General features: G+C 42.2%; 4 protein-coding genes and 1 long non-coding RNA gene across 8 annotated transcripts; 2 read left to right on the top strand and 3 right to left on the bottom strand.

The window, feature by feature from the left end:
* The first annotated feature begins 13,666 nt into the window (after positions 1 to 13,666).
* TMEM183A (transmembrane protein 183A) lies at positions 13,667 to 22,588 on the top strand. Its single transcript, XM_075263989.1, has 8 exons — positions 13,667 to 13,922; positions 15,443 to 15,532; positions 16,606 to 16,764; positions 17,766 to 17,928; positions 19,306 to 19,486; positions 19,646 to 19,729; positions 20,654 to 20,809; positions 21,544 to 22,588. The coding sequence occupies exons 1-8, from the start codon at positions 13,859 to 13,861 to the stop codon at positions 21,727 to 21,729; spliced, it is 1,083 nt and encodes a 360-aa protein (XP_075120090.1). The 5' UTR covers positions 13,667 to 13,858; the 3' UTR covers positions 21,730 to 22,588.
* A 21,323-nt stretch (positions 22,589 to 43,911) lies between these two features.
* LOC142194058 (ras and Rab interactor 3-like) lies at positions 43,912 to 52,568 on the bottom strand. The gene is made up of 4 exons (XM_075263085.1): positions 52,028 to 52,568; positions 46,804 to 47,118; positions 46,551 to 46,679; positions 43,912 to 44,084 (listed from the first exon to the last, which is right to left on the bottom strand). Exons 1-4 carry the CDS (start codon positions 52,566 to 52,568, stop codon positions 43,912 to 43,914), a joined length of 1,158 nt encoding a protein of 385 aa, XP_075119186.1.
* Positions 52,569 to 52,624: 56 nt separating this feature from the next.
* LOC142193677 (uncharacterized) lies at positions 52,625 to 59,918 on the bottom strand. Its single transcript, XR_012714996.1, has 3 exons — positions 59,898 to 59,918; positions 55,478 to 55,755; positions 52,625 to 52,798 (listed from the first exon to the last, which is right to left on the bottom strand). It is a non-coding gene; the product is annotated as an uncharacterized LOC142193677 (long non-coding RNA).
* A 9,750-nt stretch (positions 59,919 to 69,668) lies between these two features.
* On the bottom strand, positions 69,669 to 117,239 carry SIRT2 (sirtuin 2). 4 transcript variants are annotated; one of them, XM_075264030.1, is made up of 16 exons: positions 117,218 to 117,239; positions 98,519 to 98,565; positions 97,872 to 97,911; positions 94,946 to 95,056; positions 92,131 to 92,172; positions 89,973 to 90,079; positions 88,434 to 88,490; positions 86,512 to 86,580; positions 86,308 to 86,437; positions 84,847 to 84,906; positions 84,313 to 84,368; positions 82,491 to 82,567; positions 81,353 to 81,404; positions 81,189 to 81,256; positions 80,584 to 80,650; positions 69,669 to 73,310 (listed from the first exon to the last, which is right to left on the bottom strand). In XM_075264030.1, coding segments are annotated over exons 3-16 (1,023 nt in total). In that variant the 5' UTR covers positions 97,873 to 97,911; positions 98,519 to 98,565; positions 117,218 to 117,239; the 3' UTR covers positions 69,669 to 73,184. The 4 variants fall into 4 exon arrangements, with proteins under 4 accessions (XP_075120131.1, XP_075120129.1, XP_075120130.1 ...); XM_075264028.1 differs by lacking the exon at positions 117,218 to 117,239 and adding an exon at positions 114,708 to 114,741; XM_075264029.1 differs by lacking the exon at positions 117,218 to 117,239 and adding an exon at positions 102,189 to 102,237.
* Positions 117,240 to 122,175: 4,936 nt separating this feature from the next.
* Positions 122,176 to 132,339, top strand: GPR161 (G protein-coupled receptor 161). Its single transcript, XM_075264022.1, has 5 exons — positions 122,176 to 122,575; positions 125,537 to 126,258; positions 126,375 to 126,479; positions 130,448 to 130,564; positions 131,839 to 132,339. The coding sequence occupies exons 1-5, from the start codon at positions 122,214 to 122,216 to the stop codon at positions 132,078 to 132,080; spliced, it is 1,548 nt and encodes a 515-aa protein (XP_075120123.1). The 5' UTR covers positions 122,176 to 122,213; the 3' UTR covers positions 132,081 to 132,339.
* The last annotated feature ends 11,840 nt before the right edge of the window (positions 132,340 to 144,179 follow it).

Raw genomic sequence — 144,179 nt, 5'->3', positions numbered from 1 at the left:
AATATTGAGGAGCAAAAAAAAATAGGATCTATTACTTTATTACTACCTTTTTACATAAGTGATTTTTATTTTACCTACCCTTTGTACTATGGGTAATTTTTGTTTTTGATGCTTGGCATTAAGAAAGAAAATTGTCATCCAAACCCACTCACAACATCATGACCTACACTGAAATACATTACAAAGTTATAGAAAACTACTATATAGAAAAATAGGTCTATACCTAATTTAAAGGGATTCTACCATTAAAATTGAATTTTTTGTTGATCACAAGTAGGAATAGCCTTAAGAAAGGCTATTCTTCTCCTACTTTTAGATGTGTTCTCCGTGCCGCCGTTCGGTAGAAATCCCAGTTTTCGTCAGTATGCAAATGAGTTTTCTCACAGCACTGTGGGCGGGCCCCAGCGCTCAAACAGCATTACAACATCTAAAGGTAGGAGAATAGTCTTTCTTAATACTATTCCTATGTGTGATCGACAAAAAAATTGATTTTAATGATAGAATCCCTTTAACCTAATATTGTTACCTAATAAAACGAGATTTCATCTTCTAGTAGGAATGCTCACCATTTCCTTTTGTTTTATTTCAACAAAACCCAAAATTCTTGACTGCATAATTTCTTAAAGGGATATTCCTGTCTTACCCATTTATGTCATGTTTACTACATACTGTTTAAAGGGGTTGAACTAGATTAAATAAAAAACATGTCACACCTAACCATTGGTTGGGACTGGTATTGCAGTTCAGCCTTACTCACTAGGGTGGAGCGGAACTGCCAGCAGTGTGGTAAGGTGCCGTTTCTGGAGGGAAGCAGACATGTTTTTTTATCCTATTAAACCCCTTCACACATTGTGCAATTAGCCCCAAGCTCCCTCTAGTGGCAGCTGTTTGTGTATGCATGAGATCTGAAGCAAGTAAATGAGTGTGTCTGAGATGTCCCAGAAAGATCCCACATCTTCTCACACATTTACAGCAGATTGTGATAGCAATGGAGCCTGCAGAGGGGAAAACTGTAAAACAATGCAGAGTACAAGTAATTTATTTGCTCCTCATGTAAATTTATGCAAATGAGTTTACTTAATTGGAAAAAGGAAAACTGTGCCTCTAACTTATTGGAAGGTAGGTTCCTATAGATCAATGTTCAGCTTTCTAAGAAGCTTTGTGACATGAGTTCTACATCAAACAATGATTTCAATCAATCAATCAATCAAAGAAGCTTTATTGGCACGTCCGAATAGATATTTGGCATTGCCAAAGCAAGTAAAGTGGGGGGGAGGGAGTTGGGGTTGGGGGATAGAGTGGTGGGTATGGGGGGGTGATTTGTGGTATAATAGTCTTTGGGGTCTCATCTTCCTCTTAGTTGGTGGCAGGTGGACACATATTGGGCAGCGATCTCCACAGTGGACTCCTCTTCTCCCAGTAGGATGTAGAATTTCCTCTTCTCATCATCCAATCAGATTAATGCAAGTCGGAAGAGCTTTATTGGTGCCAGAGGGAATGGTTGGTATGGCAGGCAGGGCGTTGGGATATGTGGAAGTGGGTGATTGGGGGGGGGGCAGAAATGTCCGTGGGTGAATGGGTGATTAGGGGGTATAACAGTCCATGGGTTTCATCTTCCCCTCATTTGGTGACAGCTGGACACGTATTGGGCAGCGATCTACACAGTGGACTCCTCTTCTCCCAGCAGGATGTAGAGTTTCCTCTTCTCGTCTGCTGATGTGAAGTCTGTGATGTGGGCAGAGAGTCTTTGATTTACAACTATTTTCCAGTCGGCAGCACAATACACAGTTTTCCTTTTTCCAACTATGAAAACTAATTTGCATATGTTTCCCCAGGATTCCTATGGGGAATTCATAGCGGGTAAGGCTACCTACACTGTATGTTCAATGAGATAAATTACCCTTCTGACTCCTCACATACACATATGGCAGCTCATTCTGAATTATTATTATATAGTACCTATTTTGTATCCATAATGTATGAATAGAACATATTGTCCTCTTTCAAACAACTTCACTGATCCTGATGGATGTTAGCTCCATCCTATTAATTCGTATTCCTCTTCCTAGAATGTAGAATTGCTGAGAATGACTCATAACATCTCTGACCCGTTCACATTTTATGGCTTGCACATCTAAATATGTAATACATTCTGGTCAGCGCATTTCTTAAGTGATCCTATGATCCTGGGGTTTTGCTTGCCTGTAATTGAACGTTTCGAAATCTTTTAATTAAAAAGCCTACAAATGTGACCCCACAAAAAGTTCTCGCCTTTATTTCGGCAAAGCAAATAGGATCTAAATTACTTTGACCTAAGGACACGATTTATAGACTCCATTACACTAGGCTCTTCAGAGAATATAGGATGACGTCTATCAGAGGCATGATGTATCATGAAATATCAGGCTCTTGTATGAAAGATTTTGTTACCGCACGACTGATCATTACCACAGAGAGACTGAAATAAGGGCATGGGACATGTATTTACTGTGTAAGAAGGAGAAATAAAAAGGATTTATATGAGAGCACGATTCAAGAAAGCACTCTCTGATTTCCAGTGAGCCTCATTTTCTCAAGACACTACAAGATATTTGTGCAAATGTCAAATCCTATTTTTCAACTGGAACAAAGTTTGTTCTTTGTTTCTTCTATTTTAAGCGAACATATCACCATGATGGGCCGCTTTAAAGTTGTACATTAGTGTGATAGCATTCTGTAAACGCAGACAGGGAGCCGAAAACAAAATAAGTCTCTTATTTAAAGGGATTCTATCATTAGAATCCCATATTTTACTACTAACACGTAGGAATAACCTCAAGAAAGGCTATTTATATGGATACACCTAAATAAAATGGGAATAGTTGGTGATATCAACGTCCTGTTATTGGCACATTAGCATATGGGAGGGGGAAAACTTTTCAAGATGGGTGGTGACCATGGTGGTCATTTTGAACTCGGCCATTTTGGATCCAACTTTAGTTTTTTCAATTGGAAGAGGGTCATGTGACACATATATCTTATTGAGAATTTCACAAGAAAAGCAATGGCGTGCTTGGTTTTAACGTAACTTGGAAAGCACTTCCAATGTGTGGCCCAATTGCTCAGTTTCAGTCTGATGGTTATTGAGCAGGTTCTATCTGGCTGTGTGACCAGGGGCGAACCTGCCCCTTTCGCCACCCGAGGCGAACTACAGAAAGCCGCCCCCCCCCCCACCGGGAGGAGGGGGCGGAGTGAGGGGCGTGACGGAGCGGAGGGGGCGTGGTGAAGTGCAGGGGGCGGTGCTTAGCGCCGTTCACGGCAGAGAGCAGGCACGGAGACGACCTGCTCTCTGCCTGAGCGTGAGAGGAGGCTGCTGGAGCAGCGCTGCTCCAGTGGCCTCCCCAAACCACCAGTCGGTGCTAAGCCAGTTCAGGACAGCTTGTCCTGGACTGGCTTAGGTAACCAAAAATGCTGCCCTCCCTGGGGCCCTGGCATAGCGCCGCCTGAAGCGCTCGCTTCAGGTCGCCTCATGGGAGGTGCAGCGCTGTGTGTGACATTGGAATGGAACAGAAGCCCTCCAATGCAGTCAATGGTGGAAAGAAGCCACTAGGACATTCGAGTGTCATCCAAGTGCATTTTGCTATGAAATCGGTCCACCTTCAGCCACTAATTTCATACATGTACAGAGATATGTATAGGGGCTAAGAAAGAATATGTCTGTTAGGCTAGGTTCACACCAGCATTGGTCTAACAGTTGTACTGGTCCATTGGAGAACCTAGAGCAATGGACAAGCTGACCTCTATAAGGCTCCGGTTTCACGCGCCACTCATTTAGACATGTATACATGTGTCAGAGTGCGGCGCTTCAAAACAGATCCCATTGATTTCAATGGGTGCCGGCTTACACGCATAACACATTGAAATCAATGGGTTACAAAGCCTCCCATTGATTTCAATGTGTTATGTGCAAAAGCCAGCACCCATTGAAATCAATGGGATCTGTTTTGAAGCGCCGCTCTCTGACACGTGTATACATGTCTAAATGAGTGGCGCGTTACTCCATGAGAACGGAACCTAATAATAGTTACACATGTCATTTACTATAATGAGGTCTTTCCATTGTTTTAAATCTGAAACTGGTGGAGGAAGAAGTTCTCTGTGCAGGACTCTTTCATCTGCTAATTTCTGGCAGATATTGTGATTGTGGATTAAACCTAACAACACTGTGCAGAGGTAAAATATAGTGGCCCATGAAAGCCACAGCTGTAAGCTAGGCATTATAAAGCCCATACGTGCCGCCATACAGCCTCCAAGCCCATAGCTCAGCCGTGTGCATGAGGTCTTAAATTGCAAAACACTTGCTGATGTTTCAGAGGAACAGCGTCAGAAGATCTGTCATCTAGCTTTCAAGTGCCACGATACAATGAGTTAACAAATCTATTACAGCTGTTCATTACAGACCCAGAAAACACAAGACAGTTCATTAGACTGCCTATGCAGAGTGCCTGCTGACAGAAGACACTTTGCAGGAGGTCCGTGTATCTGATAAGTACTGATCATTGCTTTCATTTGTCACTTGTAACCAGATCTATTTACTAAGAAGCCAATGTGCTCCTCTAATCTCTACATGTAGATCTTTACTCATACATAAATACAAAGTAACCAACAATCTGTAATAGTCACTCTGCATAAGAACTGACATTCCCAATCTCTTCACATCTGATCTCTAGCATATTAATAACGAAATATCACAATAATTTTTTTCAACTATTAGACAATGCAATTCAATATTTCCATGGGGTATAGTGTTAAATTAATGGAAACATAAATATATTGTTTTATATGATTCCTGTAATCATTACTGATCAAGCTCTTGGCACCAGTGACATAACTAGGAATGGCAGGGTCCACATGGCGAACTTTTGACATGGGGCCCCCCAGACCGATGGCAAGACCCCGACTGACCGACATCCCCCTCCGCACGTGCTATTATGCCCCATAGTGGCCCCTTCACACAGTATTATGCCCCATAGTGGCCCCTGACACAGTATTATGCCCCATAGAGGTCCATGCACACAGTATTATAGCCCATAGTGGCCCCTGCACAGTTTTATGACCCATAGTGGCCCCTTCACACAGTATTATGCCCCATAGTGGCCCCTGACACAGTATTATGCCCCACAGTGGCCCCTGCACACAGTATTATGCCCCATAGAGGTCCATGCACACAGTATTATGCCCCATAGTGGCCCCTGCACACAGTATTATGCCCCATAGAGGTCCATGCACACAGTATTATAGCCCATAGTGGCCCCTGCACACAGTTTTATGACCCATAGTGGCCCCTGCACACAGTATTATCCCCCATAGTGGCCCCTGCACACAGTATTATTCCCCATAGTGGCCCCTGCACACAGTATTATGCCCCATAGTGGCCCCTGCACACAGTATTATGCCCCATAGTGGTCCCTGCACACAGTGTGATGCCCCATAATGGCTCCTGTACACACAATATGATGCCCCATAGTGGCCCCTGCACACAGTATTATGCCCCACTGTGGACACCCATGAACAATTATTATACTCTGAGGTCTTTTCAGACCTCAGAATACAATAATCGGAGACCGAAGGGTGGGGGGGGGGGGGTAGCTATACAAACATAAAAAACACTGTTACTTACCTATCCCTGGCTCCACTGTACTCCCCGCTGATGTCCGTCATCTTCAATGACTTATGGGACGTCACACAAGTAGGCCCGAAACCTGCCCGGAGCCAGGAGAGGTAAGTAACGGCCTATTAAAAAAAATGCGGCAGTAATGGTTGTCACCGGGCCTCCTAATGACCCGAGCCCTGTGGCAGCTGCTACCACGGTAGTCACACCGCTGATTGGCATAATATCAGATACAGTTAACCACAGCATGACATTGGTAAGACCAGCTTGCTCCTCCTTCTGTCTCCACCATGACTTCCCAAGGATTCTTCGGGACCCCATGGGTCACAGATAAGAGTTTCAGAGACACATATTTGAGTCCTCTGCCCTAAATTGTTGAACAGTGTTGGAGCAAATGGAGCATCAGTGCTCAGCCACCAAATGGTTTATGCGCAAATGTCTGGACGAAAGATCAACAAAGACACCCTGAACAGAAACTCTGTGCTGGATCCCCAGCTAAACAAAGCGTTTAACTTTGTATTTTACGCCTCTGCAGAGGAAAGAATTATTTGGAACACCCCATTAAAGCTTATTGCAAATCACTCCTTCTTTCCTCTCCCTTAAGAAAAATCTAAATAGACACAAGTACAAGCCTAAAAAATGAATTGTCAACATAGAAATGAGGACACCATCATTATAAATTTAAAAGCAGCGGGACTGAAAATTCTCTACAAGTCTCGCCAAACAAGCTGTGCCGTGAACAGACACATTTGTCATACCCAATGACTGCTAAATAAAAAGGACAGATCTTACTTAAAAGTGCCGCATTCATCTTGTGTCTGTATAGAAAGAATACATTTCTAAATTGCCAGAAATGTATCATTGAAATTCCTTTAAAGAGCACTGTCATTAAAATGCGAAGTTTATCCTTCCCTATAAAGCCGCTAATTAATAAACACAGGAAAATGCTAATCATGGCGCTGTACATAATTCATCATCATAATACAAGCACAGCACTGTAGAAACACTCCACCGGCTGACTCAGGGGAAGACAGCTGCCGACATCCACAATAAAGTGATGCTGAAAGACTTCACAATCGAGTTCATCCTGAGGTGTATATATAATGAAAATTAAAATTCCCTTTGTTGGGAAATGATTTGCATTTTTCCCCTGGACACGGATAATGTGCCCCATTTCATAAAGTCTTTTCTGCAACTTTTCAAAGAAATGCCTGGATAATTAATTCTAGGAAAATATTATTGCACTTCAGGGGCAGGAAGCCAATAGTAATATCTCTATATAACCAAACGCATCAGGGAAATATATACTGCACACTGAAGGTTACGTGCTAGCCAGGGTCCTGGGAACCGAATAAATCAGTCCCTAACATACTCTAGTGACTGCAAGTGATGCCTGGCCAGGCGTTAAAGGCGACTTGAAAGGTCAGGTGTTACCATGCCTCATGTGGCTATACGATCAAAGGTGAGGGGTCATACACAGCATGAATATTACTGGCTACAAATCCATCACAAAATCTACAACAAAAGGATTTTGCTGCAGATGTCAATGGAATAACAAAGGATTTTTTATCATTTCATTGCAACTAATCTGCGGTATTACCGCAACACATAGGAAATGCCATGGATTCTGAGCAACCTCCAAAATTCTAGAATTGGTTGCTATAACTGGATCAGGTTTGTGAAAATTCTTTTCCATCACGTATTGAACGTGGCAACGCACCGAGGTTCTTCCTGCTGCGCGTTAACCAGAAAGTTTGCTGAGTTTTCTTCCGTGGACTTTCTGTTACAGTTATACCTATGGGGAAACCGCTGCCGTTTCTGTTGAAATAATTGACATGCTGCAATTTCCTAAACCGCGCCGGTTTTGGAAATCACGGCGTGTCCGCACGGAAGTTTGTACCGCAAAGTGGGCATGGGATTCGCTAGAATCCTATTCACTTTGCCTGTACTGTAAAACGCCACAATTTTACCTGCAGTGTTTCCGTCTCATGGGGCCCTAGCCTTATATAGTTTTCTTTACATTTAAATTTCTTTAGAAAATTCTATCACTTTAATACACTGACACTCGTTACTCTTAATACTTCTGTGTACAGGGCTGTATAAGTCTTTTCTTGTGGGGCCAGATGTACTTTTTTATTTATACCATTTTTGGGAATGTCTAATGTTTTTATTGCTTTTTATTCCAATTCGTAAAACAACGAAAAATAATGGTTTGTCTCTCTTAATTTTCTCTCCTATGTGTCCACTGCATGGGAAAAATATTTTAAGAAATTTGTAGATCCAGCATTTTCAGACAAAGTAATACCTAATGACCCATGTTTCAATTTATTTGTGTATATGTTCTAGGGGGGTGATATGAATTTTGCTTCATTTTAAAAAAAATAATTAGTTTTTATTTTTGTACCCCAGGGACTCTGATCACTAATTCTATTACAGGCTACATAGCAAAGTTTGAAATAGATATATATTGCAGAAAAGCCGGCAATCTATCCCAAAATGGTGCCTCAGTCAGATAATGAGCGGTCGCCGTATATAAACACTCCACATCTGCCATAATAGTACGGGGAATGTTGCAAAGGGTTAAAGGATATTCTAGTCTAAAGTATTAATTTTCTATCCACTGGATAGGTGATAAGTGCTATGCTGGTGGGGCCACTAACAGGTGATCCCCTTTGTGATCATTAGACACAGCACTTGGCTGTGTCCATCAGTGCCATAGGCATGTGTTGAACTGCTCTCCCATTAAAGCATACCTCAAATTATAAAACAACCTTGGTTTAAGATTAAAATGTGATAGATCACTAAAGAGTTAAAATGCACACAAGGCATCAGAGATATGTGTCAGTAATTTGATTTTATTGTGACTGTTACGCTAGGTTCACACTAGCTTTCGGGTCTCCGTTCTCAGCTTTCCGTCTTCTGCCAGTAGAAGACGGAAAGCTGTCAGAGCGGGTCCGGCCGTGAGCGTTTTATGCTGCGGGACGCCACATGAGGACATAACCTAATACTGTTGTTCACATTCCTTTTCTTGTCCACCTACAGAGAGTGCATCTTTTCATTTCTTTAAGGGATTTCAGTTCATTTTCCTAGGTTAGTGATCGTGAACCTTTTAGAGCCCAAGTGCCTAAACTGAAAAACTAAAACCCACTAAATTATCGCAAAGTGCCAACACAGCAATTTACCCTTAGTATTGTGTGGATCTACAACTGCGGACAGTTATGGAGCTGCAAAATACAGTCGTGTAAATGGGGCTATACAGAGCTTTCAATAATACAAAAAACTTTGTACTGAAAGGCAATAGTCTGCATTTGGTATACTTTTATACTTTTGAACAATTAATGGTCACTATTTACATAGCACAGGAGCCTGTACTAATATCTCGTCTGCTATAAAAAGATATTGTGTGATCTATATAGTGAAGGGGCCCCACACAGTACAATCTGCCCCATAGTGGCCCCCACTCACCATTATATGCTCCATAGTGGCCCCCACGCAGTATTATATGCTCTACAGTGGGCCCGCAGATAGTATTATATGCTCCGCAGTGGCCTGCACACAGTATCATATGCTCTGCAGTGGGCCCCCAGACAGTATTATATGCTCTGCAGTGCCCCCACACAGTATAATATGTTCTGCAGTGGCCCGCACACAGTATTATACAGTATGCTCACAGTGTTCCCCACACAGTATTATATGCTCTGCAGTGGGCCCACACACAATATTATATGCTCTGCAGTAGGCCCCACACAGTATTATATGCTCTGCAGTGGGCCCACACACAATATTATATGCTCCACAGTGGTCCCTTTAAATAGCAGCATATGCTGTGAGTCCCCACACAGTATTATACACTCCACAGTGTTCCCCACACAGTATTATATTCTACTTACGCCGATGAATGATATCATCACGACTACGTGGGGGAAGAGGTCACACTCTGCAATTAGTGTAAGCCACGATTCTGCGGACTAGCGGCCTACACTAACAGTTTTCAGTTGTATGTGCATTTGCATATACAGCTGAAAAAAGTGATCGCTCACTGACAGGGAATCCTGTACCAGATTCCCTGTTAGTGATGAATCAGGGCGACGGCGCACATGCCAACAGAGAGGGCTCTGAGTGCCCTCTCTGACATGCGTGCCATAGGTTCGCCAACATGGTTCTAGGTTATGCTGCGTCTCTGACCATTTGTCTTAGGAAATCCTGACACCTAGTGGCAGCAATTATAAGTGCATTGATGTAATTTTTGCATTGATACAATTTTTCCTTTCTATATGGGTCAGGGGATAATCGTACACATCAGGGAGAGTGTGTGCTCTCCGTACTGCCTATGCCCTGCGCAATAGGCCGAAACGGCGCTGTCCATCTGGGAATCTGTTCCTTTTGGGACAGAAATACTAATTTGGCAATTAAATCCGCATCACGATAGAAGACTTTTTAACTGAGTCATGCATGATGTTAAGGATGCTGCCCTCTAGAGGGCGGCGTACAGAGTGCACTGTTCTCCTAATTACATCCTGGAGAATAGATTTGCAGATTTTTTACCCATCCTTTCTATAAGGGAATTATCACATTTCTATTTTTCGCTGAGTGCTGTAATAATAAAGTAAAACTCATATAAAGATTATTGTTAGGCCGGGGTCCCACATGACTGCTGAATTGCTGCCGTGGTTTTTCCTGCAGTGCTTTTTAGCTGCGGCCTAACAAACTTTATTTTCTTACTGTAGCACTGTCTGTCAATCCAGCATATCAACCCAGCCCTGCAGTTAGATAGGTTAGGATCACCTGAATCAGAAAGTGTTTAAACTGGGGGAAACTAGAGGGGACAGTAAACAGGGGCAGCTGGAGGGGGACATTAAACAGTGGGGATAGCTGGAGGGAGACATTAAACTGGGGGGCAACTAGAGGCAAACATGTCCCCATCCAGCTACCCCCCATGGTTTAATATCCGCCTCCAGTTGACCCCATTTTAATGTCCCCCTCCATCTGCCTTCATTTTAACTGCCCCCCCCCCTACATCTGCCCCCACTCCCCCCTCTTGCTCACACATGCTGTCTCTTCTCTATCTTTCGGCAGCCTCCTTTGCCAGCAATACGCTGTCCTGTGTGGCTCCGCCCACTAATGAGTCTTAGCCTATCCCGGTGATAGGTTGTGATGACATCATCACAGGTCCTTGATGAACTTCCACAAGCTATGCGGACCAGACAGAAGCAGTCAGAGGGCCGTATTTGGCCCGCGGGCCGTACATTGCCCAGGTCTGGTCTAGTAGGTCATGTTTGCAGAATTTTGATACAAGGGTGGTCCGGTGCAACACGTCTACATAATCCTGATACTGGGGTGGTCCAGTGAGATACATCTGCAAAATTTTAATACAGGAGAGGTCCAGTGAGACATGTCTGCAGATTCCTCTTGTAGCATAACAAATAGATAAGTTTTGGAAAGGTTACAATATGTGGTTTTGGTCTTCTAGATATGTATTATTTTAGAAAACAAGCCGTGTAGAGTGAAAGATCAGCTATGTGATCATGATACATTTTTTGTAGTTTTGTTTGTTTTTTTTAAATAACGAGGTTTTTGGGTAGTTTTCTTAGAGTTTTTACTTCTTTTTTTTACAGGTAATGCTGTGTTTTGTTAAAAAAAAGTTGCTGACCCAAAAAATGCATTAACAGTGAAAAAGAGAAATCCACATAAATGCATTGTTTGTAGTGCATCTGATATTTTCCTATTGACTTGCAAAATATCGCAATGAGTGTTATTTCTGGTTTCTAGGCGCTGCCCGTATATCTTTTTCCATACCTGAACTGGCAGCACTTCTTCATTCGATTTAATGAGTTAGCTACCATTTTTGAGACCATAGTTTACGATTATCTTCATCTATTTTTTGAAACATATTGAAGTTTGCATTGATATTTTATTCAACCCTAAGGCCAGGGCCCTACGGGCCGGAAATGGTGCGATTCCCATGTCCACTTTGCATTAAGAACCGCAGTGCAGACATGCTGCGATTTACGAAACCGGCGTGGTTTTTGGAAATTGCAGCATGTCAATTATATCTACGGAAACGCCAGTGGCTTCCCCGTAGATATAATTGTAATAGAAAGTCTGCAGAGGAAAACTCTGTGAATTTTCTTTTCAAAGCGCTGCGGGAAGAACCGCGATGCCTTCCCGCCGCGGTTTAAGAGCTGCGTATCATCGTGTAGTAACAACGCACAGCATCCTTGTCATTCCTCAGCATCAGCTACAGCGCAGCGCTGGAGGCAGCAGCACAGGGTGGCCTGGACAGGAGAGTGGACAGGTGAATAAAAATTATCATGTGGTGGGCTAAAAAAAGGGGGGAACTATCCTATGTGGGGGCCAGAAAAAGAGGGGGAAAACTTTCATATGGTGGGCCAAAAAAAGGGAGTGTTATACTATGTGTTGGCCAAATGAGGGAATTTTTTTGAACTACCAATGGGGGGCATGTCCTAATTGGGGGGCACCATCACATGACCAATAGATAGCTGGTTGGGGGGTACTTTTCTATTGGTCGCCTCAGGAAGCAGAGCGGCTGGTTTCATGCCTGCTGGTAGTTGTTTATTATGCTGGTTTACCCTGTTTCGGTGGTGTTTTTGTTTGTCTTGCCTTATCTCTGACTCATCTTTTCTTGATGTTTTGTTGGCCTTGTCACTTTTGTATTTTGATGGTAAACATGTAAGTGGCCTAAACTGAGCGTGGTTTCTCGCCATATTTAATAAGATGTCAAAAATGGGTGCAAATGCATTCCAGTACGTGCACAATATTTACAATGCAAGTGTGCTTCACCGCGCATTGGGAAGACTAAAAAAAGCACAAAAATTTTCACAATTCATAAATACCGTAACCCCCATGTTTTTGCATCCATAGAATGATGTCCTCCTATTGTGGGTCTAATGAGAGGCTCTAACTATGTGAGGATGTAAAAAGCTGTTAAGGGAAACTACAAAGGAGGTGTGGTGTATATGTCGGTGCATCCTTGGATATGTTTATCTGGACTGTGAGAAGTCAATAATAGCCAAAAACACTTTGGAAATTTGACCTTGAAGGGGTATTCCAGTGAAACTTGGTAACTGGTTGGGTCCGACCACAGATCTCAAATACTGGGGTTTTCAGCAAACCCGTTTGAATGGAGCGACAGGTTGGAAATGCGTACTGTCAATTTCTTTTTTTTTTCTTTATGTAGATTGTGAGACCTATATAGGGATCACAGTGTACTTTTTTTTTTTTTTCCAATCAGTATGCCTGAGCCACCGTGTTGCCCCTACTTCTTTTTATGTAGATTGTGAGGCCCCATATAGGGATCACAATATACCTTTTCTTTTCCTATCAGTATGTCTTTGTAGAATGGGAGGAAAACCACACAAACACGGGGAGAACATACAAACTCCTTGCAGATGTTGTTCCTGGCGGGATTCGAACCCAGGACTCCAGCGCTGCAAGGCTACAGTGCTAACCACTGAGCCACCGTGTTGCCCCTCGCTCTAATTTCTATGGGAACTGCCTGAGGTAAATGAGTGCTGTACTTCAGCTATCTCTAATGCTTCCCACTGGAAATAAGGGAGCGCCGACGCATATATCCAACCAGTCGCTCCATTCAAAGCATCAAAACAACAAAGTTTTCATGATGAGCGAGGGTCCTGGTGGTTGGAGCGCAACCAATCTGCAACTGGAATTCCCCTTTAACTGCAATAGCAGAGGCAGCCAGAGTACAAGGTGGGCGCTGTTTGTAAAATAAACTACGGTACTATATATATGTCCTGTTTGTGACATAGTGTAATAAATCCTGCACTCGGTTGTTTGTCATTGGCAGTTTATTTCTCCCGCCCTGGAATACTTAAATGTTACCACCTCCCCTCTATAGCTACTGAGAACAACGTGACGTGTCAACACGCGACGTCCTACGTAATGCCCCGGAAACGCCCCCTCCCGAGGACACACCCCCTGGTAAGCAGAGCACAGTCTTGTAACTTCCGGTACTTTGCCAGCCAGTAATGGCGGGCGGAAGAGAGAAGGAAATCACTTCCAGGTTACACCGAGCTGAAGTGACGTGTTCCATGATGGCCGAAGACCCTGGCGGATCTCACTTTCTTTTTCCTCCTCTGCTTTCATTCCCCCGTGGTGTGTAGCCATGGCCCGGGACAGCTTTCCTTTATCTAGAGTCTGTGAGACGTCCGCCCGCACAAAGCCGCAGCCATGCCTAAAAAAGGGAACAGAAAACGGCTGAAATACCGGGCCGAGGATGTGACCTCCCATTCAGGTGAGGCGGCTGTGAGCCGGGGCGGCCGGGGGACCACAGCCTCCTACACCTGGAGGACCTTTACCGGGGCACCGATAATAATAATATGCGCACAACATTGTATTAGGGCTATTTGGATCTCTAAACCTGCAGTTCAGAAGGACCTGTAGGTGGTTTATTGTCCCAAATGGACCTTTAACCCTTAGAATAATACACATGGCATCTAAGAAGCTTGTATATATTGCCTATATTTACTTATATTGCACCGAACAAAAAACTAATGGCAAAACTGCAAATTAGCCCATGTTTTATTGTTATTGTTACAAGCGATCAATAGGTTCAGTGACAAAACACTAAACTTCTGCATCAAAAAGTGATTTGTGACATTTTAACACCTCGTGTGACTAAGGCGGGCTCAGAGTTTATGTTGAAGACTTGCTGCAGAGACTGCTGAAAATAGACAGAGACAATACATCTGCCGCTTTGTTTTGAATCAGCGGACCACATTATAGTCAATGGGATCTGCCAGTGCTGAGCAGCGCCTGTTAACAGATAATAAGAAGGTGGTGAAAAATCCTCTGAGATATGAGCTGGTGTAGAGCCAAGACACATGAATGATATGCAGCAAAAACTGGCAAGCTCCATATCCCAAACCCATAGTGCTGAATACTTTGCTTTGTGTTTTTTTGTTTGTTTTTTGTGATCAGCAGCCTTAAGGAAAGGACAGAGGATTAAAGCTGAGTTCACACAGTTTTTTTTGGACCAGATTTTGCCGCAGAGGCCGCCTCAGTATCCAGCTCCAACAAACACCTTCTGCAGCTATCCCGACTGGATGCCGTTACACTGCACTGGCATTCCACTCCGGATTAGGCTCAAATTAATGGGAGGGAGTCTCGCACTGCGGCGGATTTAGCCACTGAATCCACGTCAAGATGGGTTAGCTCGCTTCTTTTTTCTACAAGCGGGAAAAAAATGCTAGCAGAAAAAAAGTGAACGACTCCCATTAAAGGTGTTTTTTGGAGTCAGATTCTGAGGCGGATTCCGTGTCAAAATCCAGTCCAAAAAACTCTGTGTGAACACAGCTTAACTGTGATGTCGCGTGACCTTTCCTGAGGCAGCTGATTGGCCTCAGTAGTCACATGTGGCAGGGAATTCCACCAAAACACTGGGGCAGCAGGACCAGATCATGCTGGAAGATTCCTAACCCTGCATTATGTAATAAAAAAAAAAAATTATATATATATATATATATATATATGCATGCCTAGGCAGGACCCTTTGTAGTTAAGTACAGTGTATTTCTAAGGCTATGGAAAGTTTACATTATGCAAGCCTGCGAGAGGTAGATTACACCTTGGTACAGATCGGAGGCTGTATAAAGCTGTAATATGCTAGCGTGCAATAACTGATAGCTTCTTAGGGTATCTGAATAAAAGCCTGCATTACAGAGCACAGTAAGGAAATATAAGTGCTGTCATAACTCTTTACCTGAGTAACTCAAATTTAAGGTGTCCATTTTTATTTTTTTATTTTTTCCCTAGTTACAGTGGCAGATTTTGCCAACTCAGATCCAGCAATTGTGAAGTCTGGACGTGTGAAAAAAGCAGTGGCTAATGCAGTACAGAAAGAAGGTGAGTGCTGACCATGGTCAAACCTCTCAATCTATTTTTTTCTCAATCTGACTACCTCTCCTTTATAAATGGTCAGACGGCAGCAGTGTAACTTCTTTAACTTACAAAAGAAGCTAGAGATTGAATTCCTATAAATTATGTAACAAACTATGCATTTTACTTATTACACAATACAAATAATTATATAATATCATTTAAAAATATTCATTTTGTTTTAAAGCCAGAGCTTGTAACTTTTTTTTTTTTTGACTATTGAAAAATGGTCCCGACATCACAACCATAGGCTTTGAACTTGGAGTTCACTAATCCGTTGTTATCATGATCGCCCTCCTATAAAAGTAGGAACCCAGAATAACCCTTCAGGCTCAGGGAGCATTTGGTATTCCCTACAAAAGCCGCAGCAGGGGAACCGTGGACAGTACATTTCATTCAGAGTAAGGGCGGGTTTACATCTGCGCGCCTGGTCCCCGCTTTCGGGTTTGTGTCTTCTGCCGAGAGAAACTAGATAGGAGAAGGAAACCAAGCAGTCAGTTTTCAAACCCTTTCACTTGAATGGGTTTGCAAAGTGACCGCCTGTGAGCGTCTTCTGCCTCTCCGCGGCGAAACCAGGTTTTTTTTTTTAACCGGACACAAAGTCCTGCATGTTTGACTTTGTGTCCAGTTAAAAAAAAAAAACGGTCTCACCGCGGAGAGGCAGAAGACGCTCATGGGTGGTCACTTTGCAAACCCATTCACTATCCGTCTCCTGTCCAGTTTCTCTTGGCAGAAGGCTGAAACCCAAAAACGGAGACTGGACGCAGGTGTGAACCTGCCCTAAGGATGCTGTACATAAGACATGTGTTCTGCTGAAGGTACCTGTAATCTGATATTGCTACAATGCAATTATCAGGATACTTCTATAAAAACAATGCTAATAATATCTGTATGACGTAAACGCCAAGTGGTGAGCAGGATAAGGACAAAGGTGTATGAAAAATGGGATAAATGATTTCGCGAAGAGAAATCTCTTTATGCAAATTTGTTGGTTTTTTTTTTGTTTTTTTTTAAACTTTAACATATTTTTACATTTTTAGTGAAAGCACTCTGTGGTTTAGAGGCCTCTCAGGTGCCCGCTGAGGATGGTTTATCCATATTGCCAGAGAACGGACAGTTTGGGAGCAGTGATGAACTGGAAGACATTGAAAATATTAATGGGGCCACTATTAGGAAAAAGAAAAGTAAGAAGCAAAAAGGTGAGGAGATAAAGGTCGTCTGGAATTTGTGTTGGATATATGATGTCATTGCTCAGAGTAGTTAAGCTTTGAAATCTCCTATTTTTACTAGTGTATTATTTACATAAACGAGGTGTCTGCAGCAAATAATTCTTCTACAAAAAAAACAGGAAATCGCAGTATTGTGGCCAGAGTTTAAACTGCTGAATTAAAAAAAAAAAAAAAAAAATCCCCCAAAATTCTTTAAAAATATGTTTAAAGAGGACCTTTCATCACTTTTGGGCACATGCAGTGTTATATACTGCTGGAAAGCTGACAGTGCGCTGAGTTCAGCGCACTGTCGGCTTTCCCGATCCGTGCCCGGTGTAAAGCGCTATCGGTCCCGGGACCGTAGGGCTTTACAGTCAGAAGGGCGTTTCTGACCATTAGCCAGAGACGTCCTTCTGCCTCACGGCGCCAATCGCGCTGTACAGTGGTGCGGGGAGGAACGCCCCCTCCCTCTCCTGATAATGCTCGTCTATGGACGAGCTGTGCGAGCAGAGGGAGGGGGCGTTCCTCCTGGCTCCACAGCACAGCGTGATTGGCGCCGCGAGGAAGAAGGACGTCTCTGGCTAATGGTCAGAAACGCCCTTCTGACACTAAAGCGCTACGGTCCCGGGACCGATAGCGCTTTACGCCGGGCACGGATCGGGAAAGCCGACAGTGCGCTGAAATCAGCGCACTGTCAGCTTTCCAGCAGTATATAACACTGCATGTGCCCAAAAGTGGTGAAAGGTCCTCTTTAACTGAAACCTTAATTAAAAATAGTTTCCTTTCTGGCAACTCATTCTCTTTAAGCTAGCATTCAGAAGAGTCTGTCACTGCTTGATCCCACAGTATTCAGGTTCAGACACGGGGATAATTTCAGTGCATCATTTCTTTATATTTGTACCTTTCACGTTTATGTAACAGACCAGACAGTTTCTTTTCCTACAGCAGCTTTTGTTTGTGATCTTGTTACTGAGATAATATTCCTTTTTCAGGGAATAGCAGCGCAGGCACCTCTGGAGATGACTATCCCATTGACATCTGGCTTGTTCTTGCCTCCTACATCCGCCCTGAAGATGTTGTGACGTTTGCGCTTATTTGTAAGAAAGCTTGGACCGTTACTTGCACTGCTGTCTTTTGGATGAGATTGTACAAAAGGTGTGATAAGCAGTATAGAATATTACTGACTAATCATAACCATACATAGTAATGCTCTATAGTCTGTTTGGTACATAACCTCTAGAAATGCTTGAAATGGTTTTACTGGGTTTTAATAGAAGCAAACTGCAAATGTAGTATATGTCCGAATTCTGTCCAATGTATAAAATATATGGTAACAAAGCTGTGGGTACAGATGTCATATTCAGCAGCTATGGACTGAGCTTGGAGTATGCACTAGTGAAATGCAACATCTCAAGGGCCAATGCAAGAAGGGCATGTTTTAATATTTATAATTATAATTTTGGCTATGCTAGGTTTCTTCTCTGGGTCTGTATTATTAGTGTGTAGATTCACTCACCCCTGCTACTAATTTCACTTCTGCACATCTAAACTTTTTCTGCTAAAGCATGTCAACCCCACTAATCTCCTCAAATGTGCGTTGCCAGAAGGGAGCAGTTGTGGCCATGCAGATACTGAAGCTCTATTCTCCTTACTTCATTCCGCCGTAGTAGTTGTTTCCAATTACACTATGGGAGCATTGTGCTAGCAGAGTTCCAGGAGGGTCCTTGTCGCTTCACTCCTTACTAATCGGTCTTCCCCTCACTAAACTCTCCCCTCTACAATCTATTCTGAATGCAGCGGCCAGGCTCATCTATCAGGCTAGACGCTACAGCGATGCCTCTGGTCTGTGCCAGTCGCTACATTGGCTGCCTATTCATTATAGAATAAAATATAAAGTTATCACTCTCATCCACAAGGCTCTCCATAATGCCGCACCTCCATACATTTCCTCACTCATCTCTATCTACCGCCCAACCCGTGCTCTCCGCTCACTCAATGACCTAACACTTACATCCTCTATTACCAGAATCCCCCAAGCTTTTCAGGCTAACTTTATTTCTCCAAGCTCCATCCACATGTTAAGGTTTTGTTTGTGTAATGACAGTAACCTCTATTACAAAATTGTCTGAACACTGTATAAGCAATGCCGCCCCTGCTACCTCTTGTCACCCCCTCTACCTCATAGATTGTAAGCTATTGCGAGCAGGGCCCTCAGTCCCATTGTGTGAAATGACTTTCTTTGTAATGTATCTTTCTGTCTGTATTTGAACCCTACAAATTGTACAGCACTGTGGAATATGTTCGCGCTATATAAATAAAATTTATTATTATTATTATTTTGTGCATCAGGGTCCCGTTATCCTAGCAATATTCTAGGTTGAATACTTCTTTATCATTTGCTGAAGCCCTTTCTCCAATCAGTGTATTACATAAGGCCATCGCTTGCTCTCTATATTACAAATATTTGTTCACTTAAGGATGAAACAGATTTGTCTTCAGTTGTATTTCATCACGCGGGTCCTTGTTTTGCAGACATTACCAGACGAGCACCTACCTTCCCGTTCGTTTGCTTCCAGAGTGTATGTACCGGCTTTGTTCTTTGCGTGCATGTGTTATACGTTCCTTATTTCACATGTACGAGCCGTTTTGTTCCAGAGTGGCTAAAAACCCTTCATTACCTGAATCAACCCCGAACACTTTGTTAAATTCCAAAGTAAGTTGTGTGTGTTTGCTTTTTATAGTATGCATCATTGCATAGATTAGGCTAACACATTTGTGGCAGACCTAAAGTCAAGGCTAATGTGTATAAAGTTTAGGTTTACATCTGTAACCTTTACATTTCTCAGTTTGGCCTTTTGTGTTTGCTTTTCAGTGTTTGCTCTTCTGGTGTAAGAAACTGGAGACTGGAAGCCGCCCTGCGCCATTGTGGGAATTCAACTTCAAATTTAAAAAGCCGGTATGTCTTCACTTGCTACATGTAGTCAGAGTTTTGGAAAAGCAGAATCCACAGACTGGTCATCGAGGACTGGTGTAGTACATTTTTGTCCAATAACGGTCATAAATTTTATTCACCTTGTCAACACTCCAATCTGTGGACCAGAGAGCGCAGACGTCCATCTCTAGCCGCTGGCCTCCTTCCTTAATTTGTAATGTTGCATTGTAAGGCCTAATATGTTTTAAAAACCCACTAGGTCCTGTGGGGAATCGCTTAGGTAGATATTTGTAGCAGTGCAGGAAACGGACACACACACACTGGATTGCACACAAGTTCAGGCTTTATTCACATGTAACGCATACACTGCTTTTGCAAAGCCACAGGATAAACAAAACAAAAAAAAAAAAAAACCTTCTCGGCTGAGAAACTAACTTAAATGTAAGGAAATTTTTCCCTGACTATACAGGAGACTGGCTACCAGTCTCCCACCTTGGCAACAACAACGGGTGGCACAATACCTGCTTTGGAGGTCCGGTCTGGACAGTTCAACTCTGTCTGTGTGGTGCCACCCTGCTAGTCTTCACACACAGACTGTTATTAGGGCCTGATTAGTCAGCTGACCTCCCTGGTGTGAATCTTTACCATACACCCTTTAGCTGCCTGGCTGAAATGTATCTGTCTTCCCAAACAACACCCTTCACTCTCCACAACCCATACTGTAGATACAAATAGTCTAACCACTCAACTGTGTTTGTCTCTTATCAATTACAATGGAGTGAGATCACCCATAGCGGTCATGTTCTAACCTCTGTTTATGACCTATGCAGGGTATATGCTACGAGGAATCCTATATATATGCTTTAGTCTACTGCTTACTGTGTTGTATTGTGTGCATAGCTTACAGTATTGGTACAGGTGTCTAGTGATCACTGGTTTTATTTTTAGCCTCTAAAGCAGAAGAACCACCGTCATAATGGACTACAGCCTCCTGTCGAATACAAAGAAGTCCATTATAATCCAGACCAGGACTGTTGCCTTCTTCAAGTTACTACATTCAATTTTATTTTCATCCCAGTGGTTATGGGAATGACACTAACTTATGTAAGTAATATTAATGGTGTGGCAGTATCACCATGTTACTGTTAGATTCCTTCTGACCAAGTGTCCTGCGCCCTGAAAATATTGCGATTCTTGTTCAGTGTTGTGTGCCATTTAACATAATGTAGTGCCCTGTACAAACAGTCTCAGATTCCTACTATACTGATTCTGTTTCCGGGCTTCTAACCTCTGTCCTAAATATAAATGCTTCCTTATCCACTTTTCAGGCTGAGTTAACTCTCTTCCACAGAAGTCAATAGAGAGGAGGAGGAGGCTGCTGGAAAAACAAGTATGTTGCAGCTGCTAAGCTTTCCCACAGTGAAGGTGGTTTTGGTACTGCTATAACTTTCAAGATAAGACAATATACAGAACTAGGCAATAATTTGCCAGCTGCTCCCTCCCCATAGACTTCTGTGTGTGAGGCTGAATACAGGGTTGGGTGCTATTAGGTCTGAGTTAAGGGAAGGAGGAGTAAAAAAGCCTGGTAAGAGGAGAAGGAAGCACATTTAAGTATGTATTGCAGGTTTTTGTTTTCTTATTTGTTTTTTTTTGTTTTTGTATTAATTTACACAAAGTGGTTTTCTAATTGGAGGGCACACCTTATAGGTTTCTAGAAGTATGACAAAAAAACGAGAGCTTGCGTCGTTTTTAACAAGTAAAAGGTCCATTGAGTTTACCTCTGGTACTTTGGCTTAATATTAAATAACTCTTCTACTCTTGTAATTTTTCTTCTTCAGATGACCATAAATGTCAGTACAGATATGAGGCACCACCGTGTAAGACTGATCTTTCAAGACTGCCCAGTATTGACTGGCAAGAAACCTCGTGGAGAGCAAGGAGTGCAGATTGTTCTGGATCCTGTACACAGCGTCCATCTCCTAGACTGGTGGCATCCAAAATATCCCTTCTCTACCATGGCCTAGCTTTGGAGCAGATACTTTTTGTTACTTAGCCACCCCAGCCGAAACCAAAGAAACTGAAATATCAGACTGGATACGGTGTGGTTTACAGTGTGCTAGTGGATGCTTATTTTACTGCCAAAGCTTAAGCAACCACCTTAATTGAATTTCTTTATTTTCACATCTCGAATGAAATTAGTTAATAGCTAGAAATTTATATTAAATCTAGATATATATTTTTTTTTTATCATTATGTACTTTCCCTCCACCGAAAAAAGTATTGGACCAAATGGGATATTTTAAGTTTGACTACTCAATGTATTGCCTTTGGCCATGTGTTTGTCACTCATAGTGTTCACCCCATCTGCCACTTTAAATGGAAAGTTCTAGTATTCACTAAGAAAACCCGGAGTAGTCCTCCAGCTGCTTTGATTGGGTCATGAATGGTGGTCTGTAATAATGTTGCACCTTACAAGTACATACTTTTTTTTTTTATATATATATATTTTTTTTCTCTTTTAACCTATAAGGTTAAAGGGTGCGCCAGATTTTTAAAGCCCCTACTCCAGTGATATTTAGACATTACAGCATCACCATTGTAGCCAGTGATTGCCATGGCCTCTTGTAGGGGCCTTTTGTTATTGCTGTACCATTGAAACAAATGTGGGTTAAATCACATACAGTATATGGGAAATTAGTTCTTCTTGATGAAATTGGGTGGAGGAAGCCATTCAGCAGTAGGACCTGAAAATTAAAATGTGGTCCAGATTTTATGGTGCTGATCCTGCCATCTTGCTGCTCTTGCTTTTTTGTGTGTGTGTGATATCAATGGCAGGAGGGGAGATAGGGGGCATAAATGTTGTCATCTCCGTTACAAATAAATTTGGTGTAGTTTTATTTTTGTATTGCCTATTTTTATCTACATTCAAAATGTAAGAATTGTAGTGCTGTCCTGTCATTTTAAAGGGAACTCGTAAGGGCAATTTAGGACACTAAACCACCCACGGGTCCTTATAGAGCTTTTTGTTTTTAACCCTTTCACTGCCAAGGGTCTCTGGGAAATTTTGCACCTTTGAGACAGACAAATCAAACCTAAATTGCAACATTAAAAAATCATCCAACCCCCCCCCCCCCCATACCTATATATTTTCTTACAGTATACACCTGCAGCATTGTCAGAATGCCACTTGGTACTGTACATAAACAAGCACCTATGCAACTTTGATTTAAAGTGAATGTTTTCTTAGGAAAAAAAAAAACCGTACAATATATTAGTTGCTAAAAGTGGAAACCAAACAAAAAAATTATATGCACAAAACCTCCTAAAAATAAGAGTTTGTCATGTGCAGAGTTCATTCACATCACTATGACCTATACCCGCATTCACGTGTCTTCAGAAAATCACCAGAACTGGAAGGAACACAAATCTGCTTTGAAGCTGGAAATGTTAAAAAAAAAAAAAAAAAAAAGTATCATCCTATAAAATGTAGTGATTAAACACCATGAAAAGCAAGTGAACCCCTAAACCCTAAATATTTTTTGAAAGTAGACAACCTGAAGATTACATGTCTCAATGGGTCATCAATAACCACATCCACCTTCATGCAACTCTCTATAAGAAACAAATAATTTGTGGAAAAAAATGCATAAAATGGGGCAAAACTTTTTTCGATCTATATTAGAGTCTCAACAGGTGATTGCCATGCAAGAAGAACCAAAGGAGAAAAGAAAGTGTCAGTGTGTAGCAGTAGTTTAGGAGAATAGTCTCCAAATGAGTATACAGACACACATCAGAGAAGCTGCTAAACTCGCTTTGTCAAGATGGCTGAGTGGTCTAAGGCACCAGACTCAAGAGTAACTTCTTCACCAGAGAAGCTGCTAAACTTATACATACAATGTAAATCCCCTTTTAGACAATCTCTGTGATTATTATTTTTACATGTCACATGACTCTTGATTTTGGGTGCCAAAAACAGGTCAAAGGTCATGGTCTCCACACTATATATGACTCTGGGTTAGATCCTTTACTCATAGCAGCTTCTCTGATGTGTATATGCATATTCATATGGAGACTATTCTCCTAAACTACTGCTACACTGACGCTTTCTTTTCTCCTTTGGTTCTTCTTGCATGGCAATCCAGGTGTGATGAAGATCTAATATAGACCAAAAAAATATTTTACCCCATTTGATTGGATTGCATATTTCTGTAATAAAACGCAAATGTTTTTTGCACAACTAAAGAATTCTGGTTGATTTTGAGTGCCTGATACATTTTTCTACTTTGGTCATCTGAAGGGTTCCGTTGCTTAGGTATCTTAAGGAATCTTCAGATTTTAGAGTGGATGAAAATCTGATTTTGCAATTCCATGGTCTTCTATTGATAGGGAGATGTAACAAGCTATTTTCTTAGCCTATTCTTCCCTTTCTTTCCATCCTCATGATGGGTTCGGAGTCCACTCATCTATCTAGTCCTATTGAACTACTCTCACCAGTAATTACTTTTCTGAAGCCCACAAGAGTACCCTGTTATTTCCCACCGGTTCAGAGTTCAGTTTAGTTCTTACTTTCATCAATTTCTTTCATGATCCAAGTTCAGGCTCTTTCTACTGTAGGTGTAATTCACCAGGTTAGAGAAAATAGGGCATAATATTCCAGATTGTTCCCTTTTAGAGATGAGCGAATACCATTCGATCGAGTAGATATTCAATTGAATATTACGGTATTCGATTTCGATCGAATACCACGCGGTAACCGCAGTAAAAATTTGTATCCCCTGGCGCTTTTTTTGCACCAATAACTGTGCAGGGAAGGAAGGAAAGAGGAAAACGTAGGCAATGAAAAAAAAATAGGAAAAAGTCATTGGCTGGCTAAATCAGGTGACCTCGGATTTCTAAGAATAGAGTCAGCCATGTTCATGTCATTTGCAGCTTGGAGTTAGATAGGGAGAGACATGCTGAGGGCTAGAGAGGGATTAGCTTATGCTAGGCAGGCAGGAAACATTGTCATTGCTACACTGCTTGATGAGTGTATATACTGTACACCTCCAGTATATACACTCATCCTGCAGCAATTTTCGACAAAAGCCCGTTTTAAGGCTCCGATTCCCTACCACTGGTATACAGTACATGTGTGTCCCATTGGGGTGAGAAGCTAGCAGTTTTCCTTGCATCCGGTATATACAGGTAGTAGATAAACGCCATATCTATCTACCCTCTGTGTATACTTTAAACAAACTGATGTATACAAGTGTTTTTGTTCACTCACTTATTGTACCTGTCCCATTGGGTGAGAAGAAACCTGTATACTGTCATCCGGTATATATGGCAGTAGATAAACGCTATATATATATATATATATATATATATATATATATATATATATATATATATATATACCCTCCGTGTATAGTTTTCTCAAACACACTTGTATACATCAGTTTGTGGACTCACTCATTCTAACTGTCCTATTGGGTGAGAGGCACACTGTATACTGTCATCCGCTATATATGGTAGTAGATACGCTCAATATATACCCTCTATGTATACAAAAAAAAAAAACCATACACTTGTATACATCAGTTTGTGAACTCACTCATTCTAACTGTCCCATTGGAGGAGAAGAAACCTGTATACTGTCATCTGGTGTATATGGCATTTATCTACTACTGTATATCTGCTGGTGCACGGCTCAACTCACCCCAAGGGGCCCAAAATTTAAACACTGCTGGTGCAAGTCTGAAATCACACCAAGGGGCAAAAATTTAAAAACTGCTGGTGCAAGACTCAACACAAACCAAGGGGCCCAAAATTTAAACTCTGCTGGTACAAGTCTGAAGTCACACGAAGGGGCAAAAATTTAAACACTGCTGGTGCAAGGCTCTACTCACACCAAGGGGCAAAAATGTACAAACTGCCGGAGCAAGGCTCAACTCACCCTAAGGGCTCTGAGAAGAGAAGACTTAATATAAAACTCCAGTCCTTAAAAATTCCAAAATTATCTTTTGAAGAAAAACTTTTCTACCTGCCATTCTTCAGCAACTCTCAATAAATCAAATACAAATCTATTGATATTCTAATTCTAATCTATTCATATTCTATTGATAATCTAACATACTATGAGAAAACATAACTACAGTAAATCATTGACCAGTTTAGATTTTTCCAAAATTGTGACAAGATAGGAAACCGAAATCAAGCTTCATCTAAAAAGAAAACATATACACGCAGGTTCAATTATGAAGTTACAAGTAGAAGAGTGGCTCAGCAAGTGACAGATGTGGCTCTTTGTGTACAATCTGTCCCACAAAAAAGGCTAACTTTAAGGGCCACAGGTCTAACTTTGACACGCAATACGTGTAGGGCTCAGAGAGATCGGAGAAAGAGGGCTATAGTTGGCCAGGTACTCACGCAACATGCGCCTATACTTTTCCCTCCTGGTGACACAAGGTGGTAGTTTGGCGAGGGGGTGCCATTAATGTGTCCTACACCTTGCAGAGTGTTCCCCTGGTTGGTGTGAACCAGATGGCAGTTGTTAGCCTCTTGGAGGAACGCTCATCTCTGCAGCCAGAGAGGGTTGATGCAAACATTTCCATCATATTCTGCACCAGTTGCTTGTGGCAATCATTTATGCGATTGGCCCTCCCCTCTACCGGAATGAAAGATGAGAAGTTATTTTTATACCGGAGGGGACGCAATGAGCTTCCCCGCTAGCCTCGTGTGTGAGAATGACATCATTTTCCACTTCATTCTCCTCCTCTTTCTTCGTCATTCAACACTGAGAAGCTGACAGGAGTGTGCTCTGAGTATCTAGCTGTGATGGGTCTGCTTATCCTGCACTCCTCAGCGTGCAATGCGTTATCCCTAATTGCAGTCTTCATTGTGGTTCGATCTTAGACTCCGCCTCGTCACAGACGAGCCTCCAGCAGAACCAGAGTTGATTGGCCGAATGCTGTACACTGTATAGCATTCGGCCAATCAACGCTGGTCAATGCATTCCTATGAGAAAAAGTCAGCTCCCGCGTAACTGCAAGCTGCCAGCTCTCCCGACTAGCAAAGAGGAGCCTGCTCCTGTCCGGAAGGAGTCCGCAGGACCCCCCCAAACGAAATATGAGCGCAACTGCAAACGCTGTGCAGTTAATGCACACGGACCGTTATAGTCTATGGGGTCCGTGCGCTTTAACTGCACAGCGCTCCTCCTAAACACACTCCTCCTGCTACTCGTGGACTTGGTGACTCTCCTTTAGCCGAATAGTGGTTTCCCCTGAAATTAGCATTTTTTCCCATAGACTATAATGGGATTCGATATTCGATCGAGTAGTCAAATATTGAAGCTCTACTCGAAACGAATATCGAATATTTCACTACTCGCTCATCTCTATAAGCCAGGCGGTTTTTACGTGTGAGCTATCCCTAATAGTGGGTTGGGGAAATTCCTGGTTCTACTCTATACATCTCAGGTATCAGAGATCTGCACTCATCTCTTGCCTGTGGAAAGTGCCTTTAAAGGAAAGGTGCTCAGTGTTATGTGATGTATGTACCTGCAGCCGGGCCCCTTTCTAATAGAATCCTGCCAGAGAAGGTGAGTAAAAATAATTCACTTTTTCTTAGGCTACGACTAAGAAAAGTTTCTTCTTTCGAAACGCGTCAGCTGCTTGCACCACCTGCCATGCTATGGGATCTACCATCACTGTCTAACCTTCCCGAAGAATGAGTTTTTTAATGCAATGATCTAATAAAGCAACAGTTTTTATCAAGAGGATTTGCTGGACTTCATCTTTTACTCTCAAGTTTTCCCTAAAGGATACATTTCCTAGCCGGAGGAATGACCTGAAGCCCGTGCATTTAGTCCTGCCGCAAGGGATGTGAGTGTTTCTTTGCAATCAATTGTTTTTTTCAATTTGGAATGTATATATATCGTTGGGCTGTATTTTCCCTTCCCTCAATTCTTCCTTTTGACTTTTTTCAAAAATAATTAACACTTATACTCTCCTCACCTGGGGTCCAACAGTTCCCCTGGATCTTCCGGCCCGCCCCTGACATCATGCTGGGGTCACCACTTGGGCCTGTGATTGGGCCTCAGCAGTCACCTGGAGCAAGCCTGCATAAGGATGTCAGTGTCATGAAGGAAAGGTCCAAAGAGCACACTGGAGAGAGCCAGACTGAGCGAGGACGACTAGGAGAGGTGAGGCAAGGTGAGTATAAATGTTTAATTTTACTCACCTCAACTTACTATATTACCCTATTGTATAATAATAGCACCAAAACAAACCAGAGGGCTAAATATCATAAAAGTTAGTGGTAATGAATTTCGTGGGATTTGCCTGAAACTGTTCAGATTCCAGAGCATATTATATATATATATATTATATATATAAAACACAATCTGTTTTATAGCAGCCATGCGCTGTTATCACAGGCTGTAATTACATTGTACAGTCATAGTGAAGAGCTTACACAGCCCAGACTTCGGACTAGCCACCATAGTGAGAAGTTACTCTAGTGGATTATCCCCCTGGATGCGCTGATCAATAGCGATCACGTCATCTGCCCTGATTCTGCTTTCCGTTGTTTTCAATACGAGGCATGGATAGGGGCAGGATACTGAGTATGCCTTGGAGCCCACAGGGGAAGGCTGCCTACTGGGCCTGCGCAATGGCTGAAAGCTGTGACATTGTGCCAAAGGGAACTAGGTGCCGGAAAAAATTAAGATGAATCCAGGGTAGATGTCTGCGTCAAATTCCTCTTCATTTTCCAGCGTCTCAATGGGGCCTTAGTGGTCTAGAGTAAAAGTGAAGGTTAATATCTGGTGCACTGGAACATACTAAAGGATTCTAGACCACGCTGGTGGTCTAGTATAAAGCAGCAGAGTTCATTCACCTTCCCAGCCACCTACAATGTATCAGACAAGATCCGATAAGGGATCAGAGAAGCAGGATTACCACATATGTATATCCCAGTGAGATCTATGAATAAACACAACTCTGCTACATGTATGCAGATCATCTTACTGAAATAGAGCAATCTCTTGTCTTTGAAGAGTGGGAATTTGAGCGATCATGCCTGCCCCGGTCCAGGCCAATGATGGGTAATTATTAACTGACTTTATTGTTATTATGTTGACAGAGGTATATTAAATATTGCAATTTGATTAAATACGTGGAACGATGCTACATACTGCCATACATTGCCGCAGCAGAAGATTATAAAGACCTGTTACATATTTAGTTCCAGTGACTGAGGTCCTTACTGTTGTACCATGAGGAATGAGCACTGGTTGGTAACTTTACAGAAGGCGTTCTATCCGGTCTTGGTCATTATTGGGATCCCATGTAAGTAAATATTGTTTTGTGATTTGCCACCTTACCAACCATAAGACTTTCTGAGATCTATCCAAATAGTAAAGATGAAGTATTCTTGCTTTGGGGACGTCTGTTATGCTAGGATTACTCTATGCAATAGATTAAGTAAAAGGTCAGTCGTGAAGCTACATTTTACACTGAATAATACAGGCAAATCTATGTTCTATATTTGATTGTTTAGTAGTTTATTTTTGCTTCCCTAGTGTTTGGTCGCTCATCTATAGACGGGGTGTCATTTATTAGGATAGGCATTTCCTCTGCCATGCGATAGAACTGGAATTACATCACCTTAATCTTATGATAGTGGTGAATCTTTGGCACAAATATTGGCTACGCGCCAAAGATGCTCCACATCTAAGCCAATATTCTGATGTAGATAGAATAGTAAATTCCCCCCATTGAATTTGTCAGTAGAGACCATGAATGCCCGGCTGTTTCACACAGCTAAGATCAGTGACTGAAGAAAGAAACAAGAAGGCTCAAAAAAGCATAGCAAAATCTGCAACAAAAAGGAGCTTTTCCATAACGTTGGGCCTCAGACTATAGCTGGTTGTACACGACTGCGCTAACCTGCTGCTGTGACTGAATGGCACAGGGGACACATGGATGTCCGTGTGCTGTGGCCCCTTTCATTCAATGAATAGGAGCCGCAGAAGCAGGGCCACAAAATCGGACAAGAATAGGACCTGTTCCATATTTTTCTACCCAGACTGTGGGCCCATACACATGACCATGTAATTCATGGTCATGTGTACGGGCCCATAGAGATGAATGGGTCAGTATTAGAGATGAGCGAACACTAAAATGTTCGAGGTTCGAAATTCGATTCGAACAGCCGCTCACTGTTCGAGTGTTCGAATGGGTTTCGAACCCCATTATAGTCTATGGGGAACATAAACTCGTTAAGGGGGAAACCCAAATTCGTGTCTGGAGGGTCACCAAGTCCACTATGACACCCCAGGAAATGATACCAACACCCTGGAATGACACTGGGACAGCAGGGGAAGCATGTCTGGGGGCATAAAAGTCACTTTATTTCATGGAAATCCCTGTCAGTTTGCGATTTTCGCAAGCTAACTTTTCCCCATAGAAATGCATTGGCCAGTGCTGATTGGCCAGAGTACGGAATTCGGCCAATCAGCGCTGGCTCTGCTGGAGGAGGCGGAGTCTAAGATCGCTCCACACCAGTCTCCATTCAGGTCCGACCTTAGACTCCGCCTCCTCCGGCAGAGCCAGCGCTGATTGGCCGAAGGCTGGCCAATGCATTCCTATGCGAATGCAGACTTAGCAGTGCTGAGTCAGTTTTGCTCAACTACACATCTGATGCACACTCGGCACTGCTACATCAGATGTAGCAATCTGATGTAGCAGAGCCGAGGGTGCACTAGAACCCCTGTGCAAACTCAGTTCACGCTAATAGAATGCATTGGCCAGCGCTGATTGGCCAATGCATTCTATTAGCCCGATGAAGTAGAGCTGAATGTGTGTGCTAAGCACACACATTCAGCACTGCTTCATCAAGCCAATACAATGCATTAGCCAGTGCTGATTGGCCAGAGTACGGAATTCGGCCAATCAGCGCTGGCCAATGCATTCTATTAGCCCGATGAAGTAGAGCTGAATGTGTGTGCTAAGCACACACATTCAGCACTGCTTCATCAAGCCAATACAATGCATTAGCCAGTGCTGATTGGCCAGAGTACGGAATTCGGCCAATCAGCGCTGGCTCTGCTGGAGGAGGCGGAGTCTAAGATCGCTCCACACCAGTCTCCATTCAGGTCCGACCTTAGACTCCGCCTCCTCCGGCAGAGCCAGCGCTGATTGGCCGAAGGCTGGCCAATGCATTCCTATGCGAATGCAGACTTAGCAGTGCTGAGTCAGTTTTGCTCAACTACACATCTGATGCACACTCGGCACTGCTACATCAGATGTAGCAATCTGATGTAGCAGAGCCGAGGGTGCACTAGAACCCCTGTGCAAACTCAGTTCACACTAATAGAATGCATTGGCCAGCGCTGATTGGCCAATGCATTCTATTAGCCCGATGAAGTAGAGCTGAATGTGTGTGCTAAGCACACACATTCAGCACTGCTTCATCAAGCCAATACAATGCATTAGCCAGTGCTGATTGGCCAGAGTACGGAATTCGGCCAATCAGCGCTGGCTCTGCTGGAGGAGGCGGAGTCTAAGGTCGGACCTGAATGGAGACTGGTGTGGAGCGATCTTAGACTCACACACATTCAGCTCTACTTCATCAGGCTAATAGAATACATTGGCCAATCAGCGCTGGCCAATGCATTCTATTAGCTTGATGAAGCAGAGTGTGCACAAGGGTTCAAGCGCACCCTCGGCTCTGATGTAGCAGAGCTGAGGGTGCACAAGGGTTCAAGTGCACCCTCGGCTCTCCTACATCAGAGCCGAGGGTGCGCTTGAACCCTTGTGCAGCCTCGGCTCTGCTACATCAGAGCCGAGGGTGCGCTTGAACCCTTGTGCACACTCTGCTTCATCAAGCTAATAGAATGCATTGGCCAGCACTGATTGGCCAGAGTACGGAATTCGGCCAATCAGCGCTGGCCAATGCATCCCTATGGGAAAAAGTTTATCTCACAAAAATCACAATTAAACACCCGATAGAGCCCCAAAAAGTTATTTTTAATAACATTCCCCCCTAAATAAAGGTTATCCCTAGCTATCCCTGCCTGTACAGCTATCCCTGTCTCATAGTCACAAAGTTCACATTCTCATATGACCCGGATTTGAAATCCACTATTCGTCTAAAATGGAGGTCACCTGATTTCGGCAGCCAATGACTTTTTCCAATTTTTTTCAATGCCCCCAGTGTCGTAGTTCCTGTCCCACCTCCCCTGCGCTGTTATTGGTGCAAAAAAGGCGCCAGGGAAGGTGGGAGGGGAATCGAATTTTGGCGCACTTTACCACGTGGTGTTCGATTCGATTCGAACATGGCGAACACCCTGATATCCGATCGAACATGTGTTCGATAGAACACTGTTCGCTCATCTCTAGTCAGTATGCCATCCTGGAAAAACCCAGCTAGCACACGGACCATTCATGCGGTCTTCTGCAAAGGGGCTAAAGCTGTCCATACACATCAGACATTAGACTGCTGAATTGGCAGACTTTGAGTGTTCGTGGATAAACCTACACACATTTGTCCCAAGCACCAAACATGAAATGAAGTTGTTCACAGCCAAAATCAATTTTGTTTGATTTTTTTTCAGCCATCTGTAATCTTTTGTCTATGAGCAAAACTGACAGCCCTATGGGTCATTTGTGTATTGTGGTGTAGGCAAACGTTTGTTGTTTTTTTTAATTACAAAATAAGTGTTTAATAAATGAAAAGAGAGAATACTTAGCTGTGATAGCTCTGGATGGGGAGGAGCCCCATTATATATCATCCACTAATATATACCATTTGTTCCAGATCTGCTGGTCACTCTCCTTTCTTAAGATTCCAGCCGAGACTAACGAAAACAATAGGCATATAGTTTTTATATTTATATAGTATTTTGGGGGGAGGGGCTAAGTGGTCAATTTATAAAATGACCATTTATAATGCAGGAATATGAAGAAATACTTAAATGCTTAGATACTGATCAGTAACAGACAGAAATCCAGTGATCAGTAACATCCTATAGATTTACAACAAGAAATACATATAGACTGATCAGCAAGACACTATGATGTTGTGAAGAAAACACGTCCTATTAGGTATGTGATTGGACTACTCCAATAAAGTGTATATTATTTCCTGGGTTTTTTTTTTTCACTTCATTATCACTTGCCAACTTTCATCTGTTAATTTTCCAAGTCTTTGGGGTAGTTGAATGTTCATCAGCATGTTCATTGTAGCTTGTATAATTGGAACATAGTCTATGTGAACAATCAATAAATGGTCTTTCCAGGTGATCTGAAATCTGATGTGTATGGTCAGCTTACAATTCAGACAGTGCAGATTTAGACAGTTTTAAGATGCCCCAGATTTATTACAGCGTCTAATGTTGGTTAGTATCTAGTGCATCTTTAGACTGTCTAGACTAAGTTTATGCCACCTACAGTGTTGGCCAAAGGTATTGGCACCCCTGCAATTCTGTCAGATAATACTCAGTTTCTCCCAGAAAATGATTGCCAGCACAAACTCTTTGGTATTAATATCTTCATTTATTTTGCTTGCAATGAAAAAACACAAAAGAGAATGAAAAAAAAAGTCAAATCATTGATCATTTTACACAAAACTCCAAAAATGGGCCGGACAAAAGTATTGGCCCCCTCAGCCTAATACTTGGTAGCACAACCTTTAGACAAAATAACTGCGAACAACCGCTTCTGGTAACCAATCAATGAGTTTCTTACAATGCTCTGCTGGAATTTTAGACCATTCTTCTTTGGCAAACTGCTCCAGGTCCCTGAGATGTGAAGGGGGCCTTCTCCAAACTGCCATCAAGAGATCTCTCCACAGGTGTTCTATGGGATTCAGGTCTGGACTCATTGCTGACCACTTTAGGAGTCTCCAGTGCTTTCTCTCAAACCATTTTCTAGTGCTTTTTTAAGTGTGTTTTGGGTCATTGTCCTGCTGGAAGACCCATGACCTGAGGGAGACCCAGCTTTATCACACTGGGCTCTACATTATGCTGCAAAATTTGTTGGTAGTCTTCAGACTTCATAATGCCATACACACGGTCAAGCAGTCCAGTGCCAGAGGCAGAAAAGCAACCCCAAAACATCAGGGAACCTCCACCATGTTTGACTGTAGGGACCGTGTTCTTTTCTTTGAAGGCCTCTTTTTTTTTCCTGTAAATTCTATGTTGATGCCTTTTCCCAAAAAGCTCTAGTTTTGTCTCATCTGACCAGAGAACATTCTTCCAAAACGTTTTTGGCTTTCTTAGGTAAGTTTTGGAAAACTCCAGCCTGGCTTTTTTATGTGTCTGGGTAAGAAGTGAGGTCTTCCTGGGTATCCTACCATACAGTCCCTTTTCATTCAGACGCCGACAGATAGTACGGGCTAACACTGTTATATCCTCGGACTGCAGGGCAGCTTGAACTTGTTGGGATGTTAGTTGAGGTTCTTTACCCACCATCCGCACAATCTTGCGTTGAAATTTCTCGTCAATTTTTCTTTTCCGTCCACATCTAGGGAGGTTAGCCACAGTGCCATGGGCTTTAAACTTCTTGATGACACTGCGCACGGTAAACACAGGAACATTCAGGTCTTTGGAGATGGACTTGTAGCCTTGAGATTGCTCATGCTTCCTCACAATTTTGCTTCTCAAGTCCTCAGACAGTTCTTTGGTCTTCTTTCTTTTCTCCATGCTCAATGTGGTACACACAAGGACACAGGGCAAAGGTTGAGTCAACTTTAATCTATTTCAACTGGCTGCAAGTGTGATTTAGTTATTGCCACCACCTATTAGGTGCCTCAGGTAAGTAACAGGTGCTGTTAATTAAGCAAATTAGAGAAGCATCACATGATTTTTCAAACAGTGCCAATACTTTTGTCCACCCCCTTTTTTATGTTTGATGTGGAATTATATCCAATTTGGCTTTTTGACAATTCTTTTTGTGGTTTTCCATTGAAAACAAATTAAATGAAGATAATAATACCAAAGAATTTGTGATTGCAATCATTTTCTGGAAGAAAATAAGTATTATCTGACAGAATTGCATGGGTGCCAATACTTTTGGCCAACACTGTATTAGTTGCTATACTTTGCAACAGAATTTTAGAGCAATTCTAATCAATATTGTTGCATATTAAGGGGTTGTCCAAACTTTAGGTATAGATGACCGGTATTTAAGATAGTTTATCTTTATGCGATTAGTGGAGGTCCGATGCCTGGCTGATATCAGCAACCACCAGCACAGGAACTACAAAGTGTATGGAGACAGAAACAGGTTGCTTTGTACACTCTGTAGTGGCCATGTAAGGTTAGTACGGCTAAGCCCTCGTTCAAATCAGCGTTTGGATTCCGCCGGGGGGAGTCCGCATAGGGACCCCCCGAACAGAATACCAAACACAAGTCGAAGCGCTGGTGCAGTAAAAGAACACGGACCCCATAGACTATAATGGGGTCTGTGTGCTTGCCGCCCGATCTCCGCAGGGATCTTGTGGATAGGAAAGTAGTTCACCATCTACTTTCCTGTCCGCATGATTCGTGCAGGCAGGGCACGGCAAGGACACAGACCTCATTATAGTCTATGGGGTCCGTGTGCTTTTACAGCACAGCTTTTGCAATTGCATTTGTATTCTGTTCGGGGGGGGGGGGGGGTCCTATGCAGACTCCCCCAGGCGGAATCCAAACGCTGATGTGAACGAGGGCTAAGCCCCTATTCAAGTAATTGGGAACTCAGCTAAACTGCAATAAATATACAATCTAGCAAATGGAAAAAGCCACATATATGGCAACCTCTCCATTCTTTTTCAGCCTGGATTGGACAATCAGTTGGCCACTTAATCAGACTGAAATTGTGTCAAGTACCCCCGTTCTTTACATAGACAAGAGTCCTGAGTTTGTCTTAGTTTTCATTTGCAATTTTACTTATTGTAGAAAATCTTTTACGTTTTTCAGCAAACCTTCTAACTTTCTTGATTTTCTGGAGAAGAAATTGCGGACTTTCACCCTCTTGTCGTTGTTACATGATGGCAATCGCTGTGGCTGATACAATGGTCCTTATCCAGATTGTCATTCTGGAGATAATCCTTAAATACTACACTCCAGAGCCCTACTGGACTAGAGAGCCTTGGTGCATGATCCGGGATGTGTTAAGTTATGGTGCTTACAACACTTCTGTCTGGCTTGTTGTCTGCTTCACCATTGACAGATTTGTGGCAATCCGAGCTGTCTGTGTCAAACCCAAGATGTGTACTAGAAGATGCACAATCTACATCATATTGGCTGTCTTTTTCTGTAGTCATCTGCTGGCTATTCCATATTATTGGTCAAATGTGTCAAATCCAGTGAATGGGACAACTAGATTTGTATGTGTCTACAATATTGAGCTGCTACAGCCCCATGTGGATGGTTTGGTATGGTTTCAGAACACTCTTGTATACATCATACCATTCCTTATCATTTATACTCTCAACGGGTTAATTTTGAAACAGATTTGCCAAAGCAACAAAGTGCACAGCGAATTGCAGCAAAACCGCAAGAGTTTTTTAGCATTTGTCATGGTGAAGAAGCAGCGACTGAAGTCAGTGGTTCTATTAGTGACCATCTCCATGACCTTTTCCTATCTGTGCACCACGCGATTTGTTACCCAAATTCTTATTAAAACAATGCACTATGAAATAGATAGAGGAGACTATAACAAAAGCATCAACATCGCTGCAGACATCGGTACTATGCTCGACCTTACCAACACTGCAATCAACATGTATCTGTATGCCTGTACACAGTCAAAATTTCGAAAGGAGATTATTCAACTAGCAAAGTCACTGGTAATCCCTTGCAAACATGACAGATTACAAAATAATATCCCGGTCATATCTCGCATGCTTTCCTAAAACCACATACTGATTCTGGATCAAACACACAAAGCAAAGCAGCCTGTAACTCCTTATATTTGTATACAATGTCTTATGTTAGGCATAGTCTGCTACTGGCATTAGTATTAGTATAAGGGCCTTCGAATGGTCTGTGAATATAGCCACTAGCCGGTATTGCTGTAGTCTGTGTTGTTACATAAAGAATATTCTCCAATATAAGGATTAAAGCGTACCGCCACCAAAATTTTCATCATGGGCGGTTACATTCGCATGTTCCATCACTTCCCATCTTGTCACCATACGTTAATAGGGTTTTGTCTTTCCAGAACCATCTCTAACAGGTCTCCTCCACCTACTACATGCCATATATAATATAATGCCATAACAATGGTGACTTGGAGGTGTGGACCAACCCGCTCACTATCAGTTTGGCTTAGGGCTAAATCAGGAAGTGGAGTCTAAATTATTGTGTCCCCATATTATGCAGAGATGGGCAGTAGACAAGCTGTAGATAGAACTTAATACATGCCAAAGCAGACTGGAACCAAATGGAGCAAATCATATGTTTATGGTCAGAGTGATGTGGGAAGGATGGTTATAAACCCCGTGCCATCTGGTCTGCAGGGTCTTCAGGCGGGAAGCCAGTGCTTATAAGGGGCCCACTAGCAGCGTGGTAACATACAGGAGAAGAGTAGTTGTAACAGGAGAACGCCAGGCGCCTGGCTCAGTGAGTTATTGCATTATAACTGTGGCAATGCCTACCCTTGCACCCTGCCTGAATGTGGGATGAAATGTATATCTTTACATGATCTACAAGGAAAGTTAGAGAAACCAACAGAGCCCTCACCATGCAGGATTGGCCACGTTCCATTACAAGGAATGTACAGAACAGTTGAGGAGGAAAGTCCTGGCAGGTCTATACTTAGATATTTTCTACTATTGTCTTTCACAGTAATCGCTAGAACTAAAAAAAACGAAATACTAGCGCATATATTTCATATCCAAGAATACACACCCTGTTTCATTTCTATTGGACTAATGACTGGATTTCCACTTTTAAGAATAAGGGTGTTATATTCCTTACCATATATTTGCTTAATCTAACCTCAAGACAACAGATTGATGGCATGTCCTTTAAGTAAACCAGAGGTCTCCCACCTACCAGTTCTACCACAGGACTTGCCACCAGAGGTGAAGACTAGGACTGTACACAAACCTTTGTTAAGCCACATTTTAACAGACAGTCATGAATCTTTCAAGTAACCGTTTTCTAGTGACTTTGTTGTGTGACAGTGGCCTGCACACGATTCAAGGTATTCCTATGGACTATGAATGTCACTCAGTAGTTGCGTGCAGCGTCAGCCTTTTATGTATATACCAGACAGGGAACCTCAAACAACCCAAAGGAAGCTGTGAAATAAATATCTAATAGAGATGAGCGAACAGTGAAATGTTTGAAGTTCAATTCGAGTAGCCGCTCAATACTCAACTGTTCGATCGAACATCGAACCCCATTATAGTCTATGGGGAAAAATACTCGTTTAGGGGGAAACCAATGTTCGACTCAGGAGGGTCACCAAGTCCACTATGAAACCTCAGCAAATGATGCCAACACCTCTGGAGTGCAACTGGGACAGTTGGGGAAGCATTAACAAGCCCAAGTCACAGTTTTATCCCAACATCACAGCCTATCAACTACACAATTTCCACACTCAAAAATCCCAGTATGAAAGTGGAAAAATACCTGGAAACCTTTTTTCCTCCCCAATTGGATGGACAGAAACCCAAATTTTACTCTAATGAAAGCTTAACAAGCACCCCTTTAAATCACGTTGCACATGTCAACCACACATGGAATAGGCAATGGGAAATCCAACAGTACCCACCCTTATCTGTCATTGTGTGTGTGTGTGTGTGTGTGTGTGTGTGTGTGTGATGTGGTAAGACCTTCCAAAATTAACGTGAGCCTTTCCAAATTAAGTTAGAAGCCCATAAGCTGAGTTACCAGCAGAGATTGAGGCCCTTTAGGTGACTTCAGCCTCTTTCCAGCAGAGTTTGGGGAAATCAGGGTGGATTGAGCCTAGAAGGATCAGAATTGTGCAACGCAGATGGTGGAGGAATATGAGGAGGAATTGTAGAGGTTGAGCTCAGACATGACAATTCATGTTGGGGTGCTTGACACTGGTGGGCACGAAAATGATGGGTCTATCCAGTGGCTGTTCATTTTGATGAAAGTCAGCCGGTCGGCACTCTCAGCTGACAGCCGGCTACGCTTATCCGTGATGATACCACCGGCTGCGCTGAAAACCCTCTCAAATAGCACGTTGGTGGCAGGACAGGACAGCACCTCCAAGGCGTATAAGGCAAGTTCAAGCCACAGGTCCAAGTTCGACACCCAATACGTGTAGGGCACAGAGGGATCAGAGAGGACAGGGCTGTGGTAGGACAGGTATTCCCGCAACATGTGCCTATACTTTTCCCGCCTGGTGACACTAGACCCCTCAGTGGCAGGAGTTTGGCGAAGAGGTGCTATTAACGTGTCCCAGAGCTTAGACAGTGTACCCCTTGTGGGTGTGGACCGGACGGCACTTGTTCGCCTCATGGAGGAACTGTCCTCTCTGCCGCCAACGACACTTGATGGAAACATCTCCATCATGTTCTGCACCAATTGCTTGTGGCAGTCATTAATGCGATTGGCCCTCCCCTCTACCGGAATAAAAGACGAGATATTATTTTTATACCGGGGGTCAAGGATTGCAAATATCCAGTATTGGTTGCTCTCCATTATTTTGACTACGCGCTTGTCACTTGAAAAGCACCCCAACATGAAGTCAGCCATGTGTGCCAGAGTGTTACTTGGCATGACTTCACTGCCCCCACCAGAAAGGTCACTCACCATTTCCTCCTCTTCCTCCTCCTCCTACTCCCTTTCGCCCCATCCGCGCAAGAATGGGATGCATTGAACTTCCCCGGTATCCTCCTGTGTCACAATCATATCATCTGCCACATCTTCATCCTCCTCCTCCGTCAAATTATTATATTGTCAAGCATCAGGAGGGCTTTGGCTGACCCTCAGGTCCACAGGTAAATCTCCCAGTGGGCCACTGAATTAGGTTGGGCCCCAGCTCACCATGGCATGGCACAGTACACTCAGTGTCTATATGTATAGAGGGGCACTAGTTCAAGGAATCAGCCACGAACCAGGAGGGTCCTACTGAAAAATAATAATAATAATAATTTACAACCAAGTGTCAGGTAAGGGCTTGTTCACACGGGGGCCAGTGGGGTGGATTTTGGCACCGAGAGTGACGCGGGGAGCCGCGTCACTCTCGGGTCAAAACCCACCTGCCACGACCATCGCAGTCGCGGCTTCCCCCTCTGGAGTCGACTCAAATGAATGGGCCGACATAAGAGGTTGCTGCCGCAAGGCAGAAGCCGCGGCTCAGCGAGCCGCGGCTTCCGCCTGAAGAAAGGGCAGCTCGCTTCTTTTTTCCGCTATCGGAACGCTAGTGGCAATCTATAAATCGCTCTGCACTACATGCTACATTACTATGTGGAAATCCAACCTAAGGCTAAGGCCTCACGTTGCGGAAACACAGATTTTTGTTGTTGCAGATTTTGCTGCGTTTTTTTTAGCCAAAGTCAAGAATGGCTACAAAAGAAATGGGAAATATATAGAAAGCTCTTATACTTCTCCCTTCTGCTCAATCTATTTCTGTGCTTTGGCTCAAAAAAACGCAACAAAATCTGAAACAAAAAAAGCAGCGATTCCGCAATGTGGGGCTTCAGCCTAAAGGTTATGGAAGTAGGGAGGGTAAACTGCTGGTTTCTGAATTTTAGTTGACTTTTTGGAAAAATTACTACATGCTAAAATATGTATATGTGTGTATTTATTTGCCACCAAGTTATTTGTCTGTTTATATGAGGAGGGGCTCATAATTGTTATTCAGACCCTCACACATTCAGCATAAGAGGTGGCGGTACTTTCTGTAAACCATGACTGTATTTATGTAACGTTAAGCTACAATTCTGTATGTTTCGCAGTTAAATGGGAACTTAAGCAAGTTCCATTTTCTTGCTACATGTGTATGTCCTCATTTCTCAGGGTTACAGTGTTATGTATTGCATACGTTTAGCAATTTATTTTAGCTTAAGGTATTTCTTCATTTTGTGTTTTCAGAGTTGACTGGTAAAAAAACCCACCCTGTCTTTAAAGTGAACCTGTCTGATGATTTCTGTTCTCTGATATCTGAAGAATATGACAAACCTATGTGATATATAGGTTTATATAATTTTACAGGATTACTTTGATTCAATCCTGACAGAACTCCTCGCAAAGATAGTGAGAGTCCTGCTCACTCTGCCCATAGCAGCTGATTGACAGCTTTCCCTGTACACTAGACACACAGACGTCTGTCAATGTCTCAGTGATCAGAACTCTTAGGCCGGATTCAGACAAGGTTTTTTGGTCAGGGTTTTGACACAGAATCCGCGGCGAAAAAAACATCTCCCATTGAAATCAATGGCTTCCAGTCATTTCTTTTTTTCCGTAAGCAGTTTGTTCCCGCTCGCAGAAAAAAGAAGCAACATGCCCTTTCTTCAGGCGGATTCCACGGTTGGTTTAGCTGCGGACATCCACCTGAAGGCACTCCCTCCCGACTAGGCCCGTTCATTCAACTACCAGTTTCTTGGTCTGGAATCTGAGGCATCCTCCGTGTCAAATTCCGGACCAAAAAACCCCGTCTTAACCCAGCCTTACCGTCTCTACTTCCGGTCAGGATTTACTCGGCCAACCCTATATATCACAGAGCTCAGCTTCTCTCCTTCTACCATGTCCTGCTCTCAGGGCAGCAGAAGTCACCTGAGAGGTTCACTTGAAATTGTGCTGTAATAAACTGTACTTTTCCATTTTATGAAAACACACAATAATCGCCATCTAAAGTACATATGAAGCCGCCTCTGTCATGTAGCAGAGCAGCCCATTTCCATGTTAGTCCTATAATGAAGTGCTACATCACGGATGCAAAGATGTAATAGCACAGATAAGAGATGGTTAGAAATTAACTATTTTACCATGTGTGTATTTGAGGAAGGATTTACTTCTATTGGATGAATATATACATATTTAATCAAGTCTTTATTTTAATGGACTTTGCTATAATCATATTTTTTCTTATTATAGAAAGTCTCAAGCATACAAATGCATTGTAAATATTTGCTTGGATTCATCTGCAAATTTCAAGTATCAGTTTCTGCTCCAGTAAATTGAAATATTACCATGTTGTCGTTGTCATCTATTTTTCTCTGAATATTATATAGTTGCTACCGTAATATAACAATTGTATCTATAAAAGGCAAGACCTGTACACATCGCCATGTTATGTCCCATATAAATGATAGCAGTCATCTTCACCTCAAGTTATTGGCCAGTGGTCAAATCTCATGAAGAAATCTCCTTCTCTAAGACAATCATGGCACTTTGTGGAGTTGAGATATTGAAATAATATCAGATGCGATGCATAGAAATGAATGGGAAAAAGTCATCACCAATAATAAATAGCAACCAAATGGAAACTTGAAATCATTTCTTGATTGCCTAAAAGCAACTTATTATACTGATGTGGAATTCAATCACAGCCATGGAATTACAGCCAAGCTCTAACCAAGGATGTGGCTCTAGCCAGGACACACACTATATTATGACACGCCATACTATAGGCCCTTTGTTCTAGACATTGTGTGTGCTGAAGCTAAAAAAATTTGGAGAAATTATCTCTGCAGTGAGTAAGGGTGTTCTGGATTCAACAAGTAATCCTTGGTTCACACTAACATTAGGAAATCCCATCTGCAGAAAGCCATATAGACTATAAAGGGGTCCACTGGCTTTCCACCAATTTCATACTGAAATCGGCAGAAAGAAAACTCCTCCTTCAGGACTTTCTATTTTCCGATTTAAGCAGAATCTGGGACGGAGACAAGCCAACGCTAGTGTAACCTTACTGTTAGTAAGTTTATCATCATTATATCTCATCTTTTACAGTAGACAAATGTGAATTGAAACACTGACATAAAATTCCGCTTCTATTTATTTGCTAGAAAGTGAATGTTGTTGACAGTGGGTCATAAAATATACACATAAAGATGTTAAGAGAGAGATCATGTATTATTCAAACCAAAAAATCTCAACAGTCAGTTTCATATAAAAATACAATCTCTTTATTTTTGTTCATCAATAAAACGTATAATTTATAGCTGCAGATACACCCCAGAGTGAATCAGATGTGTTAATAACAGACAAAAATTACATTTTTCTTTCACTCCTCCCATCTATATTTTTTCCATTTCACCTAAATGGCATTAGACTTACATAACCATTACACACGTATCCAAGTATTGCAGCTTCCACCACTAACATACATGTCTTTTACAGGGTATCAGTAGTGGGTATTAGACAGATTTTCACATCAAAATGTTTTACAAGAGGCACTTACTTACAAATAGACGTCCCAAGGTGAATAGCCTATGTATACCGTCCCTTTACATTCACATAGCCTCTAGTCTTGCTGTAGGTATCAATATATCTCACATATATCAAAATAATACAGCACAACTGTACAATTCAAACCAATGTCAACATGTGCACAATACAATAATTAGGAAGTCTATGAAATCAGTGGTTTTACATACAGTATATATATTGTGTGTATGTGTGTGTGTATATATATATTCATGTCCAGCTTTATTTACAATTCATTATAGAAATTCTTCTTCTACCTACAGTTTTTGCCAGTACCCTTTACAATATCTAAGACAAGTAATAAAAGAACACTAGACATTGTAGACATAAAAAAAAAATCATAGTGTTGCTTATTTGCACAAAATATAAGTCAAATATGGAAAGGACTTTTTAGTTTCTCCCCACAAAAACCTCTGCCCATATGTACTATTAGGACATATAAATGTTGTAAGCATCCCCTTTCCCCTTCCATGTGCCAGAATGGAGAGCTGTTCATGCTTTGGCAGACCATTCATGACATGAATGGATTTTTATATGTAATAATGGTCATGTTACATTACATTACATTACAATACTCATTTTTTTACTTCTCAAATGTTGTAAAAAGTCCTTCTTGCCTAATTTATCTTTGTAGCACAGATGTATTTGTTGTGTAGACGTCATATAATGTAGATAAGTTATATCTCGTAACGCCACAGTACATTTCAGTACTACACAGTAACAGCATTGATTCTCAGATATTACTTGGACACATCTAAATATAATATTATACAACTCTATATTACAGAACAAGAATTGGAGGCTTCTGAATGGTTCGCTTATTTTACTATGTTTCCATACTAAGTTTTCTAGGTTTTTGAAAATTTTTATGATGAATAGTCCGTCTTCGCTGCCACTGCCGAATAGAATTCTGGGCCTCCACGCTAAGTTTCCGTGATATTGTGTTAAAGCTGCTTATATGATACAAGGCTCCAAACAAAGTAGTCAGATAGTAACCACCTAAGAAGAGAAAGAAAAACTTGGTGTTAAAGTCAAGCAATACTGTTCCTACATTATACCCTTTATTAAAAAAAACAAATGTGGCAAAAGGGGCAGAAACATGTATTTCTATTCAGAAATAAAGAGAACCTGTCACATAATCATAAAAGAAAGCTGGGTTGGAAGACCTGGGATTTATAGTAAAATGTACCGTATATACTCGAGTATAAGCCGCATTTTTAAGCACAGTTTTTGTGCTGAAAAAGCCCCTCTCGGCATAGAATAGTGAAAAAAAAAAAAGCTTTAAAAATTATAATAAAAAAATACATTAAATAAAAGTTCTAAATGTCCTCCCTTCCCTAGAATACATATAAAAGTAGAAAATGACTGTGAAACACATATACATTAGGTATCCCTGTGTCTGAAAGTGCCCGGTCTACTGAATATAGGGTATCTGCAGTGCTCCTCTTCCGTCGGGAAGGGGTTAATAGGAGCACTGCAGATACCCTATATTCAGCCAGGCTGAATTCCAAGTGGGGGAAAAAAAACTCAGTCCTCAAGCTCAGGGAAGGGGCAGACAGACAACCAAAACACCCCCTCCCCTTTCCTAGCACCCAGCAACTACTGCACCCAAAAACCATTTTAATTTTTGAAATTTTCCAGTAGCTGCTGCATTTCCCCCTCTAGGCTTATACTCGAGTCAATAAGTTTTCCCAGTTTTTTGTGGTAAAATTAGGGGGGTCAGCTTATACTTGGGTCGGCTTATACTCGAGTATATACGGTATGTTGGCAGCTGCCACAGGGCCCGGGACATTAGAGGCCCGGTGACAGCCGCTACTGCTGCTATCATTATACTCGGGGGGTGGGAGGGCCCATGTCAAAAGTTCGCCACGGGGCCCCGCCATTCCTAGTTACGCCACTGTGGCAGGGCTATGTGCATGGAGCCTGCGGAAGTGCTGAGAGGCCGTATCTATGTTCTACTGTATAATATGATATTTGTATGGAGATATTCTGACTTTATTATGACTAGTCTACCTTACACCAGTTGTAATAAATGGCCAAACCCACAAAGGTACCGAGAGGTTTATAAAAAGGCTTCATAAATCTGTTGGATGTGTCGATTGGAAGTGTGTCGACTGCAAATCTACACAAGGTAGGAGCAGGCATAGATTTCCATTCTACCTCATGGCAGGAAACTGGCATGAGGTTTAGTAAATCAGCCAGGTCATCGCATCTCCACCTTGGCCTGCCCCACAACGTCCACTTTTGAGGAATGTGATGGGTGAGATGCAGATCAGGGCTTGAGGTGCACATTTGCTGTAAGAAAGGGCTCAGGCCACAAACCGATGAAGCAATGCCAAGATATTGGTCTCAGATCAGTCTTCATCAAGGGAGGGCTTGGTTTGACAGATCTATCTACATTTAACCATGACGCAGACAGAGGCTGAAAATATGAGTTGCCGCTATAGCAGAGACATGGGACACCAATTCCAGAGGAGAGCTGGAGCAGTTGCAGCTGTCTGTACGTAAATCTGGTAAATCATCCCCATCCCAAAACATTTGCAGACTTGTTTTATATCCACAAAAAGAGTTCTGCATTGCTTTGTCAGTTTGTGGCCCACAGTGATATTTTTCTCTTATTAAAGGGGCTCTATCAGCAAAATCATGCTAATAGAGCCCCACATATGCGTGAATAGCCTTTAAAAAGGCCATTCAGGCACCGTAAATCTTATATTAACCCCCGGTCCCGTTTTTAAATAAAAGGATAAAAACATATATGCAAAATTTACTTGAACGTGCACCCTGGGCGGGGATAAACGATGCGACGTCAGCTTCGGGCACGCCTGCCTCTTCTGTCTTCTTGGAGTAACGCCCTCTTGCTCCGTGTCTTCTTCCGGCTTCTTCTCGTGAAATCCCGCACCTGCGTAGTAGCGCTTCCCTCTGAATCACTACTGCGCATGCTCAGTCCCCGTAGACTAAGCGACAGTACTGCGCATGCGCAGTATAATCGCGAACTGCCATTAAGTGAAATGGCAAGTGAGCCTGTGCAGTAGCGATTCGGAGGGAAGCGATACTACGCAGGCGCGGGATTTCACAAGAAGAAGCCGGAAGAAGACACGGAGCAAGAGGGTGTTACTCCAAGAAGACAGAAGAGGCAGGCATGCCCGAAGCTGACGTCGCATCGTGCACCCCCCGCCCATGGTGCACGTTCAGGTAAGTTTTGCATATGTGTTTTTATCCTTTTATTTAAAAACGGGACGGGGGTTTAATATAAGATTTACGGTGCCTGAATAGCCTTTTTAAAGGCTATTCACGCATATGTGGGGCTCTATTAGCATGATTTTGCTGTTAGAGCCCCTTTAAAGGCCACTACATACAAAAATGATGGTTTGAAAGATTTTGGACCTCACAGACTCCATATAATGAACAGCAAAAATCTAATTTGCATTTGGTAGGATGGTAGTTAAGGACCATTATTCAACATACCTTCTCCTTGAAGCTGAATAGGATCCAGAAGTTCCATCATGTATTCCACATCTAGCTGCACAGAGGTTAAGTCACAACCCAACAAAACGTGGATAAGAACTGGTAAGAAGTCGTCAGCACCAAAGACTTCTAAAAAATGCAAACAAATCAAACTAGTCACCACAAATTGTACAAATTTACACACACACACACAAAAAAGATTCATCACACCTCATAGTTTCATTGCACCATTTGTGTTGTACCATGAACCCACCTTTCTTTCCACTGGAGGTCTCCATTGCTTCATAAATGAGTTTGCAAATTTTCAGCAAGAGCCGTATCTTCTTCTCTGGAGAATAGGCCACGTGCATAAAGGACAACTTCTGTTGAATCTTCTCCATGGTACTGGGCCCAGGTATTCCTGCACGTGGTCTCTGCTCACTAAGACTGTTACTCTTCATCTTCTTTTGGTTACCTAGTAACTTGGCCAGAGAACCATCGCTGTTGTGCATCTCCAGAAGTTGGGTGTAAATGACATTTTTAAGAGGTTTCAGTAGACACTTGTGTAGCGATCGTTCGATGATCATAGCTAAGAGGAACAAACATGGCGTTAGATATTTAGTCATTAATGACCCGGTAAGAACTGTTATTAACAAAGTCAATTTATCGTCACTGGCTAAGCAGTTTCTGCCAAAGTGACAACCAAAATGATAATAGGTCTTGCAAAAAAAAAAAAAAAGTAGTCACATTGAACACATTGAAATACAATAAGTTACTATTAGAATACTATAATAACAATTAACTTTATCCGTCACTTTAATTGCTAATTGATAACTAATATATGGTCATTTTGGGTGCAATAATCTTTAAATGAACATTTATAGTGTGTTCTAAACATGCTATACAGCAGGAAGTCCAGATGATTGATGGTAGCATCTAAAATGGATATAGGGAAATGGGCAGTGCAGAGGGGTTTCACTAGAGAAGGCTGGATCCCTTACAAACTTTCCAGTGGCACAAATCATTAACATTTAGCTTGAGGTGGATTTAGGAGATTTATGGAGGTTATTTGAGTATTCATCGTCCTGATACTAGCTAGTATCAGGACCTACTTTAGGTGTTAGGCCAAGCTTCACAGCCCCCCACAGCGCCCTAATTCTGAGTAATGCCCGGACATTGTGTACCAGGCCAGGCAGTATGAGACTCCAGGTAGTTCTGTCACTAGCATTGCTGATATAAAACCCTTTAGCACAAGACTATATGAACTTGATTTATGACACTGACAGCAGATACAGGAAGGATGAGGAAAGGGTGACAATGAGACAAATGCAGAAGAATGCGATGTAGCATAGCCTGAGAGACAGAATGAAGAATTATGATCTGATACTTATCTACTTCCCACTCTAACAATCTGCATTATCTGTGGTAAATCTATTACGCTAGGGTCGCACTAGCATTAGGGTCTGCATATGGACCTGAATGACAGAGACCCTGTCTGCTACGGAAACCTGTAGACCCCATAAACTGTAATGGGGTCTCCTGGGTTTCCACACAGTTTCCACCGGTTTCAAGCCTTGCAGGACTTTTCTATCCACCAATTTTAAGTGGAATCTGCGGCGGAGTCTTGTACAGAGACTCCAACGCAGATGTGAACCTTGTTTAGTGCCACGCCAGGTCACATATTAAGCCTCCTGTAGAACAAGTGGTGGAAAGTGTCTAAAAAGCTTTAGAAATGTGGTCCATATTTTGTCAGAATTTCAAATACCAATGTCTATAAATAAAGAAACCTTACCATTGTAGCAGCCACCAAATATTAGCGCCATTCGAACATTCATTTGGCGGCTGCCATAGTTATCGTATCATTAAATAATTATTGACAGTTCATTTTAGGGAAAATTTTCTATTTTTTCATGCTGCTTTATAGTTATTTTTGCAATGTCTATGTAATACAATCTACTACTGTATATGGTATCTAGAACATGCGTTTTTCTGTACTTTTAGATGTTCAGGATTCCTATGAACTCTTTAACATGATGCTTTTATGAGAACGGAAGTCTCAGTTTACCTTCTTAAACCACAGCCACATATCATTTCTGAGAAACAACCGTGTATAACACAGCGTTCATGATATCTTCACTACATCTAACCAGAGCAGACATGTATTGTCTATGTTCAATGGTATTTATAGAGGGCACATAGATAATGTACTCTATACAATGCACTATAATGAGAATTAGAGAAAAGTCTTTAGAATTCCTTGTTACTCTTATAGTACTAACATACGCCACTGCATTGTATAGAGATTGTCACTATTCCCATCAGCCCTGGCCTCAATTAAACTAGCAATCTAAATTCATAGGGGTAATTTCTTATAAGGAGAATTTATTAAAGGGACCCTATCATTGGATACCCTTTTTTTCTCCTTAACACATAGGAATAGCCTTAAGAAAAGCTATTCTTCTCCTACCCTTAGATGTCTTTTCTGTGCCGCCGTTAAAAATCCTGGTTTTCTTCGATATGCAAATGAGTTCTCTAGCAGCATTGGGGGCGGTCCCCAGTGCTCAAACAGCACTGGGGCATCCCCAATGCTGTGACAGAAATCTCCAGCGACGCCTCCATCTTCTTCTGGAATGCCCTTTCTCTGTGTCTTCTTCCGTCCTGGGTTTCAATATTCTAGGCCTCGGGTAGAGCTGACTGCGCTTGCCCGGGCCACAAGAAAATGGCCACTTGCACAGTAAGGGTGCATTCACACTGAGTAAACGCTAGCTTATTCTGAACGTAAAACACGTTCAGAATAAGCGGCGTCTAAAGCAGCTCCATTCATTTCTATGGGAGCGGGGATACGAGCGCTTCCCATAGAAATGAATGGGCTGCTTCTTTCACTCCGTGCAGTCCCATTGAAGTGAATGGGGAGTGCCGGCGTGTACGCTCCGGCATGAGCAGAGCTTCCCGTATACGTCGGCACTCCCCATTCACTTCAATGGGACTGCACGGAGTGAAAGAAGCAGCCCATTCATTTCTATGGGGAGCGCTCGTATCCCCGCTCCCATAGAAATGAATGGAGCTGCTTTAGACGCCGCTTATTCTGAACGTGTTTTACGTTCAGAATAAGCTAGCGTTTACTCAGTGTGAATTCACCCTAAGCTGGTGTTAGCATCCATTTTCTTGTGGCTCGGGCATGCGCAATCGCCTGAGGCCCAAGGCCTAGAAGATTGAAACCCAGGACGAAGAAGACACAAGGCGAGGGCGATCCAGAAGAAGATGGAGGTGGTGCTGGAGAGTTCTCTTGCAGCATTGGGGATGCACCCAGTGCTGTTTGAGCGCTGGGGAATCGCCCCCAGTGCTGCGAGAGAACTCATTTGCATACCGGAGAAAGCCAGGATTTCTACTGAATGGCGGCGCAGAGAAGACATCTAAGGGTAGGAGAAGAATAGGAGAAGAATAGCCTTTCTTAAGACTATTCCTACGTGTTAGGGAGAAAAAAAGGGTATCCAATGATAGGATCCCTTTAAGTCACTTTTACTGCAGTCTGTGTTGCTATAAGGCAGAGTTCACATCTCATTGCAGAATCCGATGAAAATCAGTGGAGATAAAAAGTCCTCCGTGTAAAACGACTGATGGACACCCAACAGACCCCATTATAGTCAAGGGGTCCACTGAGCTCTGTGTGTTACTGCTGTTTAAGCAGTCCCCATTGGACCCAAACAACAGAGAGCAAGTGCTAGTGTGAAACTAGCATAACTTGTGCAAATCTATCAAGCAGAAAACAAATTCTCAAATACAGACCAAACCATTAGGAGATTGGATTCAGAAAACACAGTATATAGATCAAATATCTTATGCTGCACCTTAAATATCATATACAAATTCTATGTGACAAAAGAAAAAGCATTACGCTATGAAAATTTCACATGACCACAATGAGTTCACACTAAGTATTTACCACACTTCTTAATTTCTGTATAATTTCTCTACAATTAATGTTTCTTAATTTCTCTACAGTATTACAGCATAGGGAACAATCTTACCAAAGGTGAGACGTAAGTTAGAAAGGTGTTATTAGTAGGGGTATTTTTCAGTCAGAGGAAGAGAGTCCACTAGAGAGATGACTATAGGCCAGACACCCTTATCCTATCCTATCCTATAGGTTGCACCCCAAGTCCCCAGTTAAATCGCCCCTAACCTAACAAGGAGAGTATCACATAAAAACTTTACCCTAGGTACACTCTATATCTCCCTATCATTCCAACGCATTTCCATCCTACTCAAAAGGACTCATCAGGAGATCTCTTATTAGAGAAAAATACAGAATAGCAGTCTCATTTACTGGTTTACTACATGTGTGGATGTAATTTATATCTAAAACTAAAGTAATCTGCCTGAGCAAAATGAAGATGTAGAGAGGGACCGTACCATGGCCGTCATGTCACTGCTCCCATCAGCCGGTCACACTCACTTCCCTATCCATTTCCTCAAGTCTTCTGATTCATCAGGGGTAAATATGTAAAACGTAACAAGATGATATGCAGCAGGTCTGCATATACTGGATAATCTGTTTTGGCTGACTGCCATGGTACGCTCCCTCTCTACATCTTCATTTTGTCTAGACAGGTTACTCTAGTTTTATATATTATATCCGCACATGTGGTAAACCAGTCTGTGAATAGAGCATGGTTGCCATTCTGATTTGGTAACATGAACGCTAGGTTGGGGGATTGGATATTAGCTCTATCCTCCCTATGAATTCTGCTTATCTGTCATGTCTCCAACTTAGAAGGATTCACACGGTTCACATTTTTTCCATTATATCTGTTTTTAGGTTAAAAATTAATTACATATTGAGCCAAACTGAGAGTGTTATAGAGGTATGGGGTGTTGTCTGTGGGTAGTTGCCCCATTATGGATACAGGACACTTTTGCACTAAGGAAAAGCACCTTGATTTTTTCAGACCTAAGGACTCGTTCACATCTGCGCCCGGTCTCCGTTCTGCAGGTTTCCGTTCCCTGCACAAAAAAGAGGCAGGAGATGGAAACCTGCAAGACTCTTTCTCACCCATTCATTTGAATGGGTGAGAGAGCTGTCCGGCCGTGAGCGCTGGTGAGCGTTTTATGCTCTCCGCCGTGAAACCGGGTTTTTTAATCTGGACATAGAGTCGGACATGCAGTACTCGGTGTCCGGATTAAAAAAAATGGTTTTGCGGCAGAGAGCATAAAACGCTCACCGCCGCTCACAGCTGGACCCAGTCTGTGGTTTCCGTCTTCTTGCATGCAGAAGACGGAAACCACAGAACGGACACCAGAACGCAGGTGTGAACCGAGCGTAAGACAGTATAATATTTGGTATACCTGCTATATTAAATACGTCGGAATTGTCTGAAAAATTATCAACCATTTAAATTGTGTTCATTCTAGATCTGGTCATACTTCCTCCATCAAAGTCATAACCTAGCAAAGGTATAGACTGAATAGATACATATATAGATATTTAGATCTCATACCGATTTTTGTATCATCCACTTCTTGATGTTCCACAAGTTCCCAAATGTCATTGCTCGCAAGCAGGTAGCTCCTGATGTTGGTGATCTGCTGACGTAGGGCTTGTAACATTTCTGTGGTAGAGATGTATTGTACAGACCTATTTTTCATGTGACTTATAAATGTTTGAACACTACTTCCAAGATATGTGGATGAGTCTTCTGCAAGCAATTGGATTCTGTTTCCAAGATGTTTCTCATTGGACACAAGTCCAGTCAGTACAGTACTAACCGCTAGAAGGCTATGTCTGACCATGTCACCAAGTCCATGTACGTGCTTCTTCTTCTGCCTCAAGTGGCTGTGCTCCCCATCTTCTTCAACACTGCTGACAGAAACAGAATCCATTTCTGGCAATGGTGGTAGTAAAAAGCTGTCTGAAGAGTTCAGGGAAGAGTCAGAGCTTGATTTTGACAAAGTGCTACTCAAAAGATGTTCTGGTTCTTCCATCCATGAAACTCTGTGAGGAATGAGTGACTGTCTCTTTACATGGGCCTTCCAAAGCATGCTTCCCTCACTGGACTCCTTTTCTGGATCTTGGGCTTTGTTGGATCCATTTTGTGTTCTTACAGCAGATTTCCTGAGAAGTGCTGATTTCCGTAAATGTGATCTTGAATGGTCAGGAAACTCACAGCTCTCTGTTTCAGTTGACTTCTGGTTCACTAATATGTCTTCTATGTTGGGCGCTTCATACAGATTGGATTGTTCTTCCATATCACTGTGATGGCCATTTATATCTATAGAAGTAATAATAGGGTAAGACTTCAATAAGAGCAGACACTACTTATTGTTAACAATATTATTTAACTATATTCCTCCTGCCTCTTCCCTCATCTATACACCTACATACTGAGCTCAGACAAGTGTGTATATGTCCTGAATGGGGAATGGAGAGCAGAAGATAAGACATGTTTTAATCTATCAACCTGAAGGTCCAAACACCCCAGTACACATTAGATGGTAAGCCACTCACGCCAAATGTAGTCTGCAATAATATAATGTATATGGTCTTCTTAACTTTGAGTTGAATTGTAATAGATAATATAAAACCTGGTTGAAAAATAACTATTTAAAATCAATAAAATATATGAAAACTCTTTGACCTTGGGGTGCTACTTAAACAATGCTACCTTAAAGAGGACCTTTCACCATTTTGCCCACAGGCAGTTCTATATACTGCTGGAAAGCTGACAGTGCGCTGAGTTCAGCGCACTGTCGGCTTTCCCGATCTGTGCCCGGTGTGAAGAGCTTACGGTCCGGTACCGTAGCTCTTCTATGGTCAGAAGGGCGTTTCTGACAGTTAGCCAGAGACGTCCTTCTTCACAGCACAGCCAATCGCGCTGTGCTGTGAGAGCCGGGAGGAACGCCCCCTCCCTCCCTGATAATGCTCGTCTATGGACGAGTACTACGAGCAGATGGAGGGGGCGTTCCTCCCGGCTCTCACACTGTACAGCGCGATTGGCTGTGCTATGAAGAAGGACGTCTCTGACTGAGTGTCAGAAACGCCCTTCTGACCATAGAAGAGCTACGGTACCGGACTGTAAGCTCTCCACACCGGGCCCAGATCGGGAAAGCTGACAGTGCGCTGAACTTTCCGGCAGTATATAGAACTGCCTGTGGGCAAAATGGTGAAAGGTCCTCTTTAAAATGGTTTTATTAGGGTGACTGTTCATTCACTTTAAATCAATTATCTATATATAATGCTTTTGTTATATACTTGTTACGGCGCCCCCTCAGGACATCTATCTATTATGCCTAAATTCATTGGACCCAGTAGCTGAGTTCAACTGCCTATATCCTTACCATAGTCTTACAGGCCAGCTAATAAAGATCAGAACTAGAAGAAACCTTTTTTGAAACCCTGGACAAAATTAGTTGGATGTGCTAAGAAGGAACAAAAGAACAAGCGGGTGCACAATAGCAAGTGTGTATATTAACAATATCTACAGTTTTAAATGATCTTTATTGGGAAACTATTATGCTTTCTGTGATCTTGGACACAAATGTCAGGTTTAGGTTATAGAGCAGGGGAACCCAACCGCCGCTCCGCGGACCTGTACCAGGCTGCGGGGCATGTTGCAGCAGTCCTTGTACCGGCGGAGAGGAGTCAGCAGCTGCTGACGCTTGGTTGTTGCTCATCGGGATAAGGTGAGCAAAGTGCAGGGTTGAGCCAGGACCTGCTGTATGTCTGGGATTCTAGTACTATGCAGGACATGCTGCGGGTCTTGGCTCCACCCCGCACTCGCCTACCAAACTTTGGGCAACTACATTACACGTTACTTGTCCCTGTGACGTGTAATGTAGCTGTAGTGAGGCTGTAGTGAAGTTAATAGCAGCATTAGGAGTGATATCCGTCATCAGTAGCCATCTTCATAACAGTGTCTGTCATCAGTAGCCATCTTCATAACCTGTAGTGTCCGTCAGTTTGCACATGTGTTTTCATATGTACATGATTCTAATCTACACCCCATACTTAACCCCGCCCCCAACCACACCCCTTCCCACCCCCACTGGGCCATAGAAAAATTGTCTTGCTGAAACTGGTCCCTGGTAGAAAAAAGGTTGGGGACCACTGTTATAGAGGATGCAAAAGGAACAAATGACCTTGAGTCTACGCAGCACAATTTATCTATCAGTCTCTAACACTTGGCTTAGAAACGCAGAACTTGAGCACAGCTGAGCTTCTGTACAGTATACTGGACTTACTGTATTATTAGTAGCCATTATTTAGCTCTGTAGGGTAGAATTTATATTATCTGTGCAATATATGGGAGATACTGAAAAACTTTGCCAAGTGAAAGCCTTTACATCTCATAGCAATACACCAGTTCCATTTTCTATGCACATGCTCAGTAAAGGTTGTGTTTCTATATATCTAATATTTCCTCATTTCCCATTAACTGAGTTCCTGTTTTACTTTTGATGTGTAGCAGAAGACCAGTAATACAATGTAACAAATTAAACACTAGGTAACAAAGTAGCTCAGAAGATACAGTATTTTGGCAACTATTGCCTTAAAGAGGACCTTTCACCACCTTCAACAAGTCCAGTTCTTTGTATCTTTTAATAGCTGCCCTTCCATTGATTCTAGCAAAGTTGGATTTTTCTTCTTTAGCCCCCATCATTTCCGCTAGTTATGCTGCTATTCGGGCTTTGTACTGCCAGAAGAGCGGTGTCAGGCAGGGAAAGGTAAGGGGTATGATCCGAAATCTCCTAGAAATCCCTGTTTGTTCATTGTCAGATTTGGGAGATGTCCTCTATATAACAGGCACTGTACAATGAATTAGTTTACTTTAGGAGCTCAGCTGTTAGTGGTGTGAATAAATTTAAATTTTATTTGCCATTTAGAATAATTGGTAATTCTAAGGATTCTTCAATATCGTACATCTATTGTATCCCATTAGTCTTCTACTTACCTTCAATTTCTGGTTCATGAGTCATTTTTCCAAGCTTTTCTTCATAACAAGAGGTCACACTCTTTCGTCTATCTGTATTCGCCTTGTCTGACATATGGGTGAGCCATTTGTCTCCATGTTCATGCAAAAATAGTGGATTGATGATAAAGAGGGCGCCATTTTCTGATGTGACCTGTATAGAACAGGATTGCTGTTCCTGTTTGCTGCTTTGAGCCAAATCCAGTTTCATACTCTATATGTAAAATGTTGCAGGTAATTCATGCACACTCTCCAGATTCCTGGTAATAAGTCCAGAAACAATAGCATTATATTATAATAGTGTAGAAAACCGGTTTACTTCTAACATCATATGCAGATAAAAATTCACAAGCATGTTCACCTGAACTAGTGTTAGTGATTCCGTGTCACCGTGGTAAATGTCTTAACTAAAGCTCAGGTCTTCACAGGTTAATAGATGTGCTACTAAATGGCATCAGCCGATAGATAGATAGATAGATAGATAGATAGATAGATAGATAGATAGATAGGAGATAGATAGATAGATAGATAGATAGATAGATAGATAGATAGATAGATTCCTCCTCGGCACTGTACAAACTTTATGTACCGCTATAGAAAATATTTGGTGGAGTTGACAGCTGATAAAGGAGAATCTGCAGGTTATTGCACTGAAGGGTGCGTTCACCTTGCCTCCCTGCATTGTGGATAGTTACTTACTATGATCAATAGGATAACAATCACACCACATATTATCAGCAAGCAACGGAGAAATCCAGGTAATTTCAAAAGGTTCACTTACTTTTTCTTGGAACCGTACATAGGTTCACTTTTGACGTACATGATCTGGTAGATCCAGAAGTAGATTTCTTAACCACTAATGTTATTGTGGATAATATTTATTACTTCTCCTTTCCAGTTTAAGGAAGTACTTAAATGATGTATTGACTGGTCAGTCCAATAATATACTCTGTATCCGTTATGTGGGTGGAAAAACAAACTTCTGATATGAAGGTTTTATTGCATTATGAGAAGTGTAGAAACATACCCAAAGCGTAAAACAGGTATATATGTGTATTTGTTTCAATGTATTAATCATATTTGGCTAAAATTGTGAGGTGATAATAAAATATTGCTAGCTTTCAATCCAATGGACCCCTGTTCTTGGTGCAAACAGCTCCTGTTCCCTGTAAGGGGACGGTCACATCTTTAATGTTATACTACACTGTGCTAATGCTGTTATACTACTCAAAGTAGAAGAGTAAATTGCTCCTTATTCCAGGTAGCACAAGGAGGGAGGGTTTCTGCTGAAGAATGCTGCCTCCCTGTAAGAATCTAGTCTGATCTGAGCACCATTAAAAGGGGAGGAGCAAAATGGAAGGGGAGGAGCCATTGCAATGGTTACAAAATGAGAAAAGAAGCAAAGAAGGTTAAGGGTATGTTCACATGGTGGAAACCAAATTCCACCATGTGAACTTCCACATGGCTAGCCGTGACAGGATGCCTGCCGATGCAGTGCATCGGCATTAAGTCACGGCGTCCCGTTCCTGATTAGGCCTTAACAGGAGCGTGCCTCGAGCCGTGGACGCTGCAGGCTGACTCCGCCTCAAAATCGGATTCTGCCTCAAAATCTGCCCGCCAAAAACTCAGTGTGAACATACCCTAAGGCTAAGGCTAAAGGAATATTCTTCCCGCAGCGCTTTAGACAGAAAGTTTGCAGAGTTTCCTCCACTGACTTTCTGTTACAATTATATCTAGGGGAAACTGCCGGCCTTTCCGTAGATATAATTGACATGCTGCGTTTTCCAAAACTGCACCAGTTTTAGAAATCATAGTGCATCCATGCTGTGGTTTTAACCGCAAAGTGGGCATGGAATTCGCATCAATCCTATCCACTTTGCCTGTACTGTATAATGCCGAGATTTTCCTCGCAGTGTTTCCACTGCGGGCAAATCTCAGCGTTTCCGGCCCGTGGGGCCCTGGCCTAAAGGAACTTTTCTACCTCCACCGGATAGTGTGGGGGTCCTACCCTGGAACCCCAATTTATCATAAGAAAGGGGCATGTTTTGCTCCCTGTGCTCAATGGAGAGGTGATTGGACAGGGCAGCCTGTCGCTGAAATGGGCAAACCCCTTTTATATAATAATTGTTCTATACAGGTATATATATATATATATATATATATATATATATATATATATATTGTCATAACCAACTTCTTGTCACAGGCAACATTTCGAAATAAAGTATTCCCTTGTACTTCTTCAGAAATCAAACTGTGATGTCATTTCTGAATCATTCTCTTCACACAGATTACATAGGAAGTGTTACCTTATGTGAAATTTACGCCAGTCAGGAACTAGAGTAAATTTCCTGTATAACTCACACCGTAAAACTTAAACATGTCGGGCGCAAGGCGTGGCGTCTACTCTGTCTACATTCAAGAAGCAAAGCAACATGCAGAAACAACAGTTATAGGTAAAGTCGAATTCCAGGGTTACCCCGAAAAAACGTATATCCCAAAAAGCAAGGGTACCAAAAGTATCTATGCCCTAATGGTGGACGTAGTCACTTACAGATTGAGCCAAATCCCAGATACCCAACGATCATCTTATGAGGTAGGATCTCAGTAGAAAGTAGATTTTTTAATGACAGTGAGACTCAATATTCAGAATCACGGCCATACTTGTTTACAGACCCTGTGACTTGGTAAACATTGCGGTGTCTGCTGGTTATATGACGATTTCAGTCATTTATCTTCCTGCATGAGGTCATAATATTACACCAGTGGAGATTTGGGATATTATATATACCATATGCAGAGTTGCTGTGGGGAATAAGGGGTTTTGTATTTGTTGAAAAAGCACCTACAGGACTTGTATCTATGAGTGGATAGTTATACATGAGGTGTTACCTTACATGAAATGTGCGCCAGTCAGGAACTGGAGTAGATATCTTGTATAAGGGTCGGGTTATGCGCAGGAATTTGCCGTGGATTTGGAGGCATATTCTGGCCCCGATTCCAGAACAGATTTCTCTTGAATCTGACTCCTATTGTTTTCAATTGAAGGCAGAGATCACAGCAGGACACAGAGACAAAGAAGCTTCCTGCTCAGTCTTGCCGTGGATACCACCCACGGGGTCCCTCTTGATTAGGCCCATTCATCTGAGGATTCCACGATGAAATGCTGATGTATTGAATCGGCATCCCATCGAGGCTAGCCCATGCGAAAATGTCGGCAGTGAATAATGAAGAGGAATTTCTTCATTTTCCACCATGTGAACAGACCCTAACTCACACCAGAAAATTTAAATATGTGGGGAGGAGGTGTGGCTTCTATTCACAGAAAGTGGCGAACAAGGCGCAGAATGGAGATATGTCATATCTTTTGTACAAGGCAGGGTCCTTGCCAAAAATGAGTTATATTATCATACATTCACATAAAAAACTGTCATAAATGTGTTAATGAATTCATCCCTATGTATCAAGACATACAGTACAATAAACTGATTCCACAATTTGTATGGGATTTATATTCTAGTAATTTGTCAGCTGTTTACGTATTATTTTGATGCTGTGTATTATTTTGCACTAAGGTTGGTATTATGTAGGCTTCTTATGGTTGTATTATATTGCTACTATATGACACTGTTACAGTATATAGGCTAGATAAAAAAAAATCAGCTTATAAAATCAGGAGTGGCTACTTGGCTTGTTAACCATGTCCTGCAATTATGAGACATTTGAATGGTCACAATAGTATTATGATCATGGCTACCAGGAATCTTATATAGCACACGTACCTATCTACCTAAACCTGTGAACACCTAAAGAAAGTAGCAACGTAAATATACCTATACATATCGAATGTTAGAGAATGGTAAAACCACAACTTAGTTTTTATCAAGAGCAGACCATAAAGAAATACTTAATAACCAATTTAAATGCTTAAACCTAACTGTATATATCGGGGTAGATTTATTATTATGGTCTTAAGTTTAGCTATCTAGACCAAGCAGGCAGAAGATACAGCTAAGATTTCACTGCCTTATATTTGGAGTATATTGCTTGACATGTTGAACACATTTACATGTTAGTCCAATATCGGCCCATTTTACAACTCCTCTAAATCTCGCCCCCCTTTCAGTAAGCCAACCCTTTTTTTCCAAATACTTGTTTTTAAAAAGTATCCAAAAACATGACAAATCTGCAAACAGTAAGTTTTCCAGACAGAATTCTAGAACATGTAGCTTAGTAAATCTCCTGCATTGTCCGTATATAAAGTTCTATATGATATCACGCTATGGCCAGGACTGTTCATTTTGTCCTGTCATTCAGACCCCAAGAGCACATATTTAGATGAGACATGATATACAATAGGATTGTAGTAAATAACCTAAACATTAATATAAGCTGCACTTACCTTGGTTGATGTGTCCAGAGAAATGAGTCCTAAGTGGGATGCTGCATTAAAAAAGAACAATGCTTGACTTCCTAAAACCCTTTAACAGGAAGGGGTCAGTTCACGAAGTCCACTCTCCCTCCTCCCCTGTATTTCCTTTACAATACATGGTACTTCTCTATGTGGTTTAACTTTACACTTCTGTTTGCTGATATGTGTATGTACAAAGTATAACCAGACACACAGAGTTACTTATTTGCTGACGTACCTCACCTTCCAAACATTAACCCGGTAATTGATAAGAATTTGTTACACACGGTTTTATATATAACACAATATTGTTTATTTCTTACAGGCGTAGGGTTCATGCCACTTTTATTAACTTGTATTTTCTGAATTATCTACAGGTGTGATCTATCTTTCTGTGTAACATTTGCACACTTCTCTCCATTTAAAATTGTAAGAAGCAATTAACCATATTTCTGATTATATATATATATATATATATATATATATATATATATATATATATATACATACATATATATATACACACACAATATCTACAGCTAAAACTGCAATGAAGTTAGTGGAGGCATCAGGCAAAAAAGTGGTGTGACCTCTCACTTCTTATGTGCCCCAGCCTAGTAGCAATGCCATATGATGTGTGGATAATATTGGCTGGCCATACACATTAGATAAATATGTGCAAATTTTATTGATGTCAACAGGACGTGTCCATAGAGCCACCTCACTGTCCCCTGCACCTGCCATTGAGAGGAACAAGCTTCGGCATGTTGGATTTTAATGTGTTCTCTTGTTCCTTCATCCTGCCCAGGCACAATACTCTACTAGGCTAGTACATGTAATGTGACCATATCAAGTCTTGGCAGTTGTATGCTTTTACAGAGAAAAACTGGGGTTTGTGTGGGAACCTGTCAACAGGGACCCTAAACCACCATCATGTCTTTATATCCTCAAACTAAGTTACCATTAATTTGCTGTATATGAGGCCTAGACTATCTTCTGGCAGATCTGGGCGCATGTCCATTGCACTATTGAAGCTGAGGACAGAGAGATATATATACATACATACAGCATGGGGGAAGGGGGGGGGGCGACTGGAAAAATGCTCAGAGCCCGCATCTCCACAGGGGCCTCTTGATTTGGGACACCAGACGTTTAGTCTGTTGATCTGGATCAGGGGAGCCTTACTAACACTTGTATTGGCGTGCTATGAACGCCAATGCTATGGACATTTATGATAGAGCAGGGAGCTGTAGTCCCTGCTCTGACATAGATGACTGCATAGAAGATGGGGGGTGATGACGTTACTGCTTCACGCCCTCTTTGCAGAACCTGCTCTTAAGTGCAATAGCAGAGAAAGGCTTCAGCATCAGGCCTCAGCAGGGGAGTGTGGTGAGGTGAGTAAGTATTACTTTCTTTGAAATTAAATGATAAGGGGGCAGACATTTATGAACAGGGGTTAGTTTTAATAAATCCAGGAGAGTATATAAGAGGAGGGCTATTTACAAGATGGACGTATTGTTAATAAAGTCTGGGGAACTATTAGCCTCCCTTACATAATAGTTCCTCCATCTTTATTATTAATAGATACTCCTTATACATATCTCCCATATATATATATATATATATATATATATATATATATATATATATATACACACACTCACCGGCCACTTTATTAGGTACACCTGTCCAACTGCTCGTTAACACTCAATTTCTAATCAGCCAATCACATGGTGGCAACTCAGTGCATTTAGGCATGTAGACATGGTCAAGACAATCTCCTGCAGTTCAAACCGAGCATCAGTATGGGGAAGAAAGGTGATTTGAGTGCCTTTGAACGTGGCATGTTTGTTGGTGCCAGAAGGGCTGGTCTGAGTATTTCAGAAACTGCTGATCTACTGGGATTTTCACGCACAACCATCTCTAGGGTTTACAGAGAATGGTCCGAAAAAGAAAAAACATCCAGTGAGCGGCAGTTCTGTGGGCGGAAATGCGTTGTTGATGCCAGAGGTCAGAGGAGAATGGCCAGACTGGTTCGAGCTGATAGAAAGGCAACAGTGACTCAAATAGCCACCCGTTACAACCAAGGTAGCCAGAAGAGCATCTCTGAACGCACAGTACGTCGAACTTTGAGGCAGATGGGCTACAGCAGCAGAAGACCACACCGGGTGCCACTCCCGAGAACAGGAAACTGAGGCTACAATTTGCACAATCTCATCGAAATTGGACAATTGAAGATTGGAAAAACGTTGCCTGGTCTGATGAGTCTCGATTTCTGCTGCGACATTCGGATGGTAGGGTCAGAATTTGGCGTCAACAACATGAAAGCATGGATCCATCCTGCCTTGTATCAACGGTTCAGGCTGGTGGTGGTGGTGTCATGGTGTTGGGAATATTTTCTTGGCACTCTTTGGGCTCCTTGGTACCAATTGAGCATCGTTGCAACGCCAAAGCCTACCTGAGTATTGTTGCTGACCATGTCCATCCCTTTATGACCACAATGTACCCAACATCTGATGGCTACTTTCAGCAGGATAATGCGCCATGTCATAAAGCTGGAATCATCTCAGACTGGTTTCTTGAACATGACAATGAGTTCACTGTACTCCAATGGCCTCCACAGTCACCAGATCTCAATCCAACAGAGCATCTTTGGGATGTGGTGGAACAGGAGATTTGCATCATGGATGTGCAGCTGACAAATCTGCGGCAACTGTGTGATGCCATCATGTCAATATGGACCAAAATCTCTGAGGAATGCTTCCAGCACCTTGTTGAATCTATGCCACGAAGAATTAAGGCAGTTCTGAAGGCAAAAGGGGGTCCAACCCGTTACTAGCATGGTGTACCTAATAAAGTGGCCGGTGAGTATATATATATATATATATATATATATATATATATATATATATATATATATACACAATATATATATTGTAAGCCAATGGCTGGTCAGATAATGCAGGGGGTGTACTTCTCGCCCAGACTACTCAGGTGGGCGAGATGAGAAGAGTCCAGGGATGAGTTTGTTCTCAGCAGACTTTTGTCTGCTGAGCATTTTGTTAAATGCTCAGTATTGGGCTGGATTTTTAGGAATGGTAGGTAGGTTGGCATTGGGACCTGTCATTCCACCCCCCTCCAGTCCACACTTTGTGGTTGTTCCTGCAGCAACTCAGCTGCTGAGAGTTCTCCTCATCAGTGAGGAAATAAGAGGTCAGCTCCAGCAGCAGACATTGGTCAGTGCTTGGCTGGACAGCCAGCAGGAAGGTTGCATTATTGGAGCGGTGTCCTGTATGATTCAACTTGCTTTTGATTATAGGTGAGGTAACCTATTCTGTGTTTACTTAGAGCCTAGCCGGGCAGGTATTTATTTTTGTATTGTTTTCTTTTGTTGCTGCACTGTTTTTGGAGTGAAAATAAAAATCTACCTTTTTTTTGGACTAATAATCTGGACTTATGTGTCTATGCCACCCCACCAAGCAACCCCAGACCCTGACAAAATATATATTACAGACCAAAAGTTTGGACACACCTTCTCATTCAAAGAGTTTTCTGTATTTTCATGACTATGAAAATTGTAGACTCACACTGAAGGCATCAAAACTATGAATTAACACAAGTGGAATTATATACTTAACAATAAAGTGTGAAACGTCTGAAAATATGTCTTATATTCTAGGTTCTTCAAAGTAGCCACCTTTTGCTTTGATTACTGCTTTGCACACTCTTGGCATTCTCTTAATGAGCTTCAAGAGGTAGTCACTTGAAATGGTCTTCCAACAGTCTTGAAGGAGTTCCCAGAGATGCTTAGCACTTGTTGGCCCTTTTGCCTTCACTCTGCGGTCCAGTTCACCCCAAACCATCTCGATTGTGTTCAGGTCTGGTGACTGTGGAGGCCAGGTCATCTGGCGTAGCACCCCATCACTCTCCTTTTTGGTCAAATAGCCCTTACCCAGCCTGGAGGTGTGTTTGGGGGTCATTGTCCTGTTGAAAAATAAATGATGGTCCAACTAAAGACAAACTGGATGGAATAGCATGCCACTGCAAGATGCTGTGATAGCCATGCTGGTTCAGTATGCCTTCAATTTTGAATAAATCCCAAACAGTGTCACCAGCAAAACACCCCCTCACCATCACACCTCCTCCTCCATGCTTCACGGTGGGAACCAGGCATGTAGAGTCCATCCGTTCACATTTTCTGTGTCGCACAAAGACACGGTGGTTGGAACCAAAGATCTCAAATTTGGATTCATCAGACCAAAGCACAGATTTCCACTGGTCTAATGTCCATTCCTTGTGTTCTTTAGCCCAAACAAGTCTCTTCTGCTTGTTGCCTGCCCTTAGCAGTGGTTTTCTAGCAGCTATTTTACCATGAAGGCCTGCTGCACAAAGTCTCCTCTTAAAGAGGACCTTTCATCAGATCGGGCACATGCAGTTTTATATACTGCTGGAAAGCTGACAGTGCGCTGAATTCAGCGCACTATCGGCTTTCCCGATCTGTGCCCGGTGTAAAGCGCTATCGGTCCCAGGACCGTAGCGCTTTAGTGTCAGAAGGGCGTTTCTGACAGTTAGCCAGGAACGTCCTTCTGCCTCGCGGCGACTATCGCACTGTACTGTGGAGCGGGGAGGAACGCCCCCTCCCTCTGCTCACAGTGCTCGTCCATAGACGAGTATTATCAGGAGCGGGAGGGGGCGTTCCTCCCCGCTCCACAGTACAGCGTGATAGGCGCCGCGAGGCAGAAGGACGTTCCTGGCTAAGTGTCAGAAACGCCCTTCTGACTGTAAAGCCCTACGGTACCGGGACCGATAGCGCTTTACACTGGGCACAGATCGGGAAAGCCGATAGTGCGCTGAATTCAGCGCACTGTCAGCTTTCCAGCAGTATATAAAACTGCATGTGCCTGATCTGATGAAAGGTCCTCTTTAACAGTTGTTGTAGAGCTGTGTTTGCTGCTAGAACTCTGTGTGGCATTGACCTGGTCTCTAATCTGAGCTGCTGTTAACCTGCGATATCTGAGGCTGGTGACTCAGATGAACTTATCCTCCGCAGCAGAGGTGACTCTTGGTCTTCCTTTCCTGAGGAGGTTCTCATGTGAGCCAGTTTCTTTGTAGCGCTTGATGGTTTTTGCAACTGCACTTGGGGATACTCAAAGTTTTCCTAATTTTTCAGACTGCCTGACCTTCCTTTCTTAAAGTAATGATGGCCACTTGTTTTTCATTACTTAGCTGCTTTTTTCTTACCATAATACAAATTCTAAGTCTATTCAGTAGGACTATCAGCTGTGTATCCACCTAACTTCTGCACAACACAACTGATGATCCCAACCCCATTTATAAGGAAAGGAATCCCACTTATTAAACCTGACAGGGCACACCTGTGAAGTGAAAACCATTTCAGGTGACTACCTCTTGAAGCTCAGCAAGAGAATGCCAAGAGTGTGCAAAGCAGGAATCAAAGCAAAAGGTGGCTACTTTGAAGAACCTAGAATATAAGACATATTTTCAGTTGTTTCACACTTTTTTTTGTTAAGTATATAATTCCACGTGTTAATTCATAGTGTTGATGCCTTCAGTGTGAATCTACTATCTTCAGTCATGAAATACAGAAAACTCTTTAAATGAGAAGGTGTGTCCAAACTTTTGGTCTGTGCTGTGTGTATATATATATATATATATATATATATATATATATACACACACACACACACAGCAAAAGACCATTCAGAATAGTATAGTATTAACAATGGATTCTCCTTATAAATACATCCCCCTCATCCCCTGCAAGGAGTAAGCAGGAACTATTACTTAGAAGAGGAAACTATTCCTAATAAGAAGGAGAGATAATAGGATTGATTTGTAAGGGGGAACTATTACTCATAAGCAGGGACTATTGTGTACAATCTGGGTCTTGTATAGAGGTGTTCTTGGTCTATATATGATGTGCTTTGTCTGGTAATTGTCTGTATAGTGGTATTAATTCTCCCCAGTATAGCGGTACACACAAAGAATTTTCTCAACTATATATATGTGTATTTTTTCCCTAGTTTTTGGACGTGCTATAAAAACCTAGGATGAGAAGAATGGGGAACAAAAAAACACCTTGGTATTTTTCTTTGTTCTTTTCCTGGTGGACTATGACACCAACCCATGTGAATATTGTCAGTGCTGTATGAACTTTTATTTATGATCTGAAGTCACTGCACCACATACAAAAGTGTTCAGAAGAGGTGTATGGGGTTTCAAAGCCTAGAACAACTCATTATATTAGGATTTCTGACACTTTTGTAATAAGTCTTGTGCATCCTGCTGTAGGAGAGACTGACATAATGTTTGTATGGTGTTGTAGTAACAATAAATGTTCCCCACTGAATGCAATGCTCCAATTCAGGTACCCAGGTGCTTTGTAGATAGGCTGTGACACGGTCTACAACAATGCCATGCAGTTGGGGGCCACACGGTGGCTCAGTGGTTAGCACTGCAGCCTTGCAGCACTGGGTCCTGGTGTTCAAATCCCGCCAAGGGCAAAAAACCATCTGCAAGGAGTTTGTATGTTCTCCCCGTGTTTGCATGGATTTCCATCCCATATTCCAAAAAAGACATACTGATAGGGAAAAAATGTACATTGTGAGCTCTATGTGGGGCTCACAATCTACATTTAAAAAAAAAACAAACAATGCCATGCAGTTTGCAAAGCAAGGTTCACGTGCTTTACATGATGTCCTCTTCTTACTCTTTGTCACACCCTATTCTCTACACTGGTATTTCTTAGCTTAAAATTAAAAAATAACAACTTACCGCAATCTGACCAACGGTGTATATATATCCAGGAATCCTCTACGTTGCACAGTGTGTACTGTAGTGGGCACAGGACACAAGTATGATGGACAAAAGGAAAGTTCACAAGCGATCACATAATATTCATTACAATGTTCAACCCACACTGGGTTCTTAGTCATCATAGCTATGCCTGCGGTGTCCATATACTGAATATGGTACGATGTATAATCATATACAAAATACATTAAGAGTAACAGGATGTGTGATGACTGTGAAGACACTTGTCCTTATGACCCGGCTTCCTGTAATGACTACCTGAACACTATAAAGTCTTACGTTGTGGGATCAAGAGCATTGTACGAATGGGAGGTGTGGGCTATATGTGAACCTTTACTGGAACAGCATTTCCACCATCCCACTTCCTATGCTGTGTTTTGTCTGCTGTTGATGTAGTAAAATACACATGGTATAGTTACCACATAAAGACACAGAGAACAGAAAGACGTAGCCTGCTTATATCTCTACAAAAAACAACAGAGAGGGGTGAGCTCCACCAATACAAGATAGATTACAGCAAGAGGTCTAAAACCTAGCTGCAAAAATACACCAAAAGCAGCATGTATATACACGCACACGTGAGCCGAGCAATGAGAGAATACAGTAATATACATAATTTGTATTCCAAAAAAGATATAAACTACATATAGAAAAAGACAACTAAAAAACACAGAAGCAAGGCCTGTAACAATAGAACTGATATGGGACAAATAGAAAATAAGTCATTATATCTGAGTGTTCATCTGGCACTGATCTGTCATAAATCGCTGGACGAAAAAATCCTGAAAGTCAGATTTTTGCCTGGTGATTTCCGTTAGAAGATCGGACCCATGGCACAGATGTGACCTAAGTGGCAGTATAGGAATATATACGAATATTAAAACCAAATATCACCATGTCTTCAACCAGTAACATATCTTTATTTCCATGTGTAGCGACTCTTTTTTTTTTTTGGACTGATTATATCATCCTAAACGTCATCAAATAATAAATGTTGTCTACTAAGTGTCTTTACTTACCCGGTTTTCACCCTTTTCAAAAAGTTACATGATCACAGTGTCACCTATATTTTTTAGTATGGGTTGCTGTACACCATTGTATTCATCTCATCTGTGTCCGCCCTGGATGTAGATGAGTTGAATCCAGGACATACTTACTGCTGACCGGGACCGCAGGACAGGGCCCACAATCTGGGATGGTTGGGAGGTATGGGGAAAGCTGTATGAAAAGATATAGAGGCCGTGAAGAGAGACCTACCCGTCACCCTCCACTCACTGTGTTTCAGTCTTGAGCTTGCTCATAATTAAAGATATTCCTTAGTAACAGATGTGAACAGAAACTTAGCCGGAAGGTAGACAGCTAGCAGGAAGAAAACAGCAATATATTTAATAAAGTGCATAACATCACAGACTATACTGGTGGCCACTTAAATGGATCATGTGGCTTGTAACTAGATTGTACTTTAGATACATAAAAAATTTATAGCTCTTGATGCAAAACAAAATGAGTCTTGCAGTTATATCTGTTGATGGCTAACTGGAATTGTCAAATAAGTCATGTATGCTCATAAAAAACTAATAAAGACAAACATTTGTAATGCACTTTTCTCACACAAGGGATTCAAAGTGCAGGGATCGTTGAGGAGTAGTGAGTGTCAGTGTACAGGTTTTCATCCTCAACAAGGGTCATTTGTTTTACGTGAAGCCAGTTTACCCATCAATGGATATTTTAGCATGTGGGAGGAAACCGATGCAAATACAGGGAGAAAATACAAATTTCATGCAAATTGCCCTTGGTGGATATTAATCCCAGGACCCCAAGAGTGTGAAATACTGAGCTAACAGGCCGATGACCTGACATGCAGAAGCTCTCTGGAGCTATCCACCAAATCATGACAGTGCTCAAATATGGACACCATCTTGTACCAGCTACAGAGATTCACTGGGTGAATGAGGAAATATGGTAAATGTTTGCCATGCAGAGGGTTGAACATCCATTATTAGAGCTTATAGAGATGACAATAGAATGGGCAAAAGTTTATTGGGGAAACTGTACAACTGAAAATTGTCTCTGGCATCCTGTTTGACCACCTGTAGCCTGGATATGAGATGAGATACAGTAGGGTATGAAGCCATACAGGTTCTATATGGTATTCTGCAGCACATTTACCTACAGATGTTGCAGCTGGGCCTGTAGGTCCTGAAAACTTATAGGGAGCTGGTGTCCCAGCTGGTTCCATAAATGCTCAAGGGCAGGCCAAAGAAGTGTGGCAATCTGGCGAAGGTATTCCTAGGAAACCCTTGCAGTGTGTAGGCAGTGAAGCAATATCCTGTTGAAAATTGCCAGTTGAGAGGCAATACATGTTGCAGCAGTAGGTCCTGCATTTATCACTGAGCTGTTCGACCCTTTCATATTGCTACTAGGGGTAACACCGCAGAGACAGGAGTGAGACCTTTGTCTGAGTTGTGGACAAGGAAAGTGCTTATGCTTGTTGGCTGATCAAACAATCCACTATGTTGGTGATCTGTCTCGGCCATCGCAAGTCTTTTGCCTGTGTGTGTGTGAGATTACGTATACACAGTTCATAACAGGTCTACATGGTGGGCAATCTGTAGAAACAACCAACTTGCTTCTGATGGTAAGTTTCCAATGTTTGTCATAGTAAGGAGGCCAACTAATCATATGTCTAGTATTGCAGCTTAGTCCAATTTACTCACCAGCAGAGACTGAGCATCAGAACTGTCACCTGTACAGATAAGCTGATACGCCGCCCCCTCTACTGCTTGGCGGATGTCTTGAAGATCAGACCCTCAAGGATCCAACACTGTTTAACTCTAGGAGAAAAGGCCCATTTTCCATGAGCCGGTTGCTGAAGGTGGTGTTGGAAATGTGTAGATAGGTAGAGCAGTTTAATAATGGTATACAGTATTCAACTTTATATTATTTTAATACAGCAAATAATGAAATTAAACAATTATATAGGTTTCCCTTACGCAATCTTCGCTGTGCAAGATAACCCAAATTAATTTATATGTTAAATGCTGAAGGTGGGTCGTCAAGTTCTACAAAACTTGGGCAAAGGCAGGTATGAGTGTAAAATAAAGTATTAACCACTAGTTGAAACCCCCAACTGCTCAAGTCCTTCCTTCTCGTGTTTGCATACTTGGATGTGACAATGTCATCACAGAAGTCATGTCACATGCCAGCAGCCCAGTAAACACAGTTAGGATAGCAGGTAGGACAGAGTGTTAGTGGTGGATAGGCCGAGGGTTCAACAGGTGAATAAAGCTTTCTTTGTAATTTTACACCATTGCCTGACTTTGCCTAAATTTTGTCCTATCTTAAACGACCCCTTTAAAATAAAGTCATAAAAAAGCAGTTGAATGATCAACTATTTGAAAACCAAAGCGCACACACACACACAAAAAAATCTGCAAGTGGTCTATTACTGATACAGACATGATCCGAGGTAGTGGGGAAGGAAAGGAATACATCAATTGGACGATCGATATGTGATTTGCAGGGGTCAGACACGCAAGGCCCACACAGATCAGCTGGTTTATGAGGTTGCAGTGTTTGGGTGAGTGCCGTGCCTCTTTAGCTGCAATACCAAAGCACAGGGCCTGGTATTGCAGCTCAGGCACATTGACTTGAATGTGAGAACTATTTGACTGATATATGTTATGTCATCAGTACAGGAAAGGGGACACAGTGCTTGTGAGTGCAGCAACCTCTTTTTACAGCTGCTTTGTGAGGGTCACATCTATCAGACCCCTACCGATCACATATCCTATGGTTAGGTCAACAATATGTGGATCCTGGAAAGCACCTTTAAGGAATCGTGCACCAAAGGTAAATTAAATGTAAAATAAAATCTTGTCTTTAACACAACACAGTTAGGTGGTCACAGTAGGAGGACACATAAGAGGCATTGCACACCAAACATTCGATCTATATTAAACAGGAGCTCTCCTGACATGTCCGTTTTAGTAAATACTTGCATTGTCCATGAAAAAACCCATTGTAGAACTCTACATTTTGTCATTTCTCCAGAAAATATAGGACTATACTGACAACTGGGTGTTACCATTCTACTTGTGAATAGGGTACTGCTATAAATATTAAAGTATTTATCTACACTGACCAAGTCATTCCTCTATCCTGTCTGCTATTCCACTTACAGACAATGAATGGTCCTACTATAGCCCGCCTTTAGAAGTAATCGGGAACAGCATTTTAGGAAATTAACACATTAACATCTTGAGAGATGGTTACATAATCTTTAAAAATTTCAAGACACAAGGGACTTTTCACAAAGAGCAATACAGTTTCTGTTTCACAATGTCAACAATGAAGTTCCCAGATGTCACAGTTACCTTGTTATTGAAGACACCGTTATGTACTGTTGTATCATGATAGTGATGTAGCTTAAAGGGGCTTTCCATAAATTTACTACTGATGAACTATGCTATGTTGTCCACAACATATATGTGGGGGGACCTGGGACCGACACTGATCAGCTGATTGCAGGACTGCTGTGCACCAGCTATAACCACTGCATTGTACACTGTGGAGTGCTTATGCCTGGTGACTGCATCTCATTGAAGGGAGTTCAGAGCTGCAATAACCAGGCACATCTAATACACAATATTGTGTTTGTTCCAATGAGGTGCAAGCCCCATAATCCGTGATCAGGAGTTGAACCCCTACTGATATGGTATTGATTTACTTTTATTTTTACCTTTGGAGAAGCCATCAATCAGAAATTCCCAGAAAACCCCTTCAAGATGAGTTATGGAAATGAGCCCAATGTATTACTATCAATAAGAAATAACATAGCAAATAATTATACAAGCTTTGAAACTATGGGTGTATAAATGCACCACTAGGGCAGCACTATTAAAACTGGGAGTAGGTGGAAGGTCAGCCATTTTTCCAGTAGGTATGGTTAGACTTACATGATTTGTACTTGTTACATACATATAAAGCTGTGCATACTCTATTTGTATACATATAGTCATAGGACATAATTGGAGCAATTTATAAAAGTTTTCAAGCCAATTTTCTGGTGCAAAACTGACATTTTCTTGATGTATAACCATTTACACTAAAACAAAGTGCAGCTTTGTCCATGTTTCAGCTCGCTAACTTTGAAAAAAAGAGAACAAACCTGGTAGGGACACATCATCGGAAAAGGTTTACTATAACCTTTGCTAGAAAACTGGCATGAGTTAAAACTGAAATCTCTGCCAGTATCTGAATAGTGTAGACTACAATTCTAGTGTATTCTAGTGAACCTCCCACGAGGAGCCTCTTATTAAACACATCTGCACCCCTCTTAGTAAATGCCCCACCATGAGGCTGTGCCACAAATCCAACACAGAGCGATAAAGTCAGTTTCAATGTTTCTGAAAAAGGTGCAGGGTGCTGCAACACTTTGGTAAAGGAGGTCTAACACCACCAAAACGGCTTTGAAACAACTTCCATGCTGCTGCGGGGTGGTTATTCACATACTGCCTATACCTTTTTGGAATGAAAGTGCAATCCTGTTGCTGGCAAATTCTACTTTAAATCCATATGCAAATGAACTGATCATTGCACCCAGAGGATGGCTGCGCCAGCTGGAGCCCCTGTTATCTTTTATGGTCGCCACCCATGAATCTTTCTGTTTATGGGGTGACCCTGGGCAGCAATAAGCAGTGACCAGGTGCTCCAGCTGTAACTGTCATTCTCTGGGGTGCACCAAAGAGCTAATTTGCTTATAGAATAAAAGTTGAATTTCTCTGCAGCAACATTGTACTTTAACATAAGAAAGGTATATGCAGTATGTAACAGCCCCATATGGCTTGTGAGACTCCAAATACATATATGACCCCAATATATGTAGTATGAAAACCTGTTCTAGGTTACATGTGCACGTTGGGCAACAGATGCAGAGTTTCTGATAGAAATCCACGTTGGGATACGGTAACATTAAGACAATTTGTAGCAAACACTTGAGCCTGAGAGCTCATTGGTAAAGCATTGGCTAATGTCAGTATGTATAGTAGATTAACAGAAGGCCGATCATGTATTTCCTACTTCTAATATCTCTAGCATGGATCACAAGGCATTGTAGTTCATATATATCCTTCTTTCACTACAATCAGATTACTTGCCATATTTCACAGATTGGCATCCCTATACTAATATATGATTACATATGTCGGATGGGGAGGTGAGCGCCACTGTCCTAGAACCTATAGGAAGCATGGGGGGGGTTCCATCTCAAACTAACTTTTGTCATAACCTCAAATCTGCTCTATTCCTCTACAGTTTTGTGCAAAAAATGCCTGTAAAAGTTCCCAGGGCGCTACCAGATAGCGCCCTGTATGGAGAGCCAGAGCTGTGGAAGTAGCCGTGTTAAAGGTGCATTCATGAAGATGACAGATCACACTTAAGTGGTTACTCTGTTGATTTTTCACCCTGTTTTTTCTCAGGGGACGACTTCTCAGTCTTTTTAGGGGAGCTCTTCTGTTCAGCGGCATCAATTGCTGCATGCTCCTTCTTCACCATTTCTTCCAACTCGGCCTAAAACATAAAAAAAAAAGAAAAAAAAAAAAAGAAGTTGAACGATGCAGCAATCGTCTGCAAAAAGGATGTACTGTCACAACCATGTATTTCTCGCTAAAGACAATAATACACCACTTAAAGGGGATGTCCAAGACCATATTTAGGATAGACTATCAATAAACACAGTGTACAGAGGAAGAGGCCGACGTAGTGGCAGAGTTGCAGAATCTTGGACAACCCTTTTAATATATGTTATAGTCAAACACGTAATAATCAAAGTAAGTGAATATGATCTTAAAACACGTGCGATCATAACAAATAACTGTGAGGACATGAATATATAGAAAAGGGGTCTTTACCGTTCCAGTAAACTATGGCATGTCCTTCCACAGGAGGTACAGATGGCAGAAACTATGTCATCACTTAAAAATGACATTTATAGTTATACGTAATACGCTTCAATGATGTATAATAAGTGATATATAAAGGGAACCTTGTTTGGCCTGTGTGTTTTTCACCCAAAGTAACTATGTAAACATGGCCTTGTGATAAGCACTGGTAAGGGATGACGTCCACCACATAACCAGAATCAGTGACATAGTAAGTAGAAGTGGGAATAATAATAATAAAGTATAAAGTGATTATTCAATAAACGTTAAGGGGGTTGGAGAAGTACATGTGACATCCAGGGATTGCTGAAATGCCATAATTTTGGATTTTGTAAACCCTCAAGGGTCTATAGGCACATCTCATTGTCTGTGAGGTGCACAGGCCAGTGCTTCAGTATCAGCAGACTCGACTAGGGTGAAGTGGGCAACATGGGTTAGGTGCTGAAGGTTCATCTAGATTCTAGAATTAAAGTGTGCATCTGTGACATATCCTTTTCATACAGCTAGTTTAGCAAACTTATGCTAAAACCTATAACACAGAACTCCATATCTTCTAAGTCATAATATTCTAACCATCCTCAGCTCATATATTTAAAAACTGCAGCAACACTTCAATGTGCTAAGGTGCATTCTGGCCATTGTCATATATGTAGCCTGGCATATTTATTCAAGTGTAACTAAACTTTCAGACAGCTTTGATTTCTGGCAGTATGTGTGGCATTAATAGATTATATAATATACCGTATATACTCGAGTATAAGCCAAATTTTTGTGCTGAAAAAGCCCCCCTCGGCTTATACCCGAGTCAGCAAAAAAAAAGAAAAGATTTTTTTTTTCTTTAGGGGGGAGGGGGGGAAGGGGTCTATGACCAGCCACAATATCAATGTATAGAATCTCCCTATAGTGCAAAAAAAAAAAAAAGGATTTAAAAAAAATAAAAGTTGTAAATCACTCCTTTCCCTAGAATACATACAAAAGTAGAAAATTACTGTGAAACACATACACATTAGGTATCCCTGTGTCTGAAAATGCCCGGTCTACTGAATATAGGGTATCTGCAGTGCTCCTGTTCCGTCAGGAAGGGGTTAATAGGAGCATTTCAGATACCCTATATTCAGCCAGGCTGAATTCCAAGTGGGGGAAGAAAAAACTCAGTCCTCAAGCTCAGGGAAGGGGCAGACAGACAACCAAAACACCCCCTTCCCTTTCCTAGCACCTACTGCACCCAAAAACTCTGACCATTTTAGTTTTTTAAATTTTCCAGTAGCTGCTGCATTTCCCTCCCTAGGCTTATACTCGAGTCAATAAGTTTTCCCAGTTTTTTGTGGTAAAATTAGGGGCCTCGGCTTATATTCGGGTCGGCTTATACTGGAGTATATACGCTACTTTATTAACAATTTTGGATCATTTTTGTCAAATCCTGCATTTTTCTCTTTCCCTTGTTTCTGTACTGAAAGCTGTTTCTGCCTCTCACTGTATGTTACTGTGTTCGGAGTACGGGTTTGGATTAGGTAGGGGCTGTACACTGTAGAGAACATGAGGATAGGGGAGGGTCACTTCAAACAGTTATATCTCAGACATTATAAAACGTACAAACTTGCTTTATGTATCGTATGAAAGACAAGACTAAGGCTAAGTCCTATCTAAAATATTTCCTGAGATATCACTGGTTGAATACACAGTTAGAATTAGGATATTTATATGCATATATGCTATATAATATATATGATATAGTATCCTAAACCCAACTATGTTTTCAACCAGTGATATCTCTGGAAATAATTTACATAGCACTAAAGAGAATCTCCTCTTTTCATAGGACACAAAAATAAATTTGTACGTTTCCTAATGTCTGAGATATAATTGTTTGAAGTGACCCTGCCCTTATTTTCTGTCCATTTTACAGCCCTGTACTTCTATACACAGTAACATTCAGTGAGAGGCAGAAACGGCTCTTAAAGGGATTCTACCACTAAAACACTTTTTTTTCTAGTTACCACGTCGGAATAGCCTTTAAAAAGGCTATTCGTCTCTTACCTGTGGAAGTGCTCTCCGCCGCGCCGTTCGTTCAAAATACCGGTTTGTACCGGTATGCTAATTAGTTCTCTCGCAGCGATGGGGGCGTCCCCATCGCAGGAGCAGCGATGGGGGCGTCCCCATTGCAGCTCGAAAACCGACCGCAGCGCCGCCTCTCTGGTCTTCGGTGTCCTCCCCTTGCCTCTTCAGCGTCTGTCGGACGCCTGCGCAGTATGCTCTCTGTTCGGCGAAGCTTGCCGAACGTACTGCGCATGCGCGAAAGTGCGGTGCCCGCACTATGGCTGGGACCGCACTTTCGCGCATGCGCAGTACGTTCGGCAAGCTTCGCTGAACAGAGAGCATACTGCGCAGGCGTCCGACAGACGCTGAAGAGGCAAGGGGAGGACAACGAAGACCAGAGAGGCGGCGCTGCGGTCGGTTTTCGAGCTGCAATGGGGACGCCCCCATCGCTGCTCCTGCGATGGGGACGCCCCCATCGCTGCGAGAGAACTAATTAGCATACCGGTACAAACCGGTATTTTGAACGAACGGCGCGGCGGAGAGCACTTCCACAGGTAAGAGACGAATAGCCTTTTTAAAGGCTATTCCGACGTGGTAACTAGAAAAAAAAAAAGTATTTTAGTGGTAGAATCCCTCTAATACAGAAGCAAGGGAAAGAGTGAAAAAAATGCAGGATTTCACAGAAAGGAGACAAAATTTGTGAACAAAGTATATTACATAATTTATTACTGCCAGAAATCAAAAGTTGTCCAAAAGTTTAGTTCATCCCTTTATGGGCTCTTTCACCAAAATTTATAGCAGGCCTATACACTATGCGTGCCCAAGCAGCGTTCTAACAATATCTAGAAATCTTTAATTTATCCATTACAGTCTAGACTGTCAGAGAGTGAAACTTGTTTCTTTAGTTCAGAAAATATATTTCCACAGAGTCCAGTTGTGGCCTACGCCAACGAACAACTAGCGATGCACATGTTGATCTTAGGTTTTTGTGCAGATGCTTGACTTTGGCCACTCATCTTATGAGGCTGCTGACACGGGGGGTAGTTTTATTAATGGAATCTTAAAAATCAGACAGCTTAGAGCTAGACTAGATGTGCCAAGTTTAGCACATCTTTATGTCTTATTTTATACTACTACTTGGTTGGCTTACTTTAGACCTCTTTTAGGGCCAAAACTGCACATTTTTGGTAACCATGAGAGAAGACCTGTCCCCATTCTTTGCTACTTTGTTACATAGTATAGGCTACCTTACTATTTCTTAAATCATTTATTGATAGTTCCACCGGCAGTTTATTATAAAGACTTATCCTAAGTTACTAAAATGAATTCTGCTTTTTTTTTTAATGTAGCTGAACAAATGTATTGTCAGAAGAATAGCTGGAAATGTTAGCACATTCAGACATTTCTCAGGAAGTTGTACACACATTTCCGTTGGTAAGCCTGAACACCTAGAAGGCAGTTACACTATGACAGATGTAATGCCACAGTTACAAGACTGTCTTCCAGTAACCATTGGCTACAAAAATACCCATAATGCTCAATGCTGAAAACTCATGTGATGTCCTGATTTTTTTTTTTTTTTTTTGCAAAAAAGTAAACTTAAATATCACATACCTGTGTGTTTTATTGTATTTGTGAGTATAAATGAGACCTTATATATACAACACATTCAGAAAGTCTTCATACCCTTATTTTTTTTCATATTTTGTTATATTGTGGCTTTGTACTTAAGAAAAATAAAATCATGTTTCCCCCTTGATTCTGCATTCAATACTCCATAGTGAGAAAGTGAAAACAGAAAGTTAGAAATCTTTACAAAATTATTCAAAATGAAAAAGTAAAATCCTGCAATACCATAAGTATTCACACCCTTTATTCAGTACTTAGTTGAACTATCTTTGGTAGAAGTTGCTGCCTCCGGTCTTCTTGGGTATGATGCCAAATGCTTTGCTTGCCTGAATTTGGAGACTCTCTGCCATTCTTCTCTCAAACTCTCTCAAGTTCTGCCAGGTTGAATAGGGACGGTCACTGGATAGTCATTATCAGGTCTCTCCCGAGATGTTCGATGGAGCTCAAGTCAGGACTTTGGCTGGGCAACCAGTGCATTCTGGATCAGGTTTTCATACCTCTGTGCTTTGCTGTATACAGCTTTACATTAACCCTGACCAGTTTCCTTGTCCCAAGCACTGGAAAAACCCCTGACATACCTCTACCACCACCATGCTTAACTGTAAGGATGGAATTGGGCAGGTCATGAGCAGCAGATGACTCACAGAAAAACGTCATTGGTAATTGCATTTTCTAACTACCCATTCATGTTACTTAGTGTAATATAGCGCCTTCTGCTGTTTGACAAATATATCAAATGTACTTCTTTTTCTTTATTTTTGGTGTACTGCTTGCATATGGCATTTTTGTATGTATTGTCTCCTCCTGTCATGCGCTCCACATCTTAAGACTCATTCCTTCTTAACCTTGCTTAGTTTAATAACTTTTCAATAAAGTATCAAATTATGAAATATTTTGCCATTTCTGACTCAGGGTTTCTGTTGATAGGCTTTTAGGTGATAAGTAGCGCCTGGCTTCCTCCTGATATGAAGCGTAGAATTGAGGCCAAAGCTTGGCTTTATCAGACTAGAGCATTTGGTTTCTCACAGTCTGGGAGTGCTTTAGGTGCTTCTTTTTTTTTTTTTTTTTTTTTTTTTTTTACAAACTCCAGTCTTTCATTTCTCTTTTTCTTGTGAGAGCCATTCTACCACAAAGCCCAGATTGGTGAGGTGCTGCAGTGATGGTTCACCTTCTGGAAGTGTCTCCCATCTGCGCACAAGATCTTTGTAGCTCGGTTAGAGTGACCATTGGGTTCTTTAGTGGGGCAGTCAGCTCGAGATAGAGTCTGGTTATTCCAAACATCTTCCATCTAAGACTAACAGAGAGCACGGTGTTCTTAGGAACTGTCAGTGCAGATCTGTGGTAGGTGTCCAGAGCTATTCAATATTAAGTGTCATAGCAAAGGGTCTAAATATTTCTGTCCACGCAAAATTTTAGTTTTTCCTTTTTAATAAATTTGCAAAAAAATTCCAAAACTCTGTTTTCACATTGTGGGCAGTATTGATGGGGAGAACTTTTAGTGCAAGGCCTCAACATAACCAAATATTAAAAAAGTGAAAGGGTCTGAGGACTTTCTGAGAGCACTGTATATATTTATGCACTCCTACAATGCACAACCACTATACACGTTTACCAGTTGAGTCTAAGCTGTAAATATAAACACATACATGTACGTATATGTTGTGTGTGTATAGATAGATAGATATTCATTGTTTAAAGCATCAATGCTAAATATGTAGTAGTCCTATAAAGCAGAAAAATAAACTAAATATAGTTTCTACTATATTTTATATTAATAGCATTAACAGACTCTTTTCTGTGAAATGCAGTCAAAATGATGCTCTGTTAGGGCGGATTCACACTACCGTAATTAAAGTATTATTACCGTATATACTCGAGTATAAGCTGAATTTTTCAGCCCAGTTTTTGTGCTGAAAAAGCCCCCCTGGGCTTATACTCGAGTCAGCAAAAAAAAAAAAAAAAAAAAAAAATTTTGGGGAGGGTATCAATATCAATGTATAGAATCTCCCATAATATAGTGCAGCAAAAAAAAAAAAAAAAAAAAAAAAGATTTAAAAAATAAAAGTTCTTAATCCCTCCCTTCCCTAGAATACATACAAAAGTAGAAAATGACTGTGAAACACATACCCATTAGGTATCACCCTGTGTCTGATAGTGCCCTGTCTACTGAATATAGGGTATCTGCAGTGCTCCTGTTCCGTTGGGAAGGGGTTAATAGGAGCACTGCAGATACCCTATATTCAGCCAGACTGAAAATCCAGTCCTCAAGCTCAGGGTAGGGGCAGACAGACAACCAAAACACCCCCTCCCCTTTCCCAGCATCTACTGCACCCAAAAACTCCGACCATTTTAATTTTTGAAATTTTCCAGTAGCTGCTGCATTTCCCCCCTAGGCTTATACTCGAGTCAATTTTTCACCATTTTTTGTGGTAAAATTAGGGGGGTCGGCTTATATTCGGGTCGGCTTATACTCGAGTATATACGGTATTATTATTATTATTATTTTATTTATTTATTAGGAAAAAGTCACACCTGCAGAACTTCATTTTCAGTTACAAAAGTAAACAAGCATGATGGAAGAAAGCTTCTGTCATGTTTTTTTTTTTGTTTGTTTTACCTTAGAGTCAATCTAAATGGATGCAGTCAGAACTTCCTGGTGAATTAATAAAGGTGGCACACTGTACAGTATATTTAGGAAGTGCACCATGGACACAAGTGCTATAAACTCTGATGAGGACAATGGGTTAAACTGTCTATTTGAAACAGTGCCGGGTCCTTGATCAATGTACCTGGTACTACAAGTGAGATTATCTTTTCCACTGGAGGAGTCTGAACCTGTCCTGAAATGAGTAACAGCCTACGGATGTTTCGTGTATATTCATCTTTACATGAAAGTTATTTTGCATATTTTGCCACAGAACACTGCCGGAAATCCACCTACTACTTAGATCCAGAAACAATCAGAATGTAAAACCAAGACAGGGAGCAGAAGTCTGCGAATTGACTTGAGATATAACTATAGTGGTGTATCTTACACTGTAGGGCAGGGGTAGGCAACATTCGGCACTCCAGCTTTTGTAAAACTACAACTCCCAGCATGCATATTTGCTCTGCTGTTCTTGGACCTCCCATGGAAGTGAATGGAGCATGTTGGGAGTTGTAGTTTCACAGAAGCTAGGATGCTGGAGATTGCTAACCCCAGCTGTTGTGTTATATCGTATACTTCACATTCATACCTTCCATCCTAAGAAGTCAGCTAAAGCAAGGCAACCATCATCACAATTTCCAAGCCAGGCCACATCCCTAAAACAAACACAAGTGACAATTAGAGCTGTGTAGATGCACTGACAGCCTATGAAGGCATTATTCAGTACAGCTACACATATAGAACAATCTGAAAATATTACATAAGCATATGTCAATGAGCTGTTACAGGATTAAACATTTTCATCATTTCTTGGTGATACTGTATTAACACTTAACACACAGCCCTTCATAGAAGTAGCACGGATATTAAACCTGGCTAAACAAATGTTATATAGCTTGACAAGTTTTGACCGTCAGGCAGCTGAAACCGCTGGTTACCAGCTGTTTTTTTAGGCTGTCGCAGGCCACTGCAATTATTATCAGCAACAGTCAAATTATAGCATTACATGGTCAGGGCAAGTGGGAGCTGCTATCTGTAGTGAGTCTCCACTCTGACTCATATAGGGTGAGGGATCCGCTCTATGATGACTATAGACTTATACAGTCATAAGGACAAAAGTTGGTCAAAGTGAACAATTCCTTCTGGGCAAGTGTACTAAAGACTTCAGGATAGTATATAGAAATGGTTTATCACCTGTAGGCTTTCTCTGAGTCAAAGTCCATGCCTCCGCCCAAACCGAGAAGTCCAAAAAACGAGTCTCCCTGGGGTCAGAGAAAGTAAAAAATAAAAACCTAAATTAAACTTAACTTAGAAAAACTGGTAAAAAGCAGCTTCGCTCTCCAGTTTGTCTCCCGTACCTCTCCAGTTTTCTCTTTGTTGATCAGCAGACGGGGAGTTTTACTGGGCACCCTGGAGAGAGAAAACACTGGTTACTGCCGAGTTTGGGTTATTTCCTTCTATAAATTGAAGTGTGTATGAACAAACTATTTAACATAACAATGGTAATATGACATAAGCGTTTCACTATAAGCGACGCTACATTACATATTGTCTAAATCCACTCTATACTAGTATTTGGTATATACTCTAGTTAGCTGGTGTGTTGAAAAACTCATAGTGCCCATTTTATTAGGGACAATGACTAGTTTATTTTCCTATTGCTGTGGCCTACTGCCGCTCCCCACTTCATTGCAGGGAACTCAGTGCCAGTAAGGGGTGGGGTTCACACTTGCGCTCTTTCTGGGGTTTGTGCATTCCGCCAGGTTTCCGTTTTCAGTACCAGCAAAACTGGACAGGAGATGGAAATCCGGCGGTTAGCTTTAAAACCCATTTACTTGAATGGGTTTGTAAAGGTGACTGTCTGTGTCCGCCTGCTTCCTGTCCACGGGGAAACAGGTTTTTTTTAGCCAGACACAAAGTCTTGCAAATCCGACTAAAAAAGCGGTTTCCCCGCGAACAGGCAGCAGGTGGACACAGACAGTCATCTTTACAAACCCATTCAAGTGAATGGGCTTTAAAGCTCCGGGTTTCCGTCTCCTGTCCAGTTTCGCCAGTGCTGAAGATGGAAACCTGGCGGAATGCACAAAATTAGGGGATCCCTTAAACTATTAACCACAGCGCCAATCAGATTGCAGCTTTGTGATTCAGATTTCCAGTAAGTAAATCTTACCGTGGCCCGGTCATCCTTAAGGTATGAGTGAACAGCAAATGTTTCCACTTGCTTTTACAAAGATGTAAAACAATAGTAGTAAAAGGAAGTGAAGAAGAGAAAGTGGAAGTGTTCTTATATTCTTAAATAAAGGTATTTCTACATTTCTGACCTAAAAATTGCTCCTTTTCACTCAAACCTTAAATGTAAAATCCTAGCAACACAACTAACAAAAATGAGTTTTGTTAAAATGATAGATTTAGAAAATTACACCTAAATCACCACATCATAAAAATGGTTATTAAATACAGTACTATACAGTATATGCAAGGGGAGGCAAAACTTACTTGCCAATAAGTGAGGCAAATGGCTGCACCTGAAGAGAAGTTCCCATCACAATAAGGAGATCAACTTTTTGGAAATCCTAGTAAGATAAAGAGTAACCGATTCATATGTTACAAAGCATTTCCACTAAAAATAAATAATGGTCATATATGAGTAAATCAGGAGACAAAGCAGTAGTTTGACATGGGTTAAAGGGATTAAAATCATAAAGTGATACTCTCCTCTTCTTTGCCACAGACCAACAGCAGGATTCCGTTCCTCTGAATTGGTTTAAGGTTGCAGTATTCCGGCAACAGAGTCATGGGCTTAAATGTGGCTGTTGCCATGAATTACAGGGCCGCTTTAACCATAGGTGCAACAGTGCAGCTGGCCCGGGCCCTATGGTTGCAGGGGCCCCCTCAGCTGCTCCGGATCGAGTGTGACAGTCCCAAATTTCGGGTGATGTCCTGCTCTTCCGGGTGGCAGTCAGGTAGAATACCTTAGTGAATAGTATTATTCAGCCTTCAGCTGATTTGTCTGCGGCAGGGAAGCGCAATGAGCGCTAGGCCGCAGACATTACAGTTGGAGCCTGCCGGTCCACAGGAACATGGTTTGGTGAGTATTAATTTTTTTTTTTTTTTACGTAACACTGGGGCAGGGGAAATTAAGTTATGGGGTGTATTCGGGGGCCCACTTTCAAAACGTTTAATACATTAAAGCCCTGAATTACTAGGCTGAGCAGTCATGTTCTGTAGTTCATCTGTAGCCAACACTTCAGAGTCAGAAAATCTGCACTGGGGCACTGACAACATGACTGCAGTGCTGGAATCAGAGCCCACTTGTTTACTTGCTTTTATTTTAGCCCCTTTTTCCCAGTTTGAGAAAACTGATCCAAGAAAGTGTAGTCAAATTAGTAGTAACTTGGAAGGGGTGCTGCATGGCCAGAGCCACCAACCCATCAGATTTCTGATCATTTACACCAGTTTGATGGAGCAAATGATGCCGAAAGCTATAATAGTTCTGAGCTGGCATACATTTCGGTGCAGGTGCATGACCCAGCAGAGGTTCCTCCTGATTTATACGGAGGTCTGCTCCTCCTCATAAATCAGGCACAGGAGATGTGAAGACTGGCAGTTATCTCCACTACACTTTTTACCACTATCACATCTTTATCCTTTGACTGTAAATCATCTATTAAACAAAAGTACACAATAGCAAAATGTGAACAAGAGGATCCAAATTGTGGGACTGAGCTAAGAAGCATGCACGATCACCTCCCATGGACAAAGATGGCAGACATAAGAGTGAACACCAGAGGGTGCCACATGAAGTACGTACCAGTAACATCCAGAAACAGATACATTTTTTGTGTTCAATGATGCCTGATCTAACATGGTTCAGTAATGTGTATCTGTGGGATAATCCCTTTAAGAATGCATTCACATCATCTTTTTTACATTCCTGGGGTGCAAAAATCAAATGCAAAAGAATGGTCATGTGTTTACATGGCGTCAATGTAAAAAAAAAATAAAAAAAAATGGATATGTTGATGTTGGGTTTTTCGGGGTTTTTTTTTTTTTTGAATGGCACAAAAATATTGTCAAAGAAACCCAACGTCTGTTTGTTGCATCTGTTATTTGCCTGTATTAAACAGATTTGCTAATCGGATGTCAGAAACAAGACGTGAATGCGTCCTTACATGTGTGTTTGTGACCTGTACCTAGCTAAATATGTTCGTTTATATTCCCCCAATCTTCAGTATAAAACAAAGGAAAACAAATGATGACAATTACAACAGAAAGGCAGTTTACTCCTCTTGCACATTGTAGTATACCCACAACTTACAGATTTTAAGGCAGAGAAGAATCGGGATGGCAAGCTTTCTCCGAAAAACACAATATCTAAAAGGAAGCATACACTAACATTACAGAATGATCTCACTATTATAATGTCAGTAGAATGTTTTTTCTGCTGTTTTACTTTTCTCTCCAAACTACAATTATACTATATGACCATTAAGGTTAATGTACAAATTCATCTTTGAGAAGACTCTGAAACAGTCAGGACGTGTGACAGGATCTAGATCAGAAGCCGTAAGTATTTTACATGCAGTTCTGGATAAAAATGATACTGTAAAACACAACCAGAGAACAACTTGTAAAGCAATGGTCAAAATACAAGACCATTACACAGATTCAGCCGATTCTCTTCTCACAGTTTTGTAATGCAGTTTCTGACCACACACGGTTTTACAGGTAAAACATATTTTAAAAAATGTGCTTCAATTGTAAAAAGTGAGCAGCCAAAAAAGGTATCACTACCACTGTGTGCACTATAGGTAAATAGTATGTAAATCACTTTGCATCTGAAATGTCTTACCTGGTTTAACCAAGCTACTACACTTATCACATTTAGGGATCAGATCTGAAAAGATCTTTTCTAAAAAAGAAGAATCAAAATAAAATCATATTTACATGACATTCAATAAAAAATTACAACAATTAAAATATTACAACTTGTATTGGATCAGATCAAGTTTATCTGAAGTACAGTCCATAAGCTCACACTTTATTGATTGCTTATGGACGTCTTGTTGATGTAAAAGTTAGATGCTGGCTACCTGCAGATGTCACTAGACAACATTTACATTTACCGTATTTTTCGGACTATAAGACGCACTTTTTTTCCCCAAAATTTGGGGGGAAAAGAAGGGTGCGTCTTATAGTCCGAATGTGGCCGCAATACAGACTCGGCATCCGCTGTAATAGGAAGGCGGATGCCAGGGAGGGTTAGACGCCAGCACATGTGCCGGGGCCTGAGACATCGCTACACTCCTGCCCTGCATCAAGCCAGCAGCGGCAGGAGTGATGCTGCTATTCCGCTCCTCTGTCCCTCCCCGCAATAGCAGCATCGCTCCTGCTGGCTTCATGCAGGGTAGGAGTGTAGCGATGTCTCAGGCCCCGGCACATGTGCCAGCGTCTAACCCTCCCCGGCATCCGCCTATTACAGCAGATGCCGGGTCTGTATTGGCGGCCCCTTCCCCCCCCCACCCAACGTATAAACTCAGGGTCACCTGAATAAATGTCTGTGCCCGGGGCTGGGTTGATATGCCGGGTTCTGGTGACAGACTCACTCATTACATTGTAAAGGTGATTCTATAGTGTCCAGATGTTGGAGCCCCATTTTCATGTAAATTGCTATTTATTCATGTGCAAATGAAGGAACCATGTTTTGGGTGTGTGCTTTAGCTTGCATGATAAATTTTATTTCAGGAACACCAAATGTTAAATTAGAGGAACTTGTGGGGGGAGGGGGGGCTCTCCAACCCAAGAAAAGCCAAACAAATCAAAATCCATTGCACTCTCAAAAACATTTGTTGTTTGCATATCAGTATTTATTAGTAACAAACAATTTTCCGCTTGGCAATAAGGCACAAATGTCAATTACAGTATATATTATAATAAATTATTTGCCCGTTGATACATTTTGGTAACAATCAGACCTTCTTGGGATGGGTCAAAGTTACAGAACATCCATATCATGTGCTTTGGTCTCAGCTTTAGATTCCTTGGCAAATGACTAAACTATGCATGACAAATGAGGCTCCAAAACAGAATCATAGAAATACATTTAGAAATTGTAGAATCTTCTCTACAAGTTCCTGTCATTAGATTTCTACCCTATTTACTCCTGACAGACCGCCTTAAGACTAAAATCTTAATAGGGAATTTGAAACTCTGTAATAGATAAAATGGAGCTTCAGCCATTATTGAGATATATTAAGAAATTCATGAACACATCATTTTGCAACTAAAATAACAAGATGAATCAATTTACTACCTTTCATCCAAGGAAGTGGATATTCAGCTCTACAGAAAGTTCCGATGCAGTGAGAGGTGTGGAAAGTTCCGTGAGCCTCAACTAAGTCATCAGAAGTCAGCCCGGCCACTCGCTCCAATGTGTCTATGTTCTATGTGAAGGGAAAAACTTCATCATGTCTATGTAGATATGCACAGGTACTGAATGCAGAAGACATTGTGATACCTGAGTGTAACAACGAAGAAGCAGACCCTTCTCTTTCATCAGCCGCATGAAATAATGGCAAATAGTTGGCTGAAAGAAAAGACAACATTTTAGTGAGAGATTATAAAGTAAAGTCAATGAAGAAATAACTATAAAAATAAATTCACAGGTTAAGACTAATGCTATGTGAACATGAATGTTCAGTCACGTTTACCCTTCCAAATTTTAAGGGGGTGGATAAAATGATTGAGCCAAAAAATGCTAAAGAGAATATGAGAAAATGCATGTGAGATTATACTAGATCTCCTCCATGTCTGGCAAGGATCTAGTACATAGTGAACAACACGCAGCAGAGCGCCATCTCATTTGCTAGGCCTACAGACTCCACAGCCTTCCTTCCAGCCATGACACATGCTCAGTATTCCCAATGACAGTATTATAAGTGGGTCAACCATTATCATTCTCACTTATGTTTTGCCAGATCAAATAACCTGTGTCATAATAACATAAATACATATCTCTTAACATAGGGCAGCGGCCTGTGGTTAAAGTAATACCAATGAGAAGGTCAATTGTTAGAATTTAGGGCTCAGAAGAACCATGTACCTTTACTGAGCTAAAGAGAGACCAATGTGGACATGTTAAAGGACTGGATTGTTCCACAGATAAAGAAAGATCTGCCAAATGTATCAGTAGGAGGATCGACCTCCACATTTCCATTTGGATTGGATTGAACTCTACCAGAATACTGGATTGGGCATGCCAGAAACAACGATTCACCAATGTGCACTGGTCACCACAATCTATACAATTTAAAGGGATTCTACCATTAAACTACCTTTTTTTTCTAATGAACACATCAGAATAGCCTTCAGAAAGGCTATTCGTCTCCTACCTTTAGACGTGGTCTCCGCCGCGCCGTTCCGTAGAAATACCGGTTTTAACCGGTATGCAAATGAGCTCTTCGCAGCAATGAGGGCGGGCCCCAGCGCTGAAACACAGATGAGCGCATCCCCATTGCTGCCCAAGAGCTCTTTCCTGCGCCACCTCCTTCTTCTGCAGCAACTCCGCCTCTTCTGGCTTCTCTTGCTCTTGTAGTTCTATACACGAGCATAGTGAGGCCACCCCAAAATGGCCGCCGGCCGGCTCCTGTATTGAACTGCAAGAGCGGCTACCCAAATGGCCGGCGGCCATTTTTGGGTAGCTGCTCTCGCAGTTCAATATAGGAGCCGGCCGGCGGCCATTTTGGGGTGGCCTCTCTATGCTCTTGTATAGAACTACAAGAGCAAGAGAAGCCAGAAGAGGCGGAGTTGCTGCAGAAGAAGGAGGCGGCGCAGGAAAGAGCTCTCGGGCAGCAATGGGGATGCGCTCATCGGCCTTTCAGCGCTGGAGCCCTCCCTCATTGCTGCGGAGAGCTCATTTGCATACCGGTTCAAACCGGTATTTCTACGGAATGGCGCGGCGGAGACCACGTCTAAAGGTAGGAGACGAATAGCCTTTCTTAAGGCTATTCCGACGGGTTCATTAGAAAAAAAGGTAGTTTAATGGTAGAATCCCTTTAAGACAATGCATAGTGGAAACAACGGAGTCCGTATCTGAGGATATACTGACACAGATCTTGACAGAACTGGACTACAGCTTAGACATCCGCCATGTCAACAATAAAAATCACATTAAACAGTTGTAGAGTATAGATGAAACCTGGATAATGAGTATGTCTCTTTCATGTTAGTAAATTTGTGTTATATTCTCTCGGTTATTAATAATGAGGCTATCATTTTTCACCATTCTTTTTTAATCATTCGGTACTGTATCAGCCTTTATTCCAGATGGAGCACAAATCTGTCCAATGTCAAAAGATGAAACCAGATATGGAATTAAGTGTGCGCACTGCACCATGTAGAGGGGGTGACAGTTTCTGAATATATCTCACATGGACTAACCTTGAATTGTCCTGGGTACAGCTCTCTAGCCAAAGCAAAGAATGGTTCCGGGTTTTGCTAGAAAAAAAGACATGATAAAAAAATCAACATAAAAACTCACAAAGTAACATTATTAACGTAGTCTTTACACCAAACTATGTGTGTATACAATATTATCAATGTCAAAGAGAAGGTTCCACCACTTGGGACTCTATCAATCAGGAAGGAGATTGGTTTTTTTACTCATTTGTACATTGAAATCTTTACCTGTGCATAGCACGCCTCGGCTACACTGGTTGAGAGGAAAATTTGCAAGGCATCTTGACCCATAGAGATGTCATGACTGGGGATGGGGTGAATTTAGGCTGGGTTCACACTCGAACACACAGGAGTTTTTTGGATCGGAATTTGGCGCGGAGGCATTCTGCTCCAGATTAGGCCCAAATGAATGGGCCTAGATGGGAGGAAGGTGTCGTGAGTCGCCTGAAGAAAGGGGATTCCGCATCAAAATCCGGCCCAAAAAACCACGTGTGAACCCAGCCTTACAAAAGTTTTTGTCAACACCTTCATAGCACCTTTAAAAGGGATGAACATTATTAGAAAAACATGGCTGCTTTCTTCTCCAACCAGCACCACACCTATCTACAGATTCTGTGAGGTATTCCAGCTCTGGCCCACTCAATTCAATGGCGCTTACAAGCAATACCTGTGGACATGTATCGGGCAATTTCTAGAAGAAAGCAGCTATGTATTTCTAATTCTGAACATTTATCTCTGTTACAAATACTGTTTTACTATAGTAAATGTAATGATAATTGATCTTTAAGTTCTAGGGAAGCCTCTGGCCTATAGAAAAGGAACCTTTGTATTCTTTTGATCAGTACTTCATTATTTATTGTACATGCCCCATATGATGATATACCATGCTTCTTTAAGGCATACTATACTAACTTCTTGCACTGCAGTCTCCTCTTTGTTTCTGAAAAGAATCCATCTTGATTTTTAGATTATCCCTATGCTACTGATCCCATGATGCCTCCGCACAGCATCACATGACCTGCTGGAGCTGGAACCATTTTTGTCTGCTGGGAGTATACAGCGATTATATTTTCCTCTATATTCTCCTAAATAAGCTAAGACACCATAAGGATACACTCAAGGAGGTTGTACTATGACTTGCTTCATTATAACTGTATGACAGCAGTCAGTCCATTCATCAGCAGTAACCTTAATAGAAGTTTCTGTCCACCCACTGTAAAATTTGTGTTGTACATTTCATGCAATTTAATGATACAAGAATTGTTGAAGCTGGTTATGGCTCACACATAGCTTTTACAGCTTCAAATAGAAAAAGTGTGTCACCAGAGCCTGGCTAGGTAACAGCCCAAGTCTGATACATAAGACAAAGAAGTAGCAATAAAAACAAGAGGCAGCTACAAGAAATACTATAATACTTTTTTGTTGTGTGCAGAGTGTCCCTTTAATACATAAAAAGTGACTACGTTAGTATAATTTACCTATCGTTCTCTGTGACTGTGCATAAATATTCATCGGTATTACCTTGAAGAATCCAACTTCAAATATGGCTTCTGGATATGGCAAGTTGTATTTCTGTAGATTAGCGTACAAGCCACTACCTGGCGAACGAAAATCAGGAATTCCTGCAGCTATGGAAAGAGTAGAAGGGTGATCAATAGAACAATACAAGAAAAGGAATTCCTACCCAAAGTCATTATTATGAGAGCTTAAAGGATTTGTCACATGAAGACATCCCATGCTGTCATAGGCCTATGCTGCATCAAAGGATCCCACTGCATAGGGACGTGTGACGTGTTACCTGAGGATTAAGAAACATCCGTGGCAAACACCACCGTCGGCATGTTGGCCATAAACCTCTCCTGGCCTCTGTGAACCAAAGTTGTGATCACCCTGGTGATGTGGTTAACCAGCAACTTAGCAAATAGTTTGACAACAACTGTCAATATGACAACAGGGAGAGAGTAGGATCCGCGCTCAGAGGTCGTGCAAAAAGGGTCGGAGATAGATCATGTAGATGAGAGAAACTTTATTGTAATAAACACAGTACAGCACAACACGTTTAGGGTTAAAAGGAACCCTTTTTCAAGTGCAAATTCAAAGAGGTTTTCCAGAAGCAGATAGGGATATAAGCTGGTAAGTTCCATGTTTTCCAGGATCTTTACCAAACTTGCGTATCAAGTGACAGATTTTTAATAATGGTGAAAGCAGGATGTCAGCATTGCATACCAGGATATCAAGATGTCTTGCAGGAATGTTAATATATCCATCATGGTGAGCCAAGTCTTATATTTGAGGAGGAAAAGGTTATCCTTCTATGCTAGTTTTTCTAAATCTATCAGCACAAGGGAGTGGACATCCCACATGGGCTGTAGGAGGTGTCAATGTATTGATGTTGTGGTACATGAAAGATATTGAAGGAAGCAGAATCCTGGACACCCAGACCTCAGGTCCAGTAAGTATTACGCTAGGTTCACACCTGCATTCAGGGTCTCCCTTCTGTGGTTTCCGTCTTCTGCATGCCAGAAGACGGAAACCACAGACCGGGTCCGGCCGTGAGCGTTTTATGCTCTCCGCCGCGAAACCGTTTTTTTTAATCCGGACACAGAGTACTGCATGTCCGACTCTGTGCCCGGATTATAAAACCCGGTTTCGCAGCGGAGAGCATAAAACGCTCACCGCCGCTCACGGCCGGACATCTCTCTCACCCATTCAAATGAATGGGTGAGAAAGACTCCTGCAGGTTTCCGTATCCTGCTCTGTTTTATGCAGGAAACGGAAAGCTGCATAACGGAGACCGGGCGCAGATGTGAACGAGCCCTTAGTGGGCACACCACATGAAAAAAGTCTGAAAGCAAAAGTGCATTGTACACTGCATTTAAAGGGGTTGAGAAGATTATTTAAAGTATAACTCCCATTTTATTTATTTTTTTTGCTATTGTATTGGGCGTATTTGGTGAACATTTTTGCCATATACTTAATTAACCTATCCTTTTAACAAAACAGTTTCTAACATTCTCCATAGCAACCCTCTATCTGAGCTGTTACTGATATCTCTGTTTTTCTTACAGCTACGACTTGGCAGCATATGTAAGCGGAGAATCTCATCTTTCACAATTTTTTTATTTTTTATTTTTTTTAACCAGTAATACCACCCTTTAAAGTGACCACTCCCTTTGGTAAATGCTACAGCTCTACATATTGCACTGAGCACAGGTGTACTGGATAGACTCTCCCTTGCAATGTTTAGAGCACTGCTAATGGGAACTTTACAGCCTGGTTTCTATTTAACTGAAGTTAGATTGGTGAACTTTTTGTAAAATACTTAAATTAAATAACCTAACACTACCTGACACAACAGCAAAAAAATAAATCTCCATTCTCCATGTCAAAGATGTCCATAGGTCTTTGTATTTGTGGTCGTGTTTTAAAAGGGGGTGGTTTCTTGTACCTCACAGTAGTTAAGAAAAAAAAAAAATACGCATAACCTTTAAATGTGGAGGTTGGAAAACACATAATTTAGATTGATATTAAAGGTTATTAGATGAAGAAAAATCCTGGCACCATTTATTTCTAATGCAAATCATTTTTAAATTTTATATTCCTAAGCTAACTTCTGTATTTTACACTTGGATGTCTATTATGCAAGCACATAAAGGGAAATACACATACAAATACTCACATGTTGAGATGCCTGCTCCAACCATGAACACCACATTCTTACCTGCAAAGCATACATAGGGATTAGGAAATATGAATATCAATGGTGGTCCAGATCCTGACACTGACTGACAATTAGCTGACCAAAGAGAAACCCCGCTCCCTTCATTGTTTCCTAGGTTCCATACATTTTGTGGTGAATGAATCTGAGCTGCACAGAGCACACGTACAGAGCTATGCTTATCAAAGAGAAGCTGTCAGCAGTAAATTTGTTATAAACCTAATCCCAGGACCTTGTAGAGATGATTCTACATTTTCCAAATATGTCTGTATTATTCACCTTTGGAGCCTAATTTTCATGTAAATCGTCATTTTATTAACAGAAGGTGTATCTTAGCTTGCCTGGTGTAAGGTCTCAGTTCTAGATTCCCACGAAAAGTACTTTTCCCCATCATTTTCATAAGAAGAAAACTACAATTTACATGAAAATTGGGCTACAAAGCTGAATATCAGAGGCATATTTGGAAACTGTAGAATCACTTCTATAAGGTACTACATTGGGCTTAGAACCACTATACTGCTGATAGATGGCTTTAAACAATAAAAGGGTGGACTGCTGATCGGTGGGGGTGCTGCCAGTCAGATTCAATGATCTGACACTTTTGGCCTAGGTTACGAATAATTGATATAACAATTCTGGATAAACCCTTCAAAGGAATACTCAAAAAATGCTAACAAAGTTCACAAAAGAGACTCAGGTCCTGCACAAGGCACAACACAATATATTAGATGTCTCTACAGTGGTTTAAGATTTAGTTTTCTACATACAGTTAGGGCCAGAAATATTGTGACAGTGACACAATTTTCGCAAGTTGGGCTCTGTATGCCACCACATTGGATTTGAAATGAAACCTCTACAACAGAATTCAAGTGCAGATTGTAACGTTTAATTTGAAGGGTTGAACAAAAATTTCTGATAGAAAATGTAGGAATTGTACACATTTCTTTACAAGCACTCCACATTTTAGGAGCTCAAAAGTAATTGGACAAATAAACATAACCCAAACAAAATATTTTTATTTTCAATATTTTGTTGCGAATCCTTTGGAGGCAATCATTGCCTTAAGTCTGGAACCCATGGACATCACCAAACGCTGGGTTTCCTCCTTCTTAATGCTTTGCCAGGCCTTTACAGCCGCAGCCTTCAGGTCTTGCTTGTTTGTGGGTCTTTCCGCCTTAAGTCTGGATTTGAGCAAGTGAAATGCATGCTCAATTGGGTTAAGATCTGGTGAATGACTTGGCCATTGCAGAATGTTCCACTTTTTTGCACTCATGAACTCCTGGGTAGCTTTGGCTGTATGGTTGGGGTCATTGTCCATCTGTACTATGAAGCGCCGTCCGATCAACTTGGCAGCATTTGGCTGAATCTGGGCTGAAAGTATATCCCAGTACACTTCAGAATTCATCCGGCTACTCTTGTCTGCTATGTCATCAATAAACACAAGTGACCCAGTGCCATTGAAAGCCATGCATGCCCATGCCATCACGTTGCCTCCACCATGTTTTACAGAGGATGTGGTGTGCCTTGGATCATGTGCCGTTCCCTTTCTTCTCCAAACTTTTTTCTTCCCATCATTCTGGTACAGGTTGATCTTTGTCTCATCTGTCCATAGAATACTTTTCCAGAACTGAGCTGGCTTCTTGAGGTGTTTTTCAGCAAATGTAACTCTGGCCTGTCTATTTTTGGAATTGATGAATGGTTTGCATCTAGATGTGAACCCTTTGTATTTACTTTCATGGAGTCTTCTCTTTACTGTTGACTTAAAGACAGATACACCTACTTCACTGAGAGTGTTCTGGACTTCAGTTGATGTTGTGAACGGGTTCTTCTTGACCAAAGAAAGTATGCGGCGATCATCCACCACTGTTGTCATCCGTGGACGCCCAGGCCTTTTTGAGTTCCCAAGCTCACCAGTCAATTCCTTTTTTCTTAGAATGTACCCAACTGTTGATTTTGCTACTCCAAGCATGTCTGCTATCTCTCTGATGGATTTTTTCTTTTTTTTCAGCCTCAGGATGTTCTGCTTCACCTCAATTGAGAGTTCCTTTGACCGCATGTTGTCTGGTCACAGCAACAGCTTCCAAATGCAAAACCACACACCTGGAATCAACCCCAGACCTTTTATCTACTTCATTGAATACAGGTTTACGAGGGAGACGCCTTCAGAGTTAATTGCAGCCCTTAGAGTCCATTGTCCAATTACTTTTGGTCCCTTGAAAAAGAGGAGGCTATGCATTACAGAGCTATGATTCCTAAACCCTTTCTCCGATTTGGATGTGGAAACTCTCATATTGCAGCTGGGAGTGTGCACTTTCAGCCCATATTATATATATAATTGTATTTCTGAACATGTTTTAGTAAACAGCTAAAATAACAAAACTTGTGTCACTGTCCAAATATTTCTGGCCCTAACTGTATTACAACACTGGTGATCCCCTGCACTCCCTACAGCACAATGCTGAGGCATTCCACTGTGGCCTTCCACCACTACTTAGGCCCAGAGGAATGGGACTACTCAAGGATAAGTCTCAAGCCACAGACTCTGCAGCCGTGATAACCACAAGATCAATCTGATCTTTGTCTCCCATTTAATACAATGAGAGACAGAATAAGAGGGGACTGTACCGTCGATTTTTGGATGGAATATGACTCAAAATCAGCAGCAGATTCCCCTGTGTGAACGGGCCCTAACATGTCACATTTACTTTCTACTGAGTTTGGTGTAAAATATTTACTTTTTATGGCAGTAAAAAGAAATAGATATAATATGACTTACATTTATCACTAAGCAAGAACCTGCCTACCCCTTCTAGACTCAGTTCATCAAGTGCTTTTTCTGGGGTTCCTAGGCCCAAGGTCCGGCTGAAAAGATCACGAAGGAAATCCACTAGAAAAGAATAAATGTAATATGGGACAAAATAAGAACCAAAACTGGTGGAAAAATGAAAAATGAAATAGAGATGTTGCCCATAGCAACCAGATTATAGGACTGTGCGGATTATATGACCTATACATTATACATTTCAAGAATGAAACCTTAAAGAGGACCTGTCATCAGACCTGATAAGGCCAATGACATACTGTACATCACCTGATAGACGCTGACACAATAACACCAATTCCACATAAGCCAAGTGGGCGGTAACATGCATGACATACAGCACACACAGACCCCACCCTCGGAGAGCCCACTTGACTAGTATACTCTGATTTACATAAACATTACAAGCTTTTATCTTTGGAATGGCTGGATGGATTTGGATAAATGAAACACCAAAATACTCAGAGTGCCAGCGCCTATCAGATGGAGTATATTATTGAGACACATCCTCTTTAATGACAGCAAATACACCAGAAACAATCTCATCCTAGCCGGTCATTCATGTGTATATTGGACAACTAAGGGAGCGTTCACACTACCGTAGGTGTCCGACAGGTAGTGTCTGCTGCTAATGTCCGTTCAAAATCTTGAACGGACATTAGCAGCGGACACTAGCTGTGTCCGTGACATTTTTCATTCATTTAAATGGCGATCGGGTGCATTGTTTTACACTCCGTGCCTGTCCTTAAGTGTCAGTTCCTAAAGATGTCCGACTTTTCAAGCGGACAGCAAAACCCGACATGTAGGTTTTTTCCATAATAATATAATGCTATATTAAGCAGATGAGAGGGGATTTCTGTAGTTGAGATGAGGCCTCAAAGTCAAGGTACTCACAGGCTCCTCCATTTGATGGAGAAGTGGCCATGCACAAGCACCCTTGGTCTGAGGACTGGTACAAGCTTTATAACACGTGTACAACGGCAATATTTTTTTTTTATGATAAAAACATAAAAATTGTTTCCCATGCAAAAGAGAGAAATGTGTCAGCCAAGCTACTATATTAAAAGGATCCTATCATTCCCAGCCGGGGCATACGGCTTCTCTTTTATACAACTCTCTGTTAGAGGATCCTGAGGATGGCCTACCGCCTTTCGTGTGGGGTGGGGGGGTGGGAGAGGGAGCTGGGGGTGGCTTTTCCGCCGGGTGTGTGGTCATCGGCCTTTAATATGTGCCACAAATTTTCTATCTCCTGTAAGGCTCAGGAGACTAATTACAAGATCCTCTCTAGATGGTACAGGGTCCCAACTCTGCTCCATAATATCTTTCCAACTACCTCTGATAGGTGTTGGAGATGTCTCACCGACCGCGGCACGATGGCCCACATCTGGTGGGGATGTCCCCTTCTTCGCCCTTTTTGGGATGGTGTGAGAGGGGTTATTTCTCAAGTTACAGGAGTCGTTTTGGAAGATGATCCGGCCCCTCTGCTTCTCTCCCTTTTCTCTCGTAAGTTCCGGAAACCTATTCGCAAGTTATTGGGATTTATGTTGGTAGCAGCACGTTCAGTCATCCCGAGGCTGTGGAAGTCCCAATCCCCCCCAACACTCCTCTCTTGGCTTAAAGAGTTCCTCCATATCCGTACAATGGAGGACATGCTGGCAATGCTCCGTCCTGATGATCGACTTCACCACCAGACCTGGCTTCTGTGGAACATGTTCTATTACTCCCCAGAATTCCGCGCCCTTTTCCCCTCTTCACCCCTGTGATGCCTGTCTATTTTCTTCTATTCCTACTTGCGCCCATTTTTCCAGCTCTCACATGGTTACTACTTGTATTTTAATATTACAGTTTACTGTTTTTTCTTTTTTGCGCACGGTTCTTGCTCTTTTTCTCCATTAATATGATTACTTGAAATGCATTGTTCATTGTAACTCTGCTGCGTCAGAGTCCGCCTCCCCCATCCCCCTTTTTCCTTCTTTCTTTCCCATTGTTCCCCTGAATTTTCCTTGCCTTTCCTTCCCACCCCTTCCCTTTTGTAAAAACCTTTGAAAAACCCTTAATAAACTTTAAGTAACCCTTAAGTAACACGTCGGAATAGCCTTATGAAAGGCTATTTGTCTCCTACCTTTCGTTGTCTTCTCCACGCCGCTGTTCCGTAGCAATCCCGGTTCTTGTCGGGAAATGGCCGCTTACAATATGTGTAAGCGGCCATTTTCTCGTGGCCTGTGGGCATGCGCAGTCTGTTCTGCCCAAGGCCCGAGGCCTAGAAGTCAGAAACCTGCAACGGAAGAAGAGGACGCTGCTGACGAAGATGGAGGCGGCGCTGGAGAGAGTTCTCTGGCAGCATTGAGGACGCCCCCAGTGCTGTTTGAGCGCTGGGGCCCGCCCCCATTGCTGCGAGAGAACTCATTTGCATGCCAACAAGAACCGGGATTGCTACGGAACAGTGCCGCGGAGAAGACAACGAAAGGTAGGAGACGAATAGCCTTTCTTAAGGCTATTCCGACATGTTACTCATGGTTAGGGTTTCTATGATAGATCCCTTTAAAATGGTTAAACGCAATAGCTCCACATTCTATTTTACTGCCTGTGCCAATTTGTATAAATGTGCCAAAACAGGCAGCATGGTGGGCTCATTGGTTAGCACTATTGCCTTGTAGTGCTGGAGTCTAATAGGGAATTTGTGTAACAGTGCTGACAATATCTGTAAAGCACTCCGGGTATAGAGAATAAGCTGCATCTTTAGATTTTCAAATAAGTCGGTGACACCACCAAGTGTCCAAGATAGTCAGCTACTTCTGCGAAGTCCCAACAATTAGAGTTACTATTTCAGAAAAAAAAAAGATATGAAATAGTTATTCTGACACAAAAAAAACACCCTTACTTTCTGATGCACCGCTGTTTTCTTCACTGGAATCCGAATCCTATAAAACAAATATAGGGATTATATTTCCAGCTATCATCCAAATGATAGATATACCGCATGGCATTTCTGCCAAGTTTATTAAGAAGCGTTTCTGCACCAAAATCAAGAAGTGGAGAACAAATAAAGTGAAAAATGAAATTATTTTCTTTATAGGATACAAGCATGATGCACTAAAACCTGCACTAAATTGGTAGTGTGAACATGGCCTCAGGTAGGCTAATACCACCAGTGAATGTCCATTACTCTGATGCATAAGAGGAGAAGAAAAACTCTGTATGTTATTTTTCCCCATATCAGAAATTATAAAGCAGGTAACAAGAGACCTTCCATTTTTATCTATCACTGAACTGAAAGAGGATGTAGCTATCAATAGAAAAAAAGTGTCTATTGACTATTGTTCTGATCCTCTGTCGAACCAGTACAACGGCCATTCACCAGCAGTATGCACATGGCTTACATGCATAATGTACTACTGTAGGGATTTTGGCTGTAAAGAAACATATATGTATATACACTGATAATCTTAGATGTAAAATGTGGTCAATGACGGAAGAAATGTGATTATAGAGAAAAAAAATGGGTATTTAACTTTGCAAACTATTTACCTCCGAATCTTCCAACTTGGTGGGAGGTTCCTTGCTTTCTTTTGCTTCTAAGCCCAGAAATAATAATGTTAGTATATCACTTGTGAAGAAATGTCAGCTTTCAAAATGTACTTTTTTAACCCTACTCTTTATATAAAACTAGAAAAAATGGTCTGTTTTTTTCCCTGCAGAAACAACATAACACTTGTCCGTGCACTTTTTCTTTGCAGCTCAGCTCCATTCTTTGTTTTTAATGAATCACATCACTAAATAAGCACAGCATAAATATGCTTGAAAATTGGTCACGTTGAATGTCAAACATCGGTACCTGGATGGGAAGGCATTAATTAATCAGAGCCAGCACGGCTTTATGACCAATAAATCTTGTCAGACTAACCTGATTTCCTTCTACAACAAAATCACTGAATGGTTGGACCAAGGGAATGCCGTGGACATAATATATCTTGACTTCAGTAAGGCATTTGATAAAGTATCACATAACCTTCTTATTGAAAAAATGATTAAGTATGGCTTTGACAAAAAATCAGTTAGGTGGATTCACAACTGGCTTAATGATCGGGCACAACGAGTAATACTAAATGGCTACACATCAAACTGGAAGAAAGTCAAAAGCGGGGTGCCGCAGGGCTCTGTTCTGGGCCCAGTACTTTTTAATATCTTTATAAATGATCTGGACGATGGAATTATTGGGGAACTCATAAAATTTGCAGATGATACGAAGATAGGAGGAATAGCCAACACTAGAGAGGAGAGAGAGTGTATTCAAAAGGACTTAGACACACTGGAACAATGGGCTGAGGCGAACAAAATGGTATTTAACAGGGACAAATGCAAAGTTCTACATCTGGGTAACAGAAATGTAAAAAACATATATAGTATGGGAGGAATAGAACTAAGTGATAGCATAGGGGAAAAGGACTTGGGCATAATAGTAGATCACAAATTCAACATGAGCCAACAGTGCGGTGCTGCTGCAAAAAAGGCTAATAAAATTCTGGGATGTATTAAGACAAGCATTGAATCTAGATCAAGAGAGGTCATTATTCCGCTGTACTCTTCCCTGGTCAGACCACACCTGGAATACTGTGTACAGTTCTGGGCGCCTCAATTCAAGAAAGACATCGATATATTGGAGCAAGTCCAGAGAAGAGCAACCAAAATGGTGGAAGGTCTGCAAACCATGTCCTATGAGGAGCGGCTAAAAGAACTGGGATTGTTTAGTTTGCAGAAGAGAAGGCTGAGGGGAGATTTAATAGCAGTCTACAAATATCTGAAAGGTAGTCACAGTGCAGAGGGATCTACCCTATTCTCATTAGCACAAGGAAGTACAAGAAGCAATGGGATGAAACTAAAGGGAAAGAGATACAGATTAGACATTAGGAAAAACTTTCTGACAGTGAGGGTAGTGAGAGAGTGGAATAGGCTGCCATGGGAGGTGGTGGGCGCTCCATCAATGGAAATCTTCAAGCGGAATCTGGATAAACATATAGCTGGGATGATTTAGGAAAACCTGCACTCGCAGGGGGTTGGACCCGATGGCCCTTGAGGTCCCTTCCAACTCTACCAAAAAAGTAAAAAAAAAAATAAAATAAAGGGACTGTCTAGACAAATTTCCATAAAACCGACAATTTGGAATATTCGGGTCGAACTGAATCACCCATCTCTAATGCTGATCTTCCCCTGATCATGCAGCTGTGCTTAGGAAATGAAACAACCTCCCCTGTGCTCTTTGGATCTCATTTGCATATTGGCTAAAACCGCTTTTTAGGCTAAGGCCCCTGATTGCAAAACAAAGCTGAAAAACGCAAAGGAAATGTATCACGTTGTTTTACACAGCATTTTCACAGAGTTTTTCCCAGTGGATTTTCTGCTCTGTTTAAGCCAATAGGGAAAATGGCGGTGTTTCCACTGGTCATAATTGGTTGTGATTTTCAAAAACGCAAGTGTTTTTGAAAATGCAGCTTTTCCACAGCAGAATCACATTCACTTTGCAGGTAATGTAAAATGCAGCATTTTTGCCACTACGTTTTCGCAACATGTGGCTTTAGCCTTATACTCATTCCAGGGGCCTCCCCATATTTCAAAGGTACAGTTTGACTTTTATTAAAGGGGTTGTCCCATCACAAGGATCCTATCTATACTGCTTGTTAATGTGAATGTAAGACTTTTCCTAAATACACTGCTTCAGCAAAGCTGCTTTGTTTGTCCACTATCTTACTTTATTCAATTCATTGTTGACACAGCCCTTGACTTATCTGGTCAAAAGTCAAGTGATGTATCTGCTGCTCTCAGGGGGGAGGGGCTAAGTGCACGGGAGCGAGCCTGTGTCTGTAGCTATTCCTGTGTCTACACCACGTGACCTAGCTTCGCTCCTGCCGCTGCTGGCTTCATGCAAGGCAGGAGCGTAGCTATGTTGCAGGCACCTGTACCGGCGTCTAACCCTCCCCGGCATCCGCCTTTCTATTACAGCGGATGCCGGGTCTGTATTGGCATTGTGAAGGCTGGGGAACTGACTGGTCTCACCAATGCCTAGCTGCATTGGGAGCGCGCACACAGGGCCAGCGGCATAAAAGCGACGTAATCTTGCCACTGGCTTTGCATATGTAACCCCGCCCACCAATGGGGCAACAAAGCTGGAAGAAAGAAAAATTTACAGCAGCGAAGACTGGTGAGTATGCGACGTGGGAATACCCCTTTAAGGGCCTGCGCAACACTATAGCAGTGGTTGTCATTGACTGCGGGAGGTCATAGACTGTCATGATCAGATTCCCAACCTTTAAGGAATGTATAATTAACGTATTATAAAAAATAATATACAGTTTTCTAGTTTTTAGTTAAAGACAACCTCTTTCTATATGGGAACCCCCCAGGGTCTTACGGGTAAATAATAGCATCCATCATTTTACACAAATATGACAGACTCTGCGACAAAGCCGCTAACATGGATGAGAGCTAAAGTGGATGACAGTAAATCATCAGAAAAGCCCAGTGACTTGTGCTGGGACGATGCAACTCTTATAAGTAAAGAAAAATGTTCGGTCAGCAAACAGAGAGCTTAAAGAAGTGAAAACCTGAGACACTGATCTGAACACTGCGATTGCATTAGTTTTCTTCACACCCAAGTCTATTAGATGTGTCTTAAGTTAGATTGTGTCAGCTTCTTAGGGACTGATGTGAATGATGATATCTATGTACAGCGCTGAAGAATAGATTGCTACATAAGGACCCGGAAACAGATTCGTTTATACTAATGGAAAGAAGGAGGATTTCAGGTCAGCGGAGTTATGCCAGTGGCATCTGATGATGTCTAGATGGAGTTAAAGGGCTAATCCTATAGTTATCCCCTATAGGTGAGACCTGCTCCTCCATGTAAGACACACAAGACCCTCACTCTAGTGATGGCAGGTCGGACCACCACAGACTAAGCAGTTATTCCCTCTCTAGAAGAGAAGTCTATTGTTTCATGCACAATGGTAAAGACTCCCAGGCGTTACTAGCTCATAGACACAATGGCTGTGCTCTAAACAGCTGGTTATCACCCCCATCTAGACCTGTATACACACATGGAGCAGCAGTCCTCACACAGACACGGCTGCCACTGTATACACTGGTGCAGGTCCTGTGTACCCTCAGCAGAGGAGTCCTGAGCCCCCCATACACTGTGCTGTACCTGCAGCCATGAAGACTCCCGCAGCTTCCGACTCTAGAAGAGAACTATCGATCAGCTGACCAAACTAAGCCCCGCCCCCGCCAGAACGAGAGTGGCTGAGAGGGAAAGGATCCTGATTGGCTGAGCAGAGTGATTGATAGGCGGTTCGTGTAATAGCAGTGCGGTGCTGTGTGTGCGCAGCAGGTGACCCCCCTGACAACTTGTGGGTCAGATCACTAGTGTTACATGTGAGGTAGTGAGTGTGGAAACTGATTACGTGACTCCATAAGGTGTTAGTGTGAGGTAGTGAGTGCAGGAGCTGCTTACATGGTGACTCCATAAGGTGTTAATGTGAGGTAGTGAGTGCAAGAGCTGCTTACATGGTGACTCCATAAGGTGTTAGTGTGAGGTAGTGAGTGCAGGAGCTGCTTACATGGTGACTCCATAAGGTGTTAATGTGAGGTAGTGAGTGCAAGAGCTGCTAACATGGTGACTCCATAAGGTGTTAGTGTGAGGTAGTGAGTGCAGGAGCTGCTAACATGGTGACTCCATAAGGTGTTAGTGTGAGGTAGTGAGTGCAGGAGCTGCTTACATGGTGACTCCATAAGGTGTTAGTGTGAGGTAGTGAGTGCAGGAGCTGCTTACATGGTGACTCCATAAGGTGTTAATGTGAGGTAGTGAGTGCAGGAGCTGCTTACATGGTGACTCCATAAGGTGTTAGTGTGAGGTAGTGAGTGCAGGAGCTGCTTACATGGTGACTCCATAAGGTGTTAGTGTGAGGTAGTGAGTGCAGGAGCTGCTAACATGGTGACTCCATAAGGTGTTAGTGTGAGGTAGTGAGTGCAGGAGCTGCTTACATGGTGACTCCATAAGGTGTTAATGTGAGGTAGTGAGTGCAAGAGCTGCTAACATGGTGACTCCATAAGGTGTTAGTGTGAGGTAGTGAGTGCAGGAGCTGCTTACATGGTGACTCCATAAGGTGTTAGTGTGAGGTAGTGAGTGCAAGAGCTGCTAACATGGTGACTCCATAAGGTGTTAGTGTGAGGTAGTGAGTACAGGAGCTGCTTACATGGTGACTCCATAAGGTGTTAGTGTAGTTAGTGAGTGCAGGAGCTGCTTACATGGTGACTCCATAAGGTGTTAGTGTGAGGTAGTGAGTGCAGGAGCTGCTTACATGGTGACTCCATAAGGTGTTAATGTGAGGTAGTGAGTGCAAGAGCTGCTAACATGGTGACTCCATAAGGTGTTAGTGTGAGGTAGTGAGTGCAGGAGCTGCTTACATGGTGACTCCATAAGGTGTTAGTGTAGTTAGTGAGTGCAGGAGCTGCTTACATGGTGACTCCATAAGGTGTTAGTGTGAGGTAGTGAGTACAGGAGCTGCTAACATGGTGACTCCATAAGGTGTTAGTGTGAGGTAGTGAGTGCAGGAGCTGCTTACATGGTGACTCCATAAGGTGTTAGTGTGAGGTAGTGAGTGCAAGAGCTGCTAACATGGTGACTCCATAAGGTGTTAGTGTGAGGTAGTGAGTACAGGAGCTGCTTACATGGTGACTCCATAAGGTGTTAGTGTAGTTAGTGAGTGCAGGAGCTGCTTACATGGTGACTCCATAAGGTGTTAGTGTGAGGTAGTGAGTGCAGGAGCTGCTTACATGGTGACTCCATAAGGTGTTAATGTGAGGTAGTGAGTGCAAGAGCTGCTAACATGGTGACTCCATAAGGTGTTAGTGTGAGGTAGTGAGTGCAGGAGCTGCTTACATGGTGACTCCATAAGGTGTTAGTGTAGTTAGTGAGTGCAGGAGCTGCTTACATGGTGACTCCATAAGGTGTTAGTGTGAGGTAGTGAGTACAGGAGCTGCTTACATGGTGACTCCATAAGGTGTTAGTGTGAGGTAGTGAGTGCAGGAGCTGCTTACATGGTGACTCCATAAGGTGTTAGTGTAGTTAGTGAGTGCAGGAGTTGCTTACATGGTGACTCCATAAGGTGTTAGTGTAGTTAGTGAGTGCAGGAGCTGCTTACATGGTGACTCCATAAGGTGTTAGTGTGAGGTAGTGAGTGCAGGAGCTGCTTACATGGTGACTCCATAAGGTGTTAGTGTAGTTAGTGAGTGCAGGAGCTGCTTACATGGTGACTCCATAAGGTGTTAGTGTGAGGTAGTGAGTGCAGGAGCTGCTTACATGGTGACTCCATAAGGTGTTAGTGTGAGGTAGTGAGTACGGGAGCTGCTTACATGGTGACTCCATAAGGTGTTAGTGTGAGGTAGTGAGTGCAGGAGCTGCTTACATGGTGACTCCATAAGGTGTTAGTGTGAGGTAGTGAATACGGGAGCTGCTTACATGGTGACTCCATAAGGTGTTAGTGTGAGGTAGTGAGTGCAGGAGCTGCTTACGTGGTGACTCCATAAGGTGTTAGTGTGAGGTAGTGAATACGGGAGCTGCTTACATGGTGACTCCATAAGGTGTTAGTGTGAGGTAGTGAGTGCAGGAGCTGCTTACATGGTGACTCCATAAGGTGTTAGTGTGAGGTAGTGAGTGCAGGAGCTGCTGGTGACTCCATAAGGTGTTAGTGTGAGGTAGTGAGTGCAGGAGCTGCTGGTGACTCCATGAGGTGTTAGTGTAGTTAGTGAGTGCAGGAGCTGCTTACGTGGTGACTCCATAAGGTATTAGTGTGAGGTAGTGAGTGCAGGAGCTGCTTACATGGTGACTCCATAAGGTGTTAGTGTGAGGTAGTGAGTGCAGGAGCTGCTTACATGGTGACTCCATAAGGTGTTAGTGTGAGGTAGTGAGTACGGGAGCTGCTTACATGGTGACTCCATAAGGTGTTAGTGTGAGGTAGTGAGTGCAGGAGCTGCTTACATGGTGACTCCATAAGGTGTTAGTGTGAGGTAGTGAGTACGGGAGCTGCTTACATGGTGACTCCATAAGGTGTTAGTGTGAGGTAGTGAGTGCAGGAGCTGCTTACATGGTGACTCCATAAGGTTTTAGTGTGAGGTAGTGAATACGGGAGCTGCTTACATGGTGACTCCATAAGGTGTTAGTGTGAGGTAGTGAGTGCAGGAACTGCTTACATGGTGACTCCATAAGGTGTTAGTGTGAGGTAGTGAATACGGGAGCTGCTTACATGGTGACTCCATAAGGTGTTAGTGTGAGGTAGTGAGTGCAGGAGCTGCTTACATGGTGACTCCATAAGGTGTTAGTGTGAGGTAGTGAGTGCAGGAGCTGCTTACATGGTGACTCCATAAGGTGTTAGTGTGAGGTAGTGAGTGCAGGAGCTGCTGGTGACTCCATGAGGTGTTAGTGTAGTTAGTGAGTGCAGGAGCTGCTTACGTGGTGACTCCATAAGGTATTAGTGTGAGGTAGTGAGTGCAGGAGCTGCTTACATGGTGACTCCATAAGGTGTTAGTGTGAGGTAGTGAGTGCAGGAGCTGCTTACATGGTGACTCCATAAGGTGTTAGTGTGAGGTAGTGAGTACGGGAGCTGCTTACATGGTGACTCCATAAGGTGTTAGTGTGAGGTAGTGAGTGCAGGAGCTGCTTACATGGTGACTCCATAAGGTGTTAGTGTGAGGTAGTGAATACGGGAGCTGCTTACATGGTGACTCCATAAGGTGTTAGTGTGAGGTAGTGAGTGCAGGAGCTGCTTACGTGGTGACTCCATAAGGTGTTAGTGTGAGGTAGTGAATACGGGAGCTGCTTACATGGTGACTCCATAAGGTGTTAGTGTGAGGTAGTGAGTGCAGGAGCTGCTTACATGGTGACTCCATAAGGTGTTAGTGTGAGGTAGTGAGTGCAGGAGCTGCTTACATGGTGACTCCATAAGGTGTTAGTGTGAGGTAGTGAGTGCAGGAGCTGCTGGTGACTCCATGAGGTGTTAGTGTAGTTAGTGAGTGCAGGAGCTGCTTACGTGGTGACTCCATAAGGTATTAGTGTGAGGTAGTGAGTGCAGGAGCTGCTTACATGGTGACTCCATAAGGTGTTAGTGTAGTTAGTGAGTGCAGGAGCTGCTTATGTGGTGACTCCATAAGGTATTAGTGTGAGGTAGTGAGTGCAGGAGCTGCTTACATGGTGACTCCATAAGGTGTTAGTGTAGTTAGTGAGTGCAGGAGCTGCTGGTGACTCCATGAGGTGTTAGTGTAGTTAGTGAGTGCAGGAGCTGCACAGCATCGGCTAGCCGCACGGTATGTTCATAGGTAGAATACCCTTATTGTCTGTTCACACAGAGTTTTTTGCAAGCGGATTTTGAGGTGGAATTCCTCTCAAAATCCACCTGCAAAAAAGGGTTCCATTTATTTCAACGGGAGCCGCTCGCTTTTTTTCCCCGCTAGCGATTTTTTTCCACTAGTGGGAAAAAGAGGCGACATGCCCTTTCTTCCTGTGGAAGACAGCTGCGGCACGAGACTCACTCCCGATTAGGCCCATTCATTTCATTTCAAAACCGGTGCACTGCATCAGCATCCCGTCAGGGCTAGCCACCCGGAGAGTTCACACAGCGGAAAAGGTTTCCGCCATGTGAATATACCCTTAAAGTTCCCGCCCAATTCTGTGTACAGTTTTAGCCAGAGTTCCCCCATGTACAGTTACAAAGCTTCCCCTATGTACAGTGTTAGAGTGCCCCATATGTACTGCGCAATGTCAGAGAGCAACATGTCAATGGCTGTAACAATATAAAAAAAAAAAACATGTCAATAACTCTAGCTAGGTTAAAAATGAGCACACCATTGTTTTTCTTGTGCAATTCTTCATGTGTTTGATGTGTCACATGACCCCCTTCCCATTGAAAAAAGTAAAGTTGAATCCAAGATGGCAGCTTTGCAGATGGTCGCCATGGGCGTCACCCGGCCTCAAATGTTTCCCCCTCCCATGTACTAATATGCCACAAACAGTAAGGTGATATCATCAACCACTTCCATTTTATTTTAAATATGATTTTTATTGAAAAGAAGAAAGCTTTTACAATATAATAAAAAAGCAATTACAAACATAAGAAGAATCGGCATAAGTCCAAGCAGTAGAATAGGAATCACAAGCTGGAACTACGGGCTGTAGCCCAAATACATGAATGACACAAACATGACCGAACATACAAAGACTAAAGGACCAGATATACAAACGCTACAAAGACACCAATTCTACAAGAAGACAGGAAAGGAATGAAAAGGGGAACACAACCAGAAGGGAACAGGAAAGAAACAAGAAAAAGAGAAATAGGGGAGACGGAATAGGAACAGAAAAGAACAAGAAAACCAAACAATGACATAAACAACATAACCACATACCTGAATACAATACCAGAAAAACACAAAATACATCCGAAAAATTGAATAAAATAAAATAAAGCCACCTGGGGTAATAACATAGTAGGTAAATAGTAATCAAGGGGACCCCCTGGGGGCGGCCTGAGGCCGAGGAGAAAGAACACCCTTATTAGACTCCACATACGAAATCCAGAGAGACCACTGGGATCGAAACTTGGCGTAAGTATGGTTTTTGTTAGACAACAAACGTTCCAAGGTACATGCCAAGTTCACATGGTGAAATAGTTCAGCTAAGGTCAAACAAAGAGCGGACTTCCACTGGCGAGCGATCATGGCCCGAGCTGCGAGCACGATCTGACCCAGGACGACCTGCACCTCCGAGGGGAAACTACCAATATCTAAGAAACAAAGGGCGAGACCAGGAGAGGGACTGATATCAAAACCAGCTATGGCGGACATGAAATGAAATACCACTATCCAGAAGGTTCGTACCGGAGGACAGTCCCACCACAAATGCAAGAATGAACCTACTTGGCCGCATCCCCTCCAGCAGAGTCTGGAACAAGAAGGATCAATATGCGCCAACTGGGTCGGAGTCCTATACCACCTCAGCATAATTTTCAAAGCCGTTTCCCAATGTGCTGCCCCCTTAGATACACGTTTAACAAACCCAGCTGCCGCATACCAATCCGACAGAGGGATGGTTCTGGCAAGGTCCGTCTCCCAACGAAGCAGGTGAAGAGGCTTGACCCGCTCCGGGGGGACAGAGAAAAAGCCATAAAACACAGATAGCCCACCTCTAACAGGCGAGGACCTATTCCACAGCTTTAAGGCTAGCCTGGGAAAGGTCAATCTAGAGGGCTCGTAGGATTGAAAAAAATGACGCAACTGCAAATATTTAAAGAAATCCGTTTTAGGGAGCTGGAACTCTTCCTGTAACATGGAGAACGATTTAAACCCGTCGTCCGTAAACAGCTGTGTCACTCTATAGAGACCCAACCACGGAGTCGCAGCTGGGGGAGAAAGGAGGTTAAATATAGTATGGGTAGCTTTGATAAAGGGACCAGGTCTTCTCTGGAAGTATATGACAAAAAATAACGCCAAGCGGACACCGTGGCCCTAATACTCAGTAAGGGAGGGGAAGTGATGGGCAGACTTGAATCCTTAGGGCGTAAAATACTCATAAGCGGGGCATCCAGAAGGCATTCCTCAATTTCGGCCCAGCGCCATTTAGAAGTCTCATCCCACCCGACCCTAAGTTGATCTAGGACAGACGCCATATAATATTTTTTAACATCTGGGACACCCGCACCCCCATGGGACCAAGGGCGTGTCATCACCTTAAGTCGGACCCTGGATCTCTTACCCTCCCAAATGTAGTTGGAAAGAATGGACTGAAGTTTGGTAAAATATGAGTCAGGGAGGGGGATAGCGACTGTACGGAACATATACAAGATTAAGGGTAACACCATCATTTTGACAATGGCAATTCTGCTCGCCCAAGACAACATTGGCTGTGAGAAAGAGGCAAGAAGAGAAGCAACTTTGGTCAGAAGGGGGATGTAATTGACAGAAAACAGATCAGAACTAGGGGCCGTCAGGGAGATGCCAAGATAAGTTATACGGGAGTCATTCCATTGGTAGGGGAATTGAGAACTGAGATCCCGTCTCAACGAGGGAGAAATGAGAACAGGCAATATCTGTGATTTGGAGGAATTTACCTTATAATAAGAAACTTTACCAAATCTCTCTAAGACCTCCGTAGCAGCACTCAAGGAGGAACCAGGGGAAGTCAGGGCCAGTATGACATCATCAGCATATAAGCCGATTTTATGCTGCTGGCGACCCACAGTAATACCCTCAATATTTCCCGCCGACCGAATGGACTCCGCCAGAGGCTCCATCACAAGCGCAAAGATAATAGGGGAAAGAGGGCAGCCCTGGCGAGTACCATTCGAGATCCGAAAGGGCTCAGACAGGAAGCCTGATGAGAGCACACGAGCCGACGGGTGGGAGTACAGAGCCAGAATAGCAGATTTAAAGACTGACCCCATACCAAACTTATCCAAAAGGCTGTCTAAGTAACCCCAGTGGACCCTATCGAAAACCTTCTCAGCATCCAAAGCCAGAAGCAAAGAAGGCGTACCATCTTTTTCGGCTTTCTGAATAAGATCTATGAACCTCCGTGTGCCGTCTGGCGCCTGCCTACCGAATACAAAACCCACCTGGTCAGGACTAACCAACTGGGGGAGAAGGAGGAGCAACCGCTCAGCAAGGATTTTAGCGTACAGTTTGATATCCGTGTTCAGGAGGGAAATAGGTCTAAAATTAGCCGGGACAGTGGGAGATTTGCCGGGTTTAGGGATGGTCACTATAGTGGCCGACAACATTTCCTCTGGGAAGCATTGCTCCTCCGCTGCCTTCCGGAACACAGCTAGAAGATAAGGGGACAAAATATCTGCGTATTTCTTGTAGTAGATCCCTGAGAAGCCGTCAGGGCCAGGGGATTTTAGTGGTTTCAGTGAGGCTATAGCTTCCGTAACTTCAAAGTGATAGGCGAGGCTAGGGAGGCAGACTGCGCAGGGGAAAGGCGGGGCAGGGCCACAGAATCTAAGAATCTATCGATTTCTTCCTTAGATGGTTGGTACGTCTGGGGATCATCCCTAAGATTGTATAACGACTTGTAATATAAGCGAAACTGCTCTGCAATAAGGCGGGGGTCAATTACTTTAGTACCCAAGTCATCCACAAGGTGAGCAATACGGGTTTTGGGACGCGACTGTTTGATTTTTCTAGCTAAAAAGGCACTAGCCCTACTATTATGCACATAGGCCTGAAAACGCTTAAAAGCTAAGTCCTGTTGACAAGCCAGAAGGCCCTGCAATCGGAGTTGACATTGCCTAATCTCCGCAGAGACAGAGGGAGTGGGGTTAAGCTTATTAATTGCAGAGAGGGAGGATAGGGAGCGAAGTGCAGCATCTATGTCTTTAGATCGTTCCTTTTTTGCCCTCGCGCACGCCTGAATAAGCACCCCTCGCATATATGCCTTATGAGCATTCCAGAGCACATGAGGGTCTGATACGGAGGGGGAGTTAAGGGAAAAATATTCCCTCAGGGCCTCACGGAGGTGCTCATCATAAGAGGGGTGATCTAGGATATACTCATTCAGGCGCCACTGGGTAGGCATAGCAGTGGAGAACTTCTCATGTAGAGAGAGGGACACTGGAGCATGATCAGTCCAGGTGATCAGCCCAATATCCGTAGATTCTGTCTGCATCAGCCCAATTTTATCAGTGAGAAAAAAGTCAATACGGGAGTAAGAGGAGGACGAAGAGGAGAAATAACTATAATCTCGTTCCCTGCCATGTTGACAACGCCAGACGTCATAAAGGCCCTGGTCAATCAAAGAGGAAGACAATATAGGGGAGCGTCTCTTGGGGTTGGAGGAGTCTAGAGAATTATCTACTAAGCAATTAAAATCCCCACCAATGATCAACATACCAGTAGCAAAAGTTCGGATCTTGGAAAGCACAGATTTCCAATACTGCGCCTGGGAACGATTCGGGAGATAAACAGTTACTAAAGTATACTTAACATTGTTAATAAGGCAATTAAGCCCCAAAAACCGACCCCCGGGATCAACTAAAGTGGATTCAAGGGAAAAGGCTACTGAATCCCGCACAGCAATAAGAACACCCTTACGCTTAGCATTGCAAGAAGCCTGATTTATATGAGGGAAAGAGGGATTAGAGAACTTAGGACTTTTGCCAACACAAAAATGAGTCTCCTGGAGAAAGAGCACATCGCAGCGAAGGCGACGGGCCTCCCTCCAGACAGAACTCCGTTTACAGGGGCTATTCAAACCCCTAACATTAAGTGAAGAGATACGGAGTACCATAGTGATAATCTAAAGAAAAATGGCGGAAGACCCAGGTGGCTACACAGAAAAACAAGGATGCATAGAGTATGTATGAACAGGCATAATAACCATACAACAATCCAGGTATGGAACAAGAACAAAGAATGCAAACAAAATAGCATAGTGTCAAAAAACACCAAATAACCAAAAGTAATCAGCTGGGGGGGGAGAAAAACAGGTCAGTAACACTCAGCGAGAGTGAGTATTAGAAAGGCACATAGGTCACCTAAAACAAAGGATAAAGTCATAACATTAGGCAAGGCAAGTCAGTCCGCCGAGGCGGCTAACAGATTCACTTACGACTGCCCACCACAGTCCATTCCTTAGTAAGATGAGAAGGCCGCACTGAGGATTCAGGAACAGATGAGTGAGAGTCAGCAGGGGCAAGCTTCCATTTACGGAGGAGGGACATGCCCGCCTCCACATCAGGGACAGAATGGAAAATCCCATTGCGGGGAATCAGCAGCTTGGTAGGGAAGCCCCAACGATACCGTATGCCCCGGTCTCTGAGGATCTTGGTGATGGGAGCCAGCTCACGTCTGGCCTGCATAGTAGCTGCGGATAAATCGGGAAACAGGGAAATGGATGCAAACGGAGCTGGTAAGGTGCCACATTTCCTGGCTTCTGCAAGAATCGAGTCCTTAACTTGGTAGAAATGGACTCTCGTTAACACATCTCTCGGGACATCCACAGGAGCAGAGTTCGCTTTTGGAATACGATGGGTTCGATCCAGGGTGAGCTCCAGCTCAGTAAGTTGCGGGAGAATTTTCTTAAAGAGGCGTTGAACATAGGCCGCCAAGTCCTCCGATGCCACATCCTCGGGGACACCACGGATCTTAATATTGTTGCGTCTAGACCGATCCTCAGCGTCAGCAGCTTTAATTTTGAGCCATCTGACCTCTGCTTCCAGGGTGTTGTGAGCGTCAACCAAGTCATTATGAGCAGTCGAAAATTCCTCCATTTTATTCTCAAGATGGTCAGTCCGCTCTCCCAAAGCATCAATATCCTGTCGCAATTTGCCCACCGCAGAGGAGACAGTCTTATTAATCCCCGCCTGTAGAAGAACAAGCATCCCTTTCAATGTATCACACGTTACAGGGTCTGAGGAGGCCGGGAAATCAGAAATGTCCGAATGAACAAAATCAGAGGTAGCAACAGAAGCAGGTAGGACATCAGCGACCCGTTTGCACATCGGTTCCTTGCCAGATGGAGAACCCTGAGGAGACACAACAAAACTTCTCTTACCACCATCAGCCAGCAGGGGGAGACGATCGGCTGAGAGAGAGCCCTCTTCAGGTAAAGAGTCCACCAATTCAAACCGTGGAGGCGACTTCGCTGGAGAGCGGGAACCTGAAGGTGAAGAAGGCATCGAATGCGACATGGTGCTCGAGAAGAAGTCAGATAGCTTCCTAGGGGTTTTGGAGGAGGATGGTTTCTTCCGAGGCATAGTAAAAACAGCAGGAAAGATCATGGATGCAACCGAAGTCGGTGAGGCTGGAGGGCACACGTATGCGACAGGGACAAAGTTCGCGGAGCAGTGCAGGAGGTCAGACAGCAGCAAATTCCAACAGGGCGGTAGGGGCCATATAACAAGAAGCCTAACAATCAGCTGAGAGCCGCCAGAGGTGACACTGTTAGCGATTCAATCCAACATGGTGAAATAAGTAGCCAGCGGTGGGGACACACAGGCAATTATAAGTCCACGGGAGCCCAGTGTGAGGAGCCCCCCCTGGTGGTGGAGTAGGGGCTCTGCACTCACAAAGGGCTCAACCAGAATAGGCAGGGAGCAGGCCAAGTAATATGTAAAGTCCAGTCCAGGTGGCAGGTGAGGAGCCCCCCCCCTGATGGTGGTGTAGGGGCTCAACACTCACTGAAAGTAATATCACTCAGGCAGGGGAGCAGGAGGCAATGTCCAGAAAAGTCCAGGGGGAAGGAGAGGAGCCCCCCTGATGGTAGTGTAGGGGCTCAACACTCTCCCAAACCCCCTGAAGCCGCAGAGCCGCTTCACAAGATGGCCGCCGCCACTGCCAATCCCAATAGAGCAGTATGTAGGCCGCACAGCAGGTTCCACACAGGCCAGGAGCAGACACCGGACTCCGGAGGCAGCACACAGGGGGTCAGAAGGAATACCGCTCACCTCCATACAGCAGCCGCTGCCACAGCGCAGGGATGGAAGACGGGAGCCGGCCGCTGCGATCCACAGGAGGGAACCGGAAGTGGAGATGGCGCAGCAGGACAGGCCGGCGGGTAGGCCGCAGAGCCTCCGAGGCCAACAGAACCGGGATGGAGCCGAAAATGAGGGTCCAGAACGCACCACCGGGATCCAGGGACTCACCGCCGGGCGTCACCGACCAGGATCAGGTAAGTAGAGAGTAGATGCCGAAAGGAGAAGCCCGCAGATGCCGGGAGCTCCAGCAGACGCATCCTCTCTCCTTGCCGGCTAGCCACGCCCCACCACTTCCATTTTATCTTGGTGTATCCATACTTATGGCCCACCCTTTACTTGTGTCTTGTATTTACAATCAGACCACATTTTATTAATGGAATAATTTAAGAACTTCTGAGAGGTTCAATTATTTTTTCTTGCAACTGTATTTATATGAATAAAAATTTAAAAACTCCCATGAAAGTTAGTATGCAACAACCTATGCTTTAAATAAATTAATTATACAATATTAATAATAATGGAGATTCATTGAAACTGTCTAAAAGTAAAATTGTGTTGTTCATAGCAACCCATCACTGTCATTTATGTCTTGAATGTTGTCCCTTATAGTGGTCATTCCAGCAAGAAAACCCTCTGTGGGCTTCCCCTGATGTTCCCTGGTGATGAGCTGGGAGTCTTTGGGTAAGTTCAGATGGTGTTTTTTGGACCGGAGGCAGAGGCCAAAAAAACTCCATGTGAACTTACCCTTATACATTACAGCAGGGGTAGGGAACCTTCGGCTCTCCAGCTGCTGTGAAACTACAACTCCCAGCATACTCCATTCACTTCCATGGGAGTTCTAAGAACAGCAGAGCATGTATGCATGCTGGGAGTTGTAGTTTTGCAACAGCTGGAGAGCCGTACGTTCCCTACCCCTGCATTACAGCAAGACTGCAGAGGAAATGTAGCATCACTTGAAATACATGACTACATCAAGCCCTCATGAATGTTTAGTGGTTCGCCTCTCTGTCTTGTAGAGTAGGTCCTGAAAGGTTAGCCTCTTCGTGAGAATGTAAAAATTGTGATGCATTCCTAATTTTTGCAGCTAAAAAATTTCACTAAAATGTAGTAAGAAAAATGGGCCCAAGAAGATTTTGAGTTATGTTGAGCATGGGCTAATAAAAAAAAACACCCATAGATATATAAGAATAACTATCTCTTACCTCTTTTCATCCATGCCATGCACATAAGAAGGGTTAGGTATGTTTAGCGAGGCATTACATCTCATCTCAGTGCAGTAAATCAAATCTTCTTACATTTAATCTGATTACATCTGTAAATTTGCATGGTATATACCATTCAGCATTATGTGCTGGACTAAGGCAGAATTCACATGGGGTATATACTACAAGGATGCAATTGCTCCTAAATCCTTCCTCTGAAATTTTGGATTACAATAGTCACTCTTTATTTTCAAAGGCTGCACACACATGATTTTTATTTAAGAACTCCTTAATTGAAAGTAGCACATTTCTACTATACCAGTAAACCAAGGTATTCCCTGTATTAACTGTTACCATACAGGTGAATAGCATTAATATGAAAAATGGACATTTGATATCAATTTTGTAATATTCATCACTTGGCTGTTTCTACAATACAATGGGATTAATTAACCCCTCTACACCAGTTTTCTGGCATAGATAGGTGAAAATGTGTCTTTTTGGCACAAGGCCACCTCTTATTCAAAAAATATGACACACCCAGGGTTGCTTTAGCCATAGGGCCAATGGTGCACTTGATAGTGGGGCTTTCTTGTTCCAGGCAGATGGTCTGGGCTGCCACAACTCCAACTCACAGGCGTCCTCCGGATGCAGATGAGTTGAAGACAATGGTGAAGTGAGGAAGCTCCCTGCTTCCAGTGTCCTAGGATCAGGGGGCCCGATGTAGTGACGTCACTTACATTAAACCTGTTGCTCCTTAAAAACTCTGCGACTAAAGACAAGTGAGAACAGGGAAAGGTGAGTATTAAGATTTTTTTCTTTGGTTGACATATACAATGGGGCATGGAACTGTGAAAAGCAACCTGTAGGGAAACATAAAACGGTGGGGGCAACCAGGAAGGTGACTTAAAAACTGTTAGGGCAGCCAATATGGTGACTTGAAACTGTGGAGGTAATAAGGTCAGAGTCGTGTTTATGATTAATTGACCAATAATGCCGGTAACTGTCATCATCCTAATTAATTCGTTCCTCTCTCAGCTAAGGAATGTATGCTGACGCACTTTTATGTAAGGCCACGGGAGATAAATAGTAGCAGAGAAAGTAAGAGGGATAACAATAACGTAAGTTTTCATATTCATTCCTGATAAGTATGGGACATCTTTATCAAACAGAAACAGTTTAAGCAATTCCATATATAGCCAGCTACTCCCGGTCCTGCATGGTAACCTTGGGGAGCTGTCTTTTGACAGCAAGCCAAGCATAAGTTTTTCTTGCACCCATACTAGATGCAGGCGCCATCTTATCATATAACATTATACCAGTTTCAAGCATAAGCGACTATATCTAGCATTCAGCTTTTAAGGATAACAATTAGAGATGAGCGAGTACTATTCAAAACAGTCGTTTCGAATAGCACACACCCATAGGAGTGAATGGAAGCGGCCGGCACGCAGACTTTGCCAGCGGCCGACTGCGTCCATTCATTCCTATGGGTGTGTGCTATTCGAAACAGAGTTTCAAATAGTACTTGCTCATCTGTAATAATAATGTTTTTCATACATTACATGATTATAACCTGTGTAAATTCTAGGGCTAAATGAATATATTAGTGATAGAAATTGAAAAATGTAAATTTGACCTCCATTTTGTTTTGATTGCTGTGAAATGCTAAAAGGGTTAAGAAGCTTTCTAACTGCTGTTTTGGATTCTTTCAGGAGTGCAGTTTTTAGAATGGGGTGACTTATGGGGGTTTTATTAGAGAGGCCTTTCAAGTTCCCTTCAGAATTGAACTGGTCCCTTGAAAAATGTGTTTTGGAAATATTCTTGAAAATTTGGAAAATTACTGCTTGACTTGTAAGCCTTATAATATCTGAAAAAATTGAAAGGGTGATTAAAATTTGATTGCTACATAAATCAGAGACATGGTTAATTATATTTATGAAAAAATTTGGGTAGTATGACTTTTTATTTGAAAGGCTTGCAATTTCAAAGTTTGAAAACTGCATTTTTTCAAAATTTTCGCCAAATTTCATATTTTTTCATAATCAAAGACAAAGCATATCGACCAAAATTTACTACTGACATGAAGTATAATGTGTTACGAAAAAACAATCTGAGAATCGATTGTGTAAGTTAAAGCGCCTCAAAGTTATTACCATTTAAAGTGACATGTCAGTTTTGAAAAAAAGGCCTGGTCTTTAACATACTTTTTGTCTTGTTTTCTCTTCCTTCTTTCCCCTTCTTTGCTTTATTTAGTTGGCTTTCTTGTCCCTTTTTTGTCCTGTCCTCTTTTTTCATTTCTATACATATGATTCACTCACATTTGGTCTGACATTTCATTTACATCCATACACTTTTTTACATTGTTCATCCCCCTTTTTGGAACGTATTTGTGGTACACATATGACGTCATCCCCCGTGACGTCATTTCCTGTGATGTCCATATTCCTTTACATTAGTGACATTTCGCATCTTACTTATTATTATGTTCCCTCACCTTCTCTGCTTACCTGTTTGGAACGCATATTCCTCCTACTTCCTCCCTTTGGAACTCATATCCCTCCTACTGCCTCCCTTTGGAACGCATATCCCTCCTACTTCCCCCTTTGGAAAGCATATCCCTCCTACTTCCTCCCTTTGGAACGCATATCCCTCCTACTTCCTCCCTTTGGAACGCATATCCCTCCTACTTCCTGCCTTTGGAACGCATATCCCTCCTACTTCCTCCCTTTGGAACACATATCCCTCCTACTTCCTCCTCATTTGGCTGTCGGCACTTCACTTTGTTTCCATTGAAGCTACCTCTGTATAACCCGAGTTATTGGGCTTTTACTTGCATGCCGTGACACTTCTCCCTGCCATGCTATGCACTAGGTAAGCTTTATCTGTATTATGTCTCTCACTCCTTGCTACTCAGGTCTCTTATTCTCTAATCGCCACCATTGTTTTCACATCTTTGCACTCTGCTTTATCTATTTACTCTTTACTATCTGTCCCACATTACATCTATCTTCTTATCTCCATCTGTGTTTGTCTTACCCCCATACACTGTATCTATCTGCTTTCTTTATACACCACCTCGTACAGCTGCATACTACCCACTACATATCATGATTTTTACCTTTGTTCTGTAGTCACACTGTTACTCCTTTCTTATACTTTTGGCATAACCTAGTTCTCCTGGTTTCCTCTATATATTAGATTTCTACTTCTTTGTTTCTTCATTGTTTCATTACGGTTTTCATGTATATTGTATATAGTACATTTATTTATTTTCTCTCTGATATTGAGCCTTGACCTTTCATGTCACATTGCTGATTAATGTTTGTTCATTATTTCTAGATCCGTTCCGATGAAGGTTTAACGACCGAAACATTGGTTTGCCTTTTTCAATTTTTTCTTTGCTCTGTGTCAATGGCGTTTGTTCTATTGTAAAATAAATCACTACACCTTCCCAATGCAAATATAGTGTGTGCAGCAAAATTTATTTCTACTTGATTACGTGGCTCAAAGGACCTTTTTTTTGCTAGCACCACAACTCTGCTATAAGAGTGTGCGGTACCACCGTTATTTTGTATTACAGATCCGAGCACTGACTGGAGCAATGCATTCCGGTAGGTGTCCTTATACAAAGAGTACCTGTCTGCACACCTCAGGCCAATGCCAGAGGAACAAATCCCTAAAGGTCTCATCTCAGAATCAGATGCAGCAGTGTAACATACAAGATGGAGCAAGCTGCCTGTTGTTGTGAGTGTAGGTGTCAGATTGCAGGCTGTCATAAACAGCAGGGCTGTGGAGTCAGGAAAAAGTTACTAACAATACAGTATTATACAGTTATTAATATTGCATAATTAGCTCTGCAAGTGCATGTTCTGAATAAGAAAGACGTCCTGTTCTTTAAAACTCTCTCCGCAAAGTTTTACATATGTATTGGACGTCCAGAGTTTGAGCTGAGAGATTGCCTCCATATATCACTTATTATACTTTAATAGCTATGGAAAATTAAATCAAATTTTTTTTATATATGTTTGTTTTGGGCTATAAGTAATTTTTAGAACTGGTTTTTTATATACAGAGTAAGGCTAGACTCACATCTGCGTCGGAGTTAACATAGGAGACTTGGCTGCAGATTCTGGTGAAATTTGGCGGAGAGAAAAGAAATGTGTGTAGGACTTACCTAAAATTATAGGGTCTACGGGTGGGCAGACCCGAACGACAGAGAGCCTGGTGCAAGTGTGAACCTATCCTAAGCCTCAGAATGACATTCACTAGCAGATATGTTAAGCTGTCTGATGGCTGCAGCGCCTCTCTCCTCATCTGACACCATGTTCAAATCTGTGTCCATTCTGGTCTGTCAGGGACCAGAACAACGGACGCATGGACTGCTAAAATAGCAGCCACCAGCAATGCCCAATGGACCCCACTAACAATGTTAATAAACTAGGAATTTAAAGTGCAACTAATTTTTTGGACAACTTTTGATTTTTCTGGCAGTATTTGTGTCATTAATAAATTTTATAATGTACTTTATTAACAAATTTTATTTCCCTTGTTTCTGTTTTGAGAGGTTTCTGCCTCTCACTGACGGTTATTGTGTATGTAGTACGGGCTGTATAACATGTAGAGAAGTTGACAGTAGGGTCACTTCAAATATATAAAACGTACAAACTTGATTTTGGTGTCATATGAAAGAGGATATTCTGCTGGAGGTCACCATGCTATCTAAATTATTGAAAACACAGTTGGGTTTGGGATTGTTATATCATACATATTACACAGCTGCATATAAATATCCTAATCCCGACTGTGTATTCAGCCAGTGATATCTCTTGAAATAATTTAGATAGCACAGCAGTGTCATATTAAAGAAGAGAATCTCTTGTTTCATATGAAACCTACAGTTTTTACGATTTTTATAATGTCTGAGATATAACTATTTGCAGGGACCCTACACACTCCTCATTTTCTGTACATTTTATACGGCCCCCCTACTCTTGTACACAGTAACATTTAGTGAGAGGCAGGAATGACTTTCAATACAGAAGTAAGGAAAAAGAATAAAGAGAGGCAGGATTTCACAGAAAGGAGACAAAATTTGTTTATGAGGTAGATTAAAATTTATTTATGACAGTCATAAGTCTCTGAAGTGCGCTGTCACAGACTTATTTATACTCCACTACCAATAGTAGATCTGAGCGTGTTTGTTTATGGCGGAGTCTAAGGAGATACTTCTTAAAGAGGACGTTTCATCAGATTGGGCACAGGCAGTTCTATATACTGCTGGAAAGCTGACAGTGCGCTGAATTCTGCCCAGCAGCACCTATCATGCTGCACAGTGTGAGCGGGGAGGAACGCCCCCTCCTTCTGCTCACACAGCTCGTCCATAGACAAGTATTATCAGGAGGGGAGGGGGCGTTCCTCCCCACTCCACAGTACAGCGTGATGGGCGCTGCTGGGAAGAAGGGCGTCCCTGGCTAAGTGTCAGAAACTCCCTTCTGACTGTAAAGCGCTATGGTACCGGGACCGATAGCGCTTTACCCGGAGCACAGATCGGGAAAGCCGACAGTGCGCTGAATTCATCGCACTGTCAGCTTTCCAGCAGTATATAGAACTGCTGTGCCCCGGACCATGATAGGTCATCTTTAACCAAACTCAACCAAATACATTCAATTGTCTTTCGAGCATTTGTGTTAAACATGATCACAACCTATCCTGTATCTATATATTTCAATTTGGATGTTATGTTACACTGCAAGACAACCATGGAAATGCAACTTTTAGTAGATGTAGAGTGAGGTGACTGTAGCTGAGCTAAGTATAAATACAGTCACAAGGGATCTATTCACATTTGCACTGGAGGCTTTGTCGTGGATTCCATTATATTAGACATGAAAATATAGCACATCATACAAACAAGGCTGTGGAATTGGAGTCAGGATTTATTTGGGGTGAAGTTGGAGTAAAAAATAAGTACCCGTCTCCAGCTTCAAAATAAAATGGGGAATTATTTTTAATTATACAATATTAAAAATTGTACCATATTATCAGATGCATAGTTTGTTACATATTTACTTTCATAGGAATTTAGTCACTGGCTTTATAGATGAATTTTATAGGATTTTCCTTGTTTCTCTGCATACAATGCTAGTTATTCTGGTAAAATGACAGAACCTGATCAAATCCATTATACCTTACTGAGGTCCCTTGGCGTCCATTATGTGACTGATTCATCACAGGTTGAATTCCATTTTTCTGCTCTGTGAAAGATCAGAGAACACAAGAATAGGGGACACAATCTGAAATTAGTTGGGGTGAAGATCAGAAGAAGTGTCAGGAAATAACAATTCACTTAAACAGTAGATGACAGTTGGAACAAACTTCCGGCAGATGTGGTTGGGAAATCTACAGTATGTGAAGTTACGCTAGGTTCAAACCTGCATTCTGGTCTCCGTTCTGTGCTTTCTGTCTTCTGCATGCCAGAAGACGGAAAGCACAGACCGGGTCCGGCCGTGAGCGGCGGTGAGCGTTTTATGCTCTCCGCCGCAAAGCCGGATTTTTTTAATCCGGACACAGACTACTGCATGTCCGACTCTGTGTCCGGATTAAAAAACCCGGTTTTGCGGCGGAGAGCATAAAACGCTCACCGCCGCTCACGGCCGGACAGCTTTCTCACTCATTCAAATGAATGGGTGAGAGAGACTCCTGCAGGTTTCCGTCTCCTGCTCTGTTTTATGCAGGAAACGGAAACCTGCAGAACGGACACCGGGCGCAGATGTGAACGAGCCCTTAATCATGTCTGGGATAACAACTTACGTATCTTAAGATAAAGTGGTAATAATATAAAAGGCAGATGGACACTAGTTGGACCATGTGGTCTGTTTTTGCCTTCAATCTTTGATGTTTCTATGAACAGAAAAGCAGAATTCACATTCCGCCATGTGAACCTGTTTTAAGCATCTCATTGACCTGACCTGACATTGTATGCAAATAAAGGGCCCCAGAGGAATGGTCCAAGATAACTACACTGAAAAGATGACTGCATGTATAATGGCACGTACTGCTAACAATGATTCTAACAAAGTGAAAGCTTGATGACGGTTATGCCATGGTCATTCTTTAAGGGGCATCTTGTCAAATCAGGTAAAATTATTTAAAAACCACTTAGAATGTTGTGCAATAACAATAGCAGTCATATGCCATACAGGTCCTTTGTAAGGCTCCGTCAGGCCCAGCCATGATGTGTTGACTTGGGCCACATGTTGTATGCAATCTCTGACTATATTTGGCCAGCGAGTCAGCACATCATTGTGGGCCATGTAGACACAGGAGAGTAGACAGGTTCTGGCCCATAGTGGTACGGTATCACTGCCTTTATTACTTTATTATGTGGAAAGAAGCTGTGGTGCTTATTTATTAGAATTCTATATTATATAATTCAGGTTTTTTGTTCTTTTTTTCATTTCAGGTTCCCAGCATGTTTCAGATAGGGTTTCATTGTGATTGACAATGAGCATCAACTCTTCCAGTGGAAATGGTGTGGAAACTGAGTCTACTACAGAAAATGGAGCTACCATTGTAGCCGAATCCATTGCCATAATTATTATTGACATTCTAATATGCCTTGGTAACCTGGTCATTGTGATCACACTGTACAAGAAATCCTACTTACTGTCGCTCAGCAATAAGTTTGTGTTCAGCCTGACACTCTCCAATCTCCTTCTGTCTATGCTGGTTCTTCCATTTGTTGTTGTAAGCTCTATCCTGAGAGAATGGATCTTCGGAGTCGTGTGGTGCAATTTTTCTGCGCTCCTCTACATGCTGATCAGCTCCGCCAGTATGCTTACCTTGGGAATTATAGCAATTGACAGGTCAGTAATGTTTGTATTTCTATCTCTTCTCATGTAGTTCCTGTAAATATTTGCACATGAAGGCCAAAAACACTTGAGTTTATTAATACATAGCATGTGTTGATTGTATTATTAATACAAAACGCCACTTCAACTAAATTGTCTATCTATAACTATGAAATACGTATAGATATGTGGCTACTGAGGTTAGATTTAAGTCTGTAGGCATTCAACAACTGAACGATTTCAACCTCTATAGAGAATAGGGGATATTGTGGTGATGTTCACCGGGATGTTGAGCCATGCCGACTCCAGTGCCGTGGCCAGCTGCGCTAGGTTACGCGTTTGAGCATCCATGGCGCGAACAACCCGATCGAGGTGGTCCCACAGATTCTCGATTGGATTCAAGTCCGGGGACTTTGCTGGTCAAGGGAGTACGGTAAACTCATCCTGGTGCTCCTTGCACCACGCACGTACACTGTGAGCTTTAGGACACGTTGCATTGTCCTGCTGGTAGATGCCATCGTCCTGCTGGTAGATGCCATCATCCTGAGGAAAAACATTTCACATGTAGGGGTGAACATGGTCTGCAAGGATAGATGCATACTTGTGTTGATCCATCGTGCCTTCCGCAATGATGAGTGCACCCAGATGGCTGATGATTGTTTTTTTTTAACGTCAACATCTTAAGTAGGCGGTGGTCACATTAATATGACTGGACTGTGTATATCACTAAATGCTCCTAACAGAGCAGAGGAAAAACTCAGTCCAGATGGTAGAAAATAAACACAGATTAGAAAAATATATAAAAAAAAAAGAAGGTACATGTCCTTTAAAGGGGCACTCCACCCACAGCAAATTACCCCCTATCCACCAGATAGGGAAAAACTTGCTGATTGGTTGCTGTTCCACTGGAACCTCTGCCAGTCTTGGGAGCTGAGCACAGAGACCCCTTCATCAGGATGTTTACAAATGTATCACTACAGTCCTTTGTACAAAGAAGCCATTTCTTTCCTCTTCCTTCAAGACTAAGCAATTGTACAAGCCAATGTCCACAGCTGTTGTATCTCAGCCTGTGTTATTCGCTTCCATTTTTGTATGTGAGTCTTAAAAGGGAAAGTTTATTTTTTTAAGAGTAGGAGTTCAGCTGTCGACAAGTTTTGGCCAGGACTGATGATCAGGCGTGTTTATTGGCTGTAGGCACTTAAGATATGGCTCCAAGCCCAGAAATTTAAAGGACATTTTGCAAGGAACAAATGCTCCATTGTATGATACATCTCTTGAAAGTACTTCATGTCTGGGTCTAAAACTGTAAATTATCAGCTAAATTAGGTATTTTATACCTTTTTATACTGTAACATTCCCTTATCAAAAGGTGCGAGGTTATCCCGAGCACTGGATGATGGCCACTTATAATGTTAAAAGGCTATTTACATAGTCATAGTCTGGTGCTAGAAATGACTGTTGGACTATAATAACTGTTCGACTATTGGAATTAAAAATATGAGTTCACACCTCTTAAAGGGATTGTGAACGTTAAAGAGGATCTTTTATGTCCTCAGGCACATGAGGTTTTATATACCTCTAGAAAGCTGACAGTGCACTGAAATTGTGAGGAACGCGCCTTCCCGACTGTACTTGTCCGTAGACTAGTACTGGGGTGCGTTCTTCACATCTTAGCGTCATTGCTGAACGGCAAGGAATGCCCCCTCTGACAGTACAGGGCTATGGACGAGTACTGTCGGGAGGGGGGTGTTCCTCACAGCCCAGCTAGACTGTAGGGATCACCCTTCTGACAGTAGGCAGAGATTGGTAACGGCACCGATACCTCCAGCCCTGGGGCACATAATGTGAAAGCCGACAGTGCACTGAATCCCATTATGGCCAACTTTGAGATAGAACCAAGTTTTAAGTTATACTTTCCCCCGCCACTACTATAGAGAATGAATGGAGCTGTAGGGTACATTCTGAGCATGCAGGTTTATCAAGATGTGGGAACTGGACCCCCATTCTCAAAATTTTGTACAAGTCCTCTAAGCTATTCTTCTATTAAATGGACAGCTGTACATCTGAATTACCAACATATAGCACTAAATTTCCCTGCAGTGTCCATGATAGGCTTTGCCAGGAGTGGGACTCTGGGCAGTCAGATGATTGTGGTGGTGGGTGCTTTCTGACATTGGTCATTTAAGGATAGATTATTTGTGTTATTATTTTAGGCTACGTTAACATCTGCACCAGGCTGTCCATTGTTCTGGTCCATCGGAAGAACAGAACACCGACCAGGCAGAGCACTAAAATAACGGAAACATAAGGAGTCATATGGACCCATTGAGTATAATGGGGTCGGTTGTATGACTATTGTTTTTAAGATGAAAACGATGGAAGAAAAAGACTAGCGTGCAGGACTTTATCATACATCAATTTCAGGCAGATGTGAACTTAACCTTGTGTAACATTCATTTAACTCTTTTAATGCTTCACAAGTTATCAGAATTCTAAGACAAAGATATCATACTTTTGGGAGCAACACAGTGGCTCAGTGGTTAGCACTGCAGCCTTGCAGCACTGGAGTCCTGTGTTCAAATCCCGTCAGGAACAACATCTGAAAGGAGTTTGTATGTTCTCCCTGTGTTTGTGTGGATTTCCTCCCATTCTGCAAAGACATACTAATAGAAAAAACAATGTACATTGTGATCCTATATGGGGCTCACAATCTACATAAGGAAAAAAAAAAAAAGATATCATACTTTCCGATCCATATATTTTCCTGAAGTAGAAACCTGGCACAAGCCTTGTCTGACCTAGAAAGTGCACAACAGCACAGTTCAAGCTGTGCATAGTATCCACATGCCACGTAAACTTGTATTGTGCACCAGAACTAAATACAAGTGATTGATTTTTTTTATTTTTCTATTTTTATTTTTTTTCATTGTGTGATGCCAAACAAATGAACATTCATTTTCTTTGTGTTTTATGTAGGTATTATGCTGTACTGTATCCGATGGTATATCCTATGAAGATAACCGGAAACCGGGCAGTATTGGCTATAGCGTACGTGTGGCTGCATTCTCTCATAGGATGCCTTCCACCTCTTTTTGGCTGGTCATCACTGGAGTTTGATCACTTTAAATGGATGTGTGTAGCTGCTTGGCACAAGGAAGCTGGGTACACCGCCTTTTGGCAGATATGGTGCGCTTTGCTACCTTTTATCACTATGATGATTTGCTATGGATTCATTTTTCGAGTGGCTCGCATAAAAGCCCGAAAGATCCATTGTGGGACTGTTATCATTGTACAGGAAGCTTCCCAAAAGAATGGGAGAAAGAATTCCAGTACGTCAACGTCTTCTTCAGGAAGCAGAAGGAATGGATTTTCCAATGTTGTGTATTCAGCTAACCAGTGCAAAGCTTTCATAACCATACTGGTTGTTATTGGGGCCTTTGTGCTTACCTGGGGGCCTTATATGATTGTTATAAGCACTGAAGCCTTATGGGGAAAAAACAGTGTTTCGCCTGTGATGGAGACTATGGCTACATGGCTCTCCTTCACAAGTGCAATTTGCCATCCTCTTATTTATGGACTTTGGAATAAAACTGTGCGCAAGGAGCTTCTCAGCATGTGTTTTGGCAACCGGTACCGAGATCCATTCCATCAGCAGCACAGAACCTCACGAATGTTCAGCATCTCTAATAGGATCACAGGTAACATCTGCACCAAAAAGCCCATAGTACAGTGTTTTGTCTGACACCTCTACAGCAGTCAGGCTGACAACATTTCCTGTACATACTTTTACTAATAATCTCATTTTATTTGCTAGATCTTGGATTATCCCCACATCTGACTGCTCTAATGGCAAGTGGGAAGGATTCAGATCACCAAAGCACTACAACAAATACTGGTTTCAGCTATTCCAACGATTCAGGTAACTTGTTTGTGTAATCTCAAGGGGACTATTGATGACTTAAGCTTCTTATAAGTCAAGGATATGAAATTGGTGGTGGATTTCTTGCACCTATAGCGATCAGCTGAATGAAGGTGAAATGGCACAGCTCCATCTACATTCTGGAATGGTACTGCAGTTGTGCCCCATTCATTTTAATTGGAGAGAGCTGCAGTACCATTCTGGGCCACTGCACAATGGATGGAGCTGTGCTAAACAGCGGAAACACATTGGTTTTTTTCCCGGCAGCATATTTCACAGAAGATCTGCAAAGTTTTTCTCTGCAGACTTTCTGCTTATGCTTTCTGTATAAGTACTGTATACTTATACGGAAACCACCAGTACTTCCGCAGGCTTTATTGGCATGCTGCAATTTACAAAAACGCAATGGTATTGGAAATTGCAGCATTTCCACAGTGAGTGCATTTCTCACAATGTGTGGATTGTGGGAATGAGTAGAACCCCATTCCCTTTGCAGGGACTGTAAAACACTAAGGTTTTTGCTATGGCCGATCCATGGCATTTACACCACATGGGGCCCTGGCCTTCGGTGGGATTAGTATGTACGTATACAGTATTAATCTTTTTAAAGGTGGTTTCCAGCAAACAAGATCACGGCTCCACAGTTAGGGTTAAAGTTCATCACACTCTAAGTAATAAAATCTCTGTGTTCATGAATGTTCTGGGATATACAGTGAAGGAAATAATTATTTGATCCATTACTGATTTTGTAAGTTTGCCCACTGACAAAGACATGAACAGTCTATAATTTTAAGAGTAGGTTAATTTTAACAGAGAGTTAGAATATCAAAATTAAAATCCAGAAAATCACATTGTGTAGATTGTATACATTTATTTTCATTTTGCAGAGAGAAATAAGTATTTGATCCCCTACCAACCATTACAAGTTCTGGCTCCTAATTAACTTGTTACCTGCATTATAGACAGCTGTCTTATATTGTCACATGTATAAAAGACTCCTGTCCACATACTCTATTAATAAGTCAGACTCTAACCTCTACAACATGGGCAAGACCAAAGGGCTTTCTAAGGATGTCAGGGACAAGATCATAGATCTGCACAAGGCTGGAATGGGCTACAAAACCAGAAGTAAGACGCTGGATGAGAAGGAGACAACTGTTAATGCAATAGTAAGAAAATGGAAGAAATACAAAATGACTGTCATTTGACATCAATCTGAGGCTCCATGCAATATCTCATCTTGTGCAATATCCTTGATCATGAGAAAGGTGAGAGATCAGCCTAAAACGACACAAGGGGGAACTTGATAATGATCTTAAGGCAGCTGGGACCACAATCACCAAGAAAACCATTGGTAACGGATTACGCCATAATGGATTAAAATCCTGCATTGACTGCAAGGTCCCCCTGCTCAAGAAGGCCCATATGCAGGCCGGTCTGAAGTTTAGCAATGAATACCTGGATGATTCTCAGAGTAATTGGGAGAAGGTGCTGTGGTCAGATGAAACAAAATTTGAGTTCTTTGTCATTAACTTAATTCGCTATGTTTGGAGGAAGAAAAATGCTGCCTATGACCCAAAGAGCTCTGTCCACACTGCCAATCATGGAGGTGGAAACATTATGTTTTGGGGGTGTTTCTCTGCTAAGGGCGCAGGACTACTTCACTGCTTCAATGGAAGAATGGATAGTCATGTACCTTAAAATCCTGAGTGACAACCTCCTTCCCACCACCAGGACATTTAAAAATGGGTCATAGTTGGGTCTTCCAGCAGGACAGTGACCCATAACATACAGCCAAGGCAACAAAGGAGTGGCTCAAAAAGAAGCACGTTAAGATCATGGAGTGGCCTAGCCAGTTTCCAGCCCTTAATCCCATAGAAAACTTATGGAGGGGGCTGAAGCTCCGAGTTGCCAAGCGATAGCCTCAATATCTTGATGATTTAGGGCCCCTTCACACGGAGTATTCGCTGGCTGATTCTGACAGTGTAAACGTTCCGAATCAGCGGCGTTTAAAACAGAGCCCATTGCTTTCTATGGGAGCCAGCATACATGCGCTCCCCATAGAAATGAATGGAAAAAAGCAGCCCATTCATTTCTATGGGGAGCACACGTATGCCAGCTCCCATAGAAAGCAATGGGATCTGTTTTAAACGCCGCTGATTCGGAACGTTTACACGTTCAGAGTCAGTGAGTGTATACTCTGTGTGAAGGAGCCCTTAGAGATGATCTGCAAAGAGGAGTGGACCAAAAGTCCTGCTGACGTGCGCAAACCTCATCATCGAATATAAAAATGTCTGCTGTGCTTTCCAACAAGGGTTTTGCCACCAAGTATTAAGTCTTGTTTGCCAGAGGGATCAAATACTTATTTCTCTATTTAAATAAAGTTGCAAAATTTATACAATGTAATTTTCTGGATTTATTTTTGATATTCTATCTCTCACTGTTAAAATTAACCTGCCCTTAAAATTCTAGATTGTTCATATCTTTGTCAGTCGGCAAACTTACAAAATCAGCAAGGGATCAAATACTTATTTCTTTCACTGTCTGTAGTAGCAGTTTATGATAGTAGCTGCTCTTGCTTGAGTAGCAGGATTCCCTGTGTGAGTACATAAGTTCTTGGTAACATAAGGTTTCTCCTTGTAACCAATAGTTCTTTGTCAAAGAATAGGCGTCTCTATGTTTATAGAGCTTTGACTAAATGTACTTCAAATCCGAGTTTTTCAGGCAATGCATTTCATATGGATGGGGATCCTGTCTTCTGTTTAATATCAGGTTTCCAGCTTTGTGTTTGCAGTTTGCATTTGACCATTTTCCAGTAATAATATTTGAGCATCTTCTTTGTCTCAGGAGTGAGAAATTTATTCCAGAAAAAAAAATTGTACAGCCATACAGATAGAACGTGTCCTCAGATAACCCTTTTATTGGGCATTCACGTTTCATGGCATATTTCTAGGATATTTCTGGGACTCCCCCACCCCGATCCTGAGAATGAAGGGTACACAGTACTGATTTAATGTCATCCCCTTCACTGTTTCCCCTGCTCCTGCCTACTTTCTGTACAGGGGAACTGTAGTATGGCTCGCAATGGTATAGAGGGATGCAGTCGGAGATTCTTGTTGTGTAGACGTAGGGTCCCAACCCTTAATATACTTGGAAGAAAGAACATCACACTTGAAGTGCTGGAAAATTTCATATATTTTTATTCAATCAGTGTCATCACTGTGGCCCCTCCGTACTTGGGATTAGTGGGGCCCCAAAGGTCAGGAATAGGAATGCAATGTTGAGTGGATTTCCAACTATCAGTTTTGACTTTTGTATGGGATAGATGAATGTTAGATCTGTAAGAGTTTACAAATTACCTCCCTCCCATTGTATAATTTTTTAACTGCATGGCTTGTTGCATATTTCACAGAAATACAATCTCTAGGTTTTTTTTTTTGTTGTTGTTTTTTTTTTTAAATTAGAGGAGCTTTACAGCTTCTGTATGACCAAGGCTGTCAACCATTTATGAAGGCGCTAAATTTGTAATCTGGTAACATAGACTTCATAGCCCTGCTTCTACCTAACAGCATAGCCATAGTGGTGTGTTTGTATGGAGCGGTGGTCAGTGAGCATGGAAACTTTATAGCAAGCAGCTGACACTAGGTTCACACTAGCGTTCAGCTTTTTGTTCTTTGAGTCCATTTGCGGACCCGAGAACCGCAAACCTAATTTGCTTAATAAGCAGTTACCTGTGGAAATCCGCGGTCTCCATAGACTATAATGGGATCCAGTGGGTTTCTGCCTGAAAAATATTGAGGGAAGTCCTTGTTGAAGGACTTTTCTCTTTACATTTTTCAAGTGGATTTGGGTTTGAAATCACCAAATGGAGAGCAGAGGCAGGTGTGCACCTAGCCTTAGTGAGTACCCCTGCACTAATGATTTAACATTAGTATTTTTTTTTTTCTCTCCCCCCTTCCCTTGAATAGGCACTGATGTCATGCTACTAGACGACTACAGCTCCGATAGTGCCCAGCAGACTCGCATCCTCTATTCCAGAAGAAAAAGTTCTGTCACTTTTGAAGATGAAGTGGAGCAAAAAAATGGTAAGATCGCTCTTTTGATTTTCTGTTCCATCATACATGCATAAGAAATCCATTTCTTTCTTTTTCACTTCCCAAACACAAATGAGGCGATTGAACCTGCACAAGTCCTTCATATTCAGTCCTATGAAATGATTAGGATGTATGGACATCTTTGCTAAAACTCAGTCTGAACTGGGGCTGTAAATAGCACCAGCCTCAAACAAAGGGGAAAATTTTGATAAGTAAATGATGCCAAAAGAAAAGTGCATGATGTTCATATGTGTGTTTGAGATACTTTGCTCTTGTCTCCACACAAAAGGATACTGCTTAAAGGGTTACACCTGACATGAAGTGGTGAAAGAAGTATCTAACATGCCCAGCCTGAAAACATTGACACTCATTTACTATCTAATACTTACAGCACAGCCTTGGACCAGGCAGTCAGAAGATATCAGATTTATCACAGTGGTGTATACTATGTATGGCAGATTCCTCTTTGCTAAATGTTAGACACTTTTCACTGTAAGCTAACTTATGAGTGGCTTATTTCAGACTACTAGGCTATTAGTCTATACTAGGACATGCCAATGAAGAATATGGTGTGTTTTAGGACTCGACAAAATCATACCGCTTGTCTAAACACTTCAAAAAAAGTATCTCGCAAAGCACAAGGATCTACTTTTGTTACTTGTTTTTTTTTTTTTTAATAAAACCATGGATAATGTAAGACACTATAATAAATTTTCCTTAACTTAAAGAGATTGTGTGACAGCCGACCCTGCACAGATTAGCTGTTAATGGCTGCCTCCAGTCTCTACTATACAATGCACCGGAGCCTGATAGGTACATTCACTGTATACTGGCCTGGAGTCATTTCTGCTGCTGCTCCAAATGAGATCAAGGCTAGGTGACCTCTGGTAACTTCTCCTGGCCAATATACAGCGTATGGAACTATCTGATTCCAAATCCAAAAAGTTAGAAGACCATTTATAGTTTCCAGATAGCAGTAGATATTTTTCAGTTGTATCTTCATAAGAAAATAGAAAATCCTTGTTCATATGCCTTATTAGGGTTTATGGCTTCATGCAGAGGGATTCTCTGCTTATAACCCCATCTACATAGTCCAGTCACTTTAATGTCACCACTTGTTGAAATCCAGAATAACCACTTTTCTCAGAGCGGACCGCTGCGAGACGTGGAGGAAGAGAGGGGAAGTTATGGTGATGTTCACTGGGATGTTGAGCCATGCCAACTTTTTTTGCAGAAACCTATAATGTTCATACTTGTGTCCACAGATCCTAAGAATGCACCCACTGAGGAAACCTCATCTGCAGTGTCCTTGGAATCCTATGCATTCAGTTTAGCCAAAACAATTGAGATGGATGCAAAAATCAGCTTGTTTGGAGAAGAAGCATTGCGTCCCTCCTCTGCTTTGCAGCCCGTGTCAGGACATCCTGGGGGAGTCCGAGGCAACAGAAGTCATGCCATCCAGAAGCAAAGGGTTGTGCTGCAAAGCATTGAAGAAGGGACCTCATGACACTACACTCAGTTATACATGCGTTCTGATCACCAGTAAGAAGGTACCAAGATGGAAGGTATTCATTTAGCATGTATAGCAGACAAAGGGAAATTGATTCTCCACATTCCCAGCGCCAACTGCCTGTTTTCAACCACTTCCGTAAACTGGGGATCAGAATGAACTCTATAGCGCTGTACAAAAGGTTTCCTCTTTGGTCAGACGAAGTGTTACATACCAGTTGTATTGCTTTTGAGATAGTCCATTTTGTTACTTTTGTATGGGATTTTTTTTACATTTTTTATTTTTTTGGTACTTCGTGTTGCTTTTTAGATATAAACACGTTTTAGTTTATAATAACTGCAGCACACTTTTTTGTAGATTTTTATTACTATTTTATACAAGCCGTTTTCCTTTTTCTAGCACTAGTGCTTTTGTTTACATGTATTTATTTTTTTATATCTACTTTATGGATTTTTGTTATTTTCTGCTCTGGAAGTATTTATTTTTTTTCAGAAGAAAATGACTGCCTTTACACTTACCGTACATTTTTTTTTATATGTGTGTGTGTGTGTGTGCCTATGCCTACATGGTACTGTCAATGACTTACCGATTTATAAAATATTCCAATCATTTGCCTTATGTCAGTATTAAGCTAAAGGTTTTGATGCAATAGGCCCACAATTGGATAATGAGAATTCCTGTATAACTACTGTAGGTACTCTGAGCATTTCGTGGCAAGCAAGTGTAAAGGTTGGGCCAAATTTGATGCAGAAATCTCTGATTCATCCAAACTGGGTTTGCAGAAATTAATCTGCTTGTGGAAAAAATAGCCCAGTCTTGATGAATTGAATTTTCTCAGAAATTTGCCACATTTGAATATATTTATAGAGTTCCAGAGCAGTGTTGACATATTTGGAGTGTCTGTAATAACCTTTTTATTGTCTTAAGTACTGAACAATATATTGAAAGAGAAAACATTATAAATCAGATCGCAGAAACGACGAGGTGTCCAATATTATAAATATTGGACATGTTAAATCTGAGTGTTGAATGATCCTGGTTCTGCATGGGTTTGCTTAGTATAATGGCCACATAAGGGTATTAAAAGCTATAATCTGTTCATTACAGGGAGCCAGTCACCATTCAAATGCAGTCCATTCTTTCAGTATCATGTTAAAGAGCAAGAGGAGCTGAGCAAATTAATTCTGTAGTTTTAAATGGGTTTTCCCATCTCCCTCACTCAGCAGCTTTTCCCTGCGATCTCCTCATTTCCTATATTCTTCAACAAGCTGGTAGATGGTCTTTGACTGTTTATATAGATGTAGATATTTCCTTTGTCATAAGCGATTTATGTATTATGATTATGATTACTAGAAATCTATAATAATGTGATCAAATACATACAGTACATGAATATTACAGTATATGACACAAACTGCAATTAGCTGACCTAATGGCATAAGATAACCACTCTGAGAGCAAGCATGAGAACTCAGCCCCCTTCTCCTTAAGAGAGCAGAGTCACATCACCCGTCCTATAATACTGGGTAAAGAGAGATAAACAGGTTGGGTTCCTTGACAAGATTATATAAACAACGGGTGGAATAATTTCACATAGCAGGTAAACAAAGCAGCATTTCTAAAGGAAAACTCTTGAATTTACATAAGGTAGCAGTTTATATCCTTGAGATGAGAATATTCCTTTTAAAAGAAAAATATTTAGTATAACTTGTTTATCGATTGAATTCCATGCTCTTCTACATAAATAGTGGTGGCCAAAAAAACCCGCACAACTTCACAAAATGTAGTGATTGTCTTTTTCCATTTCTATCCTTTTCTCTCCTGCATGACGCGTATTTGGCAATTTTGTACATGTCACGTGACATTTTTCAGTTGATTTCCTAGTAGGAGGTATACATATCATCTGCAGGGACTCTATTTATACGCATCACATACATTTCACAAAATCCACTGGTGGTGCATTTTTTTGGCGGCCACTGTATATACAGAAATATATAGAGAGAGTAGAGCGCAATTTTCCACGTATGAGAATGCATATGGAGATTGCTGCTGATGGGTGGGTAGACCCACCCACTGGACTCCTAAACGTAGGTAGAGCAGGGATTCCTATAAACACTTAGTTTTGAGGTGTGTAAAATGTATACACTAATCTTCTTCTAGCCTTCTGCTCTATAATGTGATGCTAACAGATCAGACACTGCACCGAGAATTTATTAACCCATTAAGACATCAGCTGATAGGGCGCCTCCAAGCTCCAGAATCTGCTGCTGTGTATAGGACCAGAGACAGCTCTGCTCTTATTCAAATAGAGTCCACTATAGAGTGGCCGGGCTGCAAGTTAGTGCCTATTACTTGAATAGGAGCAGATCTGTGTCTGGCTCTGTGTACAGCAGTAGCTCCTGGAGTCTGGAGGTAGTCAGATCAGTCCATCAGTGCAGAGTCTGGATGTTGGACCTCACTGATCAGATACTAATATCCTATGCTGCAGATGGGTTATCGGTATAAAAAAAAAACTTAGAAAGAAGCGTTAGTCTAAAATAAAGTCGTTTAACATATTTCCTCCTTTGGTATATCCATTGAGTAAGGGAGAAGTATCAACTGAATGATCAGTAATTGTACATTTATACCATTGCATGACAATAGATTTCCTAGAAATATTTCCAGTTTAACTAAACCTGAAACGATTGGCAGGATGTTGAAGATGTACAATGCTTGTTCTTGTGTCTTTAGTTTGTAACAGCAGATGACAGGCAGATGATGTCCCCGAGCTGCATAAGCAGTATGATAACATTTCTAATCTAGTCAGTATTAGTTTAGGCAGGTAAAGCTAGAAATGTTTGTTGGTACATGAACGCCTTGGTGTATTGTGTGTGACAGTGCACACTTTGATTCCAAGATGGTGGACAGACTGTAATAATTGTAAACAGATAGAACAGATCGCATTCTGCTTAGCCAATTACTGGCTGGGGCAGGTCACTGCTGCTTCTGGTGATTTGGCTCATTTCAATTGTTTGAAGATGGACAAGGAAGTAGACAGCAGCGGGGTATATAAAGCTCTGAAATACTAGCGGCAAGGGATTGTTTTAGTAAGAAATGCTTTTTCTTTTTAACCCATTCTGTCTCTTCTTAAGATTTCATCCATAACTGCTGTAAGGCTATATTCAAACTCAGCACATAGCCCTGTACAGTCAAAGGGGGCGCTCCTTACCACCCAGCAATGACGCTAAGCTGTGAGGTACGATCCCCATTACAACTCTATAGATGAGGACTCGATCTGACAGGTTTCCGTCTTCTGCCGGCAGAAGACGAAAACCTGATAACGGAGACCCGAATGCTGGTGTGAACCCTGTGTCAGCAGTGAATCCATTTTAACAAGTCTTTTTAGTGGGACTTTCAAGTACATTCCTTAAAACCAGTTGCCTCAGATGACTCCGGTCTTCAGCCTTAACATAGAGAAGGGATAGAGTAAGGTTTGGCATTTCAAGGCATTTTCAAGTCAAGGCATTTCTATGTTCTCCCCTATGGTTTATTTCACCATACACTATTTTGTAATATATTATAGGTATTTCAGAAGAATGTATTATCGCTATGGAAGCAGCCATTGTATGGTTTGGCTTGGTCTGGCATCTATCTTGTATTTTGGCGTAGCTCTACATTGGCTCCAGTGTTATGGCAATGAGTTTGCAGCATGGCTGACTTGTTTTCGTTCTGGTATTCTGTCTACTTCTCAGTTTAGCTTCTCACTGTTTTTTCTAAGCTCAGAAATGTATCTGTTGTTCAAAGTGTTAAAAATGCAGATTTTGTACTTTATATTTAGAACCCAAGTTGTAACCACCATTTTTATACCCTTTATATTACTGTATTGACAGCAGCTCGCCGGAACACTGTGGTCTCTTCAAACAGCTGCTCTGTGGGGTCCTGGGTGTTGGACCCCATCAATCAAATACTGGTGACCTATTCTAAAGGCTTTATACCAGGATAAGGGGCTATCAATGAGAAACACAGACCTCCACTCATTGGCATCAGCCTATTTACATACTTGAATGCAAACTCAATGGAGGAGGAATGGTCTCTGTTGCGATCATTTCTCCCCACTTGCCTATATCCCCGATGGCTAACCTATGACATGCATGTCAGTGGTGACACGCTGAGACTTTTTTGCTGACCTGCAGCAAGCTGACAGCATTCAGAGGTGCGGCAACTCTCCTGCTTCCCACTGAGAGCGAGGATCTCTCCTGCTTCACAGTCAGAGCGAAGTGCGAGCGGCGGCCATCTTCCTTCCGTTGGAGAAGTTGGTTGTTAGGCTGTGAAGCCACAACTAAATTTACTGCAGACTTGCACCCAGACAGTAGAAATGTCTACTGCAATAATTCCCAAAGTGGTCCGGGTGGACCCCCAGGGGAGTCTCGACGGGGGTCTACGTTGGCGTGAAGCTTCACATTTTTTGACGAGTTTTGGGAATATGGTAGAAATATAGGAGCAGCGAGTCCACCAAAACTAGTAAAATTTTGAAAGTGGTCTATGAGAAAGTTTGTGAACCTCTGGTCTACTGGGAACAGTAGATGTGTCCCTATATTTCCCTACACACTATGGACCCACCGTGGCAGGATTGAATTGCACTTGAAAAAGGGCTTATAATAGCCCGAAACACGTTGTGCCAATAAAGTTATCCATAGTATCCATTTTGGTGAGCACTGTCCTCTGCCTGTCCATCCTGCAGGCTAGTCCATTCCTTTCTCTGTCCTGACGTCCTTGTGGTGGATCCAAGCTGCCACAGACTTTCTTCACAGTGTTTTTTTTACGCCAGACAGGTTGTTGTGACTCACACAACCTAACCAGGTGAGCAGTCACCTGTTTATTCCATTTACGTTCTCATACCCAGGGATAACACTCTAGGATCGGCTCGGTGCTTTGTTTTCTTGTCATTCCAGTTACCCTGTCAGTGACAGACGGCTGGACCAAGGTCCATTCCAATGACTACATAGGGAGAGAAGAGTTATCTCAGGCGTGTGTACTTCTTACACTCCGGCCATTAAGGCAGCTACCAAAATCTCACCCTGCTGCCAGTGTACCCACTACAATTACTGCTCAGCAATACTGGGGGAAGATAACAACCCATCAGACAGTTAACTCTGCCAAGACCACACTGATCTTCAAGTGAACGAAATACCAACCTTCAATTGAAGATTTAGCAAATGAAATTCAGCAACAAAAAAGTCACTAAGGTGGTATGGTAAAGACTTGTTTTTTACTGTATTAATCAATACAGTACATATATTAAAAATATAACTTTTTATTAGAGCTACAAATATTACAAAATTATGGATTTTTCTAGAAGTGACATACCACCTGAGTCAGGGATCGGCAAGCCCTGGTACGTGTGCCACACTTAGCACGTGTGGCATACAGTATATCACTGGCACGGCAAGACCTGCAGGAGTTGTGAGGCAGCGTCCCTTCACAAGGACCCTGCCAGCTGCCGCCTGTATCCTGCACACAGGAGACGGAGGAGAGGGGAGCTGCGAGCAAAAATGAAAAAGGAAAATACCAGGTACATGCACGTATACACGTGTCAGAATGTGAGCACTCAAAACAGATCACCTTCATTTCAATTGGTCGTTACGGGTGTATAAAGCGCGTAATTTTACGGCTACACTGATACACTATAGCCAAATCTAGTCCCCAGGCAACAGTGCTGACACTTTGGTATAAGTGTAACACCCATTAATTCCTGTTACCGTACTGCAAGGAATTAAATATGGCTGAAATTAAACTGCATTTCACTTATAGAAAAGTGAAGGTACTGGCGTCCAGGGACTAGATGCAGCATCCAGGTACATAGGGTGTGACCCCCTACAGGTGTTACCTCATTTTACTACCAGTCACATACATTATCACTAATTGCAGATTACATTGCTTCTAATGGAAAAGTACAGGTAAACACATGTGGCTTGGAGCGTAGTATGACAGCACCTCTATGTTTCGGTTTGTTCTATATGACTTTAGTATAGGGGTTGCCAGCCTTACAATTATTGCGCAGCAGTCAGTGTACCTCATCTTTTGTTTTTTTGTTTTTTTTACGAATTTCAAAACGTTAGCCATCACTGGCCTATATAGATTATCAGCAGCACTGCCCTAATGCCAGGGGCGATGCTAGCTGACCAGCAACACTGTTAGGGGTATTATCAGCTATGATTGTTCCTAGGAGTATTTGTTGCAGATAACAGTCCTGAGTATCAGGCTTTTTAATGGGGGCCGTAAGGACTGGTCATCAATAGCTCCCAAAAAACAGAATACAAACAGACTTAGAAAACTATATGTCTGTGAAGTCACTTCAATAACACAGAAAAATGGCAATTTTATTTGTTTGCATTCAAAAAGTAGTCTTAAGAGGAATCGGTCATCAGGTTTGTGTCTCACACACCAACAGGGTCCTCCATGACAGAGAGCTATGTTTTATTCTGATATGCAGCGGATGTCCTAGAAAACGTAGTTTAGAAATTACTCGGATGGACATGAGTTGGCTTCTTCCTGCTTGGTTGAGAGGAAGGAACTGCAAGCCATATAGTAGACTCATCCCTGTATGCCCAGACTCCTCTTCCGGTACCTGCTTGTCTATAAACAGCTTCCAGTATTTTGTTATAATGTATAGCCCTCTGTCATGAGGGACCCTGTCAAAGGTTTCATGCTGCTATGGTTGAGACAGTACAAACCGAATAATGGCTTTCTAATATAAGTATTACAAACAGATGGGCAAAATATTCTTGTTTTTGGAGCCCATTAAACCACTTTGACCAGTTTCATTTCTTGAGGTAGAGCAATAGATATTAGTAGAAGGCAGCCCGCCATGGCATGTTAGCTATTTCAGTCTTGTAAGTGTGACCAACCTATAGAGAATATTCTCAACACACTGAAAATGTGTTTGATTTTGGAACATGAAATGCCTTACTTCCAGTGCTCGGGTCAGGGAAAGTGCCTGTGTGTGCAATCCTCTCTGCCTACAGGTTGCATTTTATGGCGAGCTGCAAATGTGCTGCTTTCAGCAAGGTGCAGGGTATCTGTTTAGATCTATATTGTGAATTCAGCTCCTAAAATTAAGTATAATCTGTCACAGATTTTTATCCTCAGCCGTATACATGCTGTTTATACTATAGCACAGTTATACCAGTGTTGTGTAATAAAAGTTGGTGATACCTGTAATGTTTTCCAGTGCGGTGTACCTGTACTGATTCAAGATCACTACAGGAATACTTCACAACTATGGCTGTAATTTTAAGCCAGTAAAGGGCATTCATATTGTACTGCACCAGACATCATTGTTTTGCTCAAGCATATTGCGTAAAGCCTTGAGAAAACGCCATATCACTCGAGGTATGGTTAAGTAAACACCCAGTAGACACTCCTATACCAATTTCCATATGGCACTGTAGGTCTTCAAACACTGTTTCAGAGGTTTACAGTATTTGGGATGGGCTTAAAAATCGGTGATTGGTTTCTTTCAACCATTTTTCTGGAGAAATATATCCTATATTGGAGCCATGTTTAACCGGTTAAGGACTGCCGTACGTAAATTTACGGCCTGTAGTCCAGGTACCTAAAGACCGGACTATTGTAAAAATACGTCCTGTCTTTAGGTACCTATTTTGCGGGGGGAGGGGTGCGGGGAGGACGGGGGTTAGGTGTTACTAACCCCTTCCTCAATAACGTCCAGTCGGAACTGAGTCCGACTGGACGTTTTAACCCTTTCGATCGCGCCGTGAAACATCACGGCGCGATCGAAAGGCACCCGCCGACAAATGAAGTTGATCGGCACCCCCCGCGGCGAGATCGGGGGGTGCCGATAGCAGTAAAAGGTAGTCTGGGGTCTGGCCAGTGACCCCAGACTGCCCGGAGCCCCCACATACCTGGTGATCCTGCCAGGACCTTCTGATGTCAGGCTGTGCGTCTACACAGCCTGACATCCAGCTACGGAATGCCATGTGGGACACCTGCATGCTGTGTCTCACATGGCATTCTATATCAGCAAAGTATTGCTGATTGAAGTGTCCTAAATGGACACATGAAAAAGTAAAAAAAAATGAAAAAAAAAATAAAATGAAGTGTATGAAAAAAAATTAATAAAGTTATAAAGCCCAAAAATCCCTTTTTCTCAATAGAAAATGAATTATATAAAAAAAGAACTAAAAAGTAATAAAAACAATGCATATTTGGTATTGTCGCGTCCGTAACAATCTGTACAATAAAACTGAAATAATATTTAATGTACACTGCGAACGCCGGAAAAAAAAAACGGAAAAAACTCGCCGGAAGTAATGATTTTTCGCCATCTCACCATACAAAATATGCTATAAAAAGTGATCAAAAAGTCATATGCATCCGACAACAGTACCAATAAAAAGCGCAGGTTGTCCCGCAAAAAATAAGCCCTCAACCAACTCTGTCAACCGAAAAATAAAAATGTTACGCCTCTTAGAAGATGCGATGCAAAAAACATTGATTTATGTCCCCAAATGTGTTTTTCCTCTGCAGAACTAGTAACACATAAAAAAATAATATAAATGAGGTATCGCCGTAACCGTACCAACCCGCAGAATAAAGGGAACATGTTACTTATACTGTACGCTGCATGGTGTAAAATTAAAAAAGTAAAACTCAATGCCAGGATTGATTTTTTTTTTTTTTTTTAAATCCAGCAAAAAAGGGTTAATAAAATGTATTCAATAAGATGTAGACACCCAAAAATGGTGTCATTACGAAATGCATCTCATCCCGCAAAGAATAAGCCCTTATATGGCCGCGTCACCAGAAAAATAAAGAAAATATAGCATCTCACAATGTGAAGACAAAAACCCTCAAAAATCGCCAAATTATTAGAACACAACTGGCTGCATCATGTAGGGAATATATAAGCTGTGTGAGCGGATATCAGGGGACACCCCAGATTTACAGCTTATGAGGGAACAGACACCAGAAGTGACCCCTAAAGTGACCCCCAGAGTGAATCCCCCAATCATAGGAGCTACGGGGACATAGTAGGGAATTTGGGGTTTGCAATGTTCTCCACACAGCTTACATATTCCCTCTTCGCCATCCGCTGTGCAGTCACGTCTGGGATACTAATACTCACTACACCCCCTGATAAATTCTTTGAGGGGTGCAGTTTTCAAAATGGGGTCACTCCTGGTACCCCATGGAATCCACTTCTCTGGTACCTTACAGGCTCTACAAACATGACATGGCGTCCAGATACCAAACATCAAAATCTGTGCTCCAAAAGCCGCATCGCGCTCCTTCCCTTCTGCGCCCTGCTGTACGTCCAAACTGCAGTTTATGACACATGTATGACATGTATGACACTGGTGTACCCCGGATAACGGACACAATGTCATATGTGGGTATAAACTGATATTAGGGCACAGCTGGACACAGAAGGGAAGAAGGGTCATTTGGTTTTTGGAGCACAGACGGTTTGGTTTTTGGATGCCATGACACTTTTGTAGAGCTGAAACGCTAGTAAAGTGGAATCCCCTGATATGTGACCTTATTTTGGAAACTACACCCCTGAAGGATTTATCCAGGGGTACAGAGAGCATTTTTAACCCCTAAGTGTTGCTATAACTTATTATCCATTAATGAATACGAAGCGGATTGTGAGAGGTGAAAATGACCATTTTTCCAGGAATACATCCTTTCAGTGCCTAATATATTGTGCCCGCTTTGTATCAGAGATGAACGCTCTAAAAGCTGTTGTGCCCGGGATACCCATTTAACAGTTTTTGGAGTGTCTCTGCTGACATAAATCGGGCACAACATGTTGCACACTGAAATGGCAAATTAGTAAAATTTTCATTTTTAACTTCTCTATCAGTTGCGATTTCATTTCTGGAAACTAAATGCAACACTCAAGGGTTAAAAATTCTCGCTACACCACTTGATAAATCCCATCAGTGGGGTAGTGTCCAAAATAGGGTGACATGTCTGCGGATTCCACTTTATTGGCAATTCAGGGGCTTTGCAAAAGTGGCATGACGTCCAAAAACCAAACTGTGCTCCAAAACCAAAATAGCGCTCCTTCCCTTCTGTCCCCGGCTGTGCCCAAACAGCCATTTCTACCCACATATGGTATTAAGTCCGTTATCCGGGGTACACCAGTGTCATACATGTGGGCATACACTGCTATTTGGGTACCCAGCAGGGTGCAGATGTGAAGGAGCAATATGTGCTTTTGGAGTGCAGATTTAGATTCTTCGTTTTTGGACACCATGTCACATTTGCAGAGACCCTAAAATTGCCCCTACAAAATGGGGTCACTTCTTGGTGAATTCCAATTTACTGGAACCTCCAGGGCTCTGCAAAAACATCATGGCGCCCAGAGGGTCCCTTTAAATCTGTACCCCAAAAGCTAAAACGCACAGTGGTCCTTCCCTTCTGAGCCCTGCTGTGTGCCCAAGCAGCAGTTTACACCCACATATATAATTTTTTGACCCCCGGGATGGCCCACTTAATAGTTTTAGGAGTGCAGGTCTCTGACAACACAAAGTGGGTGCAACGTATTGGGCACCGAAATGGCATATTTTTAAAAAATTTCAATTTTCATTTTGTACATTAATTTTTGGGAAGCATTTTAGGCTCACAATGATAATACCCCTTGATACATTCCTTGACAGGTGTAGTTTCTAAAATGGGGTCACTTTTGAGGGGTTTCCATTGTATTGATACTTTAGGGGCTCTGCAAATGCGACATGGACCCTGAAAACTATTCCAGCAACATCTGCCCTCCAAAATCCAAATAGCGCTCTTTCCATTCTGACCCCCACCATGTACCCATACAGCAGATTATGACCACATATGGGGTATTGCCGTGTTCACAAGAAATTGTGTAACAAACTGTGGGGGGGGCTTTTAATTCTTAAACTATTTGCAAAATTAAAACTATGGCGCTAAATGGACGATTTATTGGGAAAAAAAGTAATTTTTCATTTTCACGTCCCAATGTTAATAAAATCTGTGAAACACCTGTGAGGCCAAAATACTCACTCTACCCCTAGACAAATTCTATGAGGGGTGTAGTTTCCAAAATGGGGTCACTTATAGGGGGTTTCCACTGTATTGGTACTTTAGGGGCTCTGCAAATGCGACATGGGACCTGAAAAATATTCCAGCAAAATCTGCCCTCCAAAAGCCAAATAGCCCTCTTTCCATTCTGAGCCCCGCCATGTTCCCATACAGCACATTATGACCACATATGGGGCATTTCTGTGTTCAGGAGAATTTGTGTAACGAACTTTAGGGAGCTTTTTCTCCGTTATCCTCTTGTGAAAATTAAAAATTTGGGGCTAATTTGACAGTTTGTTGGAAAAAAAGTAATTTTTCATTTTCATGGCCCAATGTTAATAAAATCTGTGAAACAGCTGTAGGGTCAAAATGCTCACTCTACCCTTTAATATGTTCTGTGGGGGGTGTAGTTTCCCAAATGGGGTCACTTTTAGGGGTTTCCACTGTATTGGTTCTCTAGGGGCTCTGCTAATGCGACATGGCACCTAAAAATTATTCCAGCAAAATCTGCCATCCAAAAGCAAAATAGCGCTCCTTCCATTCTGAGCCCCGCCATGTTCCCATACAGCAGATTATAGCCACATATAGGGTATTGCCGTTTTCAGGAGAAATTGTTTAACAAACTGTGGGGGGCTTTTACTCCTTTAACCCCTTGTGAAAATGAAAACTTTGGAGATAAAGTGACATTTTAGTAATTTTTCATTTACACATCCAATGTTAGTAAAATCTGTGAAACAACTGTAGGGTCTAAATGCTGACTATACCCCTTGATGAATTCTGTGAGGGGTGTGGATTCTAAAATGGGGTCACTTTTGGGGGGTTTCCATTGTTTTGGTACTCTAGGGTCTCTGCAAATAAGGCATGGCGCTGAAAATTATTCCAGCAAAATCTGCTGTTCAAACACCCAGTGTCGCTCCTTCCCTTCCATGCACTGCCGTGTGCCCAAAAATCAGTTTACGCCCACATATGGGGTATTTCTGTGCACGGGAGAAATTGCACAATAAACTGTCAGATGCATTTTCTCCTTTAACCCTTTGTGAA

This window comes from Leptodactylus fuscus, chromosome 2 (genome assembly GCF_031893055.1).
Source record: "Leptodactylus fuscus isolate aLepFus1 chromosome 2, aLepFus1.hap2, whole genome shotgun sequence".
Classification (NCBI taxonomy): Eukaryota; Metazoa; Chordata; class Amphibia; order Anura; family Leptodactylidae; genus Leptodactylus; species Leptodactylus fuscus.
This window is presented reverse-complemented; position numbering and strand designations above follow the sequence as displayed.

Bases quoted from the DNA above. Each gene is read 5' to 3' on its own strand.
- TMEM183A (XM_075263989.1), top strand. From the start codon at position 13,859: ATGCCTAAAAAAGGGAACAGAAAACGGCTGAAATACCGGGCCGAGGAT. The intron at 13,923-15,442 runs GTGAGGCGGCTG...TTTTTTCCCTAG, and splicing joins GGATGTGACCTCCCATTCAG to TTACAGTGGCAGATTTTGCC. The intron at 17,929-19,305 runs GTGTGATAAGCA...CTTGTTTTGCAG, and splicing joins TGGATGAGATTGTACAAAAG to ACATTACCAGACGAGCACCT.
- LOC142194058 (XM_075263085.1), bottom strand. From the start codon at position 52,568: ATGCTTTGGAAGGCCCATGTAAAGAGACAGTCACTCATTCCTCACAGA. The intron at 47,119-52,027 runs GTATGAGATCTA...TGTTCCTCTTAG, and splicing joins AGTGGATGATACAAAAATCG to CTATGATCATCGAACGATCG. The intron at 44,085-46,550 runs GTATGTTGAATA...TTCTCTTCTTAG, and splicing joins TATTCAGCTTCAAGGAGAAG to GTGGTTACTATCTGACTACT.
- SIRT2 (XM_075264028.1), bottom strand. From the start codon at position 114,732: ATGTGCATGGCATGGATGAAAAGAG. The intron at 98,566-114,707 runs GTAAGAGATAGT...TTCTGGGCTTAG, and splicing joins CATGGCATGGATGAAAAGAG to AAGCAAAAGAAAGCAAGGAA. The intron at 81,405-82,490 runs GTAAGTTTTGCC...TTCTCTCTCCAG, and splicing joins TTTGCCTCACTTATTGGCAA to GGTGCCCAGTAAAACTCCCC.
- GPR161 (XM_075264022.1), top strand. From the start codon at position 122,214: ATGAGCATCAACTCTTCCAGTGGAAATGGTGTGGAAACTGAGTCTACT. The intron at 122,576-125,536 runs GTCAGTAATGTT...TGTTTTATGTAG, and splicing joins GGAATTATAGCAATTGACAG to GTATTATGCTGTACTGTATC. The intron at 126,259-126,374 runs GTAACATCTGCA...TTTATTTGCTAG, and splicing joins CATCTCTAATAGGATCACAG to ATCTTGGATTATCCCCACAT.